Source organism: Podarcis filfolensis, assembly GCF_964270895.1.
Source record: "Podarcis filfolensis genome assembly, chromosome: 1".
NCBI classification, from domain to species: Eukaryota; Metazoa; Chordata; class Lepidosauria; order Squamata; family Lacertidae; genus Podarcis; species Podarcis filfolensis.
In genome coordinates this window covers 70,267,659-70,411,837 of record NC_139604.1, presented here as the reverse complement: position 1 = coordinate 70,411,837, position 144,179 = coordinate 70,267,659, and the positions used below count along the sequence as shown (strand labels likewise).

The 144,179-nt window shown below is 42.6% G+C and overlaps 3 protein-coding genes and 2 long non-coding RNA genes across 18 annotated transcripts; 4 read left to right on the top strand and 1 right to left on the bottom strand.

Annotated features, from left to right (window-relative positions):
• The first annotated feature begins 11,118 nt into the window (after nt 1-11,118).
• On the top strand, nt 11,119-17,104 carry PTH (parathyroid hormone). Its single transcript, XM_083585625.1, has 3 exons — nt 11,119-11,257; nt 15,423-15,513; nt 16,740-17,104. Exons 1-3 carry the CDS (start codon nt 11,233-11,235, stop codon nt 17,005-17,007), a joined length of 384 nt encoding a protein of 127 aa, XP_083441751.1. The 5' UTR covers nt 11,119-11,232; the 3' UTR covers nt 17,008-17,104.
• Nucleotides 17,105-22,839: 5,735 nt separating this feature from the next.
• BTBD10 (BTB domain containing 10) lies at nt 22,840-52,954 on the top strand. Of its 11 annotated transcripts, XM_083598924.1 has the most exons (11): nt 22,981-23,072; nt 25,252-25,307; nt 31,835-31,993; nt 34,379-34,522; nt 41,568-41,758; nt 44,128-44,410; nt 46,723-46,825; nt 48,603-48,723; nt 49,189-49,386; nt 51,135-51,245; nt 51,799-52,954. In XM_083598924.1, exons 3-11 carry the CDS (start codon nt 31,893-31,895, stop codon nt 52,107-52,109), a joined length of 1,563 nt encoding a protein of 520 aa, XP_083455050.1. In that variant the 5' UTR covers nt 22,981-23,072; nt 25,252-25,307; nt 31,835-31,892; the 3' UTR covers nt 52,110-52,954. The 11 variants fall into 11 exon arrangements, with proteins under 11 accessions (XP_083455057.1, XP_083455047.1, XP_083455056.1 ...); XM_083598921.1 differs by lacking the exon at nt 25,252-25,307 and having other exon boundaries at nt 22,948-23,072; XM_083598930.1 differs by lacking the exons at nt 25,252-25,307; nt 34,379-34,522 and adding an exon at nt 33,939-34,084 and having other exon boundaries at nt 22,948-23,072.
• On the top strand, nt 44,417-46,099 carry LOC310756538. The gene is made up of 2 exons (XR_014544921.1): nt 44,417-45,002; nt 45,705-46,099. It is a non-coding gene; the product is annotated as an uncharacterized lncRNA (long non-coding RNA).
• An 847-nt stretch (nt 52,955-53,801) lies between the features above and the next one.
• On the bottom strand, nt 53,802-100,045 carry BMAL1 (basic helix-loop-helix ARNT like 1). Of its 4 annotated transcripts, XM_083598736.1 has the most exons (19): nt 99,634-99,754; nt 78,879-79,011; nt 77,626-77,773; nt 76,576-76,596; nt 75,589-75,627; nt 75,141-75,182; nt 73,223-73,380; nt 72,592-72,671; nt 70,499-70,591; nt 70,110-70,227; nt 69,534-69,683; nt 67,020-67,266; nt 64,003-64,109; nt 63,561-63,711; nt 62,103-62,191; nt 60,672-60,780; nt 59,724-59,817; nt 55,402-55,504; nt 53,802-54,483 (listed from the first exon to the last, which is right to left on the bottom strand). In XM_083598736.1, the coding sequence occupies exons 3-19, from the start codon at nt 77,763-77,765 to the stop codon at nt 54,323-54,325; spliced, it is 1,902 nt and encodes a 633-aa protein (XP_083454862.1). In that variant the 5' UTR covers nt 77,766-77,773; nt 78,879-79,011; nt 99,634-99,754; the 3' UTR covers nt 53,802-54,322. The 4 variants fall into 4 exon arrangements, with proteins under 4 accessions (XP_083454862.1, XP_083454863.1, XP_083454864.1 ...); XM_083598737.1 differs by lacking the exon at nt 76,576-76,596 and having other exon boundaries at nt 77,607-77,773; nt 99,634-100,045; XM_083598738.1 differs by lacking the exon at nt 76,576-76,596 and having other exon boundaries at nt 77,607-77,773; nt 99,460-99,639.
• Nucleotides 92,890-109,231, top strand: LOC310756534. Its single transcript, XR_014544920.1, has 4 exons — nt 92,890-94,968; nt 95,062-104,921; nt 107,627-108,929; nt 109,088-109,231. It is a non-coding gene; the product is annotated as an uncharacterized lncRNA (long non-coding RNA).
• Nucleotides 109,232-144,179: the final 34,948 nt, after the last annotated feature.

The following is a 144,179-nucleotide window of genomic DNA, read 5'->3' as shown; positions in this document are numbered from 1 at the left end:
GTTCTAAGTTGCTCTGTTGTCTGTCTGACTCAATTTTTCTTTCAAGTCCAGAACAGTTTATTTAAGAACAGAGCTGTTTCCCACCATTCACTATTATAAGGAATAATAATAATAATAATAATAATAATAATAAATAATTAAAAAAAACTATAACTTTTTCTTCATTTGACAGAAGTGGATAAAATTTCTAGGCATAGGAACAGAGGCATACCTAGGCTCCCTTGTGTCTTTGGCAAGGAGCTGCATCAGTGTCCCCTGTCCCTTGTGCCCATCAACGAGCAATATCCAGTGACTTCCTCCATGGCCATTGGGGCTGGGTCTTCTCTTCACCTCTTCCCTCCTGCTCCTCCTCTGTTGGCCCGTCTGTCTGAGCTTGCAGACGGGCAGACAGGCTCCTAGCCTTTGAAAAACCAAAGTCTATAGGTTCCCTGCATGAAACCCCCTGGATGTATCTGTCTATAATTTGGTGGTCTTAATCCACTCTGGATGGGCTGCTGTACCTGCAAACCAGTTGTGTGAAAAGCGGGGGGGAAAGCTATAGTCATTTTTAGATTGCACAATATGAAGGGGCGGGTTCTGGTTTTTTTTTTAAAAAAAAACAGATCTAGTTCTGTCATGAATAAAAAAAGTTGAGTTAGAAAAGCACAAAATAGCTCCAAGACAGCTTCCCGGGGCCACAGATTCTAGTCACAGCTTTTGGCCAGTGGGTTCCTCTGTGGAAACAGAACAGGACATTGGGAACAGATGGGATTGGGGTGGGAGAGCAGCTGCCCCTCTCTTAGCATCCACTGGCTGAAGTGCCCCCCTTACTTAGGTGAGGCAAGCCCTCATCTGATCAGTGCTGACGAAATGTACTACTGTGCAATTTTGTTGCAAGCCTCAGATTACTTATCTTTTCTACTTCAATACGTGTGAGAATTGTTCGCTAAGGCGCTGGTAATGCCGACATGATGATAATGCAGGCTAAGGAAATGTGCCCTTCATGGTAAGGGCGTATGAGATCTGTCCCTGCTTGCAAATAGCCATGAGGGAAAGTTCAGAACAAATAAGTGGGTGGGGGGGGCAGAGAGAAACACGGGCAGTTAAACACCCAAGAACCTGAAATAATTAAGATAGCTGAACAAAAAGCCGCAGCCGTAGTGTGCTAGGTTGAGTACCATTAGTTATACAGGCATTCCCCCTATTGTGTGCTATCAACACGTGTGGTGCTGGGAAATAATTAAATAATTTAATTCATACCCAGAATGGTGAGAGAGAGCTGGAGAGTCCTCATGGCTCACACAGAGACCCTCCTTGAAGCCGGAAGAGAACGTCAGTGAGGGCAGAGGAAGCCCCAAAGAGAACAGAGGCTCAGTAGGGCTTTGTTTATGCTGCTCAGCCTCTCCACTTAACAGCTGGTAGTGCAGCAGCAGCCACTACTTTCCCATGCATCCCCAGAACTTCAGTTCCAGTTGTGGATGTTTTTGGCACAGTATTTTTTAACTGGATTTGAGAGAGAGTGGCAGAGAGGGTGTCTAGAGGGTGCTTCCCACTTATGCGATGTTCCCTTATGTGTGTGGGACGTCGGAACGTAACCCCCGCGGAAGTGGAGAGTGGCTTGTATTCAGGTCTGCTGAAATGTTTCACATCCCCCCCCCCCAGCAACAAAAGCTGAGAGGAATACCCCCCCCCTTTTACCTCATGTCTCTGGTTCTACAAAGGCTAGAAACGTACTTGAAAAGAAAGCAAGAAAGCAGATAAACTGGGTATTTTATTTATTTATAAAAATATTTATAGACCACTATTTTCGAAAAGCTCAAAGTGATTTACAGCAAAACTGTGTGTGAGAGAGAACGTTAAAAGCAAACATTAATTAACCTTTTTGAAAGATGTATTCCTAATTACCTGCATAGGCCTGGCAGAATAGACAATTTTTTAGCAGGCTGTTAAAAGTTGAAACAGAAGGTGCCTGCTGATTATTGTTCATTGTGGGGAATGCCCATAGACAGTTGTCATGCGAGCATAACCATAGGTACCTCCAAAGCATGCGGGTAGCTCAGTTGGTATGGATGAGACTCTTAACCTCAGGGTTGTGGGTTCAATCCCCAAGTGAGACAAAAAGATTCCTGCATTGCTGTGGGGTTGACCTAGATAACCCTCATGCTCCCTTCCAACTGCAGGATTCTATGATTCTACAAAGAAGCATTTTTTAAAAATATGCCTTTCAGGTGTTCAAAGCCCAATGTGGTTGGAGGTGAGTGCAGGTCCTCTCTCTGTTGCATTTCTGTCTCTGATACCTTCCATGTGTTGTAGAGCAAAGGTCTACAGCAGGGAGCTTGCTGTATGCCTGGAAGCTCCCTGTGTGAATTAGAACTCAGGTTTTAAAAACAAAAACACAAACCACATGGGAGCCTAGAACGGGTTCCCGTTTGCCTTCCAACACACGGAAAGTGCCAGGGGCTGGGTGACAGGGACATGCCAGAGGAGGTGGGGTTTCCATCCTAATGCCTTTAGGATCTCGGCGTGCGACTATTTAAAGTCTCAGGCACAGATATTAACTGCATGACTTGTTACCAGCTGTGTTTCACAGTCACAGGAAGATATATGATGCAAGGGAATGCCAGTGACAAAGTAGTTATCGTGCTGGGTTAGTGAGCTAATACGGAGGCAGTGTTTTATTACATGACAGGAAAAGGGGTGGGGCCCACGCCAACAGCAGCTGCCAGTGCAAACCGTCTGAGCAATGTCAAGAATGAGAGTCACACTGTGCATGAGAACGGAAGTAGAGCTCTGCTAGATGGGCAAAGGCCCATCTCACCCCAGCATCCTGTTCTCTCAGTGGCCAACCAGATGCCTGTGGGAAGCCCACAAGCTGAACATGAGTGCAACAGCACGCTCCCCATCAGCAAGAGTCAGTCTGGTGTAGTGGTTAGAGTGTTGGACTAGGACCTGGGAGGCCAGGGTTTGAATACCCACTTGGCCATAATGCTCACTGGGTAATCTTGAGCCTGTCACTGCTTCTCAGCCTAATCTACCCCACAGGGTTGTTTGGGGGATTAAACGGGGAGGGTGCAGAACCATGTACACCACCTTAGGCTCCTTAGAGAAAAAGTGGGACATTTGCACAAATGAATGAATAAATTCCCAGAAGCTAATTTTCAGGATTTGTACACTCTCCCATTGACTCTGCATCCAGTGTGCTCCTGTGGCTTGTTGGGGAAGTGGTGTACACACGACATTAACCACACTATATCTATTATTGTATTGGACCTGTCATTTCTTATGAAATGCTGCATTTCCCCCAGATCAGCTTCAATTCAAATGGAAAAAAGATCAAACTAGCTGAGTTTTAAACTGGAAATGAGTCTATCGCTGCAGAGCCATCGTGGCTCTGGCAGTGGAGGTAGAACATAGGCATTGTGGCTAATAGCCACTGATAGCTTTATCCTCCCTGAATTTCCAAAAACTTCCTTTAAAGACACCCAAGTTTGTTTGTGTATTCATTTGTTATTGCATTTATATACCACCTTTATCTTCCAAGGAGCTCAAGATGATGTATATGGTTCCCTCCCTGCATTTCATCCTCACAATAAGCCTGTGAGTAGGTTAGACTAAGAGATGATGACTGGCCCATGGTCACCCAGTGAGCTTCATGACTGAGTGGGGATTGAAGCCCTGGCCTCCCAGGTCATTGTCCAGCACTCTAACCGTTACGCCACACTGGCAGCTATCACTACATCTTGTGGGAATGAATGCCATAGTTCAACTGTATACTGTGTGGAAAAGTACTTTCTTCAGTTTGTCCTGAAAGGCCCAATGTTCAGCTACATTGGGTGGCCCAGTGCTGTTGCTTTCGTCGTTTTCCTGTAGGCAGCGCTTCAGTTCAAATCATAAAGGCTAGTTCAATAACTGATTCTTTCATACTGGCAGGAAATGGGGCAGCTAGTGGAGGACACCATGCAGTGAAGAAACGACCTGAGCAAGGTATCGTTTTCTTGGGAACCAATAACATGACCGTCATTCCCATGTTGTCGCGTCCATCTACAGAACATTTCTGCAGAAGTTATCAGCTCATCTGCAGAAGTTGCAGAGAGTGTGAGAATTGGACCTTGGCATTTCTTTCAAGCAGCAGTGCTGGGAAAATCTCTTGTTTCTTTCTGCACCACAGCCAGTACGTCACCTGCTGTGTGCACCTGCTGAACACACCTTGATAGGGTAGGATTTAGATTGTGTTCCAAGACTGATTGTTTTATATCTTAAAGCAGAGGTGGCCAACTTCTTCAGGGCCACTCTGTTTTCCAGGTGCTCTCCCAGGAACTGGAATTGATGGATTTAATGTCACCAAGCAGTAAAGGCTTCGCAAGTATGGGTTGCATGAGCCCAGATAGTGAACAATCATCCTTTGGGGAGGCTTTCTAGAATGCACATGAGGAAAACAATACAATAAAAGTTGTATGAAGGAAGTCAGACCTGCCACAAAATGTTACATTGCAGAATACTCCCCTGTGACTACAGTATATGAGCACTGGTCCAAAGCATATTTTCTACAGCGTTTATATTTGCTTGCATGTAGGATTGGCTTGTTAAGAAATTGAACTGCATCCTTCTCATATGAATTCTTACAAGTCTGGCTGATGAAGAATTGATCAAGATTGGCTGATGAAGCATTCAACGAAACAGATTGGTTATCCGGAAACTCTGTTCTGGCGATATTTGGTGACAGATTATGTATATATCAAACTTTTGAATTATTCTACTGCGGCTGGTGAAGATTTAGAGACTTTGATTGTAATTTCTGATCATTTGTATTAGTCTATAAATAGTGTTTAGTGCCATTGTTATTGACCATCGTGTTGTGTTATATTGTTCAGCTTGTCTATATTGCAACACAGGAGTCTGTTTACGGACAAAATGTTACATTGCAGAATACTCCCCTGTGACCCTGTTTTCCTCCCCAACATCCAGCCAGCATTCTGTGCCCGCTGGTGACTCTTAGTCCTCATTGGGATACTTTGGTATGGGGGGGGAGAGTTTCCCCCACTTGGTGTCTCCCCCAAGTTTTTTTTTACTTCTGCAAACCTTGCTTGCTGGTACCTCATTTTGGCAATGACACTCACCTTTGAACATTGATAACAGAGACTCACTGCTTCTTTTTCTAACAAGTAAAATTGAGAGCAAATTATTTGACCATACCTTGATTGAAATTTGGTAGCTTCCACAGAAGGTAGAATAAGTGTTTTGGGGGCTGTAACAACTTGTGGGCTACCAACGATCTAAAGTCATAAAAATATAAGAGGTCAGCCTGAGCTCAGTTTTAGATTAGACAAGCTGAGTTTGGAGATAGAAGTTGATGGTAAATCAGAAAAAATACAGTATAGGGAGCTGTGTGCTTGGGAAGTTTTTGCAGTGAGGAACCTAGATCTTCATTTCTTCTCCTTTAACAGCCTTGTGCATTACCATGTAGGTCAATTTCAAATAAGAAGTGGTTCTTGCTTGTTGGTTTGTGAAGTGAATTCAAATCTACATTGGCCTACATGCTCATTCACATTACCAGTGCCTCTCTTCCACTTTTCATCTTCACTACAAACAGTCAGGCATTCATTTAAAAAAAAAAAAGTGTGAAGGATAGCTCAGAGTTTGTCAGGAGCTTGTCCTACACTCGAGTAGGACCCTAGCAGAGACACATGCCCAACTGGCATGTTCTCTCCCTCCTGGTCGATCATTCGGGAGCTTCAAAAGCTTTCTTCTGCCTGAACATCCCACGACTGATGCCAACAGACATCGGCACACTTAGGGATCCGCAGAGTCTTCGCAGCTTGCGTAACAGAACTCAGCAACTCAGCATTTTGGCAAATCTACGTTTATTTACATATAAACACACATGGAGCACTGCAACATGGCTCCCTCTCTCTCTAGCATCCGACAGCAAAGAGAATGAACAAAGGACAATAGTCCCACTTCACGGAACACAGTAACACAAACATCCTGTCTCCGTCACTTCCTACTATGTGGAATGAAAACATACACCATCATGTGATAGACAACAATCCCATGCCTGCAATCATGGAGCAGGAATTCTAACAGATTTAGCTCTCTCATATGAGAAATGCCTCTGTCCTCAATTGATTGTTGATGTACTCTGCCCTGAAGCACTCTGCTCTGATTTTTACATATCTATTTGCTGTGTAAACTCACACTTCACAGTATAAGGTTAAACTGTTTCAGCGTACCTTTGAAAGGCATCTGAACTGCCTCTCATACTTTTAGCAGATTGTGCTGAGATCTGAGCTATCTGCACCATTCACAGAAAGCCTAGGAATCCCATAGATTAACACTGTAGAAGGTGAATCTGTTTTGGGGCTCCTTCATGTGGTCTGGGATGGAAAGCCTAAATTGCATATGGGGCTCTGGATCATGCCATGCATCAGGTGTGGGGAACCTCTGGCCCTCCAGATGTTACTCAACTATGACTCCCATTTTCCCCAGCCATTAGCCATGTTTGATGGGGCGGATAGGAGTTGTAGTTCAGCAACATCTATCTGGAGGGTCAAATGTTGCCCACTCCTGTCACACATAATGAATGTTGCTCGGTGCTTAAAGGACTCAGGACACAGACATATCATGGCACAGATTTGCAGGTGCTATTTTATTTTATTTTCCTTTTATTTGCAGATTCATAAATTGCTTCACAGCCAAAAGCTACTGAACGATAAGATAAGAACGGATCAAAGATGTAATAAACCAATGCAATAAAGCCATTTCCTACAAATGCATAGAACGATGGCTCCTGTTTTGCAGAAAGCCTTCTTAAACTACAATTTGTTTAATTTATATCCTGCCCCTACTCCTTTATTTAATTTCTATCTCCCCCTCCCACCCCCTGCCCGCCGCATGAACAATGCCCATCCCATCTATTTAACAAGCAGATTATGTGGGGTCTCAGGCATGCTTTGTCATTCCTGGCGCAGAGTGTCTTTGTTGTTGTTATTGATCACTGGGGTATGCCTCTGAGCCTAATAAGATGAAGCGCCTCTTCATGACTTTCCTTACCAGCATTCCTCTGCGCAGCTCACCAAGCCTGGGATTCTTCTCATTAAAGAGAGATGAGGTAACCATCCTTCCCCATTTAGGCTTCAAAACAGCTATGTAATGCTAGATGAATCCCCCTACGCAAGACAAGGTGTGAAGTGATGGCATGCGGATGACATGTCTGTCTTCAAAACATAGCATATCCAGCACAGAGCACTGTATGGAAAATGCCTGAACTCATGCATGGTGTATGCTTCAGACCACCCTGCCACCTCAGATATATAATGCAAAGTCCACTCAGCAGCTAGTGTATATCAATAAATATGCCCTGAGAAATCATGTATTATTGTGACTGGTGCTGAGATTTTAGAAGGTAAGGTCTTCTGCAGAATGACCATGAGACTCAAGGACGGGAAAGCAATTTGATCTTGATTGCATTTAAAGGCTAACCTACCTAATTCATGCATATCAAATACTATGCAAACTGAAACACAGCCATCCTTCAAAATTCACACTTTTTTGCAGTGATAGTTTTGCAGCGCTAGTATCAGAGCCATGCAGTGTGTACAAAAATGCACACACTAGGGGAAAGTGTGCATAAAAATGCATATATGAGTGAAAATAGCGTTCAAAAATGCATTCTCTTAGGGGAAATTGTTTTGCATATATTAGGAGAAATTTGTAATAAAATGCTGGTGATTTTTCATGAGGACTTTTAAAAAAAGATGAGCTGACATCGAAACTGAACTGAACTGAAGAGTGCAAAAATGAGAACTTGAGAGAAACCGAAATTGACACATTCTCCCATCCCTACATGAGACTTAGTCTTTCCTATACAGTTTATGCTTTTCTCAGTCAGAGACCACCACTGCATTTATAGATATTGTCCACCTGATGAGAGTGACAGAATTAATAAATGCTTGGGATGGTTGCACATTGCACAATATAAAGAGGTAGAGAATATCTTCAGAAACATTCAGATAGTGTTGTTGTTGTTTTCAAGAAGGACAGGTGGGCAAGCATGTTCTACAAATTTGGCCAGCACATTCTAGCTTGTGGGCTTCCCTTAGGCATTTGGTTGGCCATTGTGAGGCCAAGATGCAGAACTAGAAGGGTCATTGGGCAGGTTCAGCAAGGCTTTTCCTACATTATTATCATTATTTATTATTTATTGAATTTATATACCGCCCTAAACCTGGGGGCCTCAGGGCGTTTCACAGAATAATATCAAGATATAAAACCACTAAATACATAATAGAAATAAAAACAACCCAATTGCCCCACCCCATTTTAAAAGGCCATAGGATATAAATCAGATCAACCAAAGGCCTGGTTTAAAAAGGGACATTTTTGCCTGGCGCCTAAAGGGGTTTAATGAAGGCACCAGGCAAACTTCCCTGGGGAGAGCATTCCACAGGCGGGGAGCCACTGCAGAAAGGGTCCGTTCTCATGTTGCCACCCTCCTGACCTCTCAAGGAGGAAGCGCACAAAGAAGGGCCTCAGAAGATGATCTCAGGGTCCGGGTAGGTTCATATGGAAAGAGGCGGCCCTTGAGGTGTTGTGGTCCTGAGCTGTTAAAGGCTTTATAGGTCAAAACCAGCACTTTGAATTCTTATGTTAATGTTGGGCTCTACAGAGAGCATGGGACTAGTGTGCACAAAATAGGAGTCACCACCTGGTGGAAGGGAAACAGTTCAGCGGTAGGATACATGTCATACATGCAGAAGGTCCCAGGTTCCTTTGAAGAGGATCCAATAAAGATCAGGTAGAAGGTGATATGAAAGATCTCTGTCCAAGTCTCTGGAAAGCAGCTGTCAGTCAGTAGATAATACTGGCCTGAATATTGTTAAGAGTCAACAATAGTGAGCTAAATTATAACAGAGTGGCTGGGACAACCAAGTTAGATGGGTGGGGTACAAGGAATAAAATTATTATTATTATGAGTAAAAAAAAATGAACTAGTATTTTGAAAGCCCACATTCCACTGACATCCTTTGCCTCTTGTCTAGATGCCCATTGATTGAAGAAGTTATTTTGAAGCTCAAAATGATCAAGAGCTGTTAATAAACAAGTACGTTGTGCAAGCATGACATTTTTGTCAGGGCTGTTATAGGGCACCAGGACCCTTCTGTCAGTTTTTATCCTTCGCTGAAAGCTTCATTTGGTTGCTAGTGTTGCTCAAGAGACACCGAGGCTACGTCAACTTGGTTATGTTATGGACTAGGCATGCTGCTGTGGTATGTAAGAAGCCACAAATCTTGTCAATCAAATCAAGATCTAAAGGAGTTAACTGACGGTGCTTTCAGATCTCCATTGTGTCAGGAGAGAAACATTCTTTAGACACATTTAGAATGGTTGCCTCACCACAACCATCCATGTGTCACCACTTACTCCTCCTCCCTCCTCTTCCTTGGCTGTGGCATTGTTAGTGAACACATCTAATGCGGCTCCCTGACGTGCGCAAGGAGTCAAGCACTAATGCACTGCAGTGTAGTCCCTTCAATAGCTTACAATTTATGAGACTCCCGTAAGTAAATGAAAGTGTTTGCATGCTCAAAGGTAAGGAAAGATTTTTATTGCCCTTTTTCAACTAAAGTTGGGCAAACCAGGAAAAAATTGTTGCATGTGTAGGAGGAATCAACATCAATGTGATTTGTCCTCTTGTATGGAATACAATACTGTACATTTTATTGCACAATTGCACGTCAGTGCCTCATTCTTTTTACCAGAGCAAAGACAGCAACATTTATTTATGCTCTGCTGCACAGCTTAAGGTCAGTGGAAGATAATGATATATCTTTACATCTATATTTCATGTTTGGATAAACCAAAACACACAAATAAACCTGACCAGATTGGAGTACAGATAACTGTTTGCTATTCAGTGGGAAAAAAGGTCACACTCAGCTTTTTCTCTCAAAATGTGAGACACCAGCATCTTCACCCTATAATTGCTGTCCTTCAGAAGTTCACGATGCCCAGAGCTTTAAATCTGATATCCAAGACAAGGTCGTCATTATAAAGTTATTTACAAATTTTAGATTACTAATAGTGGGTTCAAGAGATGCAATGATAAAAGATTAACTCTATCCACGTTGAAGCTCTTTTTTGGAATCATAAAGTCATTGAATCTGAAAACAAAAGGTGACCTATGAATGTCTCCTCTTCACACAGAACTTGAATATTTGCAGTTTGACCTCCAGCTTTTCTAATTCTTTTATTTTTTTCCATATCCTCAGCCTTCATATTTGTCAAACACTTGTGGTCTTGACCCACTGTCAACAGCCCCAGGCCCTCCCCCCAAAAAGAGCCTAATTCGGAATTAATGATCGTATACTGAAATCAACACACAAGTGGGGTCCAGGACTGTCCTCACTATCCCCACCTGATGTTGCACTTGCATGGTGGTTTGCCTCACCTGTTTACACCATTGTGTTCTGCACAGAACTCCAGATCACATGGATGCCTTTGCACGTACATGTGAAAACTTCCTTACTGCAGATGTATGTAATGAACACATGGATGTCAGAGCGTGGGACAAGGCAGTGTGTGCAATGTTGTGTGCAGGCCCCCACTCACGTGTTGATTCAGTGTGTCATATCATATTTATCGTATGCATTTGCTAGGCCAGTGGCTCTGGCTTATGAACCTAATTAGACTGGTCAGGCCTCATCAACTGACCCATGAGGTCATTTTAGCCGAGCCATGCCCACCTTCCCTACACCTGATGCCATACATGATGTCAGATGTGGGACAGGCAAAGGCGGGTCTGGGACAAAAGGGTTTGCAGGTACCGCCAATCAGTTAATTAGTAGCACCTGCATAGGGTTGACATATCTGGAATACTGCAGTCGGCAGCAGCATCCTGGCGGAAATCAGGAAAATGTCCAGGAAACCCTGGATGTATGGCAGCCCATGTTGGCAGTGCCATTTTTGCCCCTTTCCCTTAAAAATACCTCAAAAATGGCAAAAACTTTTCTGTCTGGATTTTCAGAGTTCGCAGTATGGCAACCCTACATCTGCATTGTGCGCGGCGCTTTGAAGTCAGCTGATTGTTGGGGTTCAAATTGCCATGCCTAAGCTGTTTTATTTCAAACAATGCAGGTGAGATTTGGTCGCTTGGCGCCATTGTGATGTCAGGGGATTGACAGGTGGGTGGCCCATGAGAAGAGAGAAGGATCCAGTCAGCAGGCCAGAGCCAGTTTCCTATCTCCTTGCTAGTCCATGGGTTGCTTGAAAAAAGCAAGAGGTAACCTTTCCAATGCAGCTGCAATCTTTAGGAAGGCCACCCCTTCCCAATTAGTAGTGTGGTGTAGGGGTAAGCCAAAACACTTTTCAAGTCTAATTGCTGGTGGGTGGGAGAGTGTGCATGTGTGATGTCCACAACAATTTCTCCAGGTTGCAAATGTGACTATGGACCAGAAAAGCTGGTGATCCTTGCACTAGGTCAGGCATCTCCAACCTTCGGCCCTCCAGATGTTTTGGGACTACAATTCCCATCATCCCTGACCACTGGTCCTGTTAGCTAGGGATCATGGGAGTTGTAGGCCCAAACATCTGGAGGGCCGCAGGTTGGGGATGCCTGCACTAGGTACTATAAAGTAAGTAATGTAGGTAAGTAAAGTAGTCATACTGGGATAGCTCAGTTGGTAGAACAGGAGACTCTTACTGTCAGGGTCATGGGTTAGAGCCCCATGTTGGCCTAATGATTCCTGCATTGCAAGGAGTTGGACTAGATGACTCTTGTGGCCCTTCTAACTCTGCAATTTGATGGGTCTATGAAAACGTTTCTTCCTACTTCATTTACCCAGGGAGTACAAATTCATAATCATAAAAAGACAGTGACAAGTTGTTAACATATATCATAGAAGCATATCAGTGAAAGACTTCAAAAATCTAGCTTTGGTCAGGAAATAAGGCCATCCACTTAGCAGTCTTCTGCAGAATATTCTATATGGGATCTAAGGCACAGTCTAAAAGTGGAGGTGGTGGTGGTGATGGTGGAGAATCAGTGAACTCAAAATGTTGCCTGCACAATCAAGAGATATAAATAACTCAAGCAAGTGAGCCAAGTCACCTGCCATGGTGGAAAACAAGCAGCAAAAAGTCTGAAAAACAAAACAATGCAGCCTTCAGTTACTGAGGAAAGCGTGTTCTGCTTGTGCAGAACCAAGATAACTAATTTAAAGCTTTAATTCTATTGTAATAGTTAAGCTGCTGCATGGGGGGGGGAATGCTTGCTTATAGGTGAAAAGTCTGGCTTAATAACAGTTCTACTTTATTTTTCATTGTTTCCAAAAGGAAGGAAATAAAACGTTCCAGTAACTGGTGTCCTCTCGTCTGATTTCATAGCTTTCACAGCAAGACTCGCTTACATTTTCACAGCAAGTTTATGTTGATGTTGCAGTGTGGGTAACCGATGACGTTGAAAGTTAGGCTACGGGATTGTTCCCTGTGTTGCGATTTGTACTTAAAATCAATTTTTAGTGTTACAATAGTCAGCAGGACACCTGTGTAGCTTTTCCTTTTCCTGACTTGAATAGGTTGGATTTAATGAAGTTGAGCACGCTGGTAAAAGTTTTCTAGAGCTTGGCATTTATTTTATTAGCTGTTTGTAACTCACTCACAAATGTAACCGTTTTTAGTCATCCGTGGGCTCATTAACATTTAGAGCTGATCATTAATTAATTAACCCAATGACATAATTTCTTTATAATGCATTTTTCTCCAACCCTAAGCTAAGATTCCCTAAAAGTCAAACTCTTTTGAAGTTGCCCAGGTTACTGTATTTTGCCCTCAACTTTTCTTTTCTTTCAATGCCCCATTAACAAAAGCACATGATGGGTGGTACATGAGGGTCAGGGGGTGTGTTTGGAGTGACATCAACTGAGACAATAAAAGAGCTCCTTAGTTACTTAGAAGTCTTCTAGACCAATTAAGCAGATTTTAAATCAACTTCTGCGGAAAACCTGCTTGAGAAACTTTGGTAAGAACTTTTTCTATTTTCTTTTGAAAGCAATTATTTGTAGCAAAATCAAAATCGATTGTTTCATCCATTATTGGAATGTCAATAGAGGCTTTTGACTGCCAGTCTAAATTGTTTCTTTAACCAGCAGCTTCTGAAATCTGTCAGGGAGACTTTTGCTACGATGGAAACCTATTGACTAGTTCAATAATCATGTAAATCATGTGGAACTGTTTGGCTGATAGTCATATAAGATGTAACTATAGGTATTCTTATGCCACAGTAGTAAAAAATAATATGCCTCACAGGTATTGCTTTTAAAAAACACACTGAAAACTTTAATTAAAGTTATTATGCATCTTACTGCTGTTTCTTTTTTCTTAGTATAACTCTCAAAATGTAAAGCTAGACTTGAAATTGGGCTCAGATTGTTTTCTTTCTGCTCCTTGCATCAGCAGCAGTAATACTGATCACTGCAGAGATTTTCACAGCACTCTGTCAGTGAAACATCCAATGATCGTGATGGGTTTATGCCGGCATGTAGCTTGAGCACCAGATTTTCTGTGCCTATAAACTTTATGCAGCAAAGCAAAAGGAAATGTGATTTCCTTTCCATAAGGAAGGTAGAGAAAAGAAAGCGTTTGCTGCAATTTTATCTATGTCACAATGAATCTCTGAGTGAGGGGGAGTTTATGGCATAAGCAAGCCAGAATCAGGTTAGAAACAAGCCTTTCTTTTGTCTGTGATGCCATTTGACAAGAAACAGGCAAGCTAATATCACTAGGCACAACCCAGTGCTATTTTATGGCCCATTGATTCATGAACATGCTTAAATCTCTACTATTAAAATCAGTGGGACTTGGGCTTAACCTTAGCTTAATGGGATCAAGGGACACAATGCCATTAAGATCTAAATTAACGCAAATTGACAGAGAATTTAGTCTGGGTAGATATATGTAGAATTCAGCATGTTATTTGTGTGGCTCTCCCATCTTGAATCTCCCTCCCCGGCTACCTGGACTGGAATGTCTCAGTGCCGTCTCCTTCCATGTACACTTACCATACACCAGGGAATACGCCAAAATTGAGTTAAGCAGGGGTGTAATGTGTTGGTGCAATATATATATATATTCTCTCACTCTTTGGTGAGAGAATCCCAGCAGAGTATTAAAGTCACAAAATATGCAGCAAAGTGAAGCATGGAAATGTAGGCTGTTAGAACTTTAAAATATCCCTTTAAAGTTTAAAGTGAGTTTTAAAATGCATGGGCATAGCCTGGGCAGGGCAAGAGGGGCCATTGCCCTGGGCTCATTTATTTATTTTTGGACAGCTCATTTTGCTCCTTATGCTGAGGAAAGTATGCCGGACAGATGATCCTCAGGTGCAGAGATATCATATGTTTTAAGCGTCTCTGTGTACAGTCATACCTTGGAAGTTGAACAAAATCTGTTCCAGAAGTCCATTCGACTTCTAAAATGTTTGGAAACCAAGGTGCAGCTTCCGATTGGCTGCAGGAAGCTCCTGCAGCCAATCGGAAGACACATTGGACATTCAGGTTCCAAAGAACATTCGCAAAACGGAACACTTCCAGGTTTGCGGCATTCGGGAGCCAAAATGTTTGAGTTGCAAGGTGTTTGTCAACCAAGGTATATGACTTTAATCATGCGAGTGTTTTCAACAGAATCAGTAAAGTACTGTGCATTTTCAAGCCCTCATGCTTGTTGCATCAAGATCCATCAAGGGCAAGACCACTAATATCCTCTTCATATATTTTTAAACAGGCATTCCTGTGTAAAAATATCACCATAACAAAATATTATTTGAGTTGGGGTACAAGCCCACTGCATTCAGTCCCTGCTTGTGGGCTTCCTATTGGCTCCTGGTTGGCCACTGTGAGAATGCTGGACTAGATGGGCCATTGGTCTGATCCAGCAGGCTCTTGTTATGTTTGTATGTTCATTGCCCATGCAGTATTTTTCATTTTATAGAGGGTGGCTAATGAAGCAAAGGGCACTCCCCTTATATGGCTGGCATATGAATATGATGGAGAATTGTTTTTACTGGACAAATCTCATAATGTAATGGCTGGTTGCAATACCTCAAGTGGCTGTATGGAACAGACAAATCACATTTATTTTAATAAACACCAATGTTCTGTACTGCTCTCTTCAGTCTAATCTGGGGAAACTATAAGGGAGAGAAACTAATAGGCTTAGCCAAGGTGTTACAAAGTGTGGGGAAGTGAAGTTGTTCCCCAGTTTGGTCCTTTGTTCAAATAAGAAAAATACACTACCGTTACACAGTCTTTTGCCTGAACATTACCTTCTTGAATGCTTTGATATTTATGTATAGCATTCTAATTAATATCTCATATTGTCTAACTCAATCCAACCATGTGATAACATTCTTCCATCTCTTCATTCATTCATTCATTCATTCGTTCTTATAGTTATCATGACTTCAATCAGAGACATGGCTAAAAGTGCAATCATTTTATGGGCAGTCTGCTTCTTTGCCAACTCCGATGGGAAAGCTGTGGTGTAAGTACAGTATATTGCTGAATTTTTTTAGAAGGTGAAATGAGTTAATGAGCAACATAGTCTAGATATGATGGGGTGGCAGCTGACTGCTGCTGCTTCTTGCTCTGATCACCTCAGTAAATTGCATGAATATTTTTTGTGAGTAAAAATTCATCGGGGGAACCACTAGATGGACTGGAATCCTGATAAGTTCCCATTTGGTTCCAAGGAAGAATTCCTCTTGATACTCTTGATACAAATATAAAGGTGTAGAGGGGCCAATCAGAATTGGGGCCACAGTAGGGAGAAAAGAGTTGAAGTCCTGAAACATCCCACCAGAGTGATAAAAGGCACCCAAGGTGGGAGGTGGTTCCTAATTAACTCCAAAAAAATAAAAATAAAAATCAAGGAATTGCTAATCCTGTGAACTCATGTCTACTTTGGCCCATAGGTGCAGTTAAAGGTGTTAGCAAACTTTGCAGCCTGGGTGAATTAGATTCAAGTAATTACTTAGTTTCTAGAGTTCAAAAACTTTATCCATGCAGGAACTATTCACAGGATGAGTAGAGATGAGAGAGAGAGAGAAAAAACCCAGACATCCTGTCTCAACACGCTGGGGAAGCAGGGACGTCTTACCCATAGAGGCTAGTGGCGCGGGGCACGGGGGCGCCAAGTTCTGGAGGGCGCCAGGTGGAAGCTGGACGTGGTGCCTCTTGGCATCAGCTCGCCGCCCTCTCCCGCCTCTGCCATGCCGTGCCGAAGCAGCGCCGTGCCCGGAGCCTCCATCTGCTGTGGCCACCATAGCACGAAGTGGCCAGCTGAGCCGGGAGGCACCATGTCCAGCCTCTGCCTCTTCCTCACCGGACAAGCCACCCTCCAGCCACTGCCTGCCTCCTCCAGCCCCACTGGCAGCACTGGTCTCCCTAAAAAACTCTGGGAAATGGGGGGGGGCACCGGCGCTGGAGGGAGCTTTGCACCACTGCGCCGGATATGCTTAAGACGGCCCTGTGGGGAAGGACAAACAAAATGGCTAGGCTTTTAGGGATGGAATTCACTTAGACAGAGAGGCTTACAAGCAAGTGCTGGTTAGATTGCTACACAAACAGTGGCATTGTGTGGTTTGAGGTAACAGATGCATTAATTACAAACTTAGGCGAAGGAAATATATTTGCTTTTCTCCATCCAAAGGTTGGGCTGCGAATGCTATGTGCTTGTTTTAAATCCCACCTTATTTATTTGTATTACAGGAAGAGGTCAGTGAGTGAAATGCAAATGATGCATAATTTGGGGGAACACCTGCATTCTGCAAACAGGCAAAACTGGCTCCTTGAGAAACTGCAGACTGTGCACCATGACCCCCAGGCCGATGAAGCAGCAGGAGCAGTGGATGTTAAGGCCCGTGAGGTCCGAAGCTGGAGGTTGCTCCCTAATGACCTGCAGGCAAAGCTGCAAAAGAAAGCAGTGGATTCTAACAAAAATTATAGAGATGTCACCTTCAAAACAAGACTCCAGTGAGAGGGTCCATAGTGTTCTCTTTCCAGCTAAGTACATACAGTAGTGAGCAATTAGGGCATTTTGTTATTTATTGTTTATAAAATGATGTTTAAGGGCATGTTTGCATGATGCCACTACATGGGGATTAGGTGTGCTTCTGCTGTACATCTCATTTCTCCTAGTGTACATGTCAGTGGGGGTTCACACACTACTTCTTCAGTTCTTCATATGGCTTACCAGGTGAATTGCAAGGCCGGTGCAAACTGAGCAGTCTACATTATTATCTTCCATTATTGGGGTAGGTGGCATGAGAGGGACCCTTACCTCTCCAATGATATATCTTACACTTCTTGAGTGCTCTACTACTGAGCCTGACACATTGGTCTGCTGCTGTAAGGACATGTCCAAATGAATGAAGAGCACGTATTGCCCAGGCCACTCATTTGGATCTCCAGATGGAGGCAACACAGACAAGCAAGTTGGATCCATTAATCCTCTGGCAGGGTAAGCTGGTGCCGGGACCCACCCATTGCCATCTTCTACCCTGCTTGTTGAAATAATGCAGTTTGTTGCTTTCTCCTGGCAGTTAGGAAAGGGAGTGGCATCAATTTGTCCAGGCATCAATTTGGGATGTTACAGTCCCTGTCCTAGTTTCTAGGAGATGGTAGCCGCCTGTATCCAGGCAGGCAGTAGCTGTGGAGATCTGGTTTCACTCCCATCTCTCATGAAGTTTGAATAGCTTAAGAAATTGACAATGGTTTTTATCCAGAAACGAGTAGTCATCCTGCAAAGGTACTATGCATTTCAGTAACTTTCCAAATGTGCTAAACTAAGGGCTCATCCCACCACTTTCCCATGGGACAAACAGCCATTTGCCGCTGAATCAGAACAAACGTCCATTGGTTTTTCTGTGGATTGGCGTTTGTTCTGATTCAGTGGTAAACAATGGGTTTTCCCAGAGAAAGCAGCGGAGACAAGCAAAAGCAGCGGAGACCTGAGTGGCTTTTGGATTGGCACCAATGCAAACTGACGAAGGGCTTTTGGGGAGACATGGGAGATTCAGCGAACTCAGATTGTTAGATAAATGTGCACAGCAGAACCAAATCGGAAGGGACGTGTGTTCTGATACCTGTAGAGTACGCTAGCTTGTAAAATATTTAAGCTCATAGGCTCAAGTTAAGTTATCAGCACTTTATTTCATAAAGCCATATGGAAAGAATCAGCACGCTCATGGAGCAGACTAAATCTAGTTTAACTGTCATTGCCTCTCCCCAGGGAACTCTGACAACAGTAGTTCTGGTGGAGAGTCTAGAGTTCTCTTGTAGAGACTTCTCTCGGTGCCACACCAAACTACAGTTCCCAGGATTCTTTAGGTCAAACTATGGCAGTTAAGCTGGCATAAAACAGATATTAGTATAGATAGGACTTGAGACTTGGGACACACCACATGAGTATATGGAGCACAGTATGAGGATGTGATGTGCTGCCACATTCATTGCAAGTCCCGTGCACCTTTCCTACTGCACGTACAAAGGCTTCTCCAACACCAGGGTGGATGTTTGTAGCCCTTGCTTATGCAGAGCCCAAAATGTGCTTCTGAGCACCTTACCTGCAAGTAAGTGTGCTTTGAATCAGAGCCTGGCACCCAGATCTGAAACGTATTTCCCTGGGAGCCCCATTCAAGTCAAAGGAAGTACATCTACATAAATTTGTGAGGCTGCAATCCTACGAATTCTTGCTTAGTGCAGACTTGCTCTGAGTAAAAATGCACACAATCCTATGCTATAAGGGGAAAACATCAGGGACACATCATGGGGCACATATAGTCAACTGCCCAAATTGATCCAAGACTGGAGATGCAGATGGTGCAAGATTTGAGACGGAGGCCATAAACTTGCAGATTCTCAGCAGTCACAAACTTCCAGTTGAATATGTTAGTTTCTTTTTCACGTGAGACCTAAGGAAGATCAGACGCTGCTACTCTGCACTGGCCTAATCCAGTATGGTTGCTTTTATGTCTGTCTCACCTGTTTGTACGTGTGGCACCTCATGCATTTTGCAAGAGTTGGTGAATAAATAATAAATGTCAAAACACATCCGCCATTTTTAGACTAGAAGTGTATTTGCAAATAGCGAGCTGACATTCATTATATCTAGACAGCAAGGAAAATTCTGGCTCCCTTTAAATCAGTGGCAAAGCTTCGATTCAGGGTCAGAATATTATCTTGGACCCCTACTAAAGACATGTTTCTGCAAACAGACAATACATTACTACAGACCCTTGAACCTGCAGAGAACTGCATTCAAATGGCATTCCATGTGGGAGCAAGGTTCTGACATGAGATAGGGTATGTTTGTGGGACTAAGACCTTAATATGCACTTTCTATTTATTATTTTGCTGTATGTTCATGTCTAACTTACACAAATGTATCTTTATTCCTTTATATCTGTATCTTGCTAATGAATTGTCAAATAAAATGGACCAAAAGCTCTTGGACAGTAGTAGTTGAAAAGCATAAACCTTGGTCTTTCTGTCATTATTTATACATGCACTTTCTCATAATTTTGGAAAATAAAACTATTCAGTTGAACCCAAAGTTAGTTGAACCAAGTTGTCATTGAGATCAGTATACTATCATGGCAGGGGAAGAGATCAGTATGAAAAATTAGTTTTGACTAACTTCCTATTCAACTCAGTGGGAATAGGATCAACTAACTTAGGGATGACTTCATCATTGTGCTAATGTCTTAATTGAAGGAGGGCAAGCATTTTGGCTTGCCAGATGAAACAATCTTCCCTCTCCAGCCCCTGTAAGCTGTTCTGAAGATTCTCCTGCCCTTCTCCCCAAGCCAATTTTGGTGGGCATGGAAGGAGACGAGAGGGGTGAAGTCTCATTGTGCAAGTGGAAGTCCACTGATGGGAGTCACTAGTTGAATCCCACCTTTATTCTGGATCCATCCTACTGTATTTAGTCAGTAAAGCATGAGACTCTTAATCTCAAGGTCTCCGGTTCGAGCCCCACACTGAGCAAAAGATTTCTGCATTGCAAGGACTAGATGATCTTTGTGGTCCCTTCCAACTCTACGATTCAATGATTCTAACAAAGTATTTATGTTAACCTGGAAACACGAGAAAAATATGGCGGGGGGAGCAGGGATAACTCTGAGAGGACAAGCTCCCCCTGTAACATGTTCAAATGCTGGGAAGAAAACACCAAGTGCATGGTTTTCCATTTAACAGTTGCAGCTCAAGCTGTGGCCCCCTACCAGGGGTGAAAATGGTGCTCTGCTACTCGCAATGACAAATATGCATCTGTTTGTGACCAGTCCAGTCTCAGCTGTTTAAGTTTATTGCAATGACACCATGAGTAGAACTAAGAGACGACAATGGAAATTTTTTACTGAGCACAATGTCTGTAATTACTTGCAATGCATAGCAGCATGTTCTAGCATTATATTTTGATGAGTTAATTGTGGGGTTTTGCGTAGACAGAAAGAGGCGGCCTATCTGCAGTGTCTATCCTACTCCCTCCATATTGACCTAGCCATATTTTGATTTGGTATCAAGATGAGAGTTTGGCTCAAACCATGCCACTTTTTTGGCCCAAACAGAACAAGATATAACGGATAAGAATAAGAAACATCTCAACAGTCCTGCATTAGAGGTCATTATTAGAGCTGAAAAAAATAAACGTAATCATTCAAGGACTTTGCTCCCATAGTGATATTATCTTCAGGTAGAACAGACAGGTGATTAAGCTTTTCAAACAAAGCAGGAGCCCTAAAGACAAAGTCACAAGACCCATTTTCAGCTGGCTTAGTCTGCTAGCGTGTGGACCAGCAGTGCTAGCATGTGGAGAAATCTTCTAAGAGTTTCACAGGGCACTTTCGGATGAGAGCTCATTGTAGGATCAGTGTTACTTATGCACACAAGCTATTCACAGCATCCATACAAGATAAATAAAAATGCCAGCTAGTATTCCCCCCACCCCAATTTAGTTTCCCCTTACCATGGAAAATTGGATAACTAAAAATAACCTCTTTTACATCTGCAGTCACTGCTGATGTGGCAGCTTCTTAGCATATTATTTTTGTTGAGCAGTTTGCCACATTTCAGTGGGTGGCCTCCATTGCTGCGCTCCAAATTCCATTTGCTTCTCAGCTGAGCACAACCTACCCATTTTGTTTCTGGTGACACAAGCAGGCTACCTAAAGTTGCTGGTGGCTGAACCTTTGACCTTTTGCAAGCAAAGCATGCATTCTACCACTAAGGTAAGTTCCCTACCAGATATATGCTCTGCCCTTCCAAGTAACCATGCATTGAACTGGACTACAAATCAGAAATCAATTATGGCAGGAGTAGGAGTGGCTGTTATGTGGAACTAAGCTTAGACCTAAGGGCCCCCAGATGTTACTGGACTACAAGTTCCATCAGCACTGATCCTTGGCAGTGCTGGCTGAGGCTGATGGGAAATGGAGTCCAACATCTGTAGGTTCACAACTTGCAAAACCCCTGACGTAAGGCGTTAAGGACTTGCCCAAGAGGAGCAACTTGTTAAGCTCACACCCAGGGCTGATATTATTATTAAGGCCAACTAGATAGCCACCTGGGGCACAGACCTCAGAAGGAGCACAGTACTGACCTTTGATGGGCACAGTTTTTGTTATATCTTATAAATTTCTGATTTTTTAAATTTTTAATTTTGAAGAATTTTATCATTTATGAAGTAATTAGTAGATTAGAATTAACTTGTGGGCTGCAGAAGTGATGCGGGTTTTCAACAAGTTTTGACAGATGCTACTGAGATTGCAAAGGAACTAGAAATAAATACCACCAAACTTTTGAGAAAGAACAAGTCAGAAAGCGGAGAAAGAAACAGCAGTTTAAATTTGTGACCCAAGAAAAGGCACTGCAAGATCCGAAGCAGATATCCAAAGTTAGGTTTCTGCTATGCTGTCTCACGACATGACCATAACAGTCTGTTGAAAAGAGATTCCAACAGCCACCACACTTTAATTCCCTATTTGGCTTCCTCTGTGATATATACAGTATAAAAAAAAAATCAAAAAAAAAAATCAAGATGTACTGCAGGCCTGCAAGAATTTGGAGAAATCACTGGCTCAATGGAAACAAAGATATGGATGCTGAAGATCTGTGCTGTGGACCTATACAGCAATAGCTCGAAAACTTTCAGAGTCTATGCTTCTTCTCTTCATACTACAACAAAAACTCCTGGATAACGTTTCTAAACAGTTTTGGATTTGAGAAAGATAATCAAAGTTTGCTCTTTCACCGATTCTTGCAATTTAAAATAAACTTAGCAGCTTCAACGGTTGTGCCTTTCATTTCTTTTTCCTGCAAGACATCTGTTTCTGAAAACTGAAGTTAGCAAACATGTTTTACTGGGAGGGGATGTGCCAGTAGTTAGCCTTGCCTAGGGCGCCAAATAGCCCGGCCCCGGTCATGCTTACACACGGTCCGAGAGTGGTTATTATTATTATTATTATTATTAATTATACCCCGCCCATTTGGCTGGGTTTTCCCAGCCACTCTGGGCGGCTTCCAGCAAAATATTAAAATACAATAAAATGAAATAAATGAAAGAAGCGCCGTCACAATCCTCCACTGATGCCCAATTCTCGGGGGCCGACCGTCCACTTGAGCAGATTCGGTAGAAGGACGGGAGGAAGGAGGAGACGTCGCTGCTACCAGAGGAGCGGGGCGAGAGACTAGAGCGCCGAGGGGCGACGATGCCGCCGCTGCAACCACCGCTTCCTCGGAACGCGGCAGGCGCCTGCAAGAAGAGGAGCAGCCAACCCGCGCCCACCTCCCCCCGCCTCGGAGGCAAGCCGCCCGCAGCAGCAGCCCTCGCGCGATAAGCGAGCTTCGCGCTCTCCACCCGCTTCTCCTCCCTCGCTGCTGCCAGGCGACGCCTCGCGAGCTTTCCGCGCCTACCTCTCGCGAGAGCAGGGGCAGACGGCCGGCCGGGGCCTAGTAGCAGCGACAGTTGCCGGCGAGAAGCAGCGGCGGCGGCGAGGGGGAAGCGCGGCGAGGCTGGAGCCCCGGCGTCGTGGGGCGCAGCAGGTGAGGCAAGTGGGAGGGCGGCGGGAGGCCCTTTAAGTCCCCCCCCCCGGTGGTTGGTTGGGGCAGAATGGGAGGGTCGGGGAGACGGTGGTCGGCAGGCAGAGGCAGGACAGCGGGCGGCGGCGGCGGCGGCCACCGGTTGTTTTCTCCCACAGAAGCGAGTCTGGGCCGGAGGTCCGAAGCGTCGCGGTGGCTGCCAGGTCGGGGCAGGTGGGCGCTGCTCGTCTGTGCTGGTGGAGGGTGGGTGGCCGTTACCAGGGAGGTCTATAAAATGAGGAGGGGCAGCGGTTGTTGGGAAGCCGGGTACGTGTGGTGGTGGGTGCCGCGTGGTATTAAGGTACGTTTGTGTGTGTACACGCGCATACCTGAGTGTGTGTGTATGCGTGATGCGCGTCAGATGCGCGTGTATCTGCGTCTACCTGACAAGTGCGGCAAGACAGGTTTCTCTAGGAGGGGGGTATCTGTTTTAAAACCCATGTGGCCCACAAAGAGTTGCGAGGAATGAAGGGCGGGATTGAGGTGGTGGTGGTTATTATTATTATTATTATTATTATTATTATTATTATTAATTTATTTATAGGCTGTTTACGGCCTCGTTCATGGTGATTCCCGGTTCCCAGTGCCCTCCTTCCTCTTCTGGTGCTCTTACCGTTTTCACTGACGGGCTTGTTGGGCGTATGGCTGCTCCCACAGAAGTGCCTTGTCACGGGTAGCTCACCTTTGCCCCCTTCTTTGCCACATCCTGCCCTTCTGGAAAGGTGTTGGGGGGCATATTGGGGAAAGCCCGGGATGAGGAGGTGGAGAGGTTGTGTTGGGGGTGGGGGGAGAGTTTTAAGAATACAATACTGTACTCAAAAAAGTTGGACTGTTTTGAATTTTTTAGATTTATGGGGAAAGTTGTCTTGTAATTTTCCCAATATATGTGCTGCTCTTTCTGTGGTTTATTCTGACTTTGGTGTTCTAAAGAGATCAGGCTTAAAATATTTCTAATGTTTACTTGGGAAGATAAGGGATGTTGTTTGTGCCACAAATCATTTACAGTGTCGTTTGTAGTTTTTTTATTACTATTATTAGAGTTGGCTACCAGTACAGGAGAATGCAGTTGGGTCCAGTAATTCCAGTATCCCCATAACTGTCACATCACTCGTTCCAGACTTATCATTTATTCTTTGATCCTTGTGTCATTCATGTAACTCAGTTGGTGCCACTGTTTTTGTTTAGTATTGTATTTCACTATTTTGAAAAATATTTTCTAACAATACTTTTGATGTCATGCCACATACCTTCTTTATAAATTGTTGTTGTTGGCTTCTGTCATCTGACAAAAATTAAATTCCAACAGATGATACTTAGCCAGTTTATTTCTTTTGGAAAGGAGTTATTGGTTCACATAACATGGTAAACCAAACCTTGGCTTAGCTGACACACTGCACTGACTTTAGGACTAGGAAGGAACAAAGTGGTTACAATTTCCTCTCCTCTCCAGTAGCCTACACATTTCTGCTAAGTTGCGGTTTGGCTTGTGTGTGAATGTGGCCATTTTGTCAGTCCTTTTATTCTTGCAGTGTTAAAAGTTTTAAACCACAGATACTTAAGACATGTAAAATGTTTGAGTACTGTTCTTATATTTCAAAACAATTTGGGTGTATTAATGGACTTGTTCAAATATATACATACTTAACTTAGATTTGTGTTTAGGGTATACACTTCTTGGAAAATAATAGAAAGCGCCTCAGACTAATCTACTGGATTGTATCATGACAGTAGATTATGGATGACATCCAACACTAGTCATATTTTTATTTCAGTGTGTCTGCTCTGAGTACAACTAATATTGGATATCACCATTAATATTAAAAAAAATGTCATTCTTGTCTAAATAGAGATTTTAAGCCTCTTTAAAACTGTGTGGTGCTTCAGTGAGACACCATGTATCTTTTGTAGTATAAACATCCTGTTTTATTGTAAAACAGTTAGCACTTATGATCCTGGAATTTTACACAACAGGCCTTTATGTTTTCTTCATCTGCTCTGCTTCTTCAAAACCTACAACTTCATTATTTTCCTTTCACAGAATATTTGCAACTACTAAACTAGTATGCTTGGATCATTCTGTTTTATTTATTTTGCCTTACTTTGGGAGATGCTCCAGTACAATTTTTCATTAATTTCTCTCCAGCCTCCTCCAACAATGCCCCCTTCATCATAGTAATGTAGAACAGTATTCTGGCTTTGGTAAGTAAAAGGAGAGACTTAAATCCGGACAGAAACAGGAATATATTTATGAGAGCATTTTAATTATGTAAATATCAGTAGCAAGAATGTGATTCCTAGAGGCATTGGGCATAAAGGCAAAATGTCCATAATTCTTAAAAATAACTACATGCTGCTGTGAATTATTATTATTATTTATTAAATTTGTTAGTCACTTTATGTTGCCTAGGGCAACCCAAAGCAACTTACAGACAAACAAGCAAGACAATAAACCCCACATAGATACAATAAAACCAAGAGGAAAATTAAATACTGTACATTAAAAAACCCCACCCACTCCTAAAAGGCCACAAATAGTTAAAGTCCTGGTTACAGAGGAAAGTTTTTGCTTGGTGCCAAAAGATATGTAGTGAAGGTGCCAGGTGAGCCTCACTGGGGAGAACATTCCATAAACAAGGGAGCCGCCGCAAGAAAGCCCACAGAACAGTTGGCCCCCTCCAGACGTCTTGTAGAGGGGGCACATGAAGAAGGGCCTTAGATTATGATTGCAGGGTCCGGGACAGTTCATATGAGGAGAGGCAGTCCTTGAGGTATTGCCAGCAGTTTGAATTTGGCTCAATCGCTAACTGACAGCCAGTGCTGTTGATCCAGAATTGTCACTATATGCTAAACCATCTTGCCCTGGTGAGCATCCTGGCTGCTGAAGTTTCTGAACCATCTTCAGAGGCAGCCCCATGTATAATGTATTGCAGTAATCTAACCTAGAGGTTACCAGAGCATAGCTGACAGAAGGTAGGCTGTCCCTGTCTAGACAAGGATACAGCTAGGCCACCAGCCACAACTGATGGAAGGCGCTTTGTTGCCACCAAGGCCACCTGAGCCTCAAGTGACAGCTATGGATCCAGAAGTACCCCCAATAAGCTTAGCAGGTGCCACAATATTGGTAATGCAACACATTTTGGCTGCTCAGACCTTTAAAGAATGCCTGTAATTTATTATGTATTTATAACCTGCTTTTCAATAACCATCATAAAGTGACTTACAAAATGCAACCAACACAATATAGTTTAAAAACATCTTCATCATAACATAAAAAGATATTTGAAAATTAGCTGTCCCAGGAACACAACAGTTAAAGATGTGATATTATAGTTTTAACAATGGTTGTTCAGTTCTTTATTATTGTGGAATGTTTTAAATGGCGTTTTAATTAAGTTGTAAGCTGCTCTGTGCTTCTGTTTGTGAGGAAGGTTGGGATAGATAAAAAAGCAAATAAACATTACTAAAAGCCAGCACATAACCTCAACAAATACCTAAATACACAAAACCAAACCACAGTATCACTTTCACAGCTCAGTTTATATTAATCACTGAAGGCCTTGGAAAACAAATGTGTCCTCCCGGCCCACTTAAACGGGATGTCATGCTGTTAAACATGATGAAAACTTTCATTAAAATAGAAAACCAGCTATTAAAGTTTTTACTTTGTGAAGGTCCAAATGGATATTTGGTAGAACTTTAGACAATGACTTAAACTGGAAAAGAAAATAAGGTGCTGTTTCCTAAAACGTCAACATAACACTAATGTACCTTAACTGGTGTAAGCTCCTCATTATTCTGAAGTAGCAGAATGCTTACCACCCCTCCTTCTCATTCCATCAGTTGTCTTAAGAGGCTGGTTCCCTATGTATCACAGTCGAACAAATAAACTGCTAATTGATAAAAGTTCTCCAGAGGAAGTTTCTTGACATAATGTAATTTCATGTGCAAAACTATGTCATAAAGTGTCACTTATCTTGTATGAAAGCCATGACTTGAACCTAGAGAAGTTTACTCCATCAGACAAGCCTATCTGGCCCCAATCATCTATTTAGTACCATGGGACAAGGAGGGTGATGACATGTAAGAAGAAACAAGGAAGAGAGAATGTGAGGGTAAATGGGGAAGAGATGTTTGAAGATGAGGACAGATGAAAAGGAAAGGGGAAGAAGAGTCGGGTAACTAACCCAAGATTTGCTGGGATACAAGAGTTTGGATTTGGCAGATCTTAGTCTTTCCTAGTTGAGCCAGGTAGATTTTTATTTTTTATTTATTAAATTCTTATATCTTCCAAAGATCTCAGGGCACTTCACAGTATAAAATACAAGAGAAAAACACAAAATACATAATAAGGAAAAGAAAAAAACAAACCTATAACCCACAAACACATTTGAAAGGATAATCAGCCAAAGGCTTTGTTGAAGAGGAACTTTCACCTGGCGCCTAAAGGTGTATAATGAAGGTGCCAGCCAAGCCTCCTTCGGGGAGCCACTGCAAAAAAGGCCTGTTCTTGTGTTGTGGTAGAGGCACACAAAGATGGGCCCCCAATGGTGATTGCAGGGTCCGGGTCAGTTCATATGGGGAGGGGTGGTCCTTGAGGTATTTTGGTCCTGAGGCATTTAAGGCTTTATAGGTCAAAACCAGCACTTTGAATTTGGCCTGGAAACTAGTTGGCAGCCTGTGCAGTTGGGCCAGGATCAGTGTAATGTGCTTATACCATCTTGCCCTGGTAAGTAGCCTGGCCATCAAATTCTTCCCCTGCTGAAGTTTCTGAACCATTTTCAGAGGCAGCCCAATGTAAAATGAATTGCAGTAATCTAACCTAGAGGTTACCGGCAAATAGACAACAGTAGTTAGGCTGATCTCACCCTGGCTTAGTCTGTGGCTCGGGCAGTGCAATTTATGCTGATGTAAGAACCCAAAAGGGGCATTCCAGAGTGTGGTAGAATGGGGCAAGGAGAAACATACCTATTCTAAACTTTCCTGCCAGTTCAGGTGACAGTAGCCCCCCCCCCCCCCGAGCCTCCTGAATGGAATTTGGAATAGCAGCAAGTTCTGCCACCATTGATTATGCTAGTTCAAATTACACCACCTTTCTACAATTAGGAGGAGGAGGATTATATTTATATCCTGCCTTTTCATACTGGGACTTAAGGCTGCTTACAAATTAGAACAAGACAGATAAAATTCAAAAAGCTAAAAACATACAAAAATAATCATTAAAAATAATTAAACTCAAGTAGAATGAAAACAATATAAAAAACCAAATCTGTTAAATTACAAGTGATAAAACCAATAAAAACAGCACACCACTATTAAAGCTCTTTCCTAAAAAAAAAAAAAAATACAGTAAAGTGGAATAAAGCATTGTTGCTTTGTTAATGCCCCATATCTTTCAGGTATTGTCCCTTCACTTGTTACATAGAAAGAGCCCAGAGTTTAGTGGTTAGCACACCATCTAGTTCAAAATTCATTTATTTATCTACACAGTGGTGCTATCCATGCCTGTGATGGTGTACTTTACAGAGTTTTATAATGAAAATACAAGCCACTATCAGTTCCTTGGGGGAAATATAAATGTAGCCCATGGGAAGATAAAGACAAGAGTGTGTGTCTTGATAATAAGAATCCAGGCAGGGAGGGAGAAGACTGAGGAGGAGCTTCCTCCATTGGAAAAGTTGTACAAAGATCTACATATAAGAGCATTGACTTAGAAAAGTGTTGCAGAAGCCTAAGGCATAGAAGGAGTCCAGGGGGAGGATTGTCCCAGTTCTCAATGTCACTGATGCTGTCCTTGGTAAAGCAGACGGACACCTTTATCCCATGACATGAGAATTGCAAAACCAATTTCAGGAAAACTCAAATTCTATAGGGAAGTTGTAAGTTTAAAGCAGTTTCAGTTCCTTGCATATTGTTTATTTGTAAGGTTCAACACAGTCAGCAAAATGGACCAACTAAAGTGGAGTGACCAGAAATAAACAGTCAGCTTCAATAGCCTGGAAGCAAGGGAAATGAAAGCCTTGCTTGAAATGGCCCTGAAAACAGATATTTGATAATGTCAGAGATGGTTACAGTTTCTGAAAGCTGTGGCATTTGCTAGTATTTGGATTTACATCTCAGCTAATTAGAAATCTGATAATGTGAAGCTATGAAATGAGATCATGTCAGTAGCCTGATCAGTAGTACCCATATTTAAATACAGTGCTCTTTGAACCAGAAGCGTAAGGCCTTCTGCCTAAAGGTTGCACCTCTGATCCTTCACATGATCACACTTCTGATCCAGTTGATTGTCTCATTATTGGATTGATTTGATCTTAAATGTAACACATTGCTTCTCAGTCTAATACTGGTTCATTTAATATGATGGGTATGTAATATGACAAATACAACTTTTATGTATTTTTTAGATTATTCAAAGCACTTCACAGATTATTCAAATATACTTTACAATAACACTGTAAAATCAGTGAGTGTCATTCCCATATTGTAGAGATGGGACTGAAACTGTGAGAATAGGAACTTGCCTTAGGCCACCTTGGGAATTCAGGCAAGTGAGGTTTGAACAATGGTCTTTCCAGTTCACAGCTTCCATGTCTAATGATGATATTTTCTGAGTCTCTTCTTGTGGTTAGCATTTATTGAGATTAATTGTATAAATTACAAATTGAAATGAAAATAATTAAGATTTTAATGAAGCCTTTATCATGACATTTCTCTCTAACCACTCTTGTCTATTTAGAGTATAATAGCAGAGACCCAGTATGTGTATTTTAACAAACTACATTCTTTTTTCAAGTCAAAGGGAAATCAGGGCTATATATTTGTGATTCAAATACAGCCTGACAGTTAGGTAGAAACAACAGTTATACTCCTGTATAAATCTGCCTTCTTATGGTAGCTTCAGCAGAGAGACCTTGCCAAAAATGGCTTTCAGTATTATTACATGTACTATGAATTTGAGTCCTGGTTTGAGGGCTAATGGGTTCACATCTCTAAAAGGACGGGACTAGCCTTCCCTCCCTCTGCAGATTTCTTTTCTCATAGGTAAATTCCTTCTCCCAGAGCAGCCTTTGAATGCCTTCATACTTTGAAGGCAAAGTATGGAAGTGGCATTTGACTGGTCAAAACAACAAAAAGTCGACCCTTGGTCACTTGAAGGGTCACATACTTAAGTACTTAAAATGGTAATTTATCAGTAACAAACTGAAGTCACTATGCTAATTATATAGTTTTGTTCTTCTTAGAAGCATAATGCATTTAGATTGGCAGATGCCTCTAAACTAGTACATTATTGATTTCACATATTACCACAACATGGTAAGTAGCTGACCGTCCAGATAACAATATTTTACTGGTCAGTTGACAGCCTCTCCAAATCATGCAGGCTACCAGTTTTATTTCTTTCAAAGCCATACAGGACCTACTTGCTCTGTTGTTCTTACCTACCTTCATGTTCGGTACTAGCACTAAGTGAATGGATGATTTCCTATTTTTCTTGAGATGTTTTCTTCCCTTGATCTTCTCCTGCCCTCTATAGTCTTGATTCTTTTAAGTCTTGGATAATTTTGCATTGCTCGGAGCTTCATTGTGTATATTCTCTTGTAGACCAAAGAAGCAGATTGTTGGTGAATTCAGTAACTACTTGTTACATCTGGTTTGGCTTTGAAATACTTCATATGGGTTTTTTAAATAGCTCCGATGATTACACTGTCTAAAGAAACTTCGTTTCCCTCCCCACCTCTGTTCACCTGTGGAAACAGATGATGATTTTTATGGGGATCGAAACTAGGACTATGCTGAGTTTCAAAGTGTTTATCAGAATATATACTGCTAGTGGGGAGTGCCCAGCACTGCCCAGATACATACATACATACATACATACATACATACATACAAAAATCTGCTTTTTAAATAGTGTAATTTACAAGTTTTGGGGCTGTGTTTACACACATGTATACATGCACCGACCTGGCTGTGGAGCACCTGATCTAGTACCTAATTGGTTTTTTTGGGGGAGAGGGGCAAGCGTGATGTTGAGCCAGCAAGTCAATAAACCAGTTTAATCTAAGCAAGCCTGAACCAGGATATTATCTCCATGTATATGGAAATTTAGGCTGTTGAAGAGAAATGCTGTGAATATTCAAAAGCTCTGTATACATGCTAATTATTGGCCAGTATTCAAATAACTTGACCCTTGTCAGATGAACTGAAGGGGGCTTTTGCCTTCTTTCAGACAATGAACTGAACAGGTTTCATGGCAAAGCATAAATTCAAAACATACCTTGGATTAGGTGAGAGGAGGTACCAGCCATTGAAAGGAAATGGTGAAAACTTCCAGTGTTATATTATAAATGGGAGGCTGTGAGACCACATTTTGCTATCTGTCAAAGACAGATATTCCTATGAGTCATGCATTAAAGAACCTAGAGTTTCTTGCTTAAACTGTTGATGCATGTGCAGTTAAGCATTTTTGTATGTACTATTAAAAGGTAATTAAAGAGGTTGCTATCAATGTTCCATGTCGGCAAACATTCATGCATATAATTAAAACTGACTTCCCATAGTGGAAATGTCTCTGTACCATTGCCAAGTTCAGGTTTGTTTGTTTCTAAAAGTCTTGTTATGTTGACTGTGTGGGTGCATGTGAATAAATAGCAAAATGCTTCTAATTTTGCTTTTTTATTATTATAAATGGCATTTTAAAGGTCAATGCTGCTCTTTTAATGTAGGTTATGAGTGCTGGCTGTATGCTTTTCAGAGCAGTAGTGTGAGGAAGCTTGGAGTGGAATGGCAGGACGGCCTCATCCTTATGACAGTAACTCCAGTGATCCAGAGAATTGTGATCGAAAATTGCATAGTAGACCCCGTAAACTTTGTAAGCATTCAAGGTAGGTAGCACATATGCTGTATAGCATCTCAAAACTTTAATACAAATTGATTCTGAAAAACTATTGAAAAGTTTGATGCTCTCAGTAACAGATGATAAACATCATTCTGAGTGAAAGTATCATTTTTTGTATCTTTATTGAGCTTGTTAATCACTTCTCACTTCTGCCAGCAGTAGCCAATCTGAGAATGTGTAAAATACAGAGTTCAGTTGACCAATTATTGATTATGTCATATAAAATTTACCAATAAAACCTACCTGGGTAGAAAGATGTTAAATGAAACAAGTACGCCACTAGGTATAAATTATACACATCTAAGGCAATATATATGGTCAAATGAATAATCTGAATAACCTTTGTCCTGTCAGCAACAATGACTATTTGACATACTTGTCTAACTACAGATTTTTTTCCTTCTATAACTTGACTCTTACTGTGCTGAACCAATAGGTGAAGGCATTTGATAGCAGAAATAATTGCTTTGCATCTTGCATTGCCATAATAAAAAATGTTAAGCAAATTAACACCTGGCATCTTTGCATGTAATAACTTTAAATTTAGAAGTTCATATACATTCATTGTACTTCAAAATGATCCTCTCTGCCTCGCTGGGTATTGAAGTATCCATTGCAGAGATGGAAAAAGAGGTCTAGAATATTACTGACAGAAGGTATCAGTTCAGTGGAAAATCTGTAAATACAGTTTATGGTGCCTTGCTTATATAAGCACTGTAACCTTGCTACTTTAGCACTAAAAACATGCTGTTGGTTTAAGACTGTTAACAGGATACCTTAGAAGCCACTGTACTTATATGCTGCCTTGATTAAGGTTACCAGACATCCCCATTCCCCGGGACAGTCCCCGGATTTACAAATCAGTCCCCAAAGAAAATCCATTGACGTTGAAAAGTGTCCCTGGATTCATTGAAAAAAATCTGGTAACCTTAGCCTAGATGGCCTTAGTCAGCTGGTGTATATCGACAGAGTTGTCTGTGAATCATCTAAGAAAAGAATGGTGAGCAGGCATATTCTAGGAAGCCGCTTTCCAATTTGGAAATTTGCTGTTTCTGGAAAAATCCACTCGGTCCTCAGCCCTGGGTGATTTCCAGAAGTGATATAAAGCCCAATTTCAGCAGGCTTTCACTAGATGGGGATATGTTGGGTCAGCTGGAATAGCTTGTTTGCTTAATATGCATTGGCATTGCAAAAAAATGCTGTTACTTAACCTGAGCCTAGGACATCAGGCTTGGTTCAAAAGACTGAACTGCAAACAGCAAATTCTGTTGTAATAAATCATGCAAGTAATACAAATGAAAATAAAATTGTATTATATGAATAAAAGTAATTGGCAACTAGCTTTGTTTTCTAATTTCTATACCACCTTTAATTGAAGGATCACAGGGTGGTTTACAGTATAAAACACAAAAATGCATGACTTTAGTGTTAAAAGTGTACATTTGGAGATAACGTTTAGAACAGAGAACATGGGTCATTATGCTGTGTTTATTTTTTGGAATATTATGGAAAATCTCACAACAAAATTGTTTTCAAGCGTTTTAAGATCTCAACAAACAAACAAACATTTGTTACCAAAGTTGGGTACAGGGCCATCAACAGCAAGTACTCTACTGCAAAACTATGGCATGCTCCCCTTCTAGACTCCGGGAGTGAGAACAATTGTTTGATTACACCAAAAGTCTTGAAAAAGGTACACAGATAAGCAGAGTGCAGAAACTGACTATGCCATGGCAGAAGAACATTTGTGGAAGCTGTTTGCTAGAGAATTAAATACTGGATCAATCTTGTATTATTTTTGCAACTCACAAACAAAATAATAATCTAACATTTGGGGTCATGTGACACTTTACAGATGAGCATAATTTATTATGAGGGGCTTCCGTCCTTTCTGGAGTTAGAAAGAGCTAAATATTTGTTTGCTTCGATAGTTTCTTGCATTTTTGAGTTAAGAAGAGCTCTGCTGAATCAGACCAAAGGTCCATCCAGTTGAGCATTCTGTTCACAGTGGCCAACCAGATGTCTGTGGAAGCCCACAAGCAAGTCTTGTCCCCTCACATCAGCGGCCTCGATCTTGGTTTGTAATTGTATAGCTGAGAAACATTGAAGTTGTGGAAGAAACTCTGGTTAGAGCATTTACAGTGGCTCCTGCTTATTTTGCACAGGCAGTTTCTTAACCTGAGTTATCTTGACTGTTGCCTTTCTCTCCTATATCTCTAAACAGGGTGGCTTTTATTAAATATCTTTAAATATGCAAGCAAACCATATGATCCCAAATGAAGCTCTTTGATAGTTTGTGTTGCTTTGAATGACTATAAAATCAGGCATGAAAGATGTGTGATAGAATAAACCTTTTCCCTTGTTTTGTTAGTTTATTGAAATCTGACAAGCTGGCAGGACTAGAAATAGCTTCACAGATGGCATTTGGCAATATACCAAGCAGCTCTTCTCTTATGCGTTCCTTACACTGTCCATCAACTATGTTAGCCAATGGCTGCTCAGAGATGAGGAAATGGTAAGCATGAATTCAGCTTACAGGAGGCTGTGAGGTCAGACGTCAGTACTGCACTGTGCACGGCTGAGTCAGTGGCTGTGAGAAAATGAATTGAATTAATATCTAGGGGGCTTGCGTCTCTGAGCACTTAATGGACTGAATAGCTGTAACAGGATTGTTACCCTTGAGGGTGAGAGGAAAAGAGGATGCTAGAAAGTAAGGCAGGCTAATGGTGCAGAGGAGTACTGAGAGGAGGATGGAAATAGCAAATATGCTGAACTTAGCAAGTAATGCCAGAGGATGCTGAGCTGGCTTCCAAATCTACCGCCTGGAAGGGAGCGGATTTCCTTTGTACTTTGGTCTCGATATTTTCCCCATGTTTTTGTGTTTCTTCCTTGTTCTACGCCAAAAGCAGGTGCGTAACCATTAATAATCTGAACAGCATTTAGCAGGAGCTGGAATGCAAAGGAGACTAACTGTCCTTTGTGTAGTCTGATCTCTTTAAATGTCTGATATGACAAAGAGCAGATGTGTGTGTGCATGATCTTTTGTCTCAAGGAAAGACTGTAATATAAACAGAAATGTTATTATTGGGGTGTTAAGATGCATTTATTTAGCTTAATTTAAGAGGAGTTGGAAGTTCGTAGATCTACTCAAATGCAGTTTCTTAGAAGGGGCTATTTTTAAGTTTGGTTGACTAGCTTTTTTAGTGCAAGACAGAATATTCTTTTATTATTGTTTGAAAGATTCATAGACAAAAGTTTTTGTAGGTGTAATATTTATTTGAAATGTACTCTGTCACTTAATCAGGAAGATAAAAAGATTTGGTTAGTAAGTCTTTGAAAGTGTTGGCATTTTTTTTTTAAAAAGTACTCTAAAATCTGAGTTTTCTCATTGTTAGTCCCTACATACTTTTTTAAAACTATGAATATTGAACATGCTTCTTAAATCTGTAGTTTTAACATGTTGCTTTGCAGCTCCTAGAGTTGTACTGTATATACTATAAATGCTTATGGCTGATAAAATAGTTGCTTTCATTTTAGTTGACTTGAATTTTTTTTGTATCTGCATCATTTAATGCATCATTTTATTTTTATTGCATTTTTAGTGCATTATTTTTGTAGTGAAGAGCATCATATGAAATTGTTTAAAATATGGGAAAATTAATGGTTTTATACACAAAATAGCTGATAGAAATGAATGGGTTGTTTTTCTTAAGACTAGTTTGGATTAGTTCAAATCTAAGACTGTACTGTATAGAGGCTTCTTAAAGTTACATGTATGGTATGTGCTCTGTGCACATCAATATGTTTGTGTGAAGTGACTTGCAACAAACAGTTGCTTTATGTGGTTTGCTGTTGTAGGAAGACAAATAGTGTGGAGTCATCCATTCATGTTGCAAGCTACTACATGGGAATGGCTGGGTGATTCTGTGTGATAATGTTTTGAGTTTACAAACGAGGGTTTTTGTCCCCTTCAAATTACCAGGTTTGGGCAGTAATCTGTATTCTAGGTGCACATGTGTTGAAGTGCTGTCGCTAACTTTTTTTTGGCCTTCATTCTTTGGCATTCATTCTTGATCAACATCTGATTGCTGCATGCCAATGGTGGAGGTGCCCCTGCCCCATACATATATCAACAGACACACAACCCAAATGATCATTCTGATGACTGGGAAGTGGGTGATTTGCACCTCCAGTAGGAAACTGGAAGCCCCTCCCCCGGGTTGTGCCTATTCCAATTCCAATTTTTCTTTTGGCTACTGGCACTAAAATGGGTGGGGTTGTGGAAAGGGCAGGAAAACTGCTTGGGAGACTGAGTCACGCTCCCCTAACTGGGGGGGTTAGCCCCCCTACATTACAGTAAAAGGTAAAGGACCCCTGGATTGTTAAGTCCAGTCAAAGGCGACTATGGAGTTGAGCTCATCTTGCTTTCAGGTTGAGGGAGCCGGCGTTTGTCCACAGATAGCTTTCTGGGTCATGTGGCCAGCATGACTAAACCATTTCTGGCACAACAAAACACCGTGACGGAAACCAGAGTGCACGGAAATGCCGTTTACCTTCCCACCACAGTGGTACCTAATTATCTTCTTGCACTGGTGTGCTTTCGAACTGCTAGGTATGCAGGAGCTGGGACAGAGCAATGGGAGCTCACCCTATTCTGTGGATTCGAACCGCCAACCTTCTGATCGGCAAGCCCAAGAGGCTCAGTGGTTTAGACCACAGCGCCACCCACATCCCTTACATTACATTACAGTGCATGTTTCCAAAGAACTGTGCTAGCTCCTCTAAGTAACTTGTACTTTGACAGATATTTAGCAAACAAAGACTAAAATATGTCATGTTATTTTTTTAAAAGAATATTTTAATTTCTGTTTTTTCATAATACAAGCAAACAGTAGCAAATAAGAATAACCCAAATGGAGGTATACAAAATCTCAAATACAAGTTATTCTGTTGATATAGCAGTTTTCGTTGGTTGAGTAATGAGTTGTCAGTGGTCTTCAAGTTGAGTGTGTGTTCACAAATGATAGGAAGCTGAACCATGTGTCAGCAAAGTCACTTTTTTTGGTCCTCCATCGTAAGTTTTTCTGCTTGTGCAATTTACCAGACATTGCAATGCCAACAGCTAAGAGTTAAGCCAACTCCATTTTCCAGTGTCTACCTATTATTAATTTAAGTGTATAAATAAATACATCATTTTTCCAATAGCCAAAGGAAGTTGAACTGAAATATTTGATGTGAGGGTAAATAATCAATTAAGTGCACTTACTGAGTTTAAATATTAACATTCAACAAGTTCCAATGTTTCACCTGGAAATTTATTTTTATTAAAATGTTTTAAAACATTTGATTTCATTCTGAGTCATGGCAGTTGAATAACGTACTCAGAGGTTTTTTAGATTTTAAGAAAACAAATGAAGGCACAGAGACCTGTTAATACACTAATCAGCAACAGAAGCACAGTTTTTGGTGACATGAAAGAGAGACTTTTCCGTTGCTGCTCCTATATTGTGGAATTCCAAACTAAGTTTAGAATGGCTCCCCTCTTTGTTATCTTTTCCATGGCAGCCTAAGACCTTCCTCTTCAGACAGGCCTTTGGAAACTAAGGTGCAGACAGTGCTGATCACTGGGTTGCTGTCAGGGCAAATTGTATCTTAATTGTTGGTTGTAAATATGTTGCAATGTATTTTATTATTGCTTTTAACTAGTTTGCTTTTATTATTCTATATTTTATGATTAATGTTGTAAGCTGCCTTGAACCCCAACTTGGGAGAAAGGTAGGGTATAAATATATTGAATAAATCATTTTAATATCCCTGAATAGCTTCCTAGGAATAGTCACCTGGAAAGCTAAGTACAGCTTTGATTTTAGATTTTAATGATTCCATGTTCATTCCAGTTTGTCCAATTTGATTTGTCACAGATTATTTTTTAGAAATTCATTGTTTCATTAAATTAAACATCTTCCATTCTGAAGTCTCAGAATGGTTCCTCCTTTGGCACATAGGGATAGCCTTCAAAGTGGCAAGTATCTGCTCATCCCCAATACTCTCTTAGTCCTTGCTGCCAACACTCAGTGCATACAAACTTCTTTCATTTCTACTCTTACCAGTGAAAATAACTTCTTGAAGCACTCAAGAGTAGAGTTGTTTCTTTAATTCTCCTGTACATAATTGAAGAGAATTGAAGGATATTCTCAGTTCAGCTTCACACTTCAATTTATGCTATTGTTTCGTTGTTGTTTGCCTATAATTTGTGGGGTATAAATTTCTGAAACAAACGTTTGCTGTGATTTTCATCTGGAAACATATGCCGTATTCTTTGTAGAGGAAATAGAGAATATTAGCAATATAAAATGGGAGTAAAATATGTTTTAAAATTAGTTTAGATTTTCCTCTTCAAAATACACATCTCAGTAGCTTGACAAAGTTTAGGGATTTTAAAATATTTTTTTTACTGTGGTTCAGAATAAAATTCCAGTAGCATGATTATTCTCTATTCTAGAGTTTCAGGCTGCCTAAGGAAGTGTATTATAGTGAGTCATCTGCAATACTTCCTGTTGCACCTGTTTACAGTAGATAATTTCCAGGTTTTAATATGCATGAGCTTGGCTTGTTTTTGAAAACAGCCAAGGAGAATAGTATTTTATTCTGTGGGTTGTGTAGACTTGCTCTGGGGCAGGACGGACCTTTAGGGGGCAAAACAAAAACTTAAGCCTAAATGCAGATGCAAAATCATGACTTAGACTTTTATGAAATTTTACTTCCTTTAGCTAACGTATGTGTCGTGTCACGTCGTGTTTCCTGCTTTCTTATTTCCCATTCTAGAGTTGGAGATCTCTATCTTTCACTAATGTTCACTCTTTGTCTTAAGCTGCTTATAGATTTGGAAAATGACTTTCAGAAAAGCAGCTTAGCATGCAGTGAAGGGATGGACAGTAATAATAAATACAGCACAGAGTAGTGCCAGCTTTTTTCTCCATCAGTAAACTACTTCAGGCACACACTTGACTGATCTAGGTAACTGCACTGTCTCTCCCCTCCCTCATATCTTGCAGAAGTTTTGAGAGGTTTGTCAATATGCGTAGGGGGGTGTTTCTCCCTCCTGTCTTTTCAACTGGGCCTTCATCCTGTGGTGGTTTTGTATGGACCGTCTGTCACTCTGAGGCCTGCTTCACACTTTATGGAGCAGGAGGGTTCTTGCATTTCTCCAGCTTGCTTATGTGTCTTCTTACTGACAATGGTAAAGGGAGCGGTGAGGATGCCGTCATATGGGCGCCATGGTTCCTTTTGTTTCCTCCAGTGTGCAAACATATAAAACATTCCAGAAATAACCTAGTTGAAATATTGTGGCAATGTGGGAGCTTGTCTTTCCTGTAATATTAAAAGTGTCCCTTTGATGCCATGCATTAGTTATGTTCTGCTGAAGTCAAGAAGGGGTTTTCTCCTGCTTAAGATCTTGAGGGTGTGTCTCCCTTTCCTTTTTGGCATAAAGGACCATCACAGTTAGAGAGAGGGTTTGCGATGTGTTAGTCATAACATGCAACTAATAAATATATAGGCTTTGCTTCATGCTTGAGATCTGAGATGATAAGAAATTTCTCGTTTATCAGGTTAGCTAATTCCTCTTAGTCTTTGGGTTGGCTTCTTAGGTCTTTTGGATATGTGGGGTAGTATACCACCTTAGCGGGTAATCTGCTCGTTGTCTAGTTTCCGTCAGCCAGTGTGTGGAGGATCTAGTCTTAGAGGCTGGACTTTCTGACACTGCAGTTCCTCCTTGAGAGATGAAGACATAATTCTGTGGAACGCAAATACTTTTTGCTTGTCACATTTAATCTTAGACCTGTTTCATCCATGCAGCAATCCATGTGAGGCAAAGGAAGCTATTTGTGTGAGTGGCTTACATTGAAGTTCAGGCACATTTTAACCACATCATCATTTCCTCCACACACACCTCTCCCTCCACCCAGTCATTTTTAATTGGGGTGGAATCCCCCATCATATCAGGCCTCTTCTCTGATCCAGTGCGATGGGACAGAATGTACATGAACTTCACCAACCAGTTTTCAGTCCTCTTCTGCCTGTACCAGGACCTTGCTCCCAGAGCTACACATGTTTTGAGGCAATATAATGGGACAGTTGAAACGGTCAGTTAGCCACCTGTTGCTCATCTGTTGATAACTTGTATATAAAAACCAAGACCATTTATATTGCCCTTTTATCCTACTTGTGGACTTTGGTAGGCATCTAGTTGACACCATGGGACTGTTAGATTGAAGAGGCCTTTGGTCAGCTCGGCTCTTCTTGTGATCTTATTGGGGGGAGGTGATGATAAATCAAGGCAATTATATCTATTTAAAATGGCAGTAAAAAGCTGATTTAAATAGTTTATTTAAAACAGGTTTCACATTTCTTAAGAGAGAGAAAGAGTGGTGCAAATCTGACCACTAAATTGCATTATATTACAAATAAGATTATGTACCGTGTTTCATTCTTACAAGCAGACTTTGCACCAGGACAGTTTCTGTCCTGCTGTTTTGAACAAGCTTTACTACATTTGCCTACAGCTCGATTGTTCATCCAATTTAATATGCATTCTATTAAAAAGCAATTGTGCGTTAGAAGTAAACTGGATTGGTGGTTTTTAAATTTGACTGCTCAGATTTTAGAGGAGAGGCTAGGGTCAATCAGTGTATGATGTCAAATCACTGTTAATTTTCTTTAAAGGTAAGGCACCACTTCTGTAAAAAGGAAGGAGCTATATTAGCTGTGTGAATATGTACAAGTTAGTGGTACCTGCTTTGAAGCTTTCGGAAATGGTCTAAGGCTCCAAGCATGCAAATAAGCAGGGAGAGATTGTTTGATCTGCTGCTGATGTCACAATTGCTTCAAGGGAGAATGGAGCCAAGGGCTGTGGCACAAGGATGTGTCTTGGGAGTCACATAGACTTCCTTCCCCACTTGCATGTAGAAGAGGTTGTGGAACTAGAGTGCAGATGTGGCATTTCTCTGGTTCCCTTTGTAATTAATTTTTCAGCTGACCTTTAAAACTTATTAATTGTACTAATTATAAATATTAGTGCTGCGGTATCCTTTCTGTCAAACTATTTCAAAAAGTTTGAGGGTTTTTAAAAATAGAATAATTCAAATAATATTTATCTCAATTTTGTTTTACTTCTGTATCAGTATCTTAAATTCACATTTTGTTTCAAAGGCATTTTACATATTCTTAGTATATTGCACGTTGTGAATATACTTTTCAGTGTGCTCCAATGAATGGTCCATAGGATCTTTTATAGACAGGGTATTGCAAGCTGTAATAAAGAGGTGAGCAACATAATGATTCTGCCAGGATGGACTTAAACTTTCCCACAAGCAATGTGCCTCTTCCTAAATTTTTCAGAAATAGAACTTGATGTTAGGATGCCACTGAGGTTAGGAAATAATTTCAGCTAACGAAAGATTGGAAATAGACCTGTTAATTATTGATATTCCAGTGTATAGATTGCTTTGTAAATCTTAATATGACAACTGTAAACTAAACATAAACATTTGTCTTTCTAGTTCTTCTTCACGTGTTACTAAAGGAGATTGTAGTAAAATGAGTCTCCATGGTGCTAGTGGTGGGCATGAAAGGTCACGAGACCGACGTAGATCAAGTGATAGATCACGTGACTCCTCCCATGAAAGGCTCGAGTCTCAGCTCACCCCGTGTATCAGAAATGTGACTTCACCAACAAGACAGCATCAAGGAGGTATGTAAGGAGAGAACAGCACCTAAAGTCTTTTTTTAAAAAATGTATTTTTTTAGTAACAATAGAAATCTTGACATTGCCATATATATGAGTGGATCCTTACATTTCCTGAAGACATATGTGTTTGTCTTCTTAACTGAGGTTAAATCTAGGGTTATTTCACACATGTGATGCAAATGTAAAAACTGCATTGGCCGGTATGTTCATTGGCATTACAGATGTCCATCCTCCACTTTATTTCCACACCAGTAGTTAGCTGTGAACATAAATAGTGCAACAGAGCCCCGGAGGCTATTTATTTAAGCTTCAGTTACAGATAGGTAGCCGTGTTGGTCTGCCATAGTCAAAACAAAAAATTTTTTTTCTTTCCAGTAGCACCTTAAAGACCAACTAAGTTAGTTCTTGGTATGAGCTTTCGTGTGCATGCACACTTCGTCAGATACACAGCTTCATATATGAAAAATATCCTCACTAATTTGTTCTGTGTTCATATGCAAAACTTGGATCAAAAGTATGTGAAATCCCAACCCCAAATAGGTTATATGATAATGGAAAGCACTAAAACAATTAAATAGGTTTAGTAACAGTTTTATATTGTGAACTGCCCTGAGACCTGTGGGTGTAGGGCAGGGGTGTCAAACTCAAATTCATCGGGGGCCGCATCAGCAGTTTGGTCACCCTCAAAGGGCCGGTTGTATCTGTAGGACTTACAGTACAGGAGAGAAGGGTTCAGGCAGCCGTTGGATCTGTCACATCACAGGTTGGCATGCGCTCAATATAAAAACAAGTGGAGGTTTCCTGAATGCATATAAAGTGGAGGTTTCCTGTGTAGAACGGCCGGCGCCGTTAGAGGGCAGACGTTGTCTAGCTTGTAGGCTGCCGCGCATGCGCTGAAGAGGCGGCTTTCCTGTGTCAAAAAAAAAAAAGCGAGAATAAAAGGTGAAGGCTGGCGGCCGGCGGCGGCTACACGGGCCACATGACAAGGACTGGCGGGCCAGATTCGGCCCGCGGGCCTTGTGTTTGACACCCGTGGTGTAGGGTGTTATACAAAGAAGAAGAAGAAGAAGAAGAAGAAGAAGAAGAAGAAGAAGAAGAAGAAGAAGAAGAATTATCATTCAAGGGATAGTAATCAACCATTGTAGAGTTGGAAGTGATCCTGAGGATCAGTCCAGCTTCCTGCAATGCAGGAATCTCAACCCAAGTATCCACGACAGATGGCCATCCAACCTTTGCTTTAAAACCTCCAATGAAGGAGAGTCCACCACCTTCAGAGGGAGTCCGTTCCACTGTTGAACACTTCTTACTGTCAGAATTTTTTTCTGATGTTTAGTTGGAATCTCCTTTCTTGTATCTTGAAGCGATTGGTTTGAGTCTTACCCTCTAGAGCGAGAGAAAACAAGCATGTTCCCTCTTCCATGTGACAGCCCTTAAGATACTTGAAGATGGCTATCCTACCTCCCCAGTCTCCCCTTATTCAGGCTAAACATACCCACCTCAAGTACTGCACACCCTTTGCACTTTTTAAGTGAACATACTTTTGATTTGCACTTTTGTAAAATGAGGTGATCTTATTTGCTTATCACAGTGAACCAGGGCTTCTGGCCTGTTGTGGTTCACCATGAGCAAGCAGCATGCTGGTGTGCACAGCCCAGTCCCTTCTCACTTCTTTCTTTCCCTGACACAAAAAGAAATCAACCGGGAAACTTGTCACAATGTCTGAACCTGAGATCTTAGCTTGTTCTCTACCAAGCTAGGATTCATAAGCCAATAGCAAACCGTGGTTGATTATCTCAAGTCTTGAATGTAAGATGTGACTATTCCTTCCTCCCCCGCATGTATAGGTTTGCACACTGATACCTAGGACTAGAGATAACTGAAGCTTGTTTGAGGAAAAAGTTGTATGTGTGAAATACCACTCCATTCATACAACTTGTCCTCTCCCCAAGTGTTCTGTCCCAAGTCTGTGGGAAGAGAAACAGATCACCCACTTCCACTCTTAACCTCAGGAGTTCCTATACTGTGGCAGTGATGACTGCTGATCTTCACTTCCTATGTCCATGGACAAGTGCACAGAGAACCCTTCCACTGCCGCTCATAACAGTAAGATTCCATTCTGTGCAGCTGTCACCCATGTAATGATAAACAGAGCGAAGGTTAGGAGACACTCCCCCTTTGTCGTCCTTCACACCACAAGGTCACACCCTGCTGCCACTGTACCTGAGGTCTAAGATCCATGTGGTTTAATCAATACAGTGGCAGCTCTGCTTGTTGGGTCACAAGCTGCCCTCTGTGAGAATGTACGTTCTGATAGTGTAGAATATTTGGACACTGCAACACCTTTTACAATATTTTAAATTTTTTTGTTGCAGAACGTGAGAAAGATCATAGCTCATCTCGTCCAAGCAGTCCTCGACTTCAGAAAACCTCTCCAAATGGTTCCAGTAGTAGCATTGGGAACAGTAGAAACAGCAGCCAGTCAAGTTCAGACGGAAATTGCAAGAATGCTGGCGAAATGGTATTTGTATACGAGAATGCAAAAGAGGGAGCTCGGAACATAAGGACTTCTGAGAGAGTAACGCTCATAGTGGACAACACTCGATTTGTTGTAGATCCTTCTGTTTTTACTGCACAGCCAAATACAATGTTGGGCAGGTCAGCATTTCTTTTTTACTGCATACGCATAAACTGTACTCCCTGAATTGCTGCTCAGAACAAATGTTTGGCTTGTTCAATATTTTTATTTGTTTAAACATTTTTATTTATTTAAACAAGGATGTACACTTTGGTAACACAAAAGAACAGGAAAAACCAATAGAATGAATGAAAACTAAAATTAAACATACACAAAGTACAAATTTGGGTTGTTTCATTTACTTTTCCCAGAAAAAACAGTAATTATTTTGATGTTGGAGGGCAATAACATTTTTAAAAAAGTTTTATTTATAAATATCAAGATACTGTCTTTGAGGTCTTATGGTATTCTTAAAGTTAAAAGATTGTTAAGAATTCCAAATTGTAGCATTTTTCATAGGAATCATTTAAATATTTTTATCATGAAATGTTTTATGAAATAAATTGTTCAATTTTCTATACCTCAGTTTTACAGCTGTCTTGATTAAATATTTTTGTGCAACATTTCAGGTGAAATTAGCCTCTTTTAGAGTTGGTACCTTTTCTCTCATGACATGCAACTTAGATATTGGGTGTTTTTATCCTTGGGTAAACCTGTCCATGGTGCAATTCAGTTGCAGAGAAATATACCGTATTTTTCGCCCCATAGGACGCACCGGCCCATAGGACGCACCAAGTTTTTTTGGGGGGGGAAATAAAGAAAAAAAATTATTTCCCCCCCAGGCGCTTGTGGGGCCGGCAGCAGGGAGAAGCGCTCTTCTCCCCGCCGCCCGCCTTCAGACCAGGTCCGGGGACAGCGGGAAGACGCGCTGCGCCTCCCCGCTGTCCCCGGAGCTTGCGGGGCAGGCAGCGGGGAGAAGCGCTCTTCTCCCCGCCGCCTGCCTTCAGACCAGGTCCGGAGACAGCGGGAAGACGCGCTGCGCCTCCCAGCTGTCCCCGGAGCTTGTGGGGCAGGCAGCGGGGAGAAGCGCTCTTCTCCCCGCCGCCCGCCTTCAGATCAGGTCCGGGGACAGCGGGAAGACGCGCTGCGCCTCCCCACTGTCCCCGGAGCTTGCGGGGCAGGCAGCGGGGAGAAGCGCTCTTCTCCCCGCTGCCCGCCTTCAGTTCAGGTACGGGGATAGCGGCGTTCCGCCTCCCTCTGTCCCCCGACCTTGTGGGGCTGGCGCTGGGGCTCTCCTGAAGCCTGGAGAGCGAGAGGGGTCGGTGCGCACTGACCCCTCTCGCTCTCCAGGCTTCAGTGAAAGCCTGCATTCGCCCCATAGGACGCACACACATTTCCCCTTCATTTTTGGAGGGGGAAAAGTGCGTCCTATAGGGCGAAAAATACGGTATCTTATATGACTTTCTCTACAGTAGTTAATTACCTAATAATGAATTTCCTCATGGGATGTGACCCGGGGCGGTATTGTTCTGCAGTGAATTACCAGATTCATTTTTAGATAGTGTATAGTATTAGGGACATATCAAGGTCTGTTCTTCTAGAAACCAGTAAGGTAACTTCTAATGGCCGTGCTGAGTAGAGTTGGCTCTTATCAAATTCAGCAAAAGAGGTAATAAGCCTTTTATGGATTGATCATTGTCCATTTTAAGCTGACATTTTACTTGAAAGCATGTATTCGTCCCTGCTACTTATGGATTAAAGGACACATTGTAGATCAAAATGACAAGACCATGCAGGAGAGTGAACCAAACCCATATTACCATATTTTTCCGTGTATAAGACAATGCTTTTTGCTATAAAAAAAAAGTAGGCAAAATTGGGTGTCTTATACACGGATAGTGAATGCAGAGGGGGGATGTGCGATTAATAGCAGCAGCAAGCAGGAGATTGGCAGTGGTGATTGGGTGGGTGATTGGTGGCTGCGGCAAGGCCTGGCGATTGGCTGTGGCAGGTGGGCTGTTGCTGGTGGCGAGCAGGCAGACAATTGGCTGTGGCGAGGTGTGCGATTGGCAGTGGCGGGCAGTGGGTGAGCGATTGGCGGAAGTAACCTCCCCCCCCAAAAAAAGCTGAACAACTTAATTCCTTAATTTCGGGTTTAAAAAAATAGGGACTGTCTTATACATGGGGGTGTCTTATACATGGAAAAATGCAATAATTAATATGGGTTAGTTCACTCTCCTGAATAGTCTCTTTGTATTTTATGTGTTCATATTTTATTTGAAGTAACAAGTCACACAAATATTATCTTAGAGAAGATGCAAGAGTTATTATTTTCTGTAGCTCTTAATTTGCTACTATTCTTTCTGCAGTTTCACCTTGCTAATTTGAACACTAATGAACATTGTATATCTGAAATGACTTCTAAGCAAACCTTTTATATCTATCTATCTAGGATGTTTGGATCAGGAAGAGAACATAATTTCACACGGCCCAATGAGAAAGGAGAGTATGAAGTGGCAGAGGGAATTGGCTCTACTGTGTTTCGTGCTATTCTGGTGAGATTACATTACTTGCTGCTCTTTCCACATTCATAAGTTTATGTACAAGAGGTACAGATTTTTTAAATGGTTTTGTAGACTTGAAAAAGAACACCTGAACATTCATCCTATTATATCCAGGGCCTGTGCGGGTTGTGATTGAGGGTGACTAAGGATTCCTGCAGGGCACTGCTTTTCCATTGTGTGTGGCATCTCTCTCTTTCATTCTCACATATATTGAATGACATTGTTTGAAAGAATAAATGTAATATGAAAATCCTTTACAATGCAGTTTTGTTTCCAGCTGTGTAATCAAAAGGCTTCAACTGAAATTGAGGGATATAAAAGGTGGTATCTATTTTTAGATATTTTATTGTCTCCAATGATAAAGAAGTTCTACATAAAAGCTTATTATTATGGACCTTTTGTATCACAGTATGGCGGTTGAGATAACTTATTTCAGTACTGTGAGAACTGTTCTAGTGCCAGACATTAATTTCTGCAGTGTTTGACTCTAGACCAGTGATTTTCATCTTTCCTTGTTCACAGAACTCTTTCCATGAAACTGCTGGGTATTTCAGAGTGTTTTTGAGAGCACACTTGGTTTGCTTGAGGTGCTGCCCATTCCTATTGAGTGTCACGTGAGCTCTGTAAGCTGAGTTATAGAACACAGCCAGCACCACTGTGTTGAAACATTGTGGGGGAATAGCAGGCAAGCTGTCTTTCAAGAAACACTGTTCAGTATTACTGAAATTCTCATTGAAGAATCTCCAGTAATCTTCCAAGGAACATCAGGATCCCCCAGACACAGAGTTGTTTGTGGATGGCTAAGTGGGAGGGTGAATCCGATAGGAAAAGATAGAAAGAGGTGTCAGTTTGCATTTCTTAGTGCAGAAAGTATTGCTTTGATGTGTAGAGACCTTTCCTAGTCTAATTAATTCGAGAGGGTACTGGAAGCTTCTCTGTGTGAAAGAAACAAGTACAGTAGAAGGTTCATGATGCTCGGGTTATTCCTTCAGAGAAGCTGAGTACAGCTGGCTTAAACTGGTTCTGTTATCTTTTTCTGTGAGGGCATGCTGACTATAATAGTAAGGCCAGAAGGAGCCTGGGTTTCACACTTTTCTATCTCTCTTTTTGTTCTGATGTGGTGTTCTGTATATAGTATGCTTAGTGTTATGGTTTAGTTTTATTATAAGTTATTGTAATTTTCGGTTAGGTCTGCTGCAACTCGATTTCTTATGGACAGTGCCAATCCTGAATGTATTGGATTTGTGACCATTATGCTCATTTGCCTTCAGTAGCAGTAAAGCTCTGCTGGATGAAATACAATTGCCTCTGGTCTATTTTTTGGGAATCCTGCAACATGTTTAGGTTTTTACTCTGATAGCTATACGTTGGAATCTGCTCTGGATCAATATGAGTAGAATTCATGACAAGAGGAAGCTAAAATCTTTGGCCAATGTTGTAGGACAGGCAGGCATCCCCTGAGATGCACAAACCATAATAATGCAGGCCATTTGGGTTGTACCCAGAAGCTAACTGGCATCCAGTACAGTCATTGCAGCTTCAGCCTTCTATGTTCCTTTCATGCCACACCTGACAGAAGGTATGCTGCAACTTTCTGCATTAGCTCTATTTTCTGCTCTGTTACCATGTAAAGGCATAATAGTAAGCTAATTTTGTCTTAAGATGGCAAAATAGAATTTTTGGAGAAGTGAAAAACTTTTCAGTAAGGAATTAGATGCTCCTTTCCAGTGTTTCATGGTAGTATAATTTTCCTTTTTCTTTTTCTAAGGATTACTACAAGACTGGGGTGATCCGTTGTCCAGATGGAATATCTATTCCTGAACTTAGAGAAGCTTGTGACTATCTCTGTATTTCTTTTGATTATAGCACTATCAAATGTAGAGACCTCAGTAAGTACACAGTTGAAACTGGATTTATATGTATGTGTTTTCAAGATATCTTGTTCTAACTGCAAAATATTTTCCTGGAATAATATTTATGCAGCAATACAGCCATCTCCTTAAAAAGAACCCCTTATTTCCAGATGACTCTCCATATGTATCATGGCATTATTTTCTTCTAGATAATTCCTTAACATCATGGAAATACATAGGAGAGGCTCAATGGGGAAATGAATCTTTAAACCAACAGGCTATCTGAAGCATTCCCAACAACTTCTTTCCCTACCACAAAAACCATATTGTTCAGTTTCCCTAGTCAGGGGAATGACAGCAGAAGCTTTTCCCTTTTTTTTGGTCTTGAAAAACTGTACTGACTAAAGTGTATTTAGTGTCTAAAGTGTATTTAGTGTACTGACTAAAGTGTCTTTCTTAAATAAGTGTTCAATAATATTGATTTGGTGTTCTTGATTTCAGGTGCTCTTATGCATGAATTATCAAATGACGGCGCTCGGAAACAGTTTGAATTTTACCTTGAAGAAATGATACTGCCACTGATGGTAGCCAGTGCTCAAAGTGGGGAAAGAGAGTGCCACATTGTGGTGCTCACTGACGATGATGTGGTCGATTGGGATGAAGAATACCCTCCACAAATGGGGGAAGAATACTCACAAAGTAAGTCACTGAGGTTTTTTGAAAGTAAATTTGGCTCTGGGGTATTTCTCCAACAATGCATGCACATATCCTCAGATAATTTTCATTAAACAAACAATACAAACATCACCAGAAAACACCTGATGGTGATCTCTAAGGGGGGGGGGGGAATAACTAAATAGGTAGTGGTGTTTATGAATTAGGCGCACATTGCAATACAGTTAATGTTCTTGTTCAGTGTGGGGAATTTATTTATCTATACAGAATGTACTTAATTGACTACATAGGCCTAGTGTATTAGAAAAGTTTTCAGCGAGTGTCTAAAAGTTCACACTGAAAGCACCCATTGGCAAGAGTATTCCACAATAAAGGTAAAAGATAAAGAACCCCTGGACAGTTAAGTCCAGTCAAAGGCAACTATGGGGTTGCGGCGCTCATCTCGCTTTCTGGCCAAGGGAGCCGGTGTTTGTCTACAGACAGCTTTCCGGGTCATGTGACCAGCATGACTAAACTGTTTCTGGCGCAATGGAACACCGTGACAGAAACTAGAGTGCATGGAAATGATGTTTACCTTCCCACCTCAGCAGTACCTATTTTTCTTCTTGCACTGGCATGCTTTCAAACTGCTAAGTTGGCAGAAGCTGGGACAGAGCAACGGGAGCTCACCCCATCATGGGGATTTGAACTGCTGACCTTCTGATTGGCAAGCCCAAGAGGCTCAGTGGTTTAGATGTCACTAAAAGCTCTGTGTCTTGTTATGAAGTGAACCTTGTCAACTTGGGGAATGACCAGTGCCATTCCTGCGGATCTTGGTGATCGAGCTTGCATATAAGGGTTCAGGTAATCCCTGAGGTGTCCAGGATCTAAGTTGTTCAGGGCTTTGTAAATTAATGCAAGGATCTCAAACCTGGCTTGATAGTTAGAGGGAAGCAAGGAGCGAAACGGCAGCATTCAAGTTCTGCATAGAACTTGTGCAAAGCCTAATTTTGCTTAACCACGATTACTGACCTATTGTTATTTCCAAATGCATAAATCCCATCAGCAAAGTGTGAACTACATCGCAGCAAATTTTGATTAGTCCAGTTAAATTAGAAGTGAAGAAGGGAGCATTCACAAAATTTGGAAGTGGGGGCAGTGCTTAAAACCTATTCCAATTTCTATTAATTATCTCACATTGGATTAAAATCTTTTGCTATGCCGGTTAGCAAAAAGCACTCACTGGCCCGTCACGTTGTACATGCTTTTAAGAAAAACAAATCTCGGAAAAGAGTACATGCACTTTTTAAATAATAGAAAAGCTTTCAAGGAGGAGGCCCCAGGCACATCAACTGCTTTTTAAACCTTTGCATGATGAGTCTGAAGGCCTGAAGGGACTTTTAAAGGCTTTGAGTGAATGTTCTTACAGCTGCTGCTCACAAGAGGGTTTCTGTCTTATCAGGGTACCTCCTCACAAAGAATTTCTAGTTGTATTCAGTAGAACACACTTAAAAACCTCTTTAGAGCTTCATGTTAATTGCCCAAAGGTGTAAAGAGTAGCCCAAGTACCTGGAGACAGCGGGAACAGGGCTTGCCTGCAGTTTTACAATGCTTGACCTCTGTTATTTGTGTGACAAAGTGGGTACAAAGGATTGTCTTCCAATTAAAGTTGCAAGCATTGTAACACTGGAGGAGAATGCTGCATCTGTTGCTTTATCGACCGTTGCTGCTGAACCAAGAGTAAACACTGTATAACATTTTATTCATCGGTGCATTGTGTTCCCTCCCCCCAGTTATTTATAGTACAAAGTTGTATCGATTCTTCAAGTACATTGAAAACAGAGATGTGGCCAAGTCAGTCCTGAAGGAAAGAGGCCTTAAGAAGATTCGATTAGGTATAGAAGGTAAGAGGTCTTGGAATTACTTCCTAAGCTATATCATCAACAGATCAGTGTGTGTGCACTTCTGCATTTACACAAATGGAATAAGACAGGGTAGCGCTAGAAGGCAGATAACTAAATTGAGAGAGAGCGACACAGAGAGAGAGAGAGAGGAAAAAAGAGAGAAGCCTTGAACAAGAATGTAGTTGGTCATTCTGAATGTATGGGCCATTTCATGATTCATGTGTACATGAGTAAATCTTCCTGCGTAAGTACCAGTGCAAAGCCTACCTTGATAAATAAGCATAGCTGGAATTGTTAGCGTTTTACTTCTTGTGGTCTGTTAGCTTGTTACATATTATATGACCCTACACTCAAATGACAAAAATACATTGCTTGAAGGCAGAGTGCCAATAATGTCTTCAGTGGAGGGTGGAGGAGGTCCTTACATGGAGCAGTGCCTAAAACTAAAACACCTGCCTGGTGTCTTAAAGTGTTGTATTCTTTTAGATGCCCTGGAAATGAAGTACTTCTGGTTGAAATGTGTGCAAATTTTGTTTGTCTTTTAATATTTCAGGTTACCCCACATACAAGGAAAAGGTTAAGAAGCGGCCTGGAGGACGGCCAGAAGTCATCTATAATTACGTCCAAAGACCTTTCATCAGGATGTCATGGGAGAAGGAAGAAGGGAAAAGTCGGCATGTTGATTTCCAGTGTGTAAAAAGTAAATCTATTACCAACCTGGCAGCAGCTGCAGCAGACATTCCCCAGGACCAGCTGGTGGTGATGCACCCCACTCCCCAAGTGGATGAGTTGGATATTCTTCCCGTCCCCCCTCAACCCAGCAACAGTGATGTGGATCCTGAGGGACAGAACTTGCCACTCTGATCTGAACTCTTGGTTAAACAAAAGCATGCTATTATAAAAATGAAGATGCTGTAATGAGCTCATACTGCACTACAATTCCAGCTTCTCTCCATTGTGTAATGAACATAAAATGTTTTAGGATATTGCAGTATGAACTTACAAAAGACCAAAGTGGGATCTGATTATGGTTTGTGGGAGTACATGTGTAACAACATCCTGAGGTTCAGTTACATACCTGCATATGTTTACCAGTAGGTTTTGTGGTATTGGTTATTTGTATGGTGGACTGTCCTCATCCTAAGGCTCTCTGTCACAGCAGGATTTGGAAGTTACAGTTTATTCAGTATTTTGGTACACGAGTGGGCAAAATGCAGACTTAAAATTGATAGTGGCACTTTATTAATGGTGGACAAAAAGAATTCTCAAAGCCATTTTTATAGTCATGATGCACAATGTTGAGTCTAACAGTGTGCTTCTTTCAGATACTTTCTATTCAGCTAAATGTAAATAGTTTGTTCTGAATGGAGGTGATGAGCCTACTTTGTTCTCTTATGGACGAGCACAAAATTAATTCTTGCCACTGGGGCTTTTGGATTGTGAGGTTGAGATCCAACAGCCTTCTTTTTCAGATTTATTCAGTGAAGGGTTTTTTCATGTTTGATGTGAGCCATGTTCAAGAGTCAGGAACATATGATACGGGCTTTATCTTAAAATTCTGCCTTACCTTAAATCTGTTCACAGAAATATTTATTTACTGAGTTTTTTCATAAGTGTCATGGAATAGGAAAATGCAAATTGTTCACTCTTCATTTATTAACTGATTGTAAACGAGTTTTTCATTCAAATAAAAATTTCCATTATTTTAATATTAGCTGTGACAGTAATTTATTACGTATTTTTGTAAAACTAGTAACAGAATTTAGTGCCAAAATCAATGCCCTTTCCCCCTCTCTTTTTAAAAATAAAATGCCCTGACAAGCCACGTCTGACAAAAGACTGGTCTTTTTTAGGGGAAAGCATTTAATGGTATGGAAGGGACCTATATCCTAAGTCCCAGTTGCAGTCATAGTATATGGGGACACAAAGACGCTGTTGTAAGGCAACTTCCTATATTTCTAAAAGTATAAGATCATATATGCAGCTCTGTAAAATCAGAAAAGACCAGTACAACAAATGGTATGTGGAAGTTATTCATTGTCTGTAATGAGGGTAGACTGGATGGGATGTGCATCTTTGTATTGGAAGGCGTTGCAGTAAAGTGTAGGAGGACAAGAAGGCAAGTGCAGTGACCTGGTGGTTAGCAGCACCTAACACTGTATTTCCTCCCCTGTATGAAGGTTTTTGCATGTTGCTTTTAGGCAAAACTTCATCTCCTAAGCCTGTATTTCTTCAGTCAAACCTTAACCGCCTGCTTTTGTCACCAGAGTATCTCCTATGCGCCACATCTTTTTCCATGCTTCAGAAGCTAGGCTGAAACTTGTAGGGTTTGACTGAAGAAATACATTGTAGGAAGGCCTGGTTGTGTGTAATTTGAAAAATTGCAGACCCCCATTGATGCCAGGCAATTCAACGGATTCCCATAAGCAAAGTTGTTCAGGTAAGGCCATCACTTGCTCAGGGGGCCCCTTGCTTTGGAAATGCGTTGGTTGTTCCTTTCGCCGTCGTCATTATGCACTTCAACCAGAAGTGCTTTTTCAATCCAAGTAAATGTAATTTAGAACAAGGGAAAACATTTTATTTTAAAAATATTTAACTGTCTAATACATTACACTTCAACAATATTTATAGTAAAGGATCTTACAAGAAACAGTTTTGATACATTAGTATAAGAAATATCCATTATCCACATGGGGGACCATTTTTGTAGTGTAAAAACACACCATACAGCTGAAATGACCATTTGCATATAAAAGCTACCAGTGATGCCAGTGCTTAGTTCGCACAGTGATCTTTTCCTTTTTTTAAAAAAATGTCAACACAAAAACAGAATCCAAAATATACAGTTAACGCAAGCTATACACAGCTAACCAAATCAAAGACGTAGGAGGAACACTGTAGCAGGTTGATCTCCACTTGGTGGTCTGAAATTACACATGGGAAAAGGATGACTGTTCTCTTGATATGGCTTTTTATGAAATTAAAACATCAAAGCAATTCAACAAGCTTCACAGATTGGAGAACTCCACCAATAATGCACTTTGATATATCCATATTTCAAAGCTATTGGGTAGCATTTACAAGGGCCATGGTAAGTCACTAAAATCAACGGGGCCCCCTAGACCCGCGTCAGCTTCCAGAAGGCTCATGATTACAGCCATTGCTGCTTCATCATTGCTGGGGCTGCTGGATCCCTGGTCGTTGTCTATCATGTCAATCCCTATATGCGAGTTTTCCCCTGGAAATAAAGTGAAAAAAGTGAAAGCTACAGTATGATGAACTCTGTCCAAACAGTATACTTAAGACCCTGAGATCATCTCTTGAGACCCTCCTTCATGTGCCCCCTCCTCAAGAGGTCCACAGGGGGGCAACACAAGAACAGGTCTTTTCTGCAGTGGCTCCCCATCTGTGGAATGCTCTCCCCAGGGAAGTTCGCCTGGTGCCTTCCTTATACACCTTAAGGCGCCAGGCAAAAACGTTCCCTCTTTAACCAGACCTTTGGTTGATCCATTACATCCTATACCCTTTTAAAATGTGTTTTTTGTTATTGTTGTTGGGGAGGGTTATTGCGTTGCTGTTTTTATTAGGTATTTAGTGGTTTTATATCTTGATTTTATTCTGTGAACCGCCCTGAGACCCCAGGTATAGGGTGGTATATAAATTTAATAAATAAAAACAGCTGAGATAAAACAATGCCAAACTACAAAGAGGCATTACTTTTCCCTTTGTTGTGTATACCTTGTTCTAAGAAATTTAATAATTCAAGTTTTAAAGATTAAATATTCCTAGTTTTCTTACAAAAAATAATAATCTGATGCAGATAAACATGCAAATGAATCAGAGCTCTAGAAAAGTTGTAGAATACCTTATCTTTATAAGAGAAGGAGCAGAGGGTTAAATACTACTTGTTGGGAGGGACTTATCTGGAGAGAGCGTTTCCTGTATCAGTGATATCAGGCTGCTGACCCTGAAGTTTTCCCAGGATTCCATCAAGAGAAGTTTGCCCTCAAGATTTAATTCACCAGTATTTTTAAGTTAAGAGGGATAGGACCCTAACCCTAAGGATTTTTACTACATAGTGACTGGGAGTGAGTAGTTCAATTCTCCATTCCTTCTTTTATTTGTCTTAGCTTGTCTTACATGGTTATATACTTACCAAGTATGGAAGAATTGTCAGAATACGGGTAGCCTGGATTGTCTTGGATCTGGCTAGATAGTAAACTGGCAGGAGGAATGTCTGGAGTTCCACCATTCAAAATCTAAAGAAAAATAGATAAAACATAACAGACTTTAGTCTCTAGCATGATCTGAGTGCTCTGATCATAGTATATTTCGCACACATGATCCTGTTACAAACTGTTAACATTTACAGAGCTTAAGTTCTGACATTACTTATTTATTTATTTATTCAACCATTAAGCTGCCCTTCACCTGGCTCAGGACAGAGTGACTTACAAAATACTAATGAAAGTTAAGCAAGTTAACAATAAACGGACCAAATTTTTAAAAAACCAATACAAAAAAAATTGTACACCTTTTCATAATTTCTCCTGATTTCTACACATTATGGTATCATGCTATGGTGAATCTTAGGAACTCTGTGGCTTTAACACCTGAATTTGAAGCAGAGGGAACCATTTGTCAACTTTTGGAGGATATTATTAACTTCAAATTTACATTATGACTCAGCAAGAATTTCCCTTTGGGCCTAGCAACAACCCATTCACAATGTAACAAGTCATCACATGGGGCTTTTCTTCCCACTGAAACCTGCTAGGCTGCGGAAATGAAAGGTGAGTCAACATGTGATGAAAGCTTATTTTAGTGCTTATGTTAATAGCTCTGCTAGTCAAGCTATACTGTCATCAGAATGATTTAAATGTGCTGCAAGTGAACCAATAATAGATCAATACAAAATCTCTGAATAGCCAAATTATTTTTTTAGAACTATAATTAAAAAACATGGCGTTACAGGCAATTAAATTTTTATTTCTGGCAGTAAAATGACCTGCTAAGTCCCTGCCTTGCATTCCCAAGGCCCCAGGTTCAATTCTTGGCATCTCCAGGCAGGACTTGGAGATAGCCACTGCCGGTCAGTGTAGGGCAGAGCTTTCCAAACTTGTCATGTTGGGGACACACTTTTTAGATATGCATCATTTTGTGACACAGTAATTCAGTTTCACTAGCAAACTGGAGGTTAAACTAACCCCTTTCTAGCTCCTGGAGGAGTGCGGGGAGCACAACACACCTACACACTGCAGCCGACACACTCATGTGTCACGACACAGTTTGGAAAGCTCTGGTGTAGGGAATACTGAGCTAGGTGGGCCATTGGTCTAACCTGGTAGAAAGACAGCTTCCTAATATGGTTTGTCACCTGGTTTGCAGTCACATACCTATTTGGGGGTTGCAAACTTAAATAAAAGACTCAGTCCCTGTCTAAATAAGTTTTGTTCTCTTGCACTCTTATGCAGGCACTGGTGCGACCTCCAGGGGGCCCTAGGGACCTGGGCACACACAGAATTTTTGCTGTGGGAGCCTAATTGAGGTTGAATCCTGACAAGACAGAAGTACTGTTTTTGGGGACAGGAGGCGGGCAGGTGTGGAGGGTTCCCTGGTCCTGAATGGGGTAACTGTGCCCCTGAAGGACCAGGTGCGCAGCCTGGGAGTCATTTTGGACTCACAGCTGTCCATGGAGGCACAGGTCAAATCTGTGTCCAGGGCAGCTGTTTACCAGCTCCATCTGGTACGTAGGCTGAGACCCTATCTGCCTGCAGACTGTCTCGCCAGAGTGGTACATGCTCTGGTTATCTCCCGCTTGGACTACTGCAATGCGCTCTACGTGGGGCTACCTTTGAAGGTAACCCGGAAACTACAACTAATCCAGAATGCGGCAGCTAGACTGGTGACTGGGAGCGGCCCCCGAGACCATATAACACCGGTCTTGAAAGACCTACATTGGCTCCCAGTACATTTCCGAGCACAATTCAAAGTGTTGGTGCTGACCTTTAAAGCCCTAAACGGCCTCGGTCCAGTATATCTGAAGGAGCGTCTCCTCCCCCATCATTCTGCCCGGACACTGAGGTCCAGCTCCAAGGGCCTTCTGGCAGTTCCCTCACTGCGAGAGGCCAAGTTGCAAGGAACCAGGCAGAGGGCCTTCTCGGTAGTGGCACCCGCCCCGTGGAACGCCCTCCCATCAGATGTCAAAGCAATAAACATCTACCTGACATTCAGAAGACATCTGAAGGCAGCCCTGTTCAGGGAAGTTTTTAATATGTGACATTTTAGTGTATCTTTCATCTTTGTTGGAAGCCGCCCAGAGTGGCTGGGGAAACCCAGCCAGATGGGCGGGGTACAAATAATAAATTATTATTATTATTATTATTATTATTATTATTATTATTATTAATTGTAACTATTACTGGCATGTTTTGCTACCATTTCATATACAAACAAAGTTCAATTGAAATGTCGCTTAGGAAACTTTCAGCACCTACTCTGCACTTTTGAAATGAGGACAAGGGAGGAGAGGAGGGAACCTAAAACCTAAAGAAAACCCAGCCGGGAAGATCATGCCAGTACTAAATGTTCACCAGGAGATGGCAGAAGAACATTTCAAAAAGGAGTCATCGCATCAGTAAGAATGTTTGAAAGGCTTGCTGTGTTAGGTGGATCTGTGTGCAGCATTATCAAAATCTGCTTCACAGGGAGGAAGGGTTGGGGTGTGCAAATCAGGAGGGTCATGGGCAGAAGAAGAGGAAGGAGGAGGAGGAGGAGGTGGTGGTGGTGGTTTGGATTTGATATCCTGCTTTATCACTACCCTAAGGAGTCTCAAAGCGACTCACAATCTCCTTTCCCTTCCTCCCCCACAACAAACACTCTGTGAGGTGAGTGAGGCTGAGAGACTTCAGAGAAGCGTAACTAGCCCAAGGTCACCCAGCAGCTGCATGTGGAGGGGCGGGGAAGCGAACCTGGTTCATCAGATTACAAGTCCACCACTCTTAACCACTACACCACACTGGAAATATTGCAATGCGGGAGGGTGTGGCGAGATGAGCAAAAGAGCCAATTGGCACTTGCTGACTGTGGTCCCTTGTAGGCCACCAAATAACTGCCAGTCCTAGACAGCCATGCCCACTTACTTCCCTTGTGGAGCTGGCGAATGCCAGGCTGGCCGACAATAAAAAAATTATCATCCATGACAATAACCATGGCTCAGGGGACTGAGGTGGCAAATATTACGGAAACCTGGGAAGGTGGGTGAGCAGACTTGACCTGTTTCAGCTGAGCACACCTGGGTATTCAGTGCCGCACGAGCATTGGTTGGAGAACTCAAGGGTGGCCATTACTGTCATTCCTAAATTTATGTCTTTCAACAGGAAGTCAATGTACCTGGTGTTGGGCCAGGGAAAGAGAATAGGAATGTTATTGGTGCACTGCCTGTCCCACCACCCTACCGTCTTCCTGTCCAATCTGGTTGCAGCAATAATGTTGGAGAACCCCAAAGGGTTTGTTCTGAGGCACCAGCAGTGACACCAAAGGCATGCTATCGGGCAACAGCCATGGGGCTGTCTCAGTACACCATGGGCTCAACACAGGTTGCAGGTTAATGCACTGCATCTGATGTATGCTACTGAGTAGACTGGATGTGACTCTGTGGCTGAAGGTGTAATGGACAGGCCACTTCCTAGTGGTTTGGACTAATGGTGGCAGTACCAACTCCAGTGATTGCTAAATGCTTTGGGTGAGTTTCCAGCTGGCCTATCTGACACTCCTGTGGAAGCCTTGGTCTTGCTACAGGGTGGCAAGAGTTGCATTGGGAGAGAGACAGGGAGAGTATAACCCTGTTGATTCTCCTCAGTATCTTAGCAGCTTTTGATACTGTCAACCATGATATCCTCTTGGAGTGGATCTGTGGTCTGGAGGCTACTGAGATAGAGTGGTTCTGCTGCTACCTGCAGAGTTGTTTCTAGGGTGTGGGACTGGCCAATTTCTGCTTGGCCCCATCAGGAGTTGAGCTGTGGAGTCCCACAAGGTTCCATCTTGTCCCCAGTGCCACTGCCATTGGATGTGGTCATCAGGTGGTTTGGAGCCCAGAGGCATCAATATGCTGATAGCATCCAGATCTATCTCTCTAGACCATGAGATGGAGCTGTGCTAGTGCTGAATTGGTGCATGAAAGCAGCAGGGCATCGGGGTAAGGGCCAAGACGGCAAATCACATTGAAAATTGAAAACTTGCGCATTTGCTGTAGAGAGATAACTTTCCAGCAATTTGAAAAGTAACTTTGTTGGCTGTACGTGTTCCAAAAATATTCAGAATGGACCTTACTCTTCCCCAGAATTGAGCTGCTGAGAATTCAGCCCTACAGAATACTAATCTAGCAACAGGAAGTTCTCACAGGATGTCTGCGCATGCGCAGAACAAATGTGTGAGACTGCTGAGAGAAGCCTAGCAATTTTAAAGACCCCATCTCACCTTTTTGCCTCCTGGCGAAGAAGTGTCAGGGGGAGGTGTGCTGGTCATGTTTAATGGACTAGAGCCACAGCTTGAAGGCGAAGAGCCTCTTATCCTGTCAAAACAAAAGCAGTCAGATTAGAAAGGTTATGCTAAACAATGCAATTAATGTTTGACCAACTTATCATATTCATGGCAACCTGTCCCCTACCCACCTTGGAACATTGTACCCAAGGAGGTCCTATCTCTCTCATTATCAGGTGTGAGAGAGATGATGCTCTGGTTAGGACTTAGCATTTTGAATTTTAACCTGCCAGATGTGTTAACCTGTTCTGGTTTACATTGCCTTGGTGTTCTCAACTGTGTACATTACTGGAAGTAGAAAACATAACATGAGGAATTTCCCACTGACTATAACCAGTGATATTTTTCTAGAAAAAAAGGTGCCGGAACTCACCATGAACACCTCCCTCATTCTCTTAGAATGGCAATGGTGCCCTCCTGAGAGGTGCCAGAACTGAGTTCCGGCAAATTCCAGCTGAAAAAAAGCCCTGACTATACGACTTATGGTTCTTTTCTCCCTCTCCCCTATCAGTGATCAACATAATTTTGAGGCAGAGGTTTTGACCATTTTGGCTCATTGCTCTCAACATAACCCAATATATTGCCACACATTTTTCTCTCCACATTTCTACAAAAACAGCTACACCACTTACACAGACTACTGTAAATGCATCAAGAGAGAACACACTTGGTGATAAAAGTGAATGCATATTTGTTCTGGGCTTGTCAGGTTTGCCTCCTGCTCCTGCAATGACCAATAGTAACACTACAGCAGCTATTGATTTCTTGTAACCTGAAAGCAACTAAACAGGGATACTTGCTATTTATGGAAAGGAAGCAGCTGGTCACCTTTTTTTCTTGAGATATAGACTTGAGATGGAAGAACAGCACTGGGGCTTTCCTCACCTGTGAATCTCCATAATTTCTTCAGCAATCATTCTGCCAATTTTTCCAGCTCCTGCCCTTGTTCCACCAGGAATACCAGGGACTGTTGGAAGGGACCTTTTAGGACCACCTTTATAAAGGGGGGAGGAGAGAACATAAACACACATGAAAATTTTGACACACATGAAAATTTTAGCAGAAAGCAGAAAATGTCCCTTGTCCAGCACTCTCTCTTCCATTTCCAATGTTAAATACTTTACTTCAGTAGTCATTGGGTTGTATCCAATGTAGCACCAAGTTAGGGTCCTGGCAGTGCAAGGATTTCTGTTTGCACAACAGGACTCCCCACCCCAATTCCTTTGTGCATCCTTTAAATCTGTTCTGGGATCCCCCAACTGAGGTCTAGCTCTGAGGGCCTTCTGGCGGTTCCCTCACTGCAAGAAGTGAAGTTACAGGGAACCAGGCAGAGGGCCTTCTCAGTAGTGGTGCCCGCCCTGTGGAACGCCCTCCCTTCAGATGTCAAGGAAATAAGCAACTATTTTACTTTTAGATGACATCTGAAGGCAGCCCTGTATCAGGAAGTTTTTATCTTTGATGTATTATTATGTTTTTAATATTCTGTTGGGAGCTGCCCAGAGTGGCTGGGGTAACCTAGCCAGATGGGCAGGGTATGTATGTATGTATGTATAAATAAATAAATAAATAAAATTATTATTATTATTAAAGAGGTGAGATCCTGTTGTGTAAATCCTTGCACCTTTGAGAAGAGTTTGTTGGATATAGCCCAATGATTCCAATCATTGCAGTAGAAGCTTGGAGGCCCCCCCTTCAGACATTACATTAAGTGCCATGTGTGTTTGCTTGAGCATTAAGATAGACCCCAATGTCATACACAAAAAATAATGCTCACAGATTTTAGAATCGTGATGCAGATCCTAATTAGCTATGCTTTGATGTTATGAGATGCACCCCCCCAAAGTTCAAACTAGCTGCTGCCACAACCAAGAGGAGCAACTTCTGTGAAATTGTCTGTGCTTTCCTTCCTTGGGCTACTTGTTCAAATGACTCCCAAAGGAAGGCATATAGAATGACAGACAGGACACCTACATATTTTGACCAACAAGGGATATGTTATTAACAGCTAAAGTGAGCCAAGTTAGAGTTTGTTAGAGTAAGACTAGGAAGATCCAGCTTCAAATCTTCACTCAGTAATGAAGTAAAACTTAACTCCTATGTTACACTAACTTCACGTGTGTTCTTTGGCTCAGGGGCTCATTTGGACTCTGATATTTGGCACTTGAGGCTCATGAAATTTAGTGAGCTTCTTGGCTTCAAAAAGAGCCACTTAGAACATGGGCTTGACTGGCTGACTTAGCTTTGATGGTGGAACACCAAACTGGCTAAAGGGGCTAAAAGGCAGCTATGAATGGCTTTGTTCGGTGCTCTAGTTACCTTCTCCAGCCTGGAGCACACTGTCCATGCTGTGCGGTGAAGCTGAAAGCTGTGGGAAAGTCGCGTCTCCCCCATCAAGTACATTGGCACTGCAGGGAGGGAGGTTTCAAAAGAAACAGAAAGACAAATGAGACCCTTGGCTTGAATGCAGCCAGTCACCGTGTTTTCTCTTTTCAGATCATAGCCACAAAGCGAAGGACACACAGAAGAAATTACAAGCTTTGCATTACAAACTGATCATCAAGAAACAGATCATATGTTGCACAAAAGACAAAAATGTAAATATCACGTTTCTGTCTTTCTGTTTGCAATACGTAAAGTAGAACTGGGATTTCCAGATCTCAGCAGCAGCAGGGGTGAGATCCACTACACATTACAGCAGAATCAAGGAAGGCGGAAAGGCCGTTTACATGCTTGGAGCATTAGGGAACATAGGAAGCTGCATTATGTGGAATCAAACCATCTAGTTTGGTCATGTCTACACAGACTGGCAGCATCTCTCCAGAGTTTCAGACCGAAGTCTCTCCCACCCCTACTTGGAGATGCCAAGGATCAAACCAGGGCCCTTCTGTAAGACAGATGCTTCGCTACCAAGCTTTGCTGCTTCCCATTCTTGCTTCTGTTTTTCCTATTCATTTTTTGTCCCTTGAAGAAATTCTGAAATGATACCCCTAAATTATAGGCCAGAACCTACATTTCAATGGAGCATAGCAACAGAAATAGTTGCCTTCCATGACCCAAGGCAATCAACAAGGTGAAGACCCTTATTTTGCAGAAGGTTAAATATTTTCTTGTCCTTCCGGCAACTTTCGGATAGGAAAACAATTACCGTATTTTTTGCTCTATAAGACTCACTTTTTCCCTCCTAAAAAGTAAGGGGAAATGTGTGTGCGTCTTATGGAGCAAATGCAGGCTGCGCAGCTATCCCAGAAGCCAGAACAGCAAGAGGGATTGCTTCTTTCACTGCGCAGCGATCCCGCTTGCTGTTCTGGCTTCTGAGATTCAGAATATTTTTTTTCTTGTTTTCCTCCTCCAAAAACTAGGTGCGTCTTGTGGTCTGGTGCGTCTTATACAGCGAAAAATACGGTAGTCTAAATTGGAGCATTCTGCTATATTTGAACATCAGGACTATTTGGCTGTTTCCAGTTCTGTCATTATTTGATTAAATATTTCTTGACATTGAAAAGCAGATCAAGTGGCTCAATGAAGTGGTATGGACCTATGTACTGTCTTGTCGATATGTTGATGCCCCAAACCAGGCAGCATGTAGGGTCCAGTTTTGCAGGCCACTTGATACCACTGGACCTAACAAAACTGTGAAGTCAATGGGAATGTCTGTGTATGCTTTGTTACCAAGCAGATAACAATGTGCTGATTTTCTACGTCTGCTTATAACTCCTTTGAGACATAGAAAGGAGGATTAAGTGCCCAGCTTATCAGCTGAAGAAAAATACTTACGATACCACTGTGTTAGTTGAGACAATATATTCTACTTCTTTGGTCCACGGGTTCATGAAACTGAACCAACAACTCCTCAGTGTAATAAAAGATCCGTCTTTGACTTTAAACTTGTAACAATTAGTATTAATTTTCTCTCTCGACTGTAAAACTAAAAGAAGGGGAAAATGGGACAAAAGTTACTATAAATGCACACTCCCTAGATAGTCTTGTGTGTTCATCACTTCCCATTGTGTGCTCCTTCCCACTGTGGCAAATTTCCTACATATGCACTATTATAATTACAACATCAACTTAAAATTTTCCCATTATTCAATTTATCCAGGTTGTGCTTCCTAACCACTCTTTCTTAATAAAAAACAGAAATAAAGTCAGAAATAAAAAAAGTTTGGAATTAACTACCACCCCCTTGCATTTTTATTTTTTGTTTTGCTTATTTTACCTTGTCGATGACATTCTGCAAGATGCCCTATATCATCTTGATGAAAATATTCATAACACGAAGTACCTAGAAGTTCCTGTGGTAAATATGCCAGAATTGCAGTTGCCCTAAAATATAAAAAGTTGTTTAGTTTAAAAAAATAATACTTAGGCGAAAACTACTATATAAAAAAGGAGTGCCAACAGACCAGAAACAGATTGGCATGGCCTGCTCCTTTGCCTTCAAGGAGAAACTTTTACTGTCAGAGAGAAAGACTGCGAAAAACATGGGCCCTCACACTGAAGCTCTTTCCTCTCCCTTTTGTTGTCACAACCAATGCTAATTATTCAGTATATAGCAGCTCAACGTGGGAACACGGTTTCAGAAAATATGGCAGAGGGGTGGAGCAAAAGCATGCACTTAATGGATTTATTTAAATGGATTTATTTTAATAATAATAATAATAATAATAATAATAATAATAATAATAATAATAATAATAATAAATTTTATTTATATCCCGCCCTCCCCAGCCGAAGCTGGGCTCAGGGCGGCTAACAACAATAAACTACTTAATATTTCAAAAATCTCCAAGCAGTGTCCCAAAAGAGCTATGTTGACCACAAATGGACAGAGGTACGCAAGCACAATGTCACTGATTTCAATGGGCTTCAAATGCCTGTAACTGGATGTTGGATTTTGTGGTTACAGTCAAAACTCAGTCTATTAACAAATCAAGAAATTAAGTTCATGTATGTGCATACTTTTGGTACAGTGTTAAAAAAGGGGTGATAGCAAATATGCATTGAATGTGAGACCAAAGGTACAAAGAAATGTAAAATAAGAAGTGACAAAAATGTATATTATGTGAGAGATTATTCATGAAACCTTTTCTTTTCCACCTCTGCTCTGTAATCTGCATGTTATGATTTAGCTGCTAGTAATAGGATCTTCCTTCCTGTTGCCAGGACAGTAGGTTGGCATGGAAATCTCTTGCATGCAAATATATTTCTTCTGGTATTCTATCAGTAGTTTTTAAGGTACCATCTGTTTTAGCATCTGTATTCCAGATAACTCTGGGGAGGCTTTGCCAAGTATTTTCAATTTAGCTATTGGCATAAAAGAGAAACTCACTTATGAAAGTACTCAAGGAAATAAATAAACATGATGAGCACCCCCAAGGTTAAAGATCCAAATAAGTTTCTGTCTTCCACTAAATCCAGATTAGCTCTTCCAGCTGCCAACTGGCTGAATATATTATAGTCCAGAAAGCTAAAGGTTTATTTTCATACTACAATAAGGGATATAACTTCCCATGGTAACTTATTAACATTGGAGAACATCTTCCAGTTATTCGCTCTTACCATTTAATATTTAACTGTCAAGGGTTAAAATGGAAACACTACCAAATGAACGAATGTATAGCAATTCTCCAATGTATTCATATATTTAGAAATCCAAAGTGATATAATCCCTCCTTGCACAAAACTGAAAACATGTGAGAGCAGTAGCTCCAACATAGAAATGGAGTTCGCTGCCCACAATGATGTTGCTCACTTCAGTAGAAGGCTACAAAGGTGGCATTTTGCTGTAACGTTACAGAAAGCTTTCAATCAAAGCTGAAATTGTAGTCAAGATTTTATTTTTGTGGCATGCCATGTTCTCTTTGGCATGCCAAAAATGAAGGGGGAAAGGGGTGCACAGCAAATATGCCACACAGCCATGCTAATTATTCAGTTATGACTGTGAAAAGTTCCTTCACCCTCAAAACAACCTTCACTTGCACCAAACGAAGAGTGAAAGGCAGGTTGTGCATCTTTGCATAAAAGAATCACATTTGTTCTTTTATATCCCTTTCTTAACCTCCCTTCTAAATACTAAGCAGGGACGTAGTTTGGTTTAATAAATCAAGTGCAAATGAATGATAATGCAACAAACGTGGAAGTTTCATGTATTTTCTCTTTATCAGCAACCCCTTCTATTCCTCACCTTTTATAAAATTAAAGTAAATTCAAAGGATTTAATTTGGGGAAGCCATGGGTGTATTTTTACAACCCAGTGGGGGTAACTATGGTCTTGTAAGACTGAGAGCTCTTGCACCTACTCTGGCCAGTCTCATCATTTAATTTATCAGTTTCTTCCCACAAGGAGTCTCAGAACAACTTATAAAAATAACATTCCATAATACAAATAATCTTAAAATCAAAAAGCAACACTAAAAATAATCAAATTATAAACACAACACGAGCTCTCCCCCACAACGTAAGCATCCCTGCCAAAGACTAACCCTTTTAATTGTAATTTCTTTTAAACTGTTTTTAATGTTGCATTTTAAATGGTTGCTACCTGCTCTGGGGCCTTAGGACAAAAGACAGGTAATAAACAACAACAACAAATGCAACGAGGGATAAATACACAATTGACTGGGAGAAATGACTTTCCAAGCACCAAAAAGATGCCAATGCCTGGGGCTGGTGAACCTTCCGGAGCATTCCACAAATAGATGGTCACCCCTGAAAAGGCCCTTTGGACTGTTGCTGAGAAGGACCTCCAGTGTTTACCTCAAGCCCCAGATATAGGTAAAGGAGGTTCATAGTTTATTAATGTCTGGGCCATTGAAGACTTCATGGGTTAAATTCAGCATTTTGAATTTGGTCCAGAAACAAATCAGTCAGATTGTGCTTTGTTTCCTGTGCTATGCTAGGAGGAAAGGAGATAATACGAGCACCATGGGGGGTTGTGGATTGCATCCCATTTTTCTAACCAAAAAGTTTAATTATTATTCAGCAAACTAGGTGTCAATGTTCTTGAGCAACAAATGATTACATTTATGCCACAGGCATTCTGCCTTTCAGGGTGAGAAGTAATTTAGAGTCACAAACTGTGGATACATAATTGCTCCAAAAGTACTTTGCAATTATTTATTTCCATAACTAACATTATTGCTGTTCTGAATAAAAAACATTAGTAGGTAAAAGAATAATCTTAAGTCAACAGACCATTGTCCTGATAGCATGAATTAAAGATGTTGTTCTTACCTCTGGTCTACAAATACAAATTTCCCATCAATTGCATGCCGAGAAACATATTCTGTCGGTTTAACCCTGATCTCTCCATTTACTGGTTGAGGAACTACATGAGGATGTAACCGTCCAATTGCAACGAGACAGCTTAAATTACAGCCTTCGTTATCAGGCTCATTGTCTTCGTCTAGTCCCATTTTTGTTGGTGGCCAGCTTTTTAAATATCCTGTGCTATGGATAGTGCAAAAGCTTTTCCGGTCTGCTACAAAAGAAAATAAGGTTTATGTCATCAGTACTGCATTGGTGGGAAAATGGCAGCTTGGGGTTCAGGCGCATGAAACATCTGGCATCTTAAGCATTCAACTTCTGAAGAGCTGTACAATGTGCAACAGGCTGTATGTATGCAGACTTCCATGCATATGCTTGGTCCAGGACCAGCAGTTCTTGGTTTCTTCAGGGCTCCCATAAAGTATGGGAACCCTGAAGAAACCAAGAACTCCTGGGTTGGGCAGGGAGAGGATCAAGAAGGTGCTACAGCAGTGCTGAACAAAGACATCTGCCAAAGTGGTATCAGGCAATTTTTGGATCATCATCTTGGTCAGCAGCTGGTAGTTTTAGCTGACCATACACCAGAGATCCATTAAGAGTCTGCAGGAAAAGCTCCTCATGGAGGGCTCCAGAAGGGTCATGCAGTGGGTTCCAAGAAGCCACTGCTGTTTTATGGCCCACCATAGGTAGCAATATCAGGTTCCCATTAGCAGAGTCCAGCTCTTGTGCACCTACCTAGTTGTTATCATGGACCTTCAGAAGAGGACATGTGCTGCCTTGTTAATAAGAAAATCAGACTACACACCCCATTCTGACAGTATGTGTAATGCACACTGCTTCAGTAGAATTTATAGATATGTTGAGAAAATGGTCATTTTAAAAAACTAAGCTTTTTTAAAAAAATAAGTTTCATGTGAATGAACTCCTCACTGGTTTGCAGTCTATCTAGATCTTCTTGAAAGATCAACTCATTTAATTATTAAATTATGCAATCCCCTCAGTATCCAGAGTTACCAACATTTCAAGTGTTTAGAACATAGGATCATTCTGATTATGCGCTTCCAAAGTGCAGTTTTATTTTAAAGATATTGATTTTTGAGGCTGAGTCCATTATGATGAACTTGGCCGGTTCAATCTTTCTCCTTAAAAATATCCATTGCTGTTACACTTAAGATTGTCAAATAATTTTATTTCCAAGCAAGGGCAACATAATCTGATCAATACAGGAAAAGGAAGAGAAGGACTCCTGCTGGATATGTCAACTTTGCTACCTTGTAAGTCAGGTGGACAAGCTTGCCATAGAATCCTCCATACATCCAATTTAGACAGTTTATGTTGAATTTCCGGGGCATGGTTGTGATACTGGCTTTCTATCTGTAGTAGGTGAAGCACAACCTTTCTGTCTTTGTAAAATGGTTAAGATATTAATGTCAATGGGCTGGACAGGGGTGGAGGAAGGGAAGTGCTGTGGGTGAGGGCCGCCCTGGGTGTCACCACTGAGGGGGGTGACAAAGTGCTGGGTGGCACTCACCGTGGGGCCTGCAGTGCGCCTGAGCCACACAACTCTCCCGGGAGAGACGCAGTGGCTTGGGCACGTGCAGGCTCTGTGCTGCCCAAACGGTCTGCCTGCTGCCTCCCTCCAGCTGTAGAGCGGCTGAGTGGGAGGAGGCAGGCAGACTCTGGGGGCCTCAAGGTGTGCCCCGCCCCTATGGGCTGTTCGCCCCACCCTCACGCTGCCCCTTTGTGCGGCTCCTGCCACCCCTTGGCATGCTGTCCCAGGCGCCTGAGCAACTTCCTCTGCCATTGGGGCTGGAGCCAGGGACTCCTTCCGAATTCATAGAAGGAACTGCTATCTTGCTGAAATTCTCAGGGGTGGGAAGACATATTTCCCTGATTTCCCTTTTCTCTGAAGCTCCCTGTATCTCTTCCCATCCACCTTTGGAGGGCAATTACACCCTAGAGCAGAGTTTCAGGGGACACAGAGGGAAGGACGAATCAGAGAAAATTACACGTTTTATCATCTTTGGCTCTGAATGCAGTTTGCTATCAACAATTTAAATGTTATGTCTACAAACTATATTCTGACCTCACTAGCAACTTGACTTGCGTCACCAAACATATACTATTTGATAGCAAAAAGTCTTAGAAACTGTTAAGAGAATTGACTGTTTTTAGCAATAGCATTATTACAATGTTATTATTTCAACCATTCGTGGACTCAAAAGCCATGGAAGACTGGAAGCTAAATCTCTTTTTCCAAATGATGCTTTATGTAGCCAGTGCAAATCTGATCCCATATGCAAAACCTCTGAATTGCTTCATAAGGTCAGAAACTGTAAGCCAGTGGGAGTCAGGTTTCTTCTTTATTTCTTCACATAGTTACAACTTTGCAGGGTCTTATTTGATCTCAGATAAACACCTTAATTGGTAGAAATGAACCAAAATTATTTTTCTAGATTAATCAAGGCATACTACTGGTACCTTTCTTTTTAGAACAGGTGGAAGGAAAGTCTTTATCTTCTACTTTCACGGATGGTCTGTTGCATTTCATCCTACAAAAGAACGAACGTCTTGCTCCAGAGCATAGTCGTGATGGTCCAGGCGTTATATCTGTTTTAACTGGAAGTCCAGCTGCAGTGGGGTGAAAAAACACCAATCCAAAATGGTGAATCTGGCTTGGCTTTAAATTTCTATTTTCAGATATACAGATCTGTAACTAGATAGTTCGTATCCATGAATATTAGTCAACAGAATGATATTCAATGGAGACAAAAGCAAAGTTCAGCATTCAGGGAAAGCAATTACGGGATTGGAAATACTAGGCTTAGCAAAAATACATATGAAAAGGATAATGGAATTTCAGTCGATTACAGGCCAAACATGAGTCAGGAGTGTGAAACTGCTGTAAAAAGGGCCAGTGTGATTTCATGCTTCCTGAGTTGAACCACAGTTTCCAAGTAACAAAAGGTAATAGTTCCACTTTATTTTGCGCTAGCTTAAAATCATCAGGACCTGTGAACTAGCCTGTGGAGCTCAATGAACATTCCAGTCACTCACTTTTCGCATCTATGAGCCTTTCCCGTGGTGCAGTATCAGAAGAAGAAAGTTGCTCCTTAACTTTGGCAATATCTTTAGGATGAAGGTAGTCAAATAAACTCTGACCAATCAGATCATTCTGCCAATAAAGAATGTTAACAACCAATTAAATTATTACAGACATGCAAGAAAAACTGTTAATAGCATTTTTGTAACATTTCAATTAACTGATATTTTAAATGAATGAAAACAATACTGTTTTTGTAAACTGAAATATTTCACTTCAACCCATAAAACAGAGAACAATATTGATAGCTTAAGCACAGAGTCATCTACATCTACCACTGAGTTGAACAAAATATGTTACAAGGCTCTGTTCTTTTCTACATCTTAAGAAAGACAAAATATACCTGACTATAGTTGAGGATCTTGAAGACTGATTCTGAAACAAACAGTATTTTGCCTCTGTCACAGCCCACAACGAAGAGAAAACCATCTGCAGCCTAATTGGGAAACACAGGACGGCCACTTTGTTATAGTGTGTTATTTACACATTGTTAAAATTATTCACAACATGCAGTTGAATTTCGGTGACCAAACACTTTGCATTTAAATGTAACTAGATTAGCACACGGCAAAAAAATTCAGTGGAGACTTGAGTATGGCGACACTATTTTTTAAATAATGCTGCCAGAAAATGGCAAGGCAAAATGGCTGAATGTCATTGGTAAATGTCTATTTATAAAGGGTAACATTCAGTCACACCTAAGCAATTATTTAAAAACCACCTTACTGCACTTGATCTTTTCTTTTTTTAAAACCTTTCTTTAGGGAAATTTCCAAAAACTGCAGGAGGTGACGTGGGGGGTGGGGTGGAGAGTAAGGGGTCATCTAATCTTCCTATTCTCACTCTAACAAAACCTTTGTCAGGATCTTAAGAGTCTGCCAGGAGCTGTTCATGTGTGTGGGTGGAAAAGGCCATAGAAGCAGGGAAGGCAAAAATGACTCACTTTCATTGGGCTGTTGCCAGCAATCTTTCCAAAGGGGCTTCTAGGAAACCAGGAGAAAAGGAATTGCTGGAAATAGGCTAGATTAATGCAAGGGAGACTCCAGAACATTATTCTTGTGGAGTATCTTACCAGACACTTGGAAAGGGGTCATATGCATGCAAAACAAAGAATGAAAATACTGCTTGAAGATCTTGCTAGATCTTTTCACCATATTAGAGGGGGGGGAGAGGTTGTCTTACACCACAAGATGGCACCCCTTTATCGCTTGGTTTATACCTCTTATCTGACCATGATGAATCTCACCCAGGGTGGGAGAGAGTTGGGTTCCTTTTACTGATGCCTTTCTCTAAAGTTTCATAGGAGATGTTCTCTTCCGATCTTAAAAATAAGATTATAAATCCTACTTAATTTCACTGGAGTGCTTGTCCATATGGAAGCATACAGAGCCAAGCCTGAATATTTGTATCAGTTGCACACCAAAGCTGCTTCGGCAGGGCAGAGACTCGGCATTCGTTTACCAGAGGGTAAAACCTGCAGGGCAGTCAGATCAAATTTGCAGAACGCAAATGAGATTTTGAAGATTTGTGGCAACCAATGAAACGGAGCATTTTTTTGTTGTATAGGATACTACTGGATACCATGTTTCTACCGACAGGTAAGCAGATGGGCTTTATTACTGTAATTCACCGAAACAGCATGGACACCCCAAATTTAATAAATATCAAGTCAGTTTCCACTAAGTTTTAAATATCACACGTTGCCATAAAAAAACACCTTGAACCTGACAAGAAATTATAGTCAGTGTCATCCTTCACATGCACTTCAAGCAAAATCAGAGGTTCCCTATTCAATACAGAATACATTGTTGCCAGAAGAAAACACTGGAGTGGGGTGAATAGACAGCGAAATCAAAGGCCATTTTCTAGAAACCAAGGTGCTTCATCTCCCTTTAGCATTTCTGCTCAGGAAACAGATTAGTCAACCTCAAAACAGTAGAGCATTATGAATTATATAATCACTTTTTGTAGTCCCTGGTAATTTATTATCAATTTTTTGGTTTACTGGCTACTAATCCAGAGTTTCATGTTACTGGGAAGCTTACTCAACACTATATTGGGGTTAGCACAGTGTGCTCATAACAGGCAGACAGCGAATTGCTGGTAAGTCCATTGGTTTAAAAAGGGCTGGAGCAGGGGGGGTTTTCTGGAAAAAGAGGTGCCAGAACTCACCATGAACGCCTCCCTTGCTCTCTTATAATGACAATGGCACCCACCTGAGAGGTGCAGAAAATGAGTTCCAGTACGTTCCAGGTGAAGAAAGCCCTGGGCTGAAGCTTTTGCATATAGCATGCATCTCCTACGCTGGAGGAATTTATGGTTGCAGTGTCTGGTATAAGAGAACTCCACCCTACATGAAACGCCACCACACTTACAAGAATCTTCTCTTTCATTGCACACTATACATGCTTTCATGTATCTGAAGTTAACACATACCCTAAGAATAAGATGTTTTAGTTCATCATCTGACAAAAAGGCAGGTTTGTAGTTTGCTTCTGTATATGGGTTTGTGGCACCTTAAAGGCAAAGGGAAGAAAAGTAATTATTCTTTGAGTAAATAAACCAGTTGTGCGAGGTGCAGAAGGGGTTACATTCTATTTGCACAACTATTTTCAGTGTCCCTAGTCTGTTTTCTAGTAATGCTTAGAATGATGCCTCAAATACTAAAAACCAAGTAGACGCTGCTCCCAAAAGCTACTATGAGACAGCAGCAATTTCTTTCTATTCAGAAACTTACAAACCTTTTACCAATAAAGGTTGGCATGATAAAATATCTATTTTGTATCTTTTACTGGTATGAAAGCACCTTTAACAAATCTGTAGATCACATGGTGCAAGCTAGTTCAAATCTCACTTCAGTCAAAATCTCACAAGGTGCCCTCAGGTAAACTGCTGCTCTTTCATTCTCCCATCTAAAATAATACTAATCTACTTAACCACAATGGTGTAAGCAATACTGAAATAATAAGTGCAAAGTGCTTTCACTGCTCCATCACACCAACATTTCCCCTGGTTTTTAAGTTCCACAAGTAACCTCTCTAACTACACAGGTTGTTTTAAAATTTACCTCTTAACGTCTTCATGTGCTGAACAGCCATTCTCAGTACCGTAAGTTTATCTAGTTTTCTGGACATAGCATTGCATGTTGGCACTAAAGAGGCCAATTCATCGATAAAACTGTTCATCTTATCACGACGTCTTTTTTCAATCTGACTGTGAGCCTCCCTAAGTGATAATGAAATAAGGATCGTGACATTTCAGGTATCCAGAGTTACATCACAAATCTTAATTGCTTTTGTGAAAAAAGAGACAGGATTGCTTACATTATCAGGAGATAAACCTTTATTTACTTTACATTGGCTACATAATGAAGAAATGAAACAAAGTAAACAGGAGGATGAAAGCTGATGAGTAAATTGAGGGAAACCAACTATAAATGAGGATGTAAAGGTAAAGGGTAAAGGTACCCCTGCCCGTATGGGCCAGTCGTGTCCGACTCTAGGGTTGTGCGCTCATCTCACTCTAGAGGCCGGGAGCCAGCGCTGTCCGAAGACACTTCCGGGTCACGTGGCCAGCGTGACGAAGCTGCTCTGGCGAGCCAGCGCAGCACACGGAAACGCCGTTTACCTTCCCACTAGTAAGCGGTCCCTATTTATCTACTTGCACCCGGGGGTGCTTTCAAACTGCTAGGTGGGCAGGAGCTGGGACCGAAAGACGGGAGCTCACCCCGCCGCAGGGATTCGAACCGCCGACCATACGATCGGCAAGTCCTAGGCACTGAGGTTTTACCCACAGCGCCACCCGCATGGGTAAAATGAGGATATAGTCTTGGTCATGTAAAGGGAAAAAAAGAAGTCAAGAATCACTGCAATTATCTGAAATGAATTATTTTAGTTTAGACAACAACCCTAAGCCTCGGGTATGCCTGCCTGCAGGAAAACAGACAGACCATTTCAGAGGAGCTTTCAAGCCATTTCACATACAATATAGAACACTCAATTTGTCTGGCAATCAAATTCTAAATTGGACTTCCACACAGCATGAAGGCGAGGCTTCACCAGAAAGATGCTGAATGGGTAATGCTCAGTGATGATCATGTAGGTTTTGCAGTGTGTGTGATGCACAAGCACCCACAGAGTCTAGGGACCCACCAAACTCAAAAACCTTAAATGATCATATAGGTCAGGTGCGTATTGCAAAATATTTTGATGAGTCTACTCATCAAATATTTGAAAATATGTAAAGTTAAAAATGTAATTGTTCTCATATAACTTTGCCATGCCAATAAATACCATGCATGAATATGTATTTGTAATTTACATATATTCTGAAGATATGTACTTCATAGTTAATTAAATGTCCTTTTTGCATAAGAGTGTTTCATATCCTGTAAGAAAGGTACATCACTGTATTGAATCTTAGTGATGCTGATCTTGAAAAGTATGGGATGAACCTGAGCCTGCACTTCTAACTCAATTACCATATTGTTTAACATTTTTGGAATCTGAACCCAACATAAGGTCGTGGTCTCAAACTCTGAAGTGATTCTATGATTTGCCGTAGCTAACATTATTGTAAGATTATGTGTTTAATTCACATCTATTATACGTGGCACATTTATTACTTGTATAAATCTCTCTGTCACGTGATATATTTTAAATACTTCATAATTAGCTAAATCTTTAACTTCATCCACAATCTATAAACTGGAAATACTAAGGAAGCACAAACTGCAGGGTTTGAAAAACATCCTTGTTAGTGGGAACTATATGGGATGCGCTGGCAGAAGAGAGAAATGTTGTAATCTCTGGATCAAAAAATGAAATGGCTTTTTAATATACACTCATTTCTCATGAGTGTAGGAGCATAATTTTCTATTAAAGAAATAAAAATCCATTATAGGAAGACATCCAAAAGGCCTTTATGGATCACATCATAAGCTCACTCACTGTTCACGGAGTTGAAACAAAGACTCATTGTTTTACCTTGCATTTTTTATTCTGCCTTGCTGGTCTGTATATTCCAACCTAGCAGAGAACAAAAGTGATACAAATCAAGTCGAGACAGCAATATAATCTTTGCCATGAGACAAGGTGAGGAAGAAAGATGCTTTTCAAATAAATCTATACCCAAAGCCCACTTAAATATGTAGAATTGCACAATGCTTTGGATCACAGCCACTTACATTTCAGAAGGATCACAACTACGCATTTTCTCACCAAGGTGAGGATTTCTATTTCATCTAGGTGTTATATTAAGACTTGATCTTCCAGTAGGATTACCACAGTCCTTGTATACTCTCCAGATTCTCACAGACCTCAATTACACTCCACATCTCCTTATCTCACTCTCTAGAATTATCTGAGCTTTACTTTGAATACACTTATTTTTCAAGATGCACAATCAATTCAGCAATGATGCACAAATAAATACCTTCCATGTTGATCATCTTTATCTGTGTCCATACCTTCGCTACAAAACCAGAACAAAAGAAAAATCAACAGGGTAAAAATGCAGCAGAATTTGCTTCAATGATCCTCACTCCCACACCTTGCTAAAACATAAGCATTTACACAAGTAAAAACAGATGGTGTGCTGCAGCAGCATTCATTATATCTATATTTCCTGAAAATAACCAAGATAAAAAACGGGCTGTTGAATGGCCATGAGCAGACATTCACCTCCACCCCACATTTAAATGTATCCTTGGAACTTGGCCATCCTTTGTAATGCATTGATATATCCACCTAATTTAAAAGAAACAGCAGCTAACTTTAGATGGTGGATACATTAAGGACTATCTAGTTAAACACATGAGCCTGGTTCAGGCATTTCTCTCCACACAACTGATATAGCGCAAGTGACAAGGGGCCATATGCCCCGTCTCCCCATCATGCTTCACAATGTCCCCTTCTCAATACTGTACATGAGCTGTAGGAGCATCTACAGAATACGTATAGGCTATTGCCATGATCTGGAACCCTATATGCTCTCATGGGGGTGGCCTATGTGCATTTGGCGTAAGATACCTATAGGCCTACTGTCTTTTCTCCACAAGATTTCTATCATCTGATGAGAAATGCCTGCACAGGACTGGCCTGCCACTGAAAATGGCGAGCCATTTCCCCCTCAGCTAGCCCTTCCTACATTTGAGGACAGAGCATAGAGGGTGCAATGCTAATCATACAACAGGAATCCAAGTACTGTGTGTGTGTGTGTGTGTGTGTGTATACACACCTTCCCAAGAGCTTTTTTCTTTAAAAAGGCATTTTATCAGAATCATGAACTTTGCTTACTAGTGACTAGCCAGATAAACAACAGACTGTGCTTGAAAACAATCATATTTTTTCTCTTGCAATTCTTTTACACAGTGAGCATTGTAACAAGGCCCCCCTTTCCCCATATGATGTTTGTACTTACTCAAAAGAAAAGCCATCGAGTCTGAAAAGAGAGAAAAATATTGTTCAGTTTATACTAAATGATGAAAAGCGTTTTCTATCCACATATAGTTTTCAGTGAATCTTAATTTCTACTATTTGATCATTGCAATTGTGTACCTTGAGAAGATTTTTATTAAAAATCTGAACCTCCTGTCCATTGGCGTAGCATGGGTTGTCAGCACCCGGGGCAAGGCAAGTAATTTGCGCCCCCTAACCCGTGGAGCCAGGTAGGGGCAGAGAGCTGCGAGTGCGAGCGCCCCCCCCCAGATGTTGCGCCCGGTGCGGCCGGCCCCCCCTGCACCCCCCACGCTACGCCACTGCTCCTGTCTAATGTTTCAGTAGGATACTTGCATTTGCAAACATAGGTATAGGTCTGTTCTATTCACACACAACTTTTATTTATTTATATTTCTTTCACAAAATTTATATACTTCTTGATTGTGGAGAGGACACCTCAAAGTGGTATACAAAAAAACCCCAATAAAATTATCAATAAGAATTAACAACAATAAGTTAAGACTTTTGAAAAAGTTGAAATGTTTTATTTATTTCATAATATTTTGTTTCAGGTGGACACCCAAAGAAAGTAATGTGTGAACAATGTGTGCTTTGGGCCTGACAAAACAGCTCTGAACTTTTTCTGAAAGCAGAACTAGAATAATCAGCAAAGAATTGAATCATATTTTCAGCTTTAATTCAAATTACAAATAAAGACTTATTTATCAAATAATACAACAAATAATACCCCCTATAAATGCAAATTTTTGGGATAAGAACTCTTTGTGCCACGTTTACAAAGCAGTCATTTTTATGTAAATGAAAGTCCATTGTCCCCCAAAACTCAATTCTCTTCAAAAGAGTGTATTTGTGATTTCCCATGAATTAATAGATCACTGTAGGAATTTTTTTACAGGTTGAAAAACACCTCATCTATTTCCACTATTTCTGGAAGGAAAACGGACTCCAAATAAAAATGGAATTTGAACAACAGGCACAGCTGAAAGGTTATACTAATAGGAAATGCACTTACTGATAATCAGTAGAACTGCCTTTCCTTTTCCTATTACAATCCATTCCTGAAGAGCTAAGAGAACTAGAGATTAGGTCAGTGGGGCCTGGTGACATAAAATCACTGATTGTAGAAGAAATGTCCATCCTTTGGTCAGCCATTGGATTGTCTAGAATTACCACAAAAAGAAGAAGAAAAGAAGCACAGGAAATTGGTTTACCGAATGGCTACACCACAAGAACAGTTAATGGGTTCATATAGCCCCTGCTGTCCCTAAGAGTTAACTTCATTACAATAATTTCTTACCTCAGCCCACAACAATTCTATTAAGTATAATAAGAAATCTTTTCCCCTATTCTACTGGAAGAAATAGATAAGAAATGCCATTCAGTATCAGAAATAATGTTTATCCCAGTGCTCCTGAAAAGCTCGCAAGAGAGGTAAGATGGAGACAGCCATTTTGTTTGTTCCCATGAGGTGGCAGTCAAAAGTACATGGGGTTCCGAACCTGGATGTTCCATGAAGACTAATCACCATAATCCTTTGAGATTTTTTACAGACTGTTTTTAAAGTCATCATGCCAAGATCATCTAAGTACTCTACTGCTGAACAGAGCGGTTATGCCCAGGTCCACGTCTAACACTCTTGCCACTGGGACCATAGCTGAAGCTTACAATTTCAATTTGAGTAAAGAGAAAGGTGACTCTGGTAACAGTTTTGCTATGCTTTTTTTTCAGTCTTCAAAGTGCTACAGTACTCTTTGTTAAACTAAAGCTGTAGCCAACAAGATTGCTCTGAAAAACTAATTGTCATGTAATTTCCTGGTCACTTCTGAATGTATAGCAGCTGACTTTGCACCATGTGCTCATATTCCTAAAACACACCATGGATATCAAGTTCTTGAAATATTATATGAAGCCTAGAATTGATACATTAAAAAAAAGATAAAAAGTGATGGGACTTTATTTGAGATGATGGCAAGACATCTGTAAAATACAGGCAACTGATAAAAGAGTTGGGAAAAGAGAACGGTAGAAAGCAAACAAATTTCTCCATGGAAAAAGAGCTGCAAAAGGTTCAAGTAACTTAAAAGGCGAAAGAGGTGGGGCAATATAATTAGTTTTCAATTACGGTTTTGCGTAATAAGCATTTTTAGAGTTCTTAAGAGTTCAACAAACAAAGCAGTCCACTCTTATTTCCTTCTTTGTGAAATATAGTAAGAGTATATAGAAACGCAAGCCAAAAGCACCGAAACCCCCGATGGCTGTTCCTACCTGTAGACTTGATTTCTGGAATCTTAGATCCACTCTGGAAGGATGTGCACTCCTGCTGCCAGTGCAAAGCAGCCAATCACCTTAACCCTCCTTTCATTTCCTCCAGCCTTGTTTCTCAGCAGCTTCCAAATGCCTGGGTTGTAGGAAACAAATATCACACTGTCAATTTCCTTTATTACATCACCAGCTATATTCTTCCGATGCTTTTTAAAAAATGTTCAAGGTGACAACTAATTAACATTGTTCAGTTCAAAGGGTCCACACCCTAATCTGCTAGGAAACATTCCACTTCTTTATATCAGAATCAGGTGAGAGGGTGGCAGTGGTGAATCGATGCCTCGACTCAGTAATGCCCTGCATGACGGGTAACGTACTGAAGCTCAATCCAGACAAGAGAGAGGTGTGCATAGTTGGCCTTCAGCGGTGACATTCTGTCAACTTTGGATGGGGTTGTATTCCCCATGAAGAAGCAAGTTTGTAGTTTGGGAAAGACATTTACGTCAAGCTGATACTGTGGGTGGTCAAAATACCATCCATGGGATGTACCAGGTCTGGCACTTTCTAGGCAGATATAGTTACATCAGATTTATCAGAAGTGTCGTCACACCCAGGCTGTAATACTGTAATGCATTGCACAGTACATGAGGCTGGCAAAGACAGCTCAGAAATTTCAGTTGGTTCACAGCAGGGGAGGAAATGGCCGTTCTGGACAATTAACAGTATCTTAAAAAAAAATCTGCACTGCACTAATTTAAGGTGTTGAGTTTAACCTCTTAATCCCTAAATGGCTTGAGGCCCTTTTGTCCCATAGGAACCCACCCCAAATGACCCCTCCTGCAAATACCCCTTTAGCAAATACCCATACCAAGGTTGTATTGGTGCAATTCGGAAAAAGGCTTTTTTGTTTGTATGTGATGTCTGCCTGGAATGCTCTTCCCACAATAGGTGAGGGGAACACTTATATCATGTGAACACAATCAAGCCCATTCTGTTCTTCAAGACTTTGCCCACCTCCCCCAACCAGCTGCCCTCCAAACGTTTTGAACCACAACACTCATCACCCCCAACCACTAGTCATGCTGGCTAGAACTGACGGGACCTGTAGCCCAGAACATCTGGAGTGCAATAGTGGTTTAAAGATTTCAATAGTGTTTTTTAAATATTTGAGAGAGCTTTCTGTTCATTAAGTATTGCTGCTGCAATAGATGAATTTTAAGTGAGTTTTATGGATTCTGTTTTAAGCTTTATAAACTTTGCTCATTTATTGGTTTTGCTTGCTGCCTGCTATTATGTTTGTCATAGTACTGTTTCTGCTTATATATTGTTTCAACAGAAAAGCATATACAGTGGTACCTCAGGTTAAGTACTTAATCTGTTCCGGAGGTCCGTTCTTAACCTGAAACTGTTCTTAAACTGAAGCACCACTTTAGCTAATGGGGCCTCCTGCTGCTGCCGTGCTGCCGGAGCATGATTTCTGTTCTCATTCTGAAGCAAAGTTCTTAACCCGAGGTAATATTTCTGGGTTAGCGGAGTCTGTAACCTGAAGCGTATGTACCCTGAGGTACCACTGTATTTTAAACAGATACAAACATACATAGTAGTCAGGAATACAGACACATAAGCATGTCTGTCATTACACAGCCCCAAATGCTGCCTCTACTTTACACCAAATAAAGATGAATTAAATAATCAGTTAAACCAAGAGACCATAAACAAAACCCACCCCTCACATCCATGCGTCATGGCACTGGATGATGACTATTCATAGTTCAAGGCAAAGTCAAACAAAATTAAATGTACCTTCAGGCTGGCGTCTGATTGTATGGCCCAGTCTGAAATTATGTACAAGGATGTGTGCTCAGATACACAAACTCCCCACCCCCATTAATTTCAACAAATGGAACAGCTCCATGCACACAAAGGAAGGCCATGCAGAGCTACTGTGAATGAGGAACTCACTCGTGCAACCTTGCAACTATATTGGCAAAACTTTTTACTAACTCACAAGTCTCAGCATGCCTGTGCCAGGCACTTTCAACAGCCTGAACAAGTACCAACCCTTGCCCAACTTACAAAAGTTTCTCAGCCTGGTTACTTCCTTGGTGGAGACTCTTATAGATAGGTGACTGGGCAACTGCCAGGCTCCTAACCTAACCTATGTATGTACAGAAGCTCTCCTGTGTGGACTGGAACATAATTGGGGGTCAGTACTGAAATGAAGCCCCTGGAAATGGGGGGGGCACACACACACAGCCAAACATTAGATTGAGGCACTTTCCATGAATGGAAACCCTGCTTACAGATGGCTTCTCAGCCCCATTTTGAAAACCTCCTTTTCCCTCAGTCCCTCATCCCATTCAACAACATTTCCTGACCTCCAGGAAAGATGGAGTTGGGAAGTTTAATTCCTTCAGCCCATCTCTGCGCACTTTACTCTGTATCCAACCCAAAGAAGCATACTATGCAAACCACCTGTGGTTCAATATTTACATGTTCACAAAGCATATTTTTTTCAATAACTTCTAATTAAAATGTAATTTTACTATTTAGCCTCCTGCTCTCAATGTTAGCATTGCTTTTTGTATGTTGCCTTACATAATTTCTAAAACTTTTTTAATTGTTAGATTTTCATATTATAGAGTAAGACTGATATGCAGCCAAGAAGAACACATTGTATGCTTATTTGCACAAGAATGTATATCCCCACCCTTTTAATATTTACTCATAATTCAGGGCAGTTAAAAACCATTAAAATAGCCCCTTCATAATAAAATATTAGAAGCAAACAGTTTAAGACAGAACAGACAAGAATAAAGAGGTAAAATGACATCTACTAATTAAGGCAAAAGTTTGCTGGAAGAAAAAAGCATTTACCAACCAGTGGAAAGTGGCAAAAAGCCCAAATGAGCTTCACAGGGCAACAACTTCTATAATTTGGATGTGAAAAAGATTTCTCTTGTTGTAGCCAACTGCAGTATAGAAAAATTCATAAACCTACAGTCTGTGGCCCATCAGCTGGAGTGCTCCTTCCTGAGCCCTAAGACCTTTCTGAAATTATGTTGCACCTGAGCAAGAAGAGTTGTCTCTGCAAGGCAAGGCAAGGTAGAGGTGCCTATATTTTCTGAAGAGTTGGGGGTCTCTCCAAAGTTGAGGGGACTTTCACTTCATTTAGTTTTAAAATGAACTAAAATAAAATGACTGCCAGGTGATTAGGAGTCTTGGCAGCTGGTACAAAATAACCTCTTAGGTTAGCCACCTCTGGATTAAATTAACATGGCAGCCCTAATGATTTACAGGGCAATCCTGACCATGTCTACTTGGAAGCAAGTCCTATTGAATTCAATGGGGCTTATGGCTGTACTCTTGGTATAAGTAAGAAACAGGAAGATGTTTACACTATCAATATGAAAGGCTAGGAAACCTAACATAACTAAGGTACTAGAATCATGTAAAATATTAAGTAGATATGCTACAGTTATCTCCCACTTGGACTACTATTTTAATTTTAATTAATTGATTGTCTGTTTTTATGTTCTTTGTATATTGCGTTAGTTTTATGATGTTAGCCACCCTGAGCCCAGCTCTGGCTGGGGAGGGCTGGGAACAAATAATTTATTATTATTATTATTATTATTATTATTATTATTATTATTATCATCATCATCATCACTGCAACATGCTCTATGTGGGGCTACCTTTGACGGTGACTCAGACATTACAACTAATCCAGAATGCGGCTGCCAGACTGGTGACTGGGAGCAGGCTCCGGGACCATATAACACGGGTCCAGAAGTATCTACATTGGCTCCTAGTATGTTTCTAAGCACAATTCAAAGTGTTGGTGCTGGCCTTTAAAGCCCTAAGTGGTCACAGCCCTGTATACCTGAAGAAGCATCTCTACTCCCATCGTTCAGCCCAGACACTGAGATCCAGCTCCGAGGACCTTCTGGCAGTTACCTCATTGTGAGAAGTGAGGTTACAGAGAACCAGGCAGAGAATCTGCTCGGCGGTCACATCCACCCTGTGGAACACCCTCCCGTCAGATGTCAAAGAAATAAACAACGATCTGACTTTTGGAAGACATCTGAAGGCAGCCTTGTATAGGGAATTTTTAAATGTGTGATGGTTTACTATGGTTTATTAATTTGCTGGGGTGGGCTTATTAATGGGTCAGATGAGTGGCTTATTTATAAATTTAACAACAACAACAACAAATTTCCAACAAAGCCAGTGGGACATGTATTGAAAGCCACTATATGTTTCAATGCATATCTGCTAACTCTGCTTTCTTTAACACCCCCTCTACACTGCTTCCCTCACACTAGCCGTGTGCTAAAAACAATAACCATTATAAAATCTACTACACTGAGGTTGCTTTTTAAAAAAATACTCTGTCATTAGTAACCTCTGGTATAATACTTGTTAACTGCCAGGCGGCAGCTACTCATTTTACTACAATGTAATGAGAGAGCACACTGACAATAGATCTTTCCTCTTGTTTCTCAAGGCACTGCACAAAACAGCCCACAAACAAGGCAACACTGCCCTGCTGTAACATACTCTGAACACCCACAGTCCCAAACACAGCCAAGTTCTTCATATTGTGACCCCAAGCCTGTTGCCAAGATACTTCAAGGATTTATTTGAAAGAATGCCATCTAGGCCACTTCCTGATTAGAGTCCTGGTAGAAGAGAACCAAGGCATGCTCTCGGTGGATCACATTCTGCCGCTGCTGCAACTCTCCCTCTGTTATTTTATATTAAAACATTTTCTCAGAGAGATACTGAATAGAAATCAGGGATCAAGTCACAGACTCTGCCTGCATTTGGATTCAGGGCTTCTCTTCCAACTGCCCATCGTCACATGATTGATTTAATCACGCAGCAAATCAGATCATGAGCACATAAACACCTCAATGAGCAAATCAAGGTCAGAGCAAAAAAAAAAAAAGTAGGTCAACTTAAAAAGTCTGCTGAGGCACCCATCTGGGAGGTGAGACCTCAACACGCAAGCGCTGCCAGCTCCAACACTGCCTACAGGAAAAATTACTGTCACCATAAAACAATGCTTGTTTCTTTCCAACAAGACATCACTCCTCACTTGCTGAATCACAAGTGCACCACACCACGAAGGCATTCTTTTTCAATTACCAACAATGTCTGCACTGCATTTCTTTTAGCAAAAGAAATACGACGATGAAAGTTGTGTCTGCTTTCATTATGCATCCCCAAATGACAAAAGTATACAATGCAGACTTCCCAACAAACAAATTTGCATGTGTTCTGTGAACGGAAAATTATGCAAAATGTAAGAGTAGCCCTGCAGGATGAAAACAAAGGTACATCTAGACTGGCACTCTTTTTCCCAAAGGGGAGAAGCACATGCCTCCAGGAGCCTACAAGCAGGAATCTCACTCCCCAGAAACTAGCATTCAGCTGCAAAAAGTCTCCAACCATGGATGTTCCATTAAGGCAGGGGTCAGCAAACTTTTTCAGCAGGGGGCCAGTCCACTGTCCCTCAGATCTTGTGGGGGGCTGGACTATATTGGGGGGGTGAACGAATTCCTGTGCCCCACAAATAACCCAGAGATGCATTTTCAATAAAAGGGCACATTCTACTCATGTAAAAACATGCTGATTCCCAGACCATCCGCGGGCCAGATTGAGAAGGCAATTGGGCCGCATCTGGCCCCCGGGCCTTAGTTTGCCTACCCATGCATTAAGGCATCATGACTAATAGCCATTTCATTACAGCCTCATATGCAAACCTGTTTTCAAAAACACTTCTCTGAAATGAATGCTTAAAGGGTTTTACAAACAAACAGTAAAAATGAAGGGGGAAAGATTGAGGGAAGTGAGTGCTTGGGCAAGTGAAAAGGCTAGGAAGAGGAAGTGAGAAAAGGAAGGGGTTGGTGGGAAGAGGAGGCAGAAGAGACAGAAGAAAACAGAGCAGTAATTCCCAACCTTTAGAATGAGAGCTCCTTTTTAACCTAAACTTTATTCCCACTAATGTAAAATATCCCTGCACACAGGACTATCAGTTGTATAGTTCAGTGAAATCTGCAATCCCTGTAAGTAAAGCTATTTCAATATACAATTAATCTGATTCTATTTTATTTATATTTCATATCTGTATTTATATTTCCTTTTTTATAAGCCAGCAGGCATTAGCAGCAAATGCTACCTAGAACAACAGACCCAAAAAGTCTGCCTTCCCAAATATCTTAAACCAGAAAATGGCCGGAACTCACACCCCACACCCAAGAATTAGGCAACACCAATCCACAGAATTTATCCCAATAAAGCACATGAAATAACGTCAAAACTAAGAAACCGTAATGTAATCAGAAATTAGGAAGCAATAAGTCTGCCAATGGTCCATAATACAAATCCCATTAAAATTAAAAGGGGAGCACAGTGAGACTTGTAAAGGCTTTAATAAAGTTCCCCCGCTCCCATTTGAACCTCCAGAGGCACAAACAGGAGACAAGGCTGTTTTAAAGCCCTTTGCAAAGGTGCTTTTTGAAGCATCTTCTCTCCCACTTTTAAACATACAGTAGCTTGTTCAAAGGAGAGAGGAGGCTGTTTCAATTAATGTTTTTGCTTTAAGTGAGCGGGCAAAGGGAGAACACCTTTTCTGATGCCTTGGAATGGGATGGACTCCAAGTTGGCACCACAAGTTAGTGTCTGTCAGCATCTATATTAAGTTGAAGACCATTATTATGGATGTTTCACCATATTTTGTCCAGATAGATATGTGTAGTTGATTTCATTATACAACCATATATGACCCTCTCATAGACTTCTCAATTAATCAATCAAGCTTGGACATGGATTTGTCCATCCATGGTGGGCTGCTAGGTGAGTAGGATTGAGCTGGCTTACAAGTTGGTGAATGTACCCTTATCACTGGAGAGTGGTGCATATGATTCCTTCCCAATGCCTGCCAACATGTAATGGGGTGTTTTGTTTTTTTAAAGGATGCTAAGACTGCCCCTCCCAGAATGAAGCATGTCTGAGTCCACCAAAAAGACATTATAAAATTCTGAGATACGGCATGTTAAAATGACTTTTCTCAGTAGGTAGCTATAACTTGCCTCATGGCTCACCAAAATAATAAAGTATTTTTTCCCCAAATAAACAATAGGAAATGTTAATGAATGAAAGGCCTGCAATTACATAAAATATATATACATTGCGGTTGAATACACATTTTCATAGTGTACTGAACTTCACTCAGAGCTCTGACATCTTTCCATAGCAGCTGAGTTCTGGCCATGTTAAACCTGACTTACCTATAGGTTTGGAAAGATATGAACAAGTCCAAGGGGATGGTTAAGAAACACAGTCAAGGAATTATAAACACAAGAAAGCTTCAAAAAGGAGTACCGTATTTTTCGCTCTATAAGACGCACTTTTCCCCTCCTAAAAATTAAGGAGAAATGTGTGTGCGTCTTATGGAGCGAATGCAGGTGGGAGGCTCTGCTCAGCGCTCCCTTTAAAAAGCCCTCGGGGGCTTTTCCCCGAGGAGGGAGAAGGGGGAGACTTAGCCACGCGCAGCCTCTCCCGGGCAGGAGATGAAGGCTCCCCTTGCCCAGAAGAGGCTGCGCGCGGCCAAGCAAGAAGCCAGGACAGCCAGGACAGAGGCTGTGCACGGCTATCCCATAAGCCAGGACAGCCAGCGGGATCGCTGTGCTGCAATCCTGCTGGCTGTCCTGGCTTATGGGATTCAGAATATATATTTTCTTGTTTTCCTCTTCCAAAAACTAGGTGCATCTTATGGTCTGGTGTGTCTTATAGAGCAAAAAATACGTTAAGTGCTCTTTTTTATTCAATTAGCTACAAATCACAACCTCATACATTGTTGCTAGTACAAGCAAATCTTTCAGCAGCTACAGTATCAGACAATTTACAGTTCTAGACATCCATTCCGATTTTTAGTGCAGCTCTGAGCTTTGTGGCTAGCAACAATCTGTTTTAGTACTTCAAGAGCAATACTAGCACCTGCACTGCCTCTACCTTAGGCTACCAAATCAAAAGCTCATAAAAGCCAAACAAACCTCCCAAGGCAAGGAGTTCCGCATTCTTGATGGCATGACATAAGAGATTCTTGCACATCCCTGCCAATTGTACCTCAGCAGGTGATGGGACATGCAAAAAGACTTCACCAAATGTTCTTAGTAGGCAATGATCTTACTAACCAGCTCATTACATTTTTTATTTGCCTGCATGCCTATACAAAGTTCTATTAGCCATTGGCAACTATTTTCTATGTTTGTTTTCAGCCTCGCCTGCTCTCAAAATGGTCCATTTTATCACACAGGGACACAATCATATGAATCACACGCACTTCATGTAATTGTGAAAATATTTGTGTCAACTCTATCATATTAAAAGACCCAGATTTGATGGGGCAACAAAACAAATTTAGAGAATGTAAACATCTGTGTTCTGATTTACAATAGTTATTAGAGAATTAGAGAATTTACTAGAAAATTAGTTTTTGCAAAGGTCCCAATTTACTATACATTTTTCCTTAACTGTAGTAAAAATCTATCACCCTACATTTCTTGTTTGCTTATTCTGTATATTTGTTTCTCACGCTATCCAAAAACTGCAGGATTGATTATAAAAGAAACAAGTATAAGACACTTAATCACATTGAGTTGTTACACTGAACCATGGTTCAGTGAGACATGAACAAAACTAGCCTCCTCCCAGACTCATTAAAGGGGGGAGGATTTTGAAAGCTTTTACTCTTTCCCTTAACATGCACTGCATCCAAACCAGGGGAAGTGGTTCAAGTTCTACAGTTAAGTGTTCAACCAAACCAACCTCCTGGCCCATGGTTTGACATTAGCTTGTGTAACGCCTTCCCATATCATTTATGCATTTTGGTAAGGGTTATTCACAGAGGTACACTGTGAGCCAAAGATGTACCTCAAGCTTTACATATACAGTATTTCAAGCTGCATAACAATCACTGTAAAGGCAGAACTGCTATGATGCTTTTGGTACATTTTAAAGGGATGTATGCAGCGTGATCCAGGCATGTATAATCAGAGGAAATTTTCATTTAGTCTTACTCACTAGAATAGGTGCTAAGGATTGCACTTTGACTTTTCCTGCATATGTAAATAACACCCTAAGCCAAAAACCTTGGAAAAGGTCTTGTTCTAATCTACAGTTATAAATTATGGACCTTGTGAACATCAAATAGAGCTTCCTATTCACCTAGGGGAAGATATTCTGAAATCTAAGTTTTAAACATAAACCATTACTGTACATCTGGCCAGCCATCCTTCACCAACCTTGTGCCTTCCAGATGTCTAGAACTATAAGACCCACCAGCGCCAGCCTGCTTGGCTCTACTAAATAGGTCTGATGGGAGCTATAGTTCAAAACATCACATGGGCCACCAAGTTGGCAAAGACAGCATTGACTTTCACATTTTTTTACACCACACATAATAACAGGATAGACATACACACATATTTCTGTGTTCAACATTTCACATTACTTGTCAGTCACCAAAACAAACTATATTTCCTGAAGAATCTGAATTGGTGACCTGCCGCAGTCACTTATCCTAAAACATGTGCTTTATGCACAACATTATTTAGAGAAATCACTGGAATAAAGAAGATAAATCCTTGAACTAAGCCTGTCCACCATTGTTCAGTTAATAGAATGTCCCCCAAGGGATCAAGTATGCAACTTTATAGGACTATCTTTACTATGTCTACTAGGAGTGGAAACCACTGATTCCAGCAGGGCTTAATTCCAGGCAAGTATGCTTAGGATTACAACCATGCATCAGGTATAATGCATGCTTAAGATTGCAGCCTTAGAATGACATGAGGCCTGTGCCAGAAATAATAATAATAATAATAATAATAATAATAATAATAATAATAAATTTATTTATATCCCTCCCTCCCCAGCCGAAGCCGGGCTCAGGGCGGCTAACAACAATAAAAGAGACACTCTGGGCAAAAGCAGACAAGAGTTCAACAAATGCTGGATTTACTGCTGGGGTGGGAACCTTTTAGGACCAAAGGCTGCATTCCCTTCTGGGCAATCTTCCAGGGTTGCATGCCAGTGGTGGACAGTGACAAAGGTAAGAGTGGGTGGAGTAATTAATAGACATTTGACCTGTGTAAAATACACTGGTTTCTACACATACCTCTTTATACCCTCTATGCAGGCAAGCAACAGTCTTTATAATGTTCCAAGTACACATTCCAGCCAGGCGCAAACACTCCAGGAGGATGAAAACAATGCTGGAGATGGGGTGTAGCAGGGAGAGAGTCCCAAAGGCTAGACAGAGAGTCTGAGGTTTCCCACCCTTGTGCAGGCATACACAATTACATGGGCAATCACCTATTGTAGTAGCTGTCTACACCATAAGGGGAATTTTCAGCGGTTCCCTGGATTCTAGATCCTATGCAGAAATGTGAGTAAAAGTCTCATAATGCGAGCAGTTGCTGTCGGGACACTTCTAAACCTACTGTGGCAAGTCACCACTTGGCAGTGGATATTATTCATGCCATTGCGATGATTAAAAACAAACAAACACCCTTCAACTTCAGGCAGTACCAAAAACAAATTGTCAAGCTTGCTATCTAGATGACCCTACCTCTAATGACAGTGTGCGTGTTTTTTTTAAAAAAAAAAGCTATCAATTTTATACACCCTTTACCCAAATAGGTAACTATAATGGAAAATACTGCCCTATACCAAATCAGACTGTTGCATCACCTAATCCAATATGATCTGCTCTGATTGGAAACAGATCTCCAAAGGCAGAGGACTTCCCCTTCGCCTCACCTGTTCCCTTATCCTGGCGACCCCAGGAATTGTACTGTGCAAAGCCTGTGCTCTACCGCTGGCCCTTTCCAAACAGAGGAGTTTCAAACATCAGGGGCTGCATACAGTATATGTTAATGTTGCAACTTGGCCTGGGTTTCTATGATTTGCAAAATGAAACCTGCACAGATCCATTGGTACTGCCTAAAAATACAAGCACTGTCTTATGGGATCAAGCCATCTAATCTATAATTTCTTCATCAATGAGCCATCAGATGCCCGTAGGGCTCTCCACATGGGGAGACAGAAAAAGAGAAAGAGAGGGAAATGGGGGGGGAGAGAGAAGGACTGGAGCTGCCATCCTAGATCCCAACCTCTCCACTAAGCAAATTAACTAAGGCAAAGATGCACTAGACAATTCAGAAATCAGATTGACAGGCTGCAGCAGAGAATGAGGTTAAATGTAGTTTCCAGATTTTCTTTTTGAAACTAAAGTCTACCCCCGCCCTTATGAAGTTATTAACTACCCTTCACTTACTGAAACATGAGTGCTTACATGAACCAATTTAAAACGCACTATGCCAAGCACATATGGGAACTGACAGTACTGCTTATGTGGAACAAATGTCACCAAATCAATTATGTGACAAGCAAAATAAAAAATATTACAGATGCGCGTTCTGTGCAAAACAAACAAAAAACTCTAAAAAGTTTAATTCTCCTAGCTGTATAAATTTAGGCTTCAATCCTAAACAGGCTTCCCATGCAGTAAACCCAACTGGATACAAATCCAAGCAACATCTAGATTAGACCCGCTCAGATCAATGGGAGTAAACTGATTTAATTCCCAGGAGGAAGCAGTGTGTGGAATGTTGTTTTAGGACAACCCTTCAGATGTTTTGGACTACAACTGCCACCATCCCCAGCCAGCATGGCCAATGGTCAGGGACAATGGAAGCTGTAGGCCAACAGGCTGGGAAGGCTGCCTTCTGATATCTCAAGTCAGTTTGTAACTCAGGCTGCAACCAGTCCATTACTTGATGCCAAACTGGGTCTTCAGATTGTGAAGTACTTGAGAACTTATGGATAACAATTTCTCAGGGATTCTGACAGAGATCAACTTGCAATCCTTCACCAGAGGATCAGAAGGCAGCACATAACCCATATATATTCAGTGCTGCATCAGTTCCAGGCCATTGTCTCAACCTTATTTTTCATGGGTATAAAAAGGAAAATAAAAGTTTGCTCCAGACAGAGGGCACAATATGATTGTGTTTGCCAAAATGCAGAACAGCTATACCCAAGTCAAACTTGGGTTTATAGAGTGGAGAGAATAATAAGGGTGATATGAAATATTGGCTGCCCACTTGTATTATGGCTCTTCACCTGTGCAGATAGGGCTGGCCCTTCTTCTCCTTCCCCCACCATGCATGCCCCTAAAATTTGCTTCAGGAGTTGTCAAAACCTCTGGAGCACATTGAAGGCATGGGGGAAGAAGAGGAAGGGGAAGGTCTGCTAGTGCAATGTTGGATCTTGCCCTAAGAATACAAGCAGGGCTGCAGGTTTAGTGGGCTTTTGCAAGAATCCATGTTTAAATGGTAAGCAGTATAGGCTTACCAGCAAATATTAAAAGGAAAAATAATTGTAGACAGTGATATAGGCAGAGCAAACCCGCTTTCAGAAACATCTCAGATAATGCCTGAAGATTCCAGAAGGCAAAAGCAAACCATTTTAATGCTAATAAGGATTCAGAATTATTATCCAGCAATAATCATGTTTTTCAATAAAAAAAGTCCAGCCTAGTATTACCATTAAGTAGAATAAATAACCACTATGCTGCTGACATCCAGTTCTATTTCTCTGTTATACCTGAATCAGTAGAGGCTATAACTATCCACTGCTGGATGCAGTGGTGGGTTAAGTGAGGGCCAACTATCAAAGAATGAATCCTGGTAAGGTGGAGACTCTGTGGGTGAACAGTTCCCACATCTGGGAGGTAAGGAGTTTGCCAGCACTGAATGAAGTTGCTCTCTCCTGAAGAAACAGGTACGTAGTTTGGAAGTGATCCTAGATTCATCTGACCCTGGAGGCCCAGGTAACCCCTGTGGCAAGAGGAACCTATTATTAACTTAGCTTGGTATGCCAACTACGCCCTTTTCTGGAAAGGGAAAGCTAGACCACCATGATCCTTGCATTGATAACCTTGTGATGAGACTACTGAATTGTGCTCTATGTGGGGCTTCCCTCAAGACTGGTTTAAAAGCTGCAGCCAGGTTGCTGAGTGGAGCACCTGGACACATAAATATTAAAGCTGTGCTGAGGGATAGAACAGCTACCAGCCATGTTCCAAGATATTGCTACTAACATATAAAGCTCTAAACAGCTTGGGACCAAGTAACCTGACCGGCTGCCCTATATAGACCTGTGCAGTGGTACCTTGGGTTACATACACTTCAGGTTACATACGCTTCAGATTACAGACTCCGCTAACCCAGAAATATTACCTCGGGTTAAGAACTTTGCTTCAGGATGAGAACAGAAATTGGGCTCCAGCGGCACGGCGGCAGCAGGAGGCCCTATTAGCTAAAGTGGTGCTTCAGGTTAAGAAGAGTTTCAGGTTAAGAACGGACCTCCGGAACGAATTAAGTACTTAACCTGAGGTACCACTGTAATCACTTATATCACCTAGGGAAATTATACCTTACAGACTATCACAGGGCAGTGACCAGAAAATGGGCATTTTCTGCTGTTGCCCCTGAACTATGGAATGCTCTTCCCCCTGCCATATGTGAAGTTGCTCTTCCCCCTGCCATATGTTAGTTGCATCAGATGTTTTGTGAAGGCGTATCTTTTTGCCCAGGCTTTCATTTATACACAAGGTTGGATTGTGCTATTAAATTCCTGTGTTTACCTGATTCTGTTTTATTATACAGTGGTGCCTCGCAAGACGAAATTAATTCGTTCCGCGAGTCTTTTCGTCTTGCGATGTTTTTCGTCTTGCGAAGCACGGTCCGTCGCAACTGCGCCTCTTCAAGCGGCTTTAAGAAAAAAGCGAACAAACTCGCAAGACGTTTTCGTCTTGCGAAGCAAGCCCATAGGGAAAATTGTCTAGTGAAGCAACGCAAAAACCGAAAAACCCTTTCATCTTGTGCGTTTTGCGTTTTGCGAGGCATTCGTCTTGCGGGGCACCACTGTATTGGGGTTTTTTTGTTTTGTTTTTATACTGTTTTCATATACCACTTAGGGAACTTTTAAAATATGATGCAGTCTAGAAATGCTTTTAAATCAATCAATCACATCAATATATTAGAAATACCCAGGACTGGAACCTAAGATTGGTAACCTAAGCACTGATTAGAAAGCAAGTTCCAATGCTATCAATAATCCTCACCCTTCAAGTAAGACTGCAAAATTACCTGAGGGTATCACTGAAATCAATAGGATTTTCTTTTCAGTATTCACACACAGGATCAGGCTGTTAATGTGTATACTAGAGTGTGAATAAGCTTCAGTGAGTTGTGAATGGAGTTACAAGATCTTTAGACTAGGATATGCCATTCACAGGCAATATTGTTTGCTGTAGGAGTAGCCCACTGGCACCATTCCTACTAGAAATTAACCCAACACACTACAGTGTGGCATCACACCAACATCACAAGCTGTTCCAGCTCCTGCAGCTGACTTGGAAACATCTCTTGGCTGTTGAGTCTCTTAATACCAAACTTCTCAAATAGCAGGAGGCTGAAAAGGTTACCAAGTTCGTGGGTGCCAACTAATACTCATTGCCATCATAGGTGAGAAAAGATGACCTGGAAGTGTCTCCTTTTTCTCCTAAAATGATCTTTCCGGACACAATTAACTCAGAATTACACACTGGCTTATTTATAAGAACAAAGCAGGAAGGAGAGATAATTTATCAACAAGTTTTACTGCTCTTCATGTTAGTTGCTTCACTGTTGGAGGACAGCCAAGAGTCTGACAGTGTTAAAAGAGTTCAAAGCTCATTTTAGGTATTACTCGTTGCCCAAAGCAGTGCAAAGGGGATGACGTTCTCCGTCAGGTTTACAGAAAAGGTCACAAACATTTTTGCTCTGCTTTTAGGGATCCTAGGTATCACGTTATTGAGACTCAATTAGATATCAAAGGGTTTTCCTTTTCCATTATAAACTGTTTAAGTATAACAAAGTTCCAAAGAGAAGAATACATATATTGAATATTTTTTATTGCCAAGTGTATGCTACATTAGTAGTTGGAAAAAATGAAAAACAGGTTAGAAAAATGCAATAGGGACCATACAGATTCTCTCACTGAATAAATGAGGCTGCCTTATACCAAACCTTTACCAATCCAAGTCCATGTGTCTATGCTGACTAGCTCATAAGTCTTTAAGTTCTCAAGCACAAGTCTTTTCCATCCCTACAACCAGAGATAAATGCCAGAAATTGTCTCTGTGGTTTTCCACTTGCAACACATGTGCTCATTTCTGTGCTATACATTCTCCCATTGTTCTGTGTACATTTAGTAAGAGGTGAAAAATTACTAAGAAAAATTACTCCACTGAACGTTGACTTAAGTCAGTTCACAAGCAAGGCAAGTCTTTTTGTTTAACCAGCACACCTTCCATCTCCAAACAAGTAACCCCAAAAGTGTATCTTAACCTTGAAGAATGACTTAGTAGTCAAACAGCATTTGCCGTAACTTCTCTGCAAGTTCATGTGCACCAAGCTAATATGTTGCCAACCTGGGGTGGTTCCCCCCCCCCCAACTTGGTGAGAATGAGATGAAACACAAGCCAGCATCAACTCACATCTTAAGAGAGCTGTGGGGAGAACTGCTGGAACTCATAACAATGTGTGTGTGGTGGGGATGATGAAAAAATGAGCTGCAGGCATTCTGCATAGAAAAAGAAGGTAAACATCAGTGGCAATATAACCACATTAAAAATATACCCACACAAATCAATGGAAGGAAATGGAGGAAATTGCTGGATTTTTCCATTTATCTCAGTAGGAGGGTACTTTCCTATCCTTTTGCAGGAAGAAGGATCAAGTCACTAACCTAGGCTGGAAGATGCTTTAAATGTACCTTGTAAAACTATTATGCAGTAGGATAGGCTTACCAGTGAAGTTCTGGTAAGGGGAACAAAGGTTGCATCTTTACAATAGCCAATGACATTGTGGTTGTTAGTGGAGCATGGCAGAAGCAGTGTTTCCAATCTACATACATACCCTGTAAAAAGGTAGAAGGTACCTTTCACACCTGTAAGTATCGTTACATAAATGTACGCTCTTAAATTTAATGTTCAATACCTTCCAGAATGTTTGCCTCAAAAAATGATAATTTTACAGAATTTGTGGCCACCTAAATTATACAGAAGTAGGTCAAACTTTAAAATTTGAGTACAGAATAAATATTGCCCATATTCTCTATTCAAAGAATTTATTAGAATTACCACAGCATACCTTTATAGCCAATGGGCTTAATTTCTATCAAGTTAGTATGCACTACCAAAAATCTAGATAAGTGTATTCTATTGCTTTCTGCTTTCCAACAAAATCAAAAAGGCAAAAAATGTAAACTTACTAAATGTGGCTTGTAACACTTTTCTATCACTTACAAGACACAATTGGTTATTTGTTTACCCATTGTGAAGTAATATAAATACTATTCTAAAGCACTGACTGTTTCTTCCTCACTTTCTTGATTTGGCCCTTTACCCACATGAAATCTTTCTAGCTCTTTTAATACCAGAAATATACTTATGTACATTTGAGAGGTGCCTTGAATAACATTTCTCATGAAGTTATCAAGAGATCTGCTCCTCTCTAGCACCAAAGGGCCTCACATTCATGGCAATGGTTGGGTCTGTTGTAGAGCACATGGAGTTCAGTGAGGAGGAAGCGGGTTGGAAGGCTCAATAAACTCCCTATGAGGATACCAACTCTCTCTCTCTCTCTCTCTCTCTGTGTGTGTGTGTGTGTGTGTGTATTCAACAACAACTTGTAAGGCACAAGATCAATTTTATGGACACCTAGTGAAACACACCATTAGGCTTCCAATTCTGTACTTGGTTCAAATAAATATGACTTTCATGCTTTGGTCCTTACATATCTGGCTCTTCCCACATGGTCTTGAAAGTTGAAAAAATACCATGCAAGGCAGTAACAGGATATACTCCAGTTCTAGAATGCCCCACACTACAGAACTCTAGCCTTCCCAAAGCCATTATTTCAAAAAAGACTGTAGCATTTTCTGTTTGGGTTGTCACCTAGAAACTGTGGTTAAGCATGCAGAAAGCATGAAGAAAATGCAGCATTTTTAACTGTAGTATTTTTACCTTCTCTACTCTGTTTAATTTAAGGGCATCATTTATGGCTATCAATTTGGAGTTTACTACTGGGTAGGTTCTCAAACCAAATAAAACAATTTATTTTTAGACCATTACAGCTACATCAAGTAACAGTTTATCTGAAGTATTAGAATTATCCTCTTTCATTGACAACCTAGTTCTGAACACACTTTCTTGGAAGTCATTTCCGTTGGTTTCAATGCACTCAGTAATCTCTTAGGTGATCAATTTACAGCAAAATGTATGTGTGACTAATTTGTTGCATGGGAACTATGCTCAAGGTAATATTTCTCTTTGTGATTTTTTTAGTACTCAAAATATTTTTGTTGCTGGGGAAGTGATCCTCCTCTAAGCAAGCACACTCATTGCTACTCTTGAAACATGGTGAGCACTCACTGGATAGTGCCTGTGGCATTAAGTGACAAGACCATGGCTCCTGACCCATATCCATGCTATTTTTGGAAATGCAGACCCTTGGTGGCTGTGTGTTCCTTTCTATGCTGCTAAAGCACTAGAAGGCTGATGCAGCACTAGTTTGTTTCTTTTGTTTAAAGCAGTAACTCCTACCCCCTTTTCCCACCATGCATTTTAAAAATATTAACTCAAATTTGATTTTTACAACAGCCTACACATTTTTACTCATAAATTAAAGTCCCACAAAGTTCAGTGCAACAAGTAAGTGCACATAGAACTACAATTACAGTATTGTGTGCATGCTTGATGTGGACTTCCCATGGTGCAAAGCCAGAACTAGAGCTGTCATCTAGCCTTGTTTACAAATATAAGTATTCTGAACAGCAGCAAGGGAATTCCACCAGCCCACATCTATTACATGAACTCAGGATGTCATATTAATGGCACTGCATTGGGACCAATGCAAGTACAACACTAAAGTGAACTTTATAAAATGCTTAGAAATCTCTTAATCCCAGGTGAGGCTACCATTCTAACCATACTTATTCAGGTGTAATTACCACTGAAGAACTTCCTTGGACCTCAGTGTGGCTCAATTTAAGTATGGTTAGAATTGCAGCCTTAACAAGTTTCAATGTATCAAGCAGAACTACATATACCCTGTGGGCTTACACATGCATCATACTATATCCAGAACACATAAGCTTTCACAAGTGCATTTAATCTTGTAAGAAATTGATTCTTAGTCCATACATTGCCTCTCTGGTTCTCTTTCATCTAAGGACAAATGGACTGATAATATGCCTCATCTAGGGGTGGACTTTGGTCTTTTAAATTTCAGCAGTGCCCTGCACATGGTCAAAATTCGGTACCACTCCTTCTCACCTTCCATTCTGCTCAATTCACTATTTCATAGTAGTGACATCCTATGGCACCCCCTAGGCTTGGTACCCAATGTGGCAGAACCAGTTGTATTGCCCTAAATTCGCCTCTGCCTCATCTGAACAACTTGTAAGCACCTTCCATATCTCTTCTGATTGCTCTAATTGCTGGAATAAGCGATCAGCACAACACAAATGTTGATTTTTATCAAAGTCTGGAATCAAGAAGCTCACTTTGCTCAGGAAAACAGGGAAACTAAATTAACATAGCCACTGAAGGTTACGCAAATGGCCAATATATCCACTACTGACTCAATTTAATAGGCACAGAATCCCCCAGCAGAGATAATGTGAACAATGCAACATACTCCTATTGCATGGTGGCGCATACACTAGATGGTTTTCAGTCAACAGGTTATCATACATGAATATATAGGCTGCAATCCTAAATACACTTTGAGTAAGCTCCACTGGACACAGTAGGACTTACAAATAACATGTAGAACAGGGGTAGAGAACCTCTGGACTACAACTTGATCAGCCTCAGCCAGCATGGCTGATGGTCAAGGATGATGGTAGTTACAGTCAAGCAACATCTGGAAGGCCACTAGTTATCCCCCCCAATGAAGAGTGGATTATGCTCTTAAACATCACTCTTATCTAGGAAGCTGTCTTATACTGAATCAGATCATTGGGCAATCCAGCTCAGTATCCTCTATACTGACTGGGAGTGGGTTTCCAAGGTTTCAGACTGGTGACATTCCCAGCCCTACTTGAAGATTCTGCATGCCAAGCAAATGCCCTACAAGTGAGCTTTGGAAACTTCATTAATAACTACAAAGTTAACTCACCAAGCACTTACAAAACTATTTGCCTTTTTCCCATTCAAGCATTTTAATGTCCTCTTTGGGTACTGTTTCTTGACAAAATTACAATACATCAGAGATTTTGCTATTTTACACCAGGGTCTATTCAAACTTTACTTAAGAGTGAGTTTGAGTAAATCCTCCTATGTTCAGCGGCCACCTGACAAATATATCACCATGCATTGAGATGGGCAGCAACATTGTAGCAAGACAGTGATTTTTTTTGGTATTGGTTAAAATGATACAAAAGACAAGGTTTTTAAGAGTGTAATATGCTTGATGGATACAAACTCAGTAAGAGCAAGAAAGAAGACACAAATGCTATCTTTATTGAACAATCATAGTATCTAGTTCAGATTTATGAGCAGGACAAATCATTTTACCCAACACATAATTATTTGCCTTGGTCATAAATCTGAACCACAAACAATGTATTAAGAAATACATATGACATCTCCACTAAAAGAACCAGAACCCAGGAAAAGGAAATAAGATCGTGATTTTATGTATAATTACCAGGGAGTAAGTCCCACTGCAAGTCAGCTTTATCCTCCCAGAAACACAAGGCCCATTCATCTTTTGTCTCCCAAGTTTTGCCTCTTACTAAGTTTGCATGAGTTATTTTTTAAAATTAAGGTCAGTTACTAAGGCCTTACTAGTTGCTCAGTTGTTTCTAAAATAATAATAATTTAGAAACTTTGTTTCTAAAATAATAATAAGAGGGTGGGCTGTGGATTTACAATGCCAGTACCATTCCCACCCTGTCCACTGAATTTTTGTTTGAAAAAACCTCTGTCCAGAATACCACCCAAGTAACATTGCATGTATATAGGTTTTCTGTTGTTTTGTTAATAGGACAGCCCTAGGTAAACAGACTCCGCTCCCTGTTCTCTGGTCCAGAGGAAGACAATCTAATCCTTATCGCTCCTTAGCAAATATCCCAGAAATAAGCCCAAGAGACACAGGGAAAGGGGATAATTTCCCCGCGTGTGCATGCGAGCCCCCTTCTCCCTCTCCAGTGCACCGACCCGGAGGCCCCGAGGAGGAAAAGTACCTCAAGTCCTCATCCAGAGGAGTAGCTGCGTTTAATCTGTTGGGCAACCCGCCCCCCCGGAAAAGTCTCGGGCATAAGCGCCCTGGTATGCGTGAGACAGATTTCACACATGCACCCAGACCCGCGCTTTCGGCGCACTCCCACCCACCCACGGGCAACACGCAGAGGGCAGCAGCGCAGCCCGAAGGAGAGCCACCTCTCCCCGCACCTGACAGGAGCATTTCGCCGGCAGGGATCCCCCGCTTCCCCGCACTGAAGTCACCGAGCAGGAATCTCCTCCACCAGCTCCGCTCTCCCGCTCCCCTCCCTCGCCACCTCCATCTCTGCCCTCCTCCCCAGCCTGACTGCGGAAGGGAAGCGCTCCCCCGGTCCCGTTCCTCACCGTTTCAGAAGGGCGGCGGCGGCGGGCGGGGGGGGGAGGTGCGGGGGGGTGACAGTGCGCGGCCCCCACAACGGCGCGCGGGATGGCAACACAAGCGACGCCCGGCGCGAGCAGCCCCCTATACCTGACCTACTTTCCGCCTGGCTTGCCACTGAACGTCGCACCACTAACCTACTTTCCAGCCAATAGCTTCTCCCCCCGCACCAAGCCCCGGCCCGCCTCCCGACCAATCGCGGGACAAAGCTACGCGGGCACGGCGCCCAATGGGCAGCCGAGGAGAGGCTTCGCGGTCCCACCCTCCGCCCCGGCCGTCCAACCGGCGGCGTCGGCAGAAGAGAGAAACGCGACGGAACGGGGGATCAACGCTCTTGCTCCTCCCGCCTGTTTAAAGGGCTGTAACTTGTGAGGCGGCGGGGAAGCGGGGGGGGGGGAAGGAGAGCGGAGGAGGAGTAAGGCTCCCCCCCCCCGCGTGCGCGCTTTCCTGCCGGCCTGTTGTTGCTCCTCTTAACGGTTGCGTAAGTGACTGTTTGGGACGGGTGGGACCCGGATGTCTCCCTGCTGTAGCGCGGAGCGCGGGCTCCAGTCTTTCTTGCGCGCGCGCGCGAGCGTCGCTGTCGTCAGAGCGCTGTCGTCAGAGCTGGGCGGAGACAGCGGAGTCTGTTTTTCTTCTGAGGGATTTCGCTGCCTCTGCGCGTTTTCACTCCTCGCGGGGAGGCCCCCCCTCCCCCGGGAATGGCGCGCGGCTTCCCGCTCTCGGCGCCCTCTCGCGCCTGTGCCAAACGGCGGCCAAGGTTGCCCGCCACTTAGTGCCCGTCAGTTCACCCGAGCAGCCTCCGCTCATCTCGGGCTTCTGGTGCTGAAGCGTTATTGGCTTCCCGCTCCGCCTGAGGGATCGCCGGCGTTAAGTCAGTGTTATGAACACGGAATACCCCCATGGGGAAAAATAATTTGCTGATCGCAAAAAAAAAGCCTCCTTTGCGCTGCCTTGTGCAACTCCGCATCCAGGACCCTTTGCCTCTCCCGACGTGCGCTGGGAAAACGTCCCCATCCATCGCCCTCTGTTTCCATCTCGACAAATTCCAGAGGACGGCTTATTGCGGCAAACGCCCACACGAACTTCTTTGCGGTGCTATAAGAGACCGAACAGATGCATTGCGACTTCTGCCACAGTGCATGCTCCTGAATTTAGTCATTTGTTTACATTCTTTGCATGGTTCCTTTTCTTTTTTCTTTCTTTTGCCAAGGCGACTTACACTTGTGAAACACTAAAACCGACGAATGGTGCAAATGGTCCCCCTTCAGGAGCTGGTGGCCTGGGCTTCCTCCCCTCTTCTGCCTTCTCTCAGGGCAGATGGATGTTGAACAGCTCCAGGGTGGTGGGAAAGGGACTAACCCATCAGTTCTCTTGGCCCTTGATTGTATTTTTTTATTATTTTTATAACTATTTTTATCTTCCTGTTAGCCAGAAGCAGCTTGCATGTCAGTGATATAAAAGACAGTCGCTGCCATCAAGCTTACAAACTAAAGGTTCACTATTAGTAGGATTACATTTACAGCTGCTATACTGCTAACAAAAGCGGAGTTAAGGGATCATATATCTGATGAAATATCTCCACTGGTTTTCAGTTACTTTCTAAACTCAATTCCAAGTGTTTTTGCTTATTTTTAAAACCCCACACAGATGCCTACTGGATACTTTAAATACCTTCGTTCACTGAAATCTTTAGCTGAGGCCTTTCTCCAGGTGTCCCACTTTCTTAGTTTAATGTGTGACACCTTGAAATAGAGCCTTTCCAGTTGTGGCTTCCAGTGTTCGGATCGTACTCCCCAGAGGAGTTCATCTGTTGCCTCCATTGCTGCTATTTCAGTGTCAGGAAAATACTCCCCCCCCCCCCCGTTTTCCCAAGCCTTTTACTTTTTTCTACCATTTAAGCAGAGTGTAGTATCCTGCTGTTCTTCAATTTCTCTCTGTCCTGCCATTTTTGTCCCCCACAATTCCACTGCAGCGTATCTCAGACTACATCACAACAGTATGCTGCAAGATTCCCATAAAAATCATTGTGTGCTGCTACAATAGTAACTTCTCTCATCCCTACTGTGACCACCCCCTCATACTGCCACAGCTTCAACTCTGTAGTTGCCATGGCAACATCAACCTCCGCAAAGTGCCATAGAAGCACTGCTGTAATGCCATAGCAATGACATCATGCTGCCAGGGATGCTGCCCATCCTCGCCATCTTCACATGCCATAACATTAAACTGCCACTGAAGTATTTCAGAGTTTCACAAGGCACATAGGAACATCAGCATAACAAACACATTACTGCCCTTTGCACTTAAATTATCTGTGCATATTTTATACCAGTAGCTGCACCCCTATTTGCTCCACTTGCCCCCCTTTACCAAGCCTGTGGGTGGAAGCAGGGTACACTTGCCCTGGGCCTCAGAGGGCTAAGCTGACCATAGGCGGTGGGCACCAGGGCCCTGCTGAACTTAGGCTGTCATGGCAAGAACAAGACTCCTTCCCCGGGCTTCAGACAAGCTCTGCAGGGGCCATTAATCTAGAGATTCCCCTTCCCACTCTGTACAACTACTAAGATCAGTTTTCAGCTTCCCAACCCCATTTATGAAGCCGCTTCTCTCTGCAGTCCCATTTTGCACTAATTTTCACTTTTGCCCCATGCCCATGCCCCCTCGTTTCCCTCCATTTGTGCAATCTGCTCCCCAAACCACCCCCATGTGTTTCCAGTGTTTTCCAAATTCCCCTGCCTCCATGGACCACCTGAAAAATGCCTAGGGTCTTGGAGGACCAATGTAACGATTTTTCTACCTGTTGTAGTAATTGTAGCAGACTGCACTGTAGGCTGTATGCTTTTTAATTATGTTTTTATTTCTTCTATTTCTGACAATTCAAAGTGTAATACAATAAAATACAATATAAAAAAACAAAAAAGCAACAAAAATTCAAATTAAAACCATTTTATGTGATGGATGTGCTATCTCCCATGTTCAACAACAAATCTACAGACATGCTGTGAACCATCTGAATGGAGCTAACGGACCACAACTTGGGAAATATTGGTGTAGAGAACAGAAGCAACTAGCAATATGGATTCAGCGGAACTTAAGCACTTATAATGAAAGCGCTAACTATTAACACTCCTATTGAGAGTTGAGATGAATGGGATTTGAAATGGTTTAAATGCCTGGATTGTGCCCTTGGTGTTCTAAACTGTACCCATGAAAACCTATATCATTCCACCCAAGGGTGTATGCCTGATAATTGGTAAATACACAACATGGGAGCACCCTATATTTATTGTGTTTTTATGAAGGAGGACAGGAAGTACTTAGGGAAACATTCCAGGAACATTATTCATCTGTATTTGTGAATCAGACAGTAGTCAAGAAGGGAGTTCCCTAAGAGTGCTGAACAATCCTTTTGAACTTGATCTTAACTGCATAAGCAGCACAGTCATTCATCCTGGAAAACCAGGAAAGCCGGATAATGTATTGTGGGCATGCTCAGGAAATAAACTACAGCCTTTTCAAAAGTTCTTTTACTTTAAAACCTATTTTGCATAACACTAGTTACAACATTGTGGCTGACTCTCCCCATCTATCCATAATTCAGATGGTAGCCATTGTGGGCCCAACATAGGCCCAGCAGTAAACAATCAATGCAATTTAATCTTATCAGCCAATCTGCTGATTGGCATTTCAAGCTCCTGGTGATGTCTCCTTTAAACTGTAGTTTCCTTTTAGCATAGCAGCGGCAGAATCAAAGTGAATAACTTGCTTATGATGAATGCTGGCTGTCTTTTCAACCTGGAGCCCGCCAGCCATTTTGGACTACAACTCCCATCAGTCATGTGGATGGGGGAGGGACTGATAGGAATTGTAGCCCAAAATGGATGAAGGACAGAGATGTGAAAAACTGCTCTAAAGGGAAGAGAGAACATGAAGTTGGCAGTTTTGTGAGTCAAGTGCTGTAGTAAAATTCATCTAAGTGTTCCCTGTTGCATATTTCCCCCCAGAGTGGCATAAATCCAAAACTTTGCTTTTAACTTGTGTGAACTCACCCTTATAATTAAGGGACTTGACCTCTTGATTGAAATGTCGTTAAAGCCCTCAGTCACCAATGACAACACCATAAGAAGAGCCTGCTGGATCAGGCCAGGGGTCCATCAACTCCAGCCCCCTGTATTCACAGTGGCCAACCAGATGCCTGCGGAAATCCTGCAAGCAGGAGCTCAGCACAAGAGTCCTCTTCCCTCTTGTGGTTTCCAGCAATTTGTATTCAGAACCATTTCCAATTGAGATGACTGGTACTGTACCCTGTATTTCTAATGCAGTTGCACCATAGATAATGCATAATGGCATTACAATGTCGATAGTTTTATTTTAAATTCCTTTCCTAGTGATCCCTAGCATGGGATTTGTCTTCTTCACAGCTGCAAGCACACTGAATTGATGTCTTCATTGAGCTATCTACTACAACCCCAAATAATCATTATGCTCAATAAATTTGTTTTTAAACGAGGCTGTATAACTCCTGATAAGATTCTCAGATACTTCTATAAGGCATTAGTTCTCCATTAATTGTAATCAATGTCCCCAAGCACAAGATTATATTTATACCACTGTCCTTTTTGTTTCACTGTGTGTTCATGCACTCTTCTTCTTCCTGCCTTCCCAGACACAAGGACCAGGGTGGCCGCCTGCATTATGTTCTTCTGTTCTTACACCAAAGTACCTTCCAATTTCACTCCAGCAATGACTGTTGCCTAATTTCATATTCAGTTCTCCTGGGCTGTGCTCCACCCAGGCTCCTGCCCATATCTTCCTGTCCACATTGTCTACCTTACGGTCTGACTTCATGGTTTTGATCCCTTGGCTCCACTGGCTCTTCTTGCTTCACCACTCTGCCTTTCTTGCTTGACTCATCTTGATTATCTTCTTAGATTCTTCCTCCTAAAACACAATCCTGATAAATGCTTCTGACATCTCTCCTCTCAATGACCATTGACTTACTGTGAACTTTGGGAATCCCATAAATTGCACAGTGCTCTTTAATGCACAGAATACCTGTTGCACATACACAGCGTCTAAACATACTCCTACTCCTACATACTGCTGTTCTAATGGAACAGCCTTCTGTACTAACTTTCAAATGTTTAGTTAAAGCATTTTTATGCCACCCACCTTGTGCAGACAAGGAAGAAAGACTACTCTTCATGCCCAGCTCAGCTCGATCCCTAGGAAACAGGGTGTCTGAAGGGATCCAGTTATGGCAGTGGTTTCCCACCAGGGGCCTGGGGACCCCTGGGGGTCCATGGAATGCACCTGAGGGGACTCACTTATCTTTCTAATTGCACAGTGAAAGCCTTCCATAGATCATCCAGCCTCTGCTCACAAACAGCACCTGCTTGCTGGCAGGGGGAAAACTTGGGAAAGAGCTGCTGGATGACAAGTGAGCTGGGATTAGGCACAAACCTCTGACACAGTTTCTTAGGGTTCTTGCGATTGGATGGGGCGAGTGGGGGGGAAGAGAGAGTGCAAACAGCTCACATGCTTATCATTTTTTAAAAAAAACGTAAGGGATTCCTTTCCCTTGCTCTCTACTTTTTAACTGAAAAGAACCAATTGCTTTCAACAGCTATCAAGTTTAGAGGACTCTCTCACTGTTTGTAGGTAGGGCTTTCAGTGAATCTTTCCTGATGAGTTTGGGATTCATGTCTCATCTTGGAAGTCCAACAGGGGAAATAGCTAAGCTAATTGCCACTATGATTAGCACAACAGCTCACCCTCTGATGATTTAGTTTAGTGCTAGGGCTGGGCGATATTTTCTTTTCAGCATTGTGGTATATCAGCAGCTAAACACCAGTATATGCTGATATATCATGATGGCTGGAATTTCTCGCTGCTTTGTCCCATCTTTGGACAGTCCCAGCCCTGCACAGTGAGTGAGTCCTGATGCCTATCGGGCTCACGGTCGAACTGAGGAGCATCGGGTCTTTGCTGAACTGCTCAGCTGGGGGATGGAAGAGGACTTCCACCCCATCCCAGCTGAATGAGCCAGTGGCGGGCTGGGGCTCCATTAACTGCTTGACTGAAGGGACCCCTCAGTGAAGCAGTTTCATGTGAGCCGGTGGCAGGGCAGGTCTCCATAAAACTGCTTGGCTTAGGCAAGGGCAGCTACATGCTCCTCAGCCAAGCAGTTTAAAGAAGCAGAGGGAGGGAGGAATAAACTGTATTGTGCCTCACCAATGCAGCTTGTTTCTCCCTCTGCCAGTATGAGGGCAGAGTGGGATGGCTTCACTCAGTGGTATATTGGTGAAACCGCCGCCACTCCTGAGTCCCTCTGCTACCAGCGCAGCTGGAGGGAGTAAAAAACAGTGGTGGCATCACTCGCCATCGCAGTCTGCCCCTCTTACCAGTCATGCGCGATGCATCAATACATCATCCAGGCCTATTTTGTGCAAAGGTAGTCTGCATGGATGTTGTTTTGTTGTTTTCTGTGGGAAGCAAAGTGGCTACATTTGGGGTTGGGAGGAAACAGATGTACGGCAGAATCATAATAAATTAAAAAGTTGGTTGTTCCTATTGGGTAATCAGCAAGAATAAAAACCTCACTCCAAGTAAGTACTGTATTTAACTAATTAATCTCTTTGAACCAGGGATGAAACTTGGGCACAGGAGGGCTGGCTAAACAAATAAATAAAATAATAAATTACTACTACTATTACCAACATTACAAAATTCCAGCTGTTTTCTACTCCGTCTTCACCAATACTTCATCAAGCCCTGACCAAGCCTTCACCTATGTCTTGAAGGTGCAAGTTCCCTCAGTTAGCAGAATCATATGCTGCAAAGTTTTTGCTAAGGTGTACCACCTCAGATTACAAGTAAGGAATAGCATGTTTGAATACTCTCACATATAAAAAGAAGAAGAAGAAGAGTTTGGATTTGATATCCCGCCTTTCACTCCCTTTAAGGAGTCTCAAAGTGGCTAACATTCTCCTTTCCCTTCCTCCCCCACAACAAACACTCTGTGAGGTGAGTGAGGCTGAGAGAGTTCAAAGAAGTGTGACTGGCCCAAGATCACCCAGCAGCTGCATGTGGAGGAGCGGAGATGCGAACCCGGTTCCCTAGATTACGAGACTACAGCTCTTAACCACTACACCACACTGGCCTTCTGCGTATAGAACACTTGCAAGTTAGGGAAACAATTGCTTTTTAAAAATTCAGTTGTAGTGGAGCAATGGAGAGAAGTTCTCCCTACTGTCTGGGGATAGGCAATTTGTGGTAATATCCCAAATTTTATGGTCTGCTTTTTAGTATACCTTTGATTATTCGGATTCACCCCACATTTTCTTCAAAAAAATTGCTTTGCACAGGTAACTACCATAGAGTTATCAAAATTTTCAAAAGTAGGGGGTCCGTGGCTTGGCTTTCGAAAAATAGGGGTTCCTCAATAATTAGCTAATTGAGAACCACTGAATTATGGTATATAGCAATAGCACATGACCCATTGCAAGCAATTATACAGACCCCAATATGTTAAGTGGTAATTTCAGTGGGCAGAATACAGAGCTTGATGCTGGAGGAATGACACAAGCATCCCTCCACAGGCAGAGACTAGGAGAGCAGTTTTGGGCTAAGCCAAGGGATACTTGTGCCCCATCCACACATCCACACAGTCACTAAGTATGGTGGGTCAGGGGTTTGCTTTACAGCCTTATTTAAAAAGGAAAATTATGCTCCACTTTTCTTTCTAGAATAAACTGAATAGCATTTCAAAATCACAAAGGGAAAAAACAAACCAGGACACAATGAAACCAGTTCAAATTACTGAAACCAATGCTATAGTTCAAAATCAAGAAGAGGTCAAAAGCATTCAGCATTATAGCAGGGAGACAGGATGGTAACCTATACTAAAAGCTTGGTGAAATAAAAAAGTCTCAGCCCCTTGCCTGAAGCTTTTAAAAGAGAGAGGGGTCCAACAGACAATTGTTGGCAATTGTTCCAAGCAGGCACTTCTTAAAAGGGTGAAATCCAATAAGCTATCTAGTTTCCTTACACCTTCACATTCACTAATAATTTTATTGTTTTCCCTCTTTGCATCCTTATTTTTATAGCTGCTGGGCTACTGTTAAGTTGTGCCATCTGCCAGCAGCAGATGGCATAATAGCAAATAGAAACAATGAGAAGGAGCTCTTTACACATCAGCAAATTCACTTTGGGGGGCAATTGATTTATCTCCGTCTCTTCCTTTTGAAAGCTAGTCTCCAGACTTTGGCTGTGTCTTGGACAGTTCCACTTAGCTTGCTAGATCAGACCCAAGCAAACCTTAGTCACCCCCCCAAAAAAAATCTGTAAGCATTGCAGAGACAGGGCCGTCTTAAGCATATCCAGCGCTGTGGTGCAAAGATCCCTCTGGCGCACCCCGCCCCCATTCCCAAGAGTCGTTGACCTTTTTTTGGGGAGCTGACACCACACTTACACATTATCTCTAACAAGCCCTTAGAACAAAATGAAATGAAAAGGCAGAAGAAAATCTAATGAAGTCCTCAATTCCAAAGCAAGACTCATTCAAGACAGTTCTTCTAATTCATCCTCATGATTCAGATCACCACATATCAAAAAGTTAAAGCAATCACCAGTAAAGTGTAAAGCAGTGACATCTTAAATCTAAAAAGGACCCGAAACTTGGGTCACAAAGGCTGCATCCCTAACTGCACTTAGCTGAGAGTAAGCCCTGCTGAATATAATAGGTCCTTACTTCTTACAGACAGACAGTAGGACTGCAGCTAGGACACAGTTGGGAATTAGAGCTTTCTGTTTTAAGTCTCAACCAGAGGAAAATGTAATATTGGAGATTAGGGAGAAAGGAATATGAATAGATTGGGGGGAGGGGGCTGACGAGAGACCAAAAACCACAGGTAGCAAGACAAGGCACACTTTCTGAGGAGCAAGTCTCACAGTTGGGTTGTGCGTGTGTTTTTTCAGAAAAACGTAGAATTGGAAGGGACCCTGCGGGTCATCTAGCCCAACCCCCTGCAATGCTTTTTAGCTTGCATTGATCTCAAAAATCTTCAGTGCCTTTATTTTTGTTGGATAGGCAATTAAAAGGCTTGTTTCACAAATAAGGGAGAAGGAGGGTTGTTGGCTTGGTTTGTCTTTGTTCTAGTTTTTAGCATGTGCTTAGTACTGTAGTTTCAGGCTGTGATCTGCCCTGATATCTATGGGTGGAGGCCAGTAGTAGTAGTAGTACAGTGGTACCTCAGGTTAAGTACTTAATTCGTTCTGGAGGTCCGTTCTTAACCTGAAACTGTTCTTAACCTGGAGCACCACTTTAGCTAATGGGGCCTCCCACTGCTGCTGCGCCGCCGGAGCACAATTTCTGTTCTCATCCTGAAGCAAAGTTCTTAACCCAAGGTACCACTGTAGTAATAATGGTGATGATATTTTTCGCAGGGCTTGGAGTGGGTGATGGCCAGCTGCTGGAATGAATGGGGTTGGTGCTAAATGGTCTGGCTTGCTTTACAACCCCTAGGGACCTTGTTGGGGGGCGGTGGCAGAGAAGGAGCCCACCCTCGAAGAAGAAGAAGAAGAAGAAGAAGAAGAAGAAGAAGAAGAAGAAGAAGAAGAAGAAGAAGAAAAGCGAAGGGAGGAGGCTTCCCTTCCCCGGGATAGAGTTGCCCATAACATTAAACACAGGGCATGATTCCAGGGAGAGAGAGAATCCAGGGCAGCAGCTACTGCTACTCATGGCTCAGGCTAAATGTAGCTGAACAGGACGGGCAAGGGGATCCTACAAGCAGGGCTGCAAACCCAGCGCGGAGGCTCCGTGGCTGAAGGAAGAAAGGGGGCAAGTCGGGGTGTGTGCCTCTCTTCTTCTTCTTCCTTTCTCCTCCTCCTCGCGCTCCGCTTCCCCCTTGCCATCGCCCGCCTCCCTCTTCCCACAGGGCAGGCGGGTGAAGAAAGAGAAAGAGAGCGCTAGCCAGCCAGCCATATAGTTGGTGGGGCGCAGCTTCCATCCTAAGCCTCTGCAGGGATCGCTCTCCTCCTGCAGAGGCTTGGGAGGCAAGCTGCATGCCCGCCAGCCATACGGTTGGCAAGGTGCAGCTGGCGGGTGCAGGGAAAGGGGAGGCTGCTGGCAAAGCCGCACAGCCCCTCCACTCGCTGGGGTGCCCCTGAGAGGCCAGCACCCTGGCGCAAAGCACCAGTAAGCCCAATAGGAAAGACGCCTCTGTGCAGAGAGTTAAGCTAACTTTGCCAAAATGTAAATGCTGAACAGAACTAATACAGAACTAATTTCTTCCGAGGTTTTCAGGATCTCAGCTATGGAGCTGCTCAGCTTTAGAAGAATTTCTTCCTTCGCACTGAATTATCTTCCATGCCAGCGCAGGGCCGGTCTTGCCATGCAACTGGGTGGAGTGACCTACTTCAGAAGACACCTTGAGGGGGTTTAGAGATGAAGGTGCAAGAAGTCAAATGAGGTTATGCAGTGATGCTTCAGTGCTCAGGGAGAAAGCAGGATAATGAAACTGTTGGAAAATTGGAAAAGCTAGCTGGAAGAAGAGAGGGAGATAGTTAAACCTTCCTTCCCAAATGTTCTGGCAAAAGCACGGGAGGAGCAGGATTTATCCTTGGCATCAGGATAAATAAAAAAGGAGGTAGAAATAGCAGGCTTTCACTATCCATAGCATGGCTTTACCTTGCACAGACCACTGGATGTGGAAGTGCAAAAAAAAGAAGAAGAAAGAAAATATCACCTACAGCCAGAGGTGCAGAGTCAGGCTACAGTGATCTCTTCTGGAATTACCTACTGTTCGAATGTGCAAAAACGACACCTAAATCAGAAGCCAGCTAGATTGAGTTTACCCCAGCTTACCAAAAAGTCATTCTGGCTTCTGGAATCCGAGGCCAGTGGCAGCCATAGAAAACAAAGAAATGCAAAAGAACAGGGTGGTTCTAGAATGGAGGATCCTCAGGTGCACAACAAACAAATACAAAATGAGGGAGTCTGGGCTCTAGGTGGCGCTGTGGTCTAAACCACTGAGCATCTTGGACAGGCACCCCCAAACTCGGCCCTCCAGATGTTTTGGGACTACAGTTCCCATCATCCCTGACCACTGGTCCTGCTAGCTAGGGATGATGGGAGTTGTACCTTTACCTTACCTTATTACAGTACAATAACAGGGCTCTCCATGGCCACTTGAGCAGTGATACAAATGCAATTCAGACGGCCACTCACACATTTTCCCACTGTGAGAATGGAACTACACTCCATAGCTCTGCCACCAGCATCATGCACACCAGCTGCTCTGCTTCTAGCATCTTTAGGTACCACACAAACATCTACAGGAATGGGAGCCGTTACACCAACTAGGCTCCTGGCATCTGTTTATCCAGCATGCCTGCAGGGATGGTGCTTTCAAACATACAGCTGTACACACAAAGGCTTCTGTCTGACCTGGAACCTCAATTGTGCAGGATTTAGATCATGTGGAGAGCAGGGATGGCTGCCCTCCCCATCTCAGGTGCACGATCTGACTTGTAAGCAAATTGTTCTCCCAAGACCCCTGCTGATTTTGGTGGTGGAAAAAGAATTTCAAAAAGGCTCCACCCAGCCCAGTGCCCTTCCCTAGTCATTTGATGAATGGGAAGGGCATGATAAACCCATCCCCAGTGAATGCATGGATCAGCTTGGGGTATGCGTGTCTTAGTGTCCCCTGTGGGTGGGTGAATCCTGCACACGTGTCTTTGCTCTGTATGCATGTGTGTGTGGTGGGGGTCCATGCAAGACAGTGTGTGCCTGTCATCACTGCCAGCGTCAAGGAAGCTGCTGAAGCATTTCTGGGCTTCTCCTATGCCCCTCCCATGGATTCTTTCTTGTGAATTTCTATTATAGTGATCTGTTTGTACTTTTTCTTTTTTCCTTTTTTCCCATTTAATAATGACCCTTTTCCATTTAATAATGACCCACCTGGTCACACTCCTCACTGGTATGGCATTCCCATGCCAGATGTTTGCCCTAAAACAAATCCAGTAGTTGAACCAAAAAATATTAGCCACCCCTGGTACACAGGGTGGGGCACTCCATTTTCCAAATTGGCAGAAGATGTTATTGGGAACTGCAAACACATTCTGTTCTGATTTGTTAGGTCTTGCCAGCTAATGTTTTCAAACAATGGAGTCTTCTGAGCCAATTTGATTATGAGGAGACTCAAAATGAACCAACCTGGTGCTTTCTTTTAACAAGCCACTCTGTAGATTGCAGTCATATGTAATGAGATGCCTGGTTAGCAACCTCACGTCTCAAGTGATGACTTTCCAGGTTTTTGTTTCTCTTAAATTCTCAACAATGCATCGCCCATGGGATGTCATTTGGTGTAGGCCACTAGTTTCCTGGTTTCCATTTCAAGGAAGAACTCTCACCCACTGATGCTGTTATTTATTCTTTTTTACCCCTTTAATGTGCATTGTCATCAATCCTATTTCAAAGCTAATTTGTGGTTTCTACCTCACGACTTCTGCATGCTGTAAATTCAAGGCAAATCTTCACTGTGCACACTCAGTTCTTGACATCAAAGGCATTTTCATTGTTTGCAATGGGAAATGATAATATATCCTGAATACCTTAGACCACTGAAAAGGCTCCATGGACTTCGCTTTCTTTGTCCTTCATATAATTGCCACTGACAAGAGTTTGCTTTGATGTGTACAAAATTAATCATGCTCCTATTTTCTGCTCTTTGAGGACGCCAGTGAGGTTTGCGCACTGGGCTCCATCCGCTATCTTTTCATTTCCATGGTTACTATTAGTCACCATCATTGTGTTAACACCCCTCAAATGGCACACTGATTATTTCTCCTTTTCTGAATGTAGTACAAAACTGGCCAATTAGGTTACATTCAAATGTCAGTCTGGCTCCCCATGTTGTGATCTGAGGTACAGATTAGCTCCTCATTGATTCATTAAAAAAAAAGTCAGCTAACAACTGTTGATCAAGATAATATTTATTTAGCAGAACTGCTTAAGGCCTTCCCCAATGTTATAGCTGTTGCCTCAGGATAGCTATCTGTCAAATCAAAATGTAAGGGGATGTATATTTGAGCCTCAGTGCTAGCCCTACTATTAGGTAGGTTGAGGCAGCTGCCTTAGGCAGTTGGTTTTGGGTGGCATGAAATGGCAGCAAATGGTGCATTATTTAATTTATTATTATTTATTGTGGGGTTATTTTTACTCCCTGGGGACCTGGGGAAGGGAGAATTACTTGCAAGGTTTTCTCCCTCAGGTGCCAGAATAACTTGGCTGTCCTGGGGTACTATTGAGGTTGGGGACAAATTCAATTCATTTCATGTTTAAAGGTGAATCTGATTTATTTACACTTTTTGAAACAATATGTGGTCTGAATTTTGCAATGCGGCTCTCCAGCCACGTAACTTGTGCCAACATGCAAATGTGCATTTTAATGTGTGCATTAAAATGCACATATTAGTGAGAATAACATACAAAATGCATTGTATTAAGGGGAAACTGCTTTGCAGAAATGTGTGTGTTAGGCAAAAAATACACACAAATGTGCGTATAGAAGGAGAAATTTGCACTAAAATGCTGATGAATTTTTGTGAGTGTTGGAAAAGCGAGAAATGGATAGGAACTGAAACTGACAGATTCACCCGTCACTAGGGGAGCCGTTTGCTATTCTATGATAGGCTGGCCCTGGTGAGCCACTTGCTAAAGCTATGCCAAAGAAGATAAATCCTAGTTGTACACAATTAAAAAAACCACAACATATTGTACTATCAGGGCCAGCCCTATTGTTAGGTATATATAAGGAGGCAGCATGTGTTCCTCCTGAGCCCCCTAGCTATATCCTTCTGTTGGAAGACTGAACTGTACATGCCACACAGTCTGTTCTGCACCTGCATAACTAGCCTCCTATCCTCAGGTGCATTGAAGGAGGCTGTCCCATTGCCAGCAATGAAGTAATATTCAGCAGCCGCTCTGCTTGAGTTCTGTGTACAGAAGGGTGGTGGTGGCCATCAGGGCTGTTTCAAGCAGCAAAATGTATTGGGCTCACCCTGGGTACCATGGGAGGGGTTCTTGAGTCCTACCCTCTTTCTTTAGCTAAAACCTCCTCTCCCAGAACCAGAGCTTTTGGTTGCCCTTCCTTTCCTTTTTGTGGCACCGCACACAGAACTGTACTCAGCATTCCAACTGTGTTTGCGGCATAGATTTGCATCCTCCCGACAGCGCCACATTTAATTACAGTGGGATCGTGCAAGTGAAATTTGTAACCAGAATTTTCCCAGCTCATATTCGCATAGTTATTTCCATTTAACAAAACACTCCACAGTGTGCTTGAGCTCCTGCTCCTTTCCCACTGGTGCCTTATTCACACAGTTCAAGCAAGGGCACATGAACTGCTTGGACACTGCTCATAGGGAGAAGAGAACAAGCCAAATATCACAAGCAAGCCCAAGTCAAGACGGAGTCATGCTTGACAAGTATTTGAGATTAAGCAACTTCTTGTCCCAGCCCCCTCCATCAGAGCAAACCAATGGTAGTAGTAGATCCCTGGTTTATCTTCCTTTTCAGATTAGCTATTTACCTCCACCTGCTGTTCAAAGCGAGAGATGTCACAATTCCAAATTCTGTATAAGTTTACTCAGTGCTTTTTTTTCTTTCTAAAATTTTTTTTAGGGGTACTCTCATTTTCCTACTCATAATGAAATACTGCCCCTCAATGAGGCCAAATGTTTAGGGGTATGCGTACCCCTGCATACTCCCAGAAAAAAAGCACTGAGTTTACTACCCTAGCAGCTGGGCCTATCTCCTAGCCCCATTTTGCAAAAAAGCCTTGCAGGTTCATATGTTCACATTCATCAGGCAATGTGGAGCAATGGCATACATGTATCAAAACCACCAGAGAGCAAATGCCACAGACTATTTCAATATTGGATCCAGGGATGTTTGCTGAATTTCATTTTTGCAAACTCAAGTACAAATGGACCTGCACCACCTGGAGCAATGTGCAAATCAGAATGTTCCCATTCTTTGGCTTTGGCGCTTCTATGGATTTTGTGCAGCAGTTCATGGCTGAAAATTGTATCAAAATGCATTTTAAAACGTGTATTTTGAAAGAGAACTGTTTAGAAATGTGCATTTTGAGAGAAGGAAATTTTTAGGAATACCTTTTTTAAAAAAAGAAGAAAATGTGTTCAAAATACGTATTTAGATACTATTGTGATGCAAAATTCCATACATATATAGAGATATAAAAAAACACCTCTGCAGATGCTGGCTTAATGGCTGATCCAGTATACCATACAATCTCATCTTACACTGGAGGTTGGTTCCAAGGGTTGTGCATATACTTAAAAAAATGTACATTCAAACCGTTGGACTCGCCCCATTGGTAAGCAAGGCACAGAACTTAAAAGCTCTTTTTGTGCTCAAATTCCCTGATGCAAACATAACTCTTTTAAGGTCTCTACCTTGCTTCCCCAAAAAATGGCCCTCTGCACGTGCCAGATCCACATTTAACTTGTGGGATTTCAACCAGCTGGCCTTCTACTGTGTATAATTGAAACTGCACAAGTTAAAGGCATGTAAGACATGATCGTACTGTGCCTCAGCTTATGAGATATTGAATATCATACATAACATCAATAAATCAGTCGTTTGACATGGACGGCGGCTAGTGTGGGCAGATGCAAGAGAAGGGGGTGGTGGAACTGAGAAGTAATGCAGAAAGAACATGGGAGAAAAAGGAGACAGCCAAAGCACACAATGTTTTGGTGTCAAATGCATTTGGAAGTGTTTGTGCAGGTGGTGATGCTGTCATGATGCCTGAGGCGAAGGGTAAGATGGCAGGCGTCCCACCCTGTATTACTTCAGGAGTGGTGATGGGACAGCATCCCAAGGGCAGAAGGTTAGCTTAAGAGATATAAGGCACGCTGCCTGGCACACACTGATCTGTCGTTCAACGTGGGAACAGCTGGGAGCTCAGGAGAAATGGCTGAGGGGCTGCCCCTGCTGCCCTGGCACAGGTAGGTGGCTGCATAAAGCAGTCATCTTACTTTGCCTAATGGTAAGACCAGCCCTGCAGGAACTGCTGCAGGCTGTGGGCTTCTGGTCAGTGAGGCTTACGTCTTTGATAGAGGATTTCTAGGAAATTGGGGGGGGGTTAAGAACAAAAGTGGGGGGGACAATCTTTCTGTTGATTAGGTTCCTATAGATGTTTGTACAGTCGTACCTTGGATCCCGAATGCCTTGCAACTCGAACGTTTTGGCTCCCGAACGTCGCGAATCTGGAAGTGAGTGCAGTGGCGTAGCGTGGGGGGTGCAGGGGGGGCCGGCCGCACCGGGCGCAACATCTGGGGGGCGGGCGCTCGCACTTGCAGCTCTCTGCCCCCACTAAAATCCACGGGTTAGGGGGCGCAAATTACTTGCCTTGCCCCGGGTGCTGACAACCCACGCTACGCCACTGAGTGAGTGCTCCGGTTTGCGAACGTTTTTTGGAAGCTGAACATCCGACAGGGCTTCCACGGCTTCCGATTACATGCAGGTAGTTCCTACAGCCAATCAGAAGCCGTGGCTTGGTTGTCGAATGTTTTTGAAAGTCGAATGGACTTCCAGAACAGATTCTGTTCAGCAACCAGGGTACGACTGTACAGTGGTACCTCGGGTTACATACGCTTCAGGTTACAGACTCTGCTAACCCAGAAATAGTACCTCGGGTTAAGAACTTTGCTTCAGGATGAGAACAGAAAGCGTGCAGCGGCAGCGCAGCAGCAGCAGGAGGCCTCATTAGCTAACTTGGTACCTCAGGTTAAGAACAGTTTCAGGTTAACAACAGACCTCCAGAATGAATTAAGTTCTTAACCTGAGGTACCACTGTATAAGAAAGCGAGCGCGAGCCAAGCAAGACAATATGTTTAATACATTATTGCATTTGGTGCATCTAGTTTCTCCCTCCACCTCCCCCCCTCTGTGAAGGAACCAGGATCACGACTGCAGATGTGTGTGGAGGAGTTATTTTAACTCATACCCCTGACATGGTTCTGAGAAATACAGTATCATTGACCAATTTGTTCTTGTATATATTTATCAAAACACAAGGGGGCAGAGTTGCATAGGTTTATAGCAATAGATGTAAGAACTGGGTAGAACTCTAAGAACTTCTGAAGTTGCAAAATTTCTGTTCGTGAAGATGCAAACTACTTTGTAAAAGTGCTTTACTTGAATTTTCTTTTTCTTTTTTTACAGGTTCAACACATCTCAGGTCTATTAAAGGGAGGTGGGAGAAGGGTACAAAAACAGAGCCAGAAGCAAAAATTAGGGATAGAAGAAGGAAGAAAGTACAGTGGTACCTCTGGTTACGAATGTTTCTGGTTACGAACACTTCGGGTAACGAGCTCCACTAACCTGGAAGTAGCTGTTCCTGGTTGCAAACTTTGCCTTAGGATGTGAACAGAAATTGTGCGCTGGAGGTGCATGTGCAGCAGGAGGCCCCATTAGCTAAAGTGGTACCTCAGGATAAGAATGGTTTCAGCTTAAAAACGGACCTCCAGAACGAATTAAGTTCATAACCAGAGGTACCATTGTATAAAGGTTTACCCTTACATATTACAACTTATTCTGAATGGAATTAAAATTTAAATAGGATTATGATACATTTGAAAGTAAACCAAAAAAGCAAACCTTCTGTTACAGCAAATCCTGTTAAATTATAAATCATTTGTAGTTTAATATTTAGCGTAGTTACAGAATACTTGGGAACCATTTTTTTCCATACCCATGGAAGATTGTGATGAGATTCCCAAATTGTTATAAACTTCCCAGGAATGTAAATTTGGTTACTGCGAGCAACAAAAAATGCTGCCTTTGATGTGATGTTAGTTTGATTCAGTTCAACTGTGCTAAGCAAATTACAGACCTTGCGTGGAGCTACTGTTGTGATACTGAAATGCTTTTATAGCATCTAACAACCTCTCAGTTCAGGACCCTCAAATGCCTTTCTGTGTTTCTTTTGCAAATAACACATTACAAATTTAGCTCATCATGAGTCTTAAGAAGGCCCTCCACCTTTGATTTCTACCTGGCTGCAATTCCCTTTGCTCACCTGATGCCAGAGAACCTAATCTCAGCAACCAGGATTCAATATGAGGCTGAGTATTGCTTTTTCAATATCACTAGTTTGTCCTAAGTTTCCTTGGTAAAAAAGCCCTGCTAATTTCAGTTGATCTTACTCCCAAGTCACTATGTGAAGGATAAGGATGGATGCCAAATATTGTGGCCAGGTTGTCGAGTGGAGTATCTGGATGTGCACATATTACACCTGAAGTGAGGGAACTGCATTGGCTTGCCAGTCAGCACCAGGCCATGTTCATGGTTTTGTTGTTTGCTTCTGTATTCTTTACTCATTAGTTTTATTGGCTTTAGGTTGTATTTTCATTTTTGTTAAAATTGTTTTCAAATCAACAATGCAATCCTATGCATGTCTAATGAAAGTAAGTCCTGCTGAGCCCAATGAGACTCATTCCAAATTAAAATTGATGATGAATCAGTGAAATTATTTGGTGAAACAAAGGTTGGTGGGGCATTTCCTGAAACATTCTCCTCAAATTACAGGGCCAATTTTACGAACTTCTGGTTAAATCGCTGTTTCTTACCAGCTGTAAAGGTAAAGGGACTCCTGACCGTTAAGTCCAGTCACAGATGACTCTGGGGTTGCGGCGCTCATCTCGCTCTATAGGCCAAGGGAGCCAGCGTTTGTCCACAGACAGCTTCCAGGTCATGTGGCCAGCATGACTAAGCCACTTCTGGCGAACCAGAGCAGCTCAAGGAAACACCATTTACCTTCCCACCAGAGCGGTACCTATTTATCTACTTGCACTTTGACATGCTTTCAAACTGCTAGGTGGGCAGGAGCAGGGACCGAACAACGGGAGCTCACCCCGTCGCGGGGATTCGAACCACCGACCTTCTGATCGGCAAGCCCGAGGCTCTGTGGTTTAGACCACAGTGTAGTTTTCACTTACTTTGTTTTTAAGAATGAATTGAATCGGGGGGGGGAGTTCCTTAACAGAATTATGGAAACACTGGCTTATCACATTCCAGGTTCTTAGATAACTTCTAAGAAACAAAAGTATTTGATAGCAGTTTTACACAGTAATCTAATGAGAATTGCAACTAGCATGGGGGCGGGATGTAGGAATTCATTCCTCTTTTTGAAACGTACAACTTTGTCTCACAATAATCTAAAGTACATTTGAAAAACTCCAGAATGTGCAAAGTGGGAATAGCTTTGCTACATATATCATCATATGAATGAGCTGCTGAAGAGTGTGTACCAGGGGAAAGATTTCCTGGGAACAGTGCCCAGACCTGTGGCACAAAACAGTACATTTTTAAACACAAAAGGGGTGGGAATAGGCTTGATGATTACTGTGTTAGCCTGCACTCAGATTGAACTGTAGGTAATAATAAACTGGAATGAAATTCATGTTTACACACTTTCAGAGCACACTGCCATTTAAAACTCTGAATATAGTGCACTTTCCCCCTTAAGGGAACCGTGCATATATTGTTCGCTTTTGTTTGCTTATACATACGACTCTTTTCTCACATTCATCATTCTAACTCCAAGTTCTCCCATTGATTTCAGAACCAGTATGACAGGCATTTGAGCATATACGTTTCGAGGCATCATTGCTTGCATTCCACACTTGTGGAGAAAGTGGATAGAGAATTTATTTCCTATCCGTCTCCTAACACCAGAACTTGTGGACGTCTAATGAAACTGAACAAATATAGAAAGTACTACTTCACACAGCACATAACTAAACTTCGAAGTTCATACCCACCAGAGGCAGTGATGGCCGCCAACTTAGATGGTTTGAAATGAGTCTACTATCAGTGTCTATTAAGCATGATGGCTATGTTCCACCTCTGCTGTCGGAAAGAGCCGGCTTCTGAATGTCAGCTTCTGGAAACTGCGGGAGGGGAGAGGGCTCTTTTGCTGAAGTCCTGCTTCCGGGTTTTCTGCAGGCATCAGGGCTGGCCACTGAGAAGAGGATGCTGGACACGATGGGCTATTGGCCTGACCCTGCAGGCTCTTCTTATGTCCTTGTGAGGTGGAGTGGAAACCTCTCTCTACACCATGCATAATTGTATATACACTTTTATCATGTCACCTCTTAACTCACCTTTTCCCTAAACTAAGAAGCCCCAAATGCCATTGCCTTTCCTCCCCTTTGTGGAGCAATACCCCCTTTTCAAGTGCCAGGCAAAGAAGAAAATACTGGGCCAGTTGGATCAATGCATCAATTCATAATAAGGCAGTGTCATATCGTCATGTGTTTGTATTATGATATTAATTAGGGTTAATTAAGGTTGCTCCTTAGTACCTGCCTGGACATGGGGCTACGCTTTTGAGTGGCCTGAGACACTAAGAGAGTGTGTGCAGCTGTATTGCTTCCCTGCCCATTCTCTCTACCATTAAAAAAAACCAAAAACACTACTTTGATTTGGGTTCCCAGGTAGTACACTACTTTGATTTGGGTTCCCAGGTAGTACAATGTTTATTCTAGGTTGCTTGAAAAGGAGCTGTGGTGCAAAGTGTTTTGCATTGGATCTTGGAATGTTCAAATACCAGCAACATTGATTAGGAAACCCTGGAGAATGGAATAATTACCTTTAGGTGAGCCCCAGAAAGAGAGTTCCAGCTTCCTTTTACTGGCCTACATACTGTGTTTTAAAGGCAGCATGATACATAGGCATTTAGCATAGGAGCAAGATGAGTAAAAAGAAGGTGACAGCTATATGGGTCACCTGATGCCATCCTGGCATCAGGTGACTGACAGGTGGAGGCCCTACCCACCTGTCAAAACGCCCCATTGGAAGGGAGAGTTGGGGGTGGGTTCAGCTGTCTTGATCCTGCTCTCCACCCCTGATTCAGCAGCTGAAGCTTTTCTTAATAATTTTGTCCTTATGCTGAGAAAGGCTTCCTTTACATCTCACCTCACAGTTAAAAAGGCAAAGGACCCCTGACAGTTAAGTCCGGTTGCAAATGACTCTGGGGTTGCCGCGCTCATTTCGCTTTACTGGCCAAGGGAGCTGACGTTTGTCCGCAGACAGTTTTTCCAGGTCATGTGGCCAGCATGACTAAGCCGCTTCTGGCAAAACCAGAGCAGCGCACAGAAACTCACAAAAGTAGAGTGATTAAGATGGTTGACAGCCACTGTCCTGAGATTTTAAAGCAGGGAGAGAAAAGAGTCAGCTTCACTGGAAGAATGGCAGACCAAGGTGATAGACTACATGGGACTGGCTGAGATGACTGGCAGAAACCGTGACCAAGGGAAAGAGACGGTGGAAGAAGATTGGAAGAAATTTAAAGTTTATCTTAAGAACTGTTGTAAAATTAATGAGTGTTAAAATGTCTTGGGTAATGCAAAATAGAATTGCAGTGACAAACAATTGGATATGAGAAAAAAGATTTAAAGAAAGTGTTATAAGTAATTGAAATTAGGGGTTGCTGGAAAGATTTAAAACAGGGATGCAGAAAGGGGAGGTATGGGGAAGTCGTTGAAAGAAGGTTTAAGGAAAAAAGGTTAAGAAATTATACGTGTTTATATGTTTGTTTGTTTATGTGTTGTGTTGTATTGTCTTTTAATATGTGTTGAAAAACCAATAAAAAATTTATAAAAAAAGAGAAAAGAGTCAGCTTCTTGCATTAAAATGCTCAGATAAAGCAGGAGAAGACGTAGCTGTTAGTATTTCACGCCTCTGATGCTGCAGATGAGATGCACCTTTTCCAGCCTGTTTTTGCTGGGGGTTTTTCTCCATCCTTCTCTCTCACCTGCGGTAGTAGGAACTGGAAAGTCCCATTCAGCACTATTGGGGAAGAGAGGAGTACAGATGAGTGAAGCAGGAATCTTCTGCATCTCACCAATGTGATTAAAAATAGACACACACTCAACCAGTGTGAGAATTGGCAAGTCTTTTTCGTTGCTCTTCAGCTTTTTCTCACGACTTCCCCTTTTCTGGATTCTTTCATCTTTCCATTTCTTTTCATCAGGGCAATCACACAAACCTACTTTCCTTCCCTCCTGCAGGTGCTAGAGTTGCCTTCTGCTTCACTCCTTCATTTGGAGCCTGTGGCAGTCAAGATTTTGATAAGACAGGTGAACAAGGAAGAAAAAGCAGCTGGAGGATGAGGCGAGGGCAGAGGGAGAAGAAAGAGCTCTGAGTGGAGGGGGACCATTTCCCCATCCTTTGGAGCCCCTGGGAAACTCAGGAAACCTGCTGTACCTGGAACTGGGTGTGGAGAGTGCAGCTGGATGGGGCACAGCTTGTGGGCAGCCTGAGGAATTACCATTCATCTTGGGTCTGCCCATTAAGGCAAGCATAGAGTGAGAAACTAGGGTGATGTCTGCTGTTCCCAGGAATTCTTCTCGTTGTGAGACTTTTGTGGATGAGCTGAGTTTGTTTGGACTCTGGGTGAGAACTTGGCAGCTGAGAGGGAGTGTACGTCAGAAGGAAAATGAATTGATATTGATGTACATATATATGAAACTTTGTATAAATATAACATTTTCATATGTAGCTGTATTTTTGTAATATTTAATTTAAGTTGTGTGTTGTTGCTTCGGTTTTTTGCATACTGCTTAGAGATTTTTCAAAATATATTAAACGGTATAGAAATTAAATATTCAAATCATCAAATCATTGGTGCATCAAATCCACTTTGAACTGCCATGTATACACAGTTTGCATTTGTGAGTACCGTAAACGGCTGCCTCTGGATTTAAAAATGCTTCAGCTTGCATTGTGAGAGAGCAGGCAAAGAAAAATTGCCTAGCGCAGCTTGAATCGCTGCTTCTCTACAATTATGTTAATAACTGGAAATCAGATTTAATTGATATTTTAGGGTTTTCACATAGCAAATAGAAAGTTTTAAATTTCCTGACATAAGCAGATAAAACCTTCTCTCCCAAGAATCCCTAAGCATTTGATGAAAGCTTTGTGCCAAGCAGATGCAGTTCTTGCTGAGAAGGCTCTCTATTTTTGTCACAAACTTAAAGAAAGCAACTTTAATTTCAGGTTTGTTTAGCTGCAGCCTTAGAGAGAATGAAGCTCTGTTATTTGCCTTGTTTCACCAAAAGCAGGACATTACCTTGTTGGTTGTTATACAGTAAAATAAACAGGCCAGATTCAGCAGAATTGAGAGCGGTCCTAGTAGATTATCTGCTACCCCTTAGGGTTGTGGCATCTAAGGACTGAGGAGAAATTTTGTGAGGCAGTTCTTCAATAAAAATGTGTTCAAAATTGAATATACTAGGGGAAAGGTGTACATGTATGTTTATTCTAGTTAAAATAGCATACAAAAAGTGTTATATATGAGGACATTGCTTGCTATATATCTATATCTAATGGCCACATGACCCGGAAAGCTGTTTGTGGACAAACGCCGGCTCCCTTGGCCTGAAGCGATTTGAGCGCCGCACCCCACTCTCCTTCAGCGGGACTTAACCGTTCAGGGATCCTTTACCTTATCTATCTATCTATCTATCATCTATCTATCTATCTATCTATCATCATCATCATCAATCTATTTATTTATGGCTAAATTGCATATAGAAATGTGTATAATTAAAGAAACACTGATAATAATAATAATAATAATAATAATAATAAATTTTATTTATATCCCGCCCTCCCCAGCCGAAGCTGGGCTCAGGGCGGCTAACAACAATAAAACAATACAAAAGTACAACACAAACAACGCTCTAAAATCATTCATTATAAAATTAATTAAGTTCAAGCCACTGGCCACTATTGGGCCAGAGCTCCGCGAAGATTGCCGAGGGAGGGAGTCAGGCTGTGCCCTGGCCAAAGGCCTGGCGGAACAGCTCTGTCTTGCAGGCCCTGCGGAAAGATGTCAAGTCCTGCAGGGCCCTAGTCTCTTGTGACAGAGTATTCCACCAGGTCGGAGCCACAGCCGAAAAAGCCCTGGCTCTAGTTGAGGCCAGCCTAACTTCTCTGTGGCCTGGGACCTTCAAGATATTTTTATTTGAAGACCGTAAGTTTCTCTGTGGGGCATACCAGGAGAGGCGGTCCCGTAGGTACGAGGGTCCAAGGCCGTATAGGGCTTTAAAGGTTAAAACCAGCACCTTAAACCTGATCCTGTACTCCACCGGGAGCCAGTGCAGTTGATATAGCACCGGATGAATGTGATCTCGCAGCGAAGACCCCGTAAGGAGTCTCGCTGCAGCATTCTGCACCCGCTGGAGTTTCTGGGTCAGTCTTAAGGGCAGCCCCACGTAGAGCGAGTTACAATAATCCAGTCTGGAGGTGACCGTCGCGTGGATCACAGTGGCTAGGTCAGGGCGAGAGAGGTAAGGAGCCAACTGCTTAGCTTGGCGGAGATGGAAAAATGCCGCCTTTGTTATAGCTGCAATCTGCGCCTCCATGGAAAGGGAGGTGTCGAAGATTACACCCAAACTCTTAACGGACGGTGCTGGCACTAACTGCGCCCCCGCAAGAGATGGGAGTTGCCCCCCCAATCCCATATCGTCCCGTCCCAGCCACAGGACCTCTGTCTTCGAAGGATTTAGCTTCAACCGGCTCCCACGTAACCATCCAGCCACAGCTTCCAGACATCTGGTCAGTGTGTCTGGGGCCGAGTCAGGATGGCCATCCATCAACAGATAGAGTTGGGTGTCATCGGCATACTGATGGCAACCCAGCCCAAAACTCCGGACAAGCTGGGCGAGGGGGCGCATAAAGATGTTGAAAAGCATTGGGGAGAGTATCGCACCCTGAGGTACTCCACACACCAAGGAGTGGCGCGATGACAATTCCCCCCCAAGCGCCACCCTCTGTCCCCGACCAGAGAGAAACGAGCGCAGCCATTGAAGGACTGTGCCCTGGATCCCCACGTCGGCAAGGCGGTGGTCCAGAAGTTCATGATCGACCATGTCGAAAGCTGCTGACAGATCTAGAAGAATCAGCAGCCCCGACCCGCCTCGATCCAGCTGTCTACGAAGATCATCTGTTAGGGCAACCAGAGCTGCCCTAACTTTTCATTAGTTATAAGCAATGTAGCAATGTGGGAATGTAGGAAACTGAACTTAAGACTGACAAAAATGAGAAACTGAACTTGGCAGATTCACACATCCCTAGCAAAGTCAAAACTTTGGACCTGTACCTTTAAATCCCCTGAGGCTGTAGCCGGTCCACCCTGGCACAGGGTGAGGCAGTTGCCTCAGGCAGCAGAAATGGAAGAGGCGGTACTCCCCCAAGCGCCCTACTTGTCTCACTATTGCCACAGAAGCAGCCCAGGTAAGGGAGCATTAGGGGCGGAGAGGGACCAGCAGCAAAGCTCTGTGCAATGCCTCCCATCTCACAGAGCTGGCAAGAGGCAAGATATCCTGCAGCTGGCAGGGAAGGGAGGTTTGGAAAGTGCTTCTCCTTACAGCGAATGGCTTTCTGAAGCTTTCTACCCCTCGGGCCCAGTGGGCTGCCGAGACTCAGCAAGGCTTGGTGAAGGCTTCTCTTCCCCCGTAGAGGTTTGTGCCTCTCTGCATTACAGGGATGGCTGGGAGAATTTCACCTCGTGTGCTGAAACGTCTATGGCTGCCTCTTCCCGAGACATTGAAACACAAGGAAGCGATGTCTTCTTTTGCCCATCCCCCCCAATCTTCTTGTGTTGTACAAAGAGCATGACATCACGCTAAGCCAAACCTTGGTTTAAGCTCAGCATCATACAGCAGTAAAAATGAGGAGCAAAACGGCTGTGAACTCCACTCCAGAAGCCTCCAGATTTGCATTTGTGTTAGGTGAGCTGCAGTTTGCCTATGGTGACATGTGAATATGTGGCTCCTTCCAGCAGCGTCTGCAGCCAAGCTGGTGCCAAATGTATTGCTCAGCTTTCCTTTGGACCACGTCAGCAAGGCCAAGGGGGTGGGGGGCGTCTTATCATCTGGGCAGCCCAGGACCTCCATACACACTGCCCAGGCTTGCGCACCAGGGAGGTCACTTGGGTGTTGCTAACGCAGTGGCTTGTCTTCACCCCTGGAGGCACACTCCATTGTCTCTCAAGACAGTCAGATGCCAACAAGTAGAGTGCAATAGGACCAGTGGAGGAAAGCATTTCAGTTCAGTTTGCTTTCAGGCGTGTGTGGTTAGTGTTAATTAGGTCATTTGGGGAGCAAATCTGCATGTATGCCACATCCTTCGTGTGCCTCCTCCTCGAGAGATCCAGAGGGTGGCAACACAAGAACGGGCCTTCTCTGCAGTGGCACCCTGCCTGTGGAATGATCTCCCCAGGGAAGTTTGCCTGGTGCCTTCATTATACACCTTAAGGCGCCAGGCAAAAACGTTCCTTTTTAACCAGGCCTTTGGTTGATCTTATTTACATCCTATGCCCTTTTAAAATGTGTTTTTTGTGGGGGGGCAGGGCATCTATTGGGTTGCTGTTTTAATTCTTATTATGTATTTTGTGGTTTTATATTTTGATTTTATTCTGTGAAGCGCACTGGGACCCCCAGGTATAGGGTGGTATATAAATTCAATAAATAATAAAATTATAATAATAGGGATGGGGAATGGAATGTAATAGAGACAAACTGTGGTCAAGAGGACTCTGGCTCAGAGTTTAAGCAAGCCCAGATGCCTGCTTCAAAAGCAGAAATGTCTCTGTTTGACTGGACTCTGCTGGTTCATGGGATACGGGAGGCTTAGCAATGCTTCAGTCAAGCTGAGGTAGTATTCCTGTGCAAAGGAAGTGCAAGGTGTGTTACTCCCTCCAACCATGAGTGCCTGGTGACCCTGTGATGGACCGTGAGATCAGAAAAACTGACAAGACTTTAATCAGGCTGAGATTAGGTACCAGGATGAAGTAGGCACATAAGTGGCTCCAAATCACCTCTCCAGGGCTCCTTGTACCTTGCTAAGGTGTGAGAACACGTCACTCCTCAAAAACCATTAAAATTAAAATGGAATAAAATGAAAGACCTGTTTGACAGGACTGCGCTCCTGACATCATCTGCCAATACAGAATTGAATGGCCATGAGAAAAGGTGGGCTGAAAGGAAAAAGGTAAATCAAGACAGCAAAATTGAGAGGTGTAGCGAAACCAAAAAGAAACTGGACCCGAAGTGAATTTCTTATTTGCCTAATTTTAGTTTTGCTTAGCTCTGAGTTTTTCTAACAGATTTTGGCTTGTGCTGGGATCTTTGGAGACCAGACTGCTTTTTTGCTTTCTTTCTTTTCGTGCTAAACTCAAGGTGGCAAGTTTAACAAACTTTGAGATGCAACCATAAACTTTTTTTTCAGGCGGAAATGTCTTCTTCTACCCATCCCTCATTGAGTCTTAACCACAATGGTCTGATTTTCTTTATTTTCTGATGTTTAGTGATTGTACTTAATTGAACTCTCCACCTTAACATTTTCTTCTTCAGGATTTAGGCAGCTGCAGGTGTCTCTGAATTCTTCATTGCTATTTTGGCTCTTTAGAAACTGTGTTACCCATTCTGTCGCATACTGAATTTGGCAGCAAAACACAGCTTTGTGAAGCCTTTACTCTGAAGTAAGCGCCTTTGATTTCAGCTATTTAGGACTGCATCCCTGATGCTCAAAAGTCACAGGTCAAAGGATTTGACTATTGTTTGAGTTGGCCCAAATTTAGAAGCTTGTGATTTCAATTAGCAGGTTGGAATGTCACCATGGGAAGAGTGTTCTTCCCTGTAGGTACTGTCCTATGTCTTAGCTAGCTTATAAAACCATTGTGTAAAATGGCCCCTTGGCTTTCACTTGTTAAAGCCTCATTCACCTTTTTGCTCTGCTGAGCACAACTTTGTGACTTTGTAGCTGAGGAATTAAGATGTGAGCACAATGGGGATTTACCAATAATTGTTTGAAGATTAAATTAAATGACTGTTCTGTATAATATTTCTGAGTGGATTGGGACGCATGGCTCTAATTGCCTGCTTGTCTCTTCTCGTTTGCTACATGCCATTGTCACTGCTGAGTTCTTTTGGAACATGACTGAGCATTAAGAACTACTATAGGTTTTCCCCCAAAATTGGCTTTGCCTAGTGTTGCAAACAGACTTTAGCATCTTTGTCGTTTAAGTTCATACCTGTATTTGAAATAAAAATCTGGTTTATAAATGTTCACATATAATTTGTTTACATATTTCCACAGATAATTAACCTGAGCTAAAACTTAAGACTTTGCTGGCTTAAATCTTTTGCAAACAAAATTCACTGACATACTTCAAAACTGAATTTGCAGATGAGGAAATACAATACTTTTTAGTCTCTAGTATCTTACCGTTTTGGTTCTACACTGATAACACATTCAAACAAATCTTTGCCTGTTAAAATCATTCTAATACAAAGACAATTAGTAGTGAAAAAAGTTTTTGAGAAAGTATTATTTCAAATTAGCCCTTTAAGTGGCTAATTTATTTCCACTTATGGAGCATTAAGAACTTCATTAAATTTGTAATCTTATGATTATCATCCATACAATGCAGTTACGCAATGATTACAGAATTTCATAGTGCTGCAGGTTATTTCTGCTTGCCAATATATCTTCTTAATTTAGACACATTTAAATAAGGCACATTATTGAATATATTGTTGAAGATATGACATTTTATTCCCCCCTTCTATATATTTTGAATCCTATGGATACGCCATTTTGCTGAAAGACCATGTATTCAAGTTATGTGTGGTGAGGTTTTTCGCATGTATAGGTAAGTACTGTTGAAAAGCCTGTGTTGAAAAATAAGTTGGTGGTTTATATAAAGATACCTTTGATGCTGGATGTGTTTCTCTGCTTGCCTAGCAAATAAAATTTCATATACATGATCCTTCATTTATGCCTTTAGTGACGTGTTGGATTGTAGCTGTGTTAAATGTCAAGGATTGCTGGTTTGGAAAGAAAGAAGCACACTTTGGTCATCAGCCAAATTGTTAGGATGAGCTTCTGCTTTGACATCAGAGACACAATTACTTTGAGGTTTAACAAATTCTTGGGAGACATAAATTGGTAGGATTAGACAAAGCCATCTTTAGAACTAGTCAGGAAAAAGTACTTTTAAACGATTCAGTGCTTATAGTTGGGGCAGAAAGATAGCTTATTGGAAAGCTAAATGCACGTTAAGTTAACCATGGTACAAACCATTTCCTGATTCACGTTCTCACCATATATTCCTGCACATTGCAAACATTATACTTTTCCTGATGTAGACATTGATTTCTCTCTCTGAAATGATAACATGTAAGGCCTGAAATAATCTCTTGCCTAATTCTGTGTACTCCCACTCCCCCAAAAAGAATGTCCTGTTAATTGCAGTTGTGGGTAGGAAGTTCCTGGTTCTGTGAATTAGGTAAAGAGCCTATTTTGGATGAGGTTGCACTCCCTCTGAAGAAACACATACACAGCTTTGGAGTGCTCCTTGATTCTGAGATATCAAGTGGCCTGCGACAAGGGATGAGGTGAATGACAGATAAACTGTTACTGCTTGTCTGTTGTGTTATGTATCTGAGTATATTTCAGTTGTTTTAGTAAAGGTATCTCCCTTTAGATGCTTGTGAGCAGTGAGACACTCCATGAGAAATTCCTGTGCCATTTAGTGGCAGGGAATGTATCAAGCCTGCATGAGGATTCTTTTATTGTGCTTACGGAACATTATAAAATAGAGAGGGAGGGAGGCTCATTCATGCACAAATCTCCTGGTGTGAATTGGATCTGTTGGATAATAGTCTAGGAATTTTAAAACTGTAGTACCAGAAAAGTAGTAGAAATAAATAGGCAACTGGAAGTATGTGCAGCCAAAAACATCAATATATGAAAACAGAACATTCAAATTAAGAGACATTCCCCATGAAATAACAAAATATGCCTGTGTTAAAAGCTTTGGCGGTGGCAACATAAAAATCCAATTAAAACAATGAAAAGCTAAAGATTAGCCATCTGGGGAGAAAATCTAATGGTAATCACTTCATCTAAAAAAATAAATAAATCACATACTGTACATTGCAGGGAACAAATTAGAGGGACTTCTGAGCATGTTCTGCTATGGTGAAAGAGATTCTTCGGCTCATTCCATCAGTGCAAGCCTTTCAGCTTGACAGATGGAACAACCCGCCCCCCTTCTCCCCCTGCATGTTGTTCTGAGGGTTCTCCTAGCCTGCCAAAGCCAATTTTGGGGAGTGTGGGAGGGGAGGGGGGAAGCCCTGTTCCACAAGTGGAAGTCCTTGTGTAGCCCATAATTTCTAGATTTTTCGGTGTAACGGGAAGCTAGGATTGAGAGCTGAATTCTAGCTTGTGCAGCCATTTACACAAAGGCATGAGCAAAATGGCTGCAAAGGAGTACTTACCCATAGCTTGTTGTCAGGGAACTGCCATCAGAGCGAGAGGCAGAGGGAAGGCTCCAGAGGGATGCCGGAGAGGGTCCCAGTAGGGAGAGAGGCAGCCCATCTGCTGGGGAAGGAAATCAGCGTAACACCAGTGGAGAAGGGGGGCAGATGGGGGAATCGGAGAGGAGGCTCCAAGACTCCTCGCCGGAGACCAGCGGAGAGAGTACGGGTACTCCGCTGCCCACACCCTCCCTGCGCAGAAGACTTCCGCGCAGGGAGAGTAGGAGGAGACTTGGTGTCAAAGAACTTCTTTGCTGTAAGAAGTTCAAGAAACGCCCACTGACAGATTCTGCCAGCGACTGAGACAGCCACGAAGCTAGAGGCTGTCCAGACAGAAAGGGTTCAACCAGGTAACCTAGCCAGGAGTGGTGGCAACTTACGCACGAGCAACCCCTAGAACCATTACAGCAATCCGTCAGTCACCGACGTTGCTTGTGCGCAGCTCCAGAGAGGCAGCACGATGAGCCAAACCAGGGGAGCTGGAGAGACGGAGCAAGCAGCTGGAGTGCAAAGTCTGGTAGAGAAAAACCGAGACTTGGAACAGCATGTAGCTCTCCTGACGGCGCAGCTGGACGAAAGACGGACTCAGGATGCACAGGTCAGACCCACCCTCATCGCAAGGAAGGTACCGGGGCTGGTACACAAGTTTGGGGGGAAACCCCAGGACTACAATGCGTTCCGAACGGAAATAGAGTACGCTTTGGAACTGCAGCATAATGACTTTGCTGATGATGGGGAGAGGGTAGCCTACATTCTGGGGCATCTGGAGGATGGGGCACGCGAATGGATCAGGCCCCTAATGGCGACGCAAAATGATGCCTTGAAGGACCTTAGGAAATTCTTCCAGGCAATGAATGCGATGTATTCCAGTGAAGTGGAGCAAAGTGTGACTCGGCGAGAACTGATGGGGTGCAAGCAGGGGAGCCAGTCAGTTAGAGACTACTGGTCGCGCTTTGCAATGTTAATCCACCGGCTCGGGTGGGATCTGGACTCGGAACCGATTCAAATGTTGTTTGAGGAGGGGTTGTCCCCAACTGTGAAGGACGAGCTGTCCCACGCACCCTGCCCACAGTCGATGGATCAGCTGACCAAGGCTGTGCTTGCGATTGGAGTGCGGCAGGAAGCGCGGGCTCAGGAGAAACGCGAGGTGAGAGGGGAACGTTGCCATGACTACCGCATTCCTGAAATACCGAGACAGCTTCCCCAGGCGGCTGAGCCAATGGAAATAGATGGTGCGCGCGCGCGCGAGGTTTCAAACTCCAGTGAAGGTCGCAAGAGGGAGGGGAAGGATTGGAAAACCACCAAGAAGTGTTTCCTCTGCCAACGGCCAGGACATTTTGCCAGGGTCTGCCCTCAAAAAAAGGCCTGGCAAGGGATGGTGGGGGCTGCTGGCTGTGAGGAGAAGGGGGAGGAAGGGCAGGCGCAGGGAAACGACAACGCCTGGCTGCCAACCAGCGGGGCCAGCAACCAGGCCAGCAACCAATAGAAGTGCCCCAGCCTGACCCCCCCCCCAGGGCAGCTATAGCCAAAGAAGTGGTGCTAGAACTCCCGAATGGGCACCCAGTCAAAGTTGAGGGGCTGCTGGATTCGGGCAGCTCCTGCAATTTCTTCAGCAGGGACTTCGCCCTGGAGCACCAACTCCACCTGCTGCCCCTGGATTTTCCCTTGCAAGTGACCACCATCGATGGCAGGGAATTTCTGGGAGGGGAAGTGACACACCAGACCCCGCCAATGCGAATGAGGGTTTCCAGGCACATGGAGACCATTGCCTTTCACGTGGCCACACTGGCAGGACCCCCAATAATACTGGGGATGAGTTGGCTGGCACTGCATGATCCAGTAGTGTCATGGCATCAGCGGTCAGTCACCTTTGGGTCAGCTTACTGCTTGGAGCACTGTCTGGGGAGGGGAACCCAAGAATGACAGTGGTTAGGGTGGCTGGGCTGGCGGTGGAAACAAAAGGGGAGGTGCCACCACAATATGCTGACCTGAAGGAAGTCTTCAGCGAGAAGGAGGCGGATAGACTACCCCCCCATAGGCCCTTTGACTGCCAAATCAACTTACTCCCAGGGGCTCAGCTGCCGGTGGGTAAGCTGTATGCCATGTCTGACCGGGAGATGCAGGAGTTGTGGCAGTTTATTGACAAGAACCTGAAGAGGGGGTTCATAAGGGAATCAAAGGTGGTGGGGGGCAGTCCGGTGTTCTTTGTGGACAAAAAAGAGACTAATCAGCCCAGGCTAGTCGTGGATTACAGGGGGTTAAACCTGGTGTCAGAACCTGTGACCTTCCCAATGCCCAGGATTGACGACATTTTAACACGGGTGAGGCAGGGGAAAAATTTTACCAAGCTGGACCTCCGGGGAGTGTACAATTTGATTAGGATAAGGGAGGGGGACGAATGGAAAACCACCATGTTCACCCCCCTGGGGGCTTTTGAGTACTTAGTCATGCCATTTGGATTACAATCGGGCTCCGCCTGCTTTCAAGCATTCATGCACCACGTGTTGGGGCCCCTGCTGTACAAGAACTGCGTAGCCTTTTTGGACGACGTCTTAATCTATTCGGACAATGAGAAGCAACATGTCAGAGACGTCAGGGAAGTGCTAAAGAGACTGCAGAAGCACCAGTTGTGGGTCAAGCTGGAAAAATGCCAATTTCACGCAGGAGAGGTCGAGTTTCTGGGGTACAAGTTGTCAGACAAGGGCCTAGCTATGGACCCAAGCAAGGTGCAGGCAGTGCTGGAATGGAAGGCCCCCAAAACCCGGAAGGATGTGCAGAGGTTCCTAGGGTTCAGCAACTTCTACAGGAAGTTCATCAAGAACTTCGCCCACTTGACAGCGCCCATCACAGATTGTCTCAGTAGCAAAAAGAAGTTCGCCTGGACAGAAAGTGCCCAGCAATCCTTTGAAAGACTGAAGAAGGCGTTCGCTTCAGAAGAGCAGCTCCTGCACGTTGATCTGGAGAAGCCCATGAGGCTGGAGACCGACGCGTCCAACCGAGCCGTTGGGGCGGTACTTTTGCAGCCAGGGGGCAAGCAGGGCTGGAGGCCATGTGCCTTTTTCTCGAGGAAGCTGAGCAAGTCTGAGCAGAACTATACGGTGTATGACCGCGAACTGCTTGCGATCTATGCGGCGTTTCGCCGATGGAGACATCTGTTAATAGGGGCGCAGCACAAGATCCAGGTTTGTATTGATCACAAGAACTTGGAATACTGGAGGACCGCGCGAGTACTCAACCAGAGACAGATTCGATGGGGACAGGAGTTCTCCAAGTTTTCCTTCGAGATCCGATATGTGCCGGGAGAGGAAAACGTAAGAGCAGATGCTCTCTCCCGGAAGCCGGAGTACATGGAAGGAGAGGGACCGCCGGAGATCCGACACGTGATCCCCGAGGACCGATGGGTGTGGGGGGGAGCGTTGGTTGGGAAACGAGAACTGGCCGGGCTTACTAGAAATGACGTGTTCGCTCAAACTAAAATCAGGGAACTCCGAGACGGAAGGGAAAACCATGGAGGGTTTGAGGAAAAGGAAGGGCTGCTGTACTATAAGGGGGCGCTGTATGTACCGGGGGAGACCTTGAGGGGGAAGGTACTCAAACAACTCCACGACAACCCAACAGCTGGGCACTTTGGACAGCACAAAACCATGCTGCTCGTCACCAGGCAGTTCTGGTGGCCAAGGGTGAGGGAAGATGTACGGGAATATGTACGGGGGTGCGACCACTGCCAAAGGGCAAAGGGGGAGAGGGCTGCCCCCGCAGAGTTACTGGAACCCTTACCCACGCCAGGAAGACCCTGGGAGGTGGTGTCCATTGATTTTATGACAGATTTGCCCAAGTCAAGGGGGAAGACAGCAGTCATGGTAGTAGTCGATCTACTGACGAAGACGTGCCATTTCATAGCTTGCTCACATGCGGTGACGGCAGAGGAGACAGCCAGGTTGTTTGTGGATCACGTCTTCAGGCTGCATGGGACTCCCTCAAGAGTCATATCAGATCGCGGGAAACAATTTACTTCCCGGTTCTGGAGGAAGCTCATGAGCTTGCTGCAGGTCGAGGTGGGCTTCTCAACGGCGCGACACCCGGAAACCAACGGGCAAGCAGAAAGAGCGAACAGTATACTCCAGCAATACCTACGCTGCTACGTCAGCGAGAGACAGAACGATTGGGTAGAGAAACTAGCGCTGGCTGAATTTGCGTACAATAACGCTGAACATGTGTCCACGGGAATGAGCCCGTTCATGGCCAATTATGGGGGTCACCCCAGGGCCTTCCCGGGGAGGGGGGAGGAAGGATGGAGTGTACCTGCGGCAGAGCAGTTTGTGGAAGAAATGGAGGCCTTGCACCAGCAACTCAAGATGAACTTGGAGAGGGCCAAGGAAGTTTACAAGAGGCAGGCAGACAAGCACCGTCGGGAGGGGGAGGCCATACGGGTGGGAGACCGAGTGTGGTTGTCAACCCAAGGGTTACCCCTAAAGGGAGGGTGCAAGAAGTTGCAGCCAAGGCGGCTGGGACCTTTTGAGGTAACACAGCAGGTGAACCCTATGGCATTCAAGCTCAAGTTGCTTGACAGCATGAAGATACATCCAGTGTTCCATAGGTCCCTACTCTCACCGTACAGGGAGGGGCGGGAATTTCTGGGGCGGGAGGGAGGAGTCACCACCCACCCGTGGGTAGAGGAGAGGGAACACCACAACCAAGCCACGGAAATACTCGATTCAAGGTGGCGAGGGCGCCAGGTGGAGTACTTGGTGGCTTGGGAGGGAGAACCCGGGTCAGAAAACACGTGGGTCCCCGCTGAGGCGATCAATGACGGGTATCTAGTGGAAGAATTCCACAGCCTGTTCCCAGATAAACCAAAACCACTAGCAAGATTCTGGGAGGAAGAATTCGGAACCACAGACGACGAAGAGGACTTTGTGGGTTTTCCTGCCTCTGAAGAGGAGGGAGGGGAGGTGTCAGAGGGAGAAGAATCAGACTGGGAGGCCCACCCCGCGGGAAGAGATCGGAGCGGGTGGGAAGCGGGTTTTGAATCCTCAGAGGATGGCGACAGCTCCTTCAGGGCATTCCCCGCATCGTCGGCCGAGGAAAGGGACGAGGTTGGATCAGAAGGTTGGGCCGGGGGTGGAGGGGGTCCTGGGGGGGGAGATGGATGTCAGGGAACTGCCATCGGAGCGAGAGGCAGAGGGAAGGCTCCAGAGGGATGCCGGAGAGGGTCCCAGTAGGGAGAGAGGCAGCCCATCTGCTGGGGAAGGAAATCAGCGTAACACCAGTGGAGAAAGGGGGCAGATGGGGGAATTGGAGAGGAGGCTCCAAGACTCCTCGCCGGAGACCAGCGGAGAGAGTACGGGTACTCCGCTGCCCACACCCTCCCTGCGCAGAAGACTTCCGCACAGGGAGAGTAGGAGGAGACTTGGCGTCAAATAACTTCTTTGCTGGAAGAAGTTCAAGAAATGCCCACTGACGGATTCTGCCAGCGACTGAGACAGCCACGAAGCTAGAGGCTGTCCAGACAGAAAGGGTTCAACCAGGTAACCTAGCCAGGAGTGGCGGCAACTTACGCACGAGCAACCCCTAGAACCATTACACTTGTGCATAACCTGAGAACCTGGCTACAACCGGGGAGTTGATGGTCCTTCCCACGTCCACCCAGAGGTCCTTTTTCCTCCAGCAGTTGTGGAAAAGCCAGTGTAACTACGGTCAGATCCACACTGTACCTTTAAAGCACATCCAACAGACATTTAAGGCACATTGTATCCCTCAAAGAATCCTGGGAACTGTGGTTTAAGGATACTGGAATTGTAGTTCTGTGTCAGGGAAACGGCAGTTCCCATGATTCTTGTGGGGAAGTAATGTGTTTTAAATGTCTGTTGGATGTGCTTGTAAAGTGTGGTATGGTATATCAGTCATATCCTTTAAGTTTTTGTGTTCCAGTTTAAATCAAGATAGCTAGACAATGGGTTAGCAGTTACCACATGGCAGCCTTTACCCAAGGTTTCATGGGCTTTGAAGACACTCAAACTCAGGACGCAAGGGAGAAACGTGCTAAAAGGAAGGCACGCTTGGCAAATCCACACCATGATCAACTCCCGCCCGGATACCTATGTCCCCACTGTGGAAGGATGTGTGGATCCAGAATTGGCCTCCACAGTCACTTACGGATTAACTGTTAAAACCGTGTTTCTGGAAGACAGTCTTACTCAGCTACGAGTGATTGCCAAAGAAGAAGGACCACATGGCATTCATCTGGTGAGCCTTTCACCCCTGGGAATCGGAGGAAACCAGGAAAACTCAATACAGTGGTACCTTGGGTTAAGTACTTGATCTGTTCCGGAGGTCCGTTCTTAACCTGAAACTGTTCTTAACCTGAAGCACCACTTTAGCTAATGGGGCCTCCCGCTGCCGCCGCACCGCCGGAGCATGATTTCTGTTCTGATCCTGAAGCAAAGTTCTTAACCCAAGGTACTATTTCTGAGTTAGCGAAGTCTGTAACCTGAAGTGTATGTAACCTGAAGCGTATGTAACCTGAGGTACCACTGTAAAGAGGGAGATTCTTTGGAATCTTGTTTTCATATTGTATGTTGGATATGTGACTGTAAAACTTTAATTTGAAAAACCAAATACAGTGGTACCTTGGTTCTCAAACTTAATACATTCCAGAAGACTGTTCCAAAACCAAAGCGTTCCAAAACCAAGGCACACTTTCCCATAGAAAGTAATGCAAAATGGATTAATCCATTCCAGATTTTTTAAAACAACCCCTAAAACAACAATTTAACATGAATTTTACTATCTAACGAGACCACTGATCCATAAAAGGTAAGCAATAATCAATGTACTGCAGTTGCACAATCAATCAGTAGCTGAACTGGGTTCCACACAGTCACAAAAACAAAAAAGCCGCAAAACCAAAAACGCAAAATAAATAGCAAAAAGAGACAGACCTCAGCATAACACTCAAAAGAGAAGTGTGGCACTCAAATTGGAAGCATAACACTCAAAACGGAGCATGTTCGGCTTCCGCAAAAAGTTTGCAAACTGGAACACTTACTTCCGGGTTTGCAGTGTTTGGGTTCCAAGTTGTTTGAGTACCAAGGCATTTGAGAACCAAGGTATCACTGTAAAAAAAATTATTTAAAAAGAGAGGGAAGCTATGTTGGGAGTAGGGTCTTTCTCCCTGACATTTTGTTTCCTGTGGGCAGGGTTTTTTTTTTGACATTGCAGGAGAATTCACACATTTTCCCCCAGCCTCATTTCTTCCTGTGAGAAAATGTGTAGGGATACTTGGCTCTGTTTTATACGTAGGTCTCTGTTTTCATTTTGTTGTTTTTCCTTTGTTTTCACCTGTGATTGTGAGCTTGGGAGACAATTTGTTCCCCTTTCCCCCTGTTGTCAAGCAAGAATATTCCCAGAGCTGGCAAATTCAAAGGAGCTCTATGTCTGGATATGTCTGCATCTAGAAATGAGCAGATGGATTGAGACAAAGAACTTAATCAGCTTACTTCACAATGAAGACCAATTTTTTTTCACCTGCTCTGTAAATGTTGAATTAGTTATGGATCTTGTCACAAGGGGTGGAACAATGCTTTCCCACCCTATCTACAAATTACAAATATTCTCCCCTTTTGGACATACTGTAATAGGACAGCCTAGGTTATCCAGCCGTATCAATCTTTAAATGCTGGGAAATAGCACAGCTTTGCAGAGGCAATGATGTGCAGTAGAATGAAAAGACACCTACAAAATTAATTGTATCTTCAGTAGAGATGTCAGAGAATTCCATCAGAAAGAAGAGTGGAGATTGCAGCATTTTGCATGTTTGTTAGAGGGCAGGAAAGAAATCATGCAACTGAAGGTGAATTATATCTTCTTCTTTTAGTTTGCAAACATTATGTAAATAAGCACATTATTTTCTGCACTGTTTTTAACGTTTCCCTCCCGTTGAAATGCAGTGAAATTCAATACATAATTAATTACATTTCTTTGGCCGTAGCAGATAGTGAGATGAATGAGGTAGGTTGTAGTGGAAGCTGAACTGTAGCAGAATGGAAACAGTTCTGGTTGTGATGCATGCAAGAAGTGACGGATGTCTCTGTTTCCTGAGACCCTTCTAACTCTCACACTTCTGTATTACCTACTTATCTCCCTCTCACCCAAGACCTTTCCCAGTGCCTCCATTCTCCCCGCATCCACATTCCCTGTTACTTTCTTCCAGGGCTGGTTCATACAGATCCCTGCTGGTAAGTTCTGTATACAGTGGGTAGGAGACTAAAACTTGCATCTGCATGCACTTTCCCACAGTATGTAAGACATCACATGATACATTGAGCATGTATTGCTGTGCAATCTCCTATAAGCATGTCTCATTGTGTAACCTACTATCTCCAACAAAAGAGCAGATGTGTCATGTGGATTATTTCTGCGTATATATGATTTACACGGGGACGCGGGTGGCGCTGTGGGTTAAACCACAGAGCCTAGGACTTGCCACTCAGAAGGTCGGTAGTTCGAATCCCTGTGATGGGGTGAGCTCCCGTTGCTCTGTCCCTGCTCCTGCCAACCTAGCAGTTCGAAAGCACGTCAAGTGCAAGTAGATAAATAGGTACCGCTCCAGCGGGAAGGTAAACGGCATTTCCATGTGCTGCTCTGGTTTGCCAGAAGTGGCTTAGTCATGCTGGCCACATGACCCGGAAGCTGTATGCCGGCTCCCTCGGCCAGTAAAGCGAGATGAGCGCCGCAACCCCAGAGTCGGCCACGACTGGACCAAATGGTCAGGGGTCCCTTTACCTATGATTTACACACACACACACATCATTGCAGCATGCTATTCCTCACATAGGAAACGTAGGAGCTGTTCTTCAGAAATGCCTTGAACTAGTGCACTATAATTGCTAATATGAAAGGTTCCAGAACAGGGGTTCTAAATGTTTCTACCCCCCAGGTCCCACTTGAAACGGCCAAAAATAATGGAGGCCCGTTACCTGGACGAAGCTATGACAAGTGAAAAATTCTCCCGAACATTATTAACAAAGTATCTTTTTTAAAGTAGAAACACTTGACAACTTTAGATTACAAATTCTTATGAACATATCACTGAAGTATAAACTGAAGCATATCACTGAAGTATAAACTAGGTTATGACTCTGAAAACGTAGAGAAATAAATACCGTATCTGACACTGTAAAGAATATATGGCACACAAGCAGCTTCTAAATTGTCTGTTTCAGGTGGCAAATTCCATGCAAAGCCTCAACAAACAACATATCCAGCAAACTGCTCTGTGCTCTTGATTGATGAAAAGCACCTCTGAGTGGCTATGGACTCAATGTAATTCTAAATTGAAGCAAGAATAGTTCACACACACACACACACACACACACACACACACACTGGCATTCTCTCTCTCTCTCTCTCTCTCACACACACACACACACACACAAAGTCAGGAAATAAAAAATTTCTAATAGATGTTCCAATTCATTAGTATAAACAACTAAGGGGGGGGGGAGAACTTGTTTACTGGCATCCATTCATTAATTTCTGTGCAGATATATTTTTTCTTTTAAACTGGCATATAAGTGACAGCTTTGAGTATACACAATACTCTTTTGAACATTAGAATGACTGAAAAGCATAAATGACAAAAAATAATATATCATCATTTTAATTAAGCTGCCTTTGCTTTAGAGTCTCAGTCAGGATTACTTGTTTAATGGAGAGATATTACTTTTGCCCATGCAACATACACATTCATTCTCTGAAAGGCAATATTGCCTGTGCTTCAACATGAACTTTTCTGACTGTGTGCCAAAAGAGTGATCTACTAGAATATTTTAGCATTTCTAATGATAGGAACTACAGAGATAAACTTAATCTACATGCAGATGCACATAATAAATTTATATGATGCCTCCAGGAAATGTCTTTATGACTTTTAACAATTTTACTTTGGGCTTAATGCAGTCTCAGTCTTCAGAATCCGCAGGTGGATGATTGGAAATAGCTAACAAGAAAGGTCACAATGCCTGAATCAATGCTTATCCATAAAACAGGAATTTTAGGGTTTTAAGCTCCAAGCTATGCTGAGCTTTTGCTAGCGCAGCCCGTACTGAAGCAGTCATGTGACCTGCTGCCATGTTCCAGGGGGGTGGCTGTATAAGGCAGCAATGGTGCTCCAAAAACCCATTCTCAGCACTTGGGACTCAGCTAGGCTGGATCTAGACACATCAAAGAAGCGTTTCAGAAGCTTTGTAAATTTAAACAGGGAAAACAGGTAGAGAAAAACAGGACTCCATGTCGCCATCTGGTGGCACAATGTTATATCACATATACAACGCATATAAATGGCTTTTTCTTTACGGACATGGGTGGCGCTCTGTGGGTTAAACCACAGAGCCTAGGACTTGCCGATCAGAAGGTCAGCGGTTCGAATGTCCGCGACAGTGTGAGCTCCCGTTGCTCGGTCCCTGCTCCTGCCAACCTAGCAGTTTGAAAGCACGTCAAAGTGCAAGTAAATAAATAGATACAGCTCCGGTGGAAAAGGTAAACGGCGCTTCCATGTGCTGCTCTGGTTCGCCAGAAGCAGCTTAGTCATGCTGGCCACATGACCCGGAAGCTGTACGCCGGCTCCCTCGGCCAATAAAGCGAGATGAGTGCCGCAACCCCAGAGTCGGCTACGACTGAACCTAATGGACAGGGGTCCCTTTACCTTTTACATGTGCTGAATTGGCCATGGGGGCCATTAGTGTTAGTAGTATAGTTATATATAGCTATAGTTAGTGGTAGAGCACATGCAGAAAACCCCAGCTTCAGTCCCTGGCAAGCCCAGGTAGGGTTAGGAATGTCCCTTGCCCAAAAGCCTGGAAATATGATGAGCTATAGCAGACAATGCTCAGCTAGATGGATCAATGATCTGACTTGGTATAAGGCGTTTCCCCATGTTTCTATATTCCTCTCTTGACTGGTGGGGCTGGGAAGAACTCCATTATGAAATCAAACAGCCACTGCTAGCCAGCGTAGAGTAATCTGAGCCAGATGAACCAACAATCTCATTTAGTGTAAGGCAACTTACTGCGCTCCTAAAATGCTCTTAGATTAATATAAATTTACGTACAGATTTTGCATTTGTCAATAGTGAAACATCTTGCTGAATGAAAATGTCAGTGCTCTGCCACGCTCAGCTTAGGCAGCTGCCAATTTGGAAATAGAAAGTAAGCTGGGAAATAAAGTTCCAAGAAGGAAACAGTTCTATATAGCAGAGTAACCCCATATGTAAAGCCTAACTTGACATTGCTCAAAGAGAGTCTCCATTTCTCCACATTTTGTATCTTTAACCAGGGATGTAAAATATACAAATAACTTCATAAGGCTGCTGGAAATGCAACTATTCTAACCCCAAAGAACCAAAGGTGCTCCCTTTGGGGAACCCTGGTAGTTTTAAAGATCCAGCTCTATACTGAATCCAGATCTGCAATACTGTCATAAATGATGATACCCTCAAATTGAAACCTCATATAAACTTTTAGGGTAAATTTTACCTTCGAGGATTTGGAGGACAGGAAGAGCATGTTTCTGGTTTTAGGTTCTCAGTAATTTAATAACGTTTTGGACAGATTGTTTGGCTTTCATCCTAATAGCCTAAATAAATATTTCCCAACTGCCAAGTGCAGGGAGCATTACCCTTTGGTTTCAGTTGGACTGGGCTTGTTCAGTTGCATGGCTGCAAATGTACTGTGCATGAGAAGATTACTTTCTACCCAAAAACCGCAACCCTTGTTTTATCATAATTGATATATCGTGTTGAAACTCACGAAAGTTTCCCGAAGCTGACAACAGATGCCTCAAGCCAATTTGTGTGTAGGAGAACAAGACCATATCGCTAATGCATTTTAAGAGAGTTTGGGGCCTCTTCACCAGCTGGAGAACAGTGATAAAGCATGGGTTGATTTGTTTTAGTTTTTGAATGTTTAAGTGGGAACCGCCTAGGGTGTAAGACAAGCAGGTTAGTCAGAAATGCCTGCTTATTGCTGGAGTTTGCCACATCACCTTATCTTTTTCTTTAGTATGGGCACATATTATTGCATATTTGAAATCACTGGGAGTTAACTTTGGCTGCTTATACACCATATATTTAAAGCAACCAACCTCTCTGAATCATGGGAACTGTAGTTTAACCACCATAGTGCTACAATTCCAAGCACCCTTAATGAACCACAGTTCCTAGGAATCAGGGGGGAGGGGGTAGTGAACATGCTTTAAAAGTATGGTGTTTATGAAGAGTTGCGCACATTCAAGTACTATCCCAAATAAGTTGTGTCTTGCACTAACAGAGCCCAGTGATTCAATTGTGCCGTGACTAGTAGCATGTAAACAAGCAGATGCAAGCGGAAATCCTCTCAATTGGATTAAAGGGCTGAGAGATGGGTGGATAAAGGGGTAGAGCTCATGTGGTTTTTCCGTATGTACACACACACACAGCAGTGCATTTAGACTAATTGGAGAAACTTCCCCAAGTGCTGTTATGTGTTTATGTGAGCATGTTTTTAAAGATGATTGCTGCCAACTGAGGCCATGTGCTCTGGTTCAACTCTGCTTCTGCTTTCAAAAAGGCAGTCGTGCATGACAAGGTTAGCAGAATGTGGGCGGGGATATGGCGTTCAAATGTGCGCCCTACAGAAGGCAATGTAGCTCAGTGTCTGCACTCAGATGCCAAGTAGATTTATGCCCATACTCCCTCATCCAGGAAGTGATTTGCATCAGAAGCACACCGATGCCCCACAGAAGCAGGCTTATGCACACCAACCGCTTGGATTCAAGTCAGTGGCATACAAAATAGCAAATCATTTCATCTTAGTTCTATGAAATCCTCAAGGATGTATAGTTGCCTGATTAAAATTAAGGCTCCGGGACCCCAGCTGCATCACATTGTAAAGGCAGGGTGTGTACACTTCCATTCAGAGAGATCAGATTTATACTCCCTTTGACATTAGAGACTGAGGGAATGCAGATGGCAGCTGTAGCTTCCTTTGTCAGGTAATTCATGAAGAGGCTCTTCTGTTGCCATTTCATGGCATTTTTCATGCTTTCTCTCAGCAGGAAGCACAGCTTTGGGGAAGCGGATGCGTTGGAGAAAATCTGGGGAAACAACACTAAACTGCCCCAATAAGCCTAACTTTCAAAATTTGTCTATCCCATATGCATGCTTAACTAAAGTCAAAGGAAAATGAGAGAGAAGCTAAAGTAAGTCTACATCTGGGCAGGGTTGCTTGGGAATACCCTTATTTAGATGCTCCATTCTCAAGGAGAGAAATGAAAATATTCCATGTAACCTGAATGGGGACATACTTTAAGCCCTAAGAGGGAAGGCTTAACTTACTATGTCATTAACACTCTAACTTGCTACAGGATATCATTGGGGTCAAGGGCTTAAGAGGGTTCAAATGCCGATTAGACATCTTTAAAGATAATGAGAACTTCCACAGATGCATTAGATGGGATTTTTTTTAAAGAAGTGCTATAAACCGTCAGACTTCCAGAGCGTAAACCAGCCGGGCTGCCTCTTGTAACCTTCTGTGTAGTCTGTTAATGTTGGTCTGGGTAGTTAAGGCCGCCAGGGCTTCATCCAGAGATGTTGCCTGTCTGAGGCGCTCAGGCAAAGTGGCCATGTGTCCTACAGGGAACTTTTTGAGGCCTGTTGCTCAGTGGCAGAGCATCTGCTTTACATGCAGAAGATCCCTGGTTCAATCCACGGCATATCTAGACAGGGCTAGAAATGTCTTCTGTCTGAAACCATAGAGAGTTACTGTCAGTCTGTGTAGACAATAATGGACCAAACAGAAAGTGTTCTGAAGAGGGCCTCTATCTGAAGAGCAGCCTGGTTCAGGTCTGGTTGAATGATAAAGAACCATAAAGAGCGAGAGCAGTTGGAACTGGGACAGCAAAGTCCAGATACATCCCCTGGTCACAGTCTTTTCCACTATTTCATTTTAGCTCGGTTTTTATGAAATATAACCCCAGAGCCTGATACATTAAAACCAACATAGCTTTAAAACAGGAAACATCATGACAGGAAGTCCAGTTTGGGCAGATACGG

What these genes read in the sequence shown, in the direction of transcription:
- PTH (XM_083585625.1), top strand. Translation starts at nt 11,233, where the DNA reads ATGGGTTGCTTGAAAAAAGCAAGAG. An exon ending in TTGCTTGAAAAAAGCAAGAG is followed by an intron (nt 11,258 to 15,422) that starts GTAACCTTTCCA and finishes TCGTTCTTATAG; the next exon opens with TTATCATGACTTCAATCAGA. An exon ending in TCCGATGGGAAAGCTGTGGT is followed by an intron (nt 15,514 to 16,739) that starts GTAAGTACAGTA and finishes TTTGTATTACAG; the next exon opens with GAAGAGGTCAGTGAGTGAAA.
- BTBD10 (XM_083598921.1), top strand. Translation starts at nt 31,893, where the DNA reads ATGGCAGGACGGCCTCATCCTTATGACAGTAACTCCAGTGATCCAGAG. An exon ending in AACAAGACAGCATCAAGGAG is followed by an intron (nt 41,759 to 44,127) that starts GTATGTAAGGAG and finishes TTTTTGTTGCAG; the next exon opens with AACGTGAGAAAGATCATAGC. An exon ending in CCAAATACAATGTTGGGCAG is followed by an intron (nt 44,411 to 46,722) that starts GTCAGCATTTCT and finishes CTATCTATCTAG; the next exon opens with GATGTTTGGATCAGGAAGAG.
- BMAL1 (XM_083598736.1), bottom strand. Translation starts at nt 77,765, where the DNA reads ATGGCTGACCAAAGGATGGACATTTCTTCTACAATCAGTGATTTTATG. An exon ending in CTCGATGGCTTTTCTTTTGA is followed by an intron (nt 75,628 to 76,575) that starts GTAAGTACAAAC and finishes CTGGTTTTGTAG; the next exon opens with CGAAGGTATGGACACAGATA. An exon ending in AGATCCTCAACTATAGTCAG is followed by an intron (nt 70,228 to 70,498) that starts GTATATTTTGTC and finishes CTTTATTGGCAG; the next exon opens with AATGATCTGATTGGTCAGAG.